This window comes from Leucoraja erinacea, chromosome 20 (genome assembly GCF_028641065.1).
Source record: "Leucoraja erinacea ecotype New England chromosome 20, Leri_hhj_1, whole genome shotgun sequence".
Taxonomy (NCBI): Eukaryota; Metazoa; Chordata; class Chondrichthyes; order Rajiformes; family Rajidae; genus Leucoraja; species Leucoraja erinaceus.
The window spans coordinates 10,789,041-10,917,585 of record NC_073396.1 but is presented as its reverse complement, the minus strand read 5'-3'; the positions used below and the strand labels follow the sequence as shown (position 1 = coordinate 10,917,585).

Here is a 128,545-nt window from a genome sequence, read left to right as displayed (position 1 = left end):
AATGGGAACCTAATGGGCAGGAATGGATACTCTGTGGGAGTATCTTGCTTCTGCCCAAAGATAGGATCTTCCCTTCGGCCTCTGCACAGATCCTATAGTGGAGCAAACATAGAAACATAGAAAATAGATGCAGGAGGAGTCAATTTGGCCCTTCAAGCTAGCACCGCCATTCATTGTGATCGTGGGTGATCGTCCCCTATCAATAACCCGTGCCTGCCTTCTCCCCATATTCCTTGACTTCACTAGCCGCTAGAGCTCTATCTAACTCTCTCTTAAATCCATCCAGTGACTAGGCTTCCACTGCCCTCTGTGGCAGGGAATTCCATAAATTCACACATTTCTCTGGGTGAAAAAGTTTCTTCTCACCTTAGTCTTAAATTACCTGCCCTTTATTCTAAGACTGGCCCCTGGTTCTGGACTCACCCAACATTGGGAACATTTCTCCTGCATCTAGCTTGCCCAGTCCTTTAATAATTTAATATGTTTCTATAAGATTCCCCCTCATCCTTCTAAACTCCAGTGAATACAAGCCTAGTCTTTTCAATCTTTACTCATATACAGTCCCACCAACCCAGGGATCAATCTCGTAAACCTACGCTGCAGAAGAACCTCTTCACTCTATACTGAAATCCTCTTGTTATGAAGGCCAACATTCCATAGCTTTCTTTACTGCCTGCTGTACCTCTAAGCCAACTTTCAGTGGCCGGTGTACAAGGACGCCCAGGTCTCGCTGCACATCCCCCTTACCTAACCTAAATCTATTGAGATAATAATCAGCCCCCTTGTTTTTGCCTTCAAAGTGGATAACCTCACATTTATCTATAGTATACTGCACATGCCATGCATCTGCCCACTCACTCAACCTGTCCAGGTCACCCTGCAACCTCCTAACATCCTCTTCACAGTTCACACTGCCACCCAGCTTTGTGTCATTTGCAAACTTGCGAGTGTTGCTCCTAATTCACTCTTCCAAATCATTAATATATATGGTAAACAGTTGCGGCCCCAATAACAAACCTTACGGCACTCCACTCGACACTGCCTGCCATTCTGAAAAGGACCCGTTCACTCCTACTCTTTGCTTCCTGTCTACCAATCAATTTTCTATCCATGTGATCACCCTACCACCAATACCATGTGCTCAAGATGGACCACTCCTGCAAAAAACAATCGGCAATCGGCAATGTGGGCAATACGACTTGTCTTTCTTCAGGTTCCCCATTAAGGAGGAAAGGTAAGAAAACATTTATTACTTCTGGTTAGTTCATTGAGCTCAGATAGTTGAGTCCTCATGGCAACATCCTTGTAGAAATCTTCTCAAGAGCATTTTCTTTCTACATCTCTGTTATTTAATGCAGAATAAGAGCATATTGACTGCAGATATTTTCTGTAATTTCAGATGTCGACATTGGACATGATCTACACCGAACTGCGGAGTATTTGTGAAATAACTGCCCTCTTATGTACATTGTGTGAAATTGTGATTTGCTAACTGCACAAATATAATGCGAATGGCGATTTATTTATTATTGTATCTATGTTGGACATTTTGCTGTTTGGTGAAGCAGGGGTGGGGCTATCATTGTGTTACATACGTTAAATTGTACATCACTTTCACTGGTTAGCTGATATGCTGAACTGCAACCCTGTATAACTCGCGCACAGAATAATGTGAATTGTGTAAATCTTATCCCAACGGGTCCCACTTAGTCTATTGATTGTGTATAAGCTGCAAATTTTGTCCTTTGTTTGAAATGTGTAGAATGTGACATCACTTTTATTGATTATCTGATATTCTAAATTCTGCAAATTCTGCAAGCCTGTATATGTCGTGCACAAAATGATGTAAATAAAAATTGTTTTCCTGTTTAAGAAGTTCAATTGAGAATTATTTGAAATTGTGGGGGTTGATACAAAATACTGTTGACCCACAAATGTGTTGATATGAGACATTCACATTTAAAAAATCCATGTCGCAAAAAAAGCAAGAAGGTGCCCATGTTATTTGACCAACTTGCCAGATTAATTTAAATATACACAATACACAATACAATTTATTTGTCACTTGAACCTCATAGAGGTTGTTGGAGCCCCCGGCGTGCGCTAGAAAAGTGCCGCAGCCATTTAAGCCACGCCGGGCGATGATGTAAGGCCCCGCTCCAGGTCATCCTCGACCCCCGCTACTCGGGCGGAATAATTTGCCGTTGCGGAAGCCCCGAAAAGCGGTCTCCCAGCAGGGACCCGCAGGCTCCGATATTACTGTCTGCCAGGCCTGCGGTTGGAGCCTCCGAATCTCCGGGGCTCGGGTCACAGCAGCGCATGGGTACATATGTAGGTATGTATGCATTAGTTTTGCTCCTAATTCCCTTTTCAAAATCATTAATATATATGGTAAACAGTTGCAGCCCCAACACCAAGCCTTGTGGCAAAAAAATCCAGAAGATTAGTCAAACATGATTTTCCTTTCATAAATCCATGTTGACTTGGACAGATCCTTTTACTGCTATCCAAATGCCCCATTATTGCATCTTTAATAATTGACTCCAGCATCTTTCACACCACCAAAGTCGGGCTAACTGGTCTGTAATTTTCCGTTTTCTCTCACGCTCCTTTCTTGAAAAGTGGGATAGCATTAGCTATCCTCCAATCCACAGGAGCTGATCGTAAATCTATTGATCGTTGGAAAATGATAATATATATAAATATATATGTATGTGTATATATGCATGTATGTGTATATATGCATGTATATGTGTGTATATACGTATGTGTATATATATATATATATATATATATATATTTATATATGTGTATATATGTATGCATATAAATGTATCAATATGTATGTGCATTTGTGTATGTGTGTATATATGTGTGTGTATAAATATATATATATGCATATATATTTATTATTACTATATAATTATATATATAATTGCCTTTATGGTTTATGTATATCATCTTACAAGACAAATAAATTAATAGTGATGATTTAAATCAAAGTTGCTTCTGATACATGAGAATAAACTATTATCTCTAACTTGCCTCTCACACACAGACACACATTCATATAAATATATTAAATATATATACGTTAAATTTATTTTTTTGCAGTGTGTGTTAAAGCAATACAATGCAAGGGAAACTACACAAAGGAGGGGTCTGTTCCCGCTACAAGATACTTGAGGATCTTTGCTTTGGATCAAAGATTATAGCGGAGCTCTATAATCTTTGCTTTGAATCACAGCGGGTGGAATACCGGAAGTCGAGTGTCGCTGTAACAAATGGCGGCCGTGACGTTCCGTTGCGTACTACACGTCAGCCCATTGAATTTCGAAGGAGTGGTCTATCTTGTCCCTCTAGGATCTTTGATTGTCACATGCACCAATTTAGGTACAGTGATATTTTAGTGACCGCACAGCCATACAAGTAAAACGAACGAATAGGGTGATTTCACGAAAGGTCACTGGAGCGTAGATCCGCACCCACGTGACCGAAAATCTCAACTGGAGTACATGCTATACATCCGGTACATGTTAGTGAATGGGAAAACACGCACTTTCCCACCCGTTAAAAACATCGAAAACGGCCAGTTTTTGAGCTGCAATTTACTGTGCCAGTCGGGGTGACCGTGAAGCACAGCGACCTAAATTTTCAGGCAAAAAAAAAGATAGAAAGTAAGGTAATTAAGGTCAATAATGCCTTACTTTTGATGAAATTCAGCGAGCAAACGCGATAATTCCCGATATTTTGGATCTTTAAATCTCCACGGCAAATATCTGCTAAGCACTTCCGCTGTTTTTCCACCTTCAGTTCCCTCTTGTAATTACCTTACTTTGTATCTTTTTTTTTGCCTGTGCTCACGGTCACCCCGACTAGCACAGAAATTTTCAGCTCAAATATCGGCCGTTTTCCATGTTTTTAACGGGTGTGAAAGTGCGTGTTTCCCCATTCACTAACATGTACCGGAAGTGACATGTCCTCCAGTTAAATTTTTCGGTCACGTGAGGGGGGATCTACGCTCATTTGACCTTTGGTGAAATCACCCTATACACAATAAAATTAACATAAAGTTCTATAAGTGATGCAGCAGTAAGATAGGCAGCTAAGAGTAAAATTGCAATGATCCATTGCTCAATATGAGGGACATCAGTGTAGGTTTGGGATCACTACAGCACAGCATGTGCACACCCATCCCAGTGAGCCAATTCAATAAATCTCATTCTGTAACTTTCAAGGGCCCGGGGGGGCTGCACGTTTTTCTAGACGTTTCAGTGTCTCCGACTTTGGACGAGCGCTGCCGTGCTCAAAGCAACCTAGTCATGGGTGTTGGAGGGCCGGGGCGGAGGAAGGAATGGAAGCAGAAGCAGCGGCGGGGGCAGATGCGGATGGGGAGCTGGGGTTGGCAAGTGTTTGCGGGACTGGCGAGTCGCCCGCTGCAGCTCCGGCCATGGAGCAGCCTAAGTGCAAGAGTCCCGGGCCGTCAGAGGCGGCCGGTCCTCGGGAGGAGGAAGCGTTGCGCCTGTGCTGTGAGATTCTCTGCGTCGAATTCGCCCTGGTGACAAGCATGGACCAGGCTGCGGCTCGGTGCATCCTGGAGGACAACCAGTGGCTGCTGGAAGTAGATACCAAGCACTGGGTAGAAGCAGTGGAAGTTAGTGGCCTTCAAATTGGGATGGTTGGAGAAAGCATCCTCCTTGCCTGCTAGATTTTCACTCTTGCTGTAACTGCATGAAAAATGTTCCCCATGTTGGGGGAGTCCAGAACCAGGGGTCACAGTGTAAGAATAAGGGGTAGGCCATTTAGGACTGAGATGAAGACACACTTTTTTCACCCAGAGAGTTGTGAATGTGTGGAATTCTCTGCTATAGAAGGCAATGGAAGCCAATTCACTGGATGTTTTCAAGAGAGATTACATTTAGCTCTTGGGGCTAGCGAAATCAAAGGATATGAGGAAAAAACAGGAAAGGTGTACTGATTTTAGATAACCAGCCGTGATCATTTTGAATGGCGGTGCTGGCTCGAAGGGCCGAATTGCCTATTCCTGCACCTATTTTCTAAGTTTCTATGTAACTTGCTCATGCTTGAGTATATGGCAATAAATCTCGACCACTTGATTTTGAAGCATTCATGCATGGTGGAGGTATAATGTAGTCATAGAGAGTGATACAGCGTGAAAACAGGCCCATCGGCCCAACTTGCCAGCACCCACCAACATGTCCCAGCTACACTACCTGCTTTTGGTCCATATCCCTCCAAACCTGTCCTATCCATGTATCAGTCTAACTGTTTCTTAAATGTTGGGATAGTCCCTGCCTCAACTACCTCCTCTGGCAGCTTGTTCCGTACATCCACCACCCTTTGTATGGAAAAAGTTATCCCTCAGATTCACATTAAATCTTTTCCCCTTCACCTTAAATCTGTCCGCTGGTCGTCGATTCACCAACTGTGGGCAAGAGACTCAGTGCATTGAAATGTATATTTCGAATGCATTTTATATTTCTCGAAAGTCTTACTTTTAAAAAAGTAAAGTTTCCACAAACATATATCCCCCTTTATTAATGTCATGGTTTGATGTTTCTAAATTCAAATCATGATGAAATATACGTTAAAAGGAGAACGCATACTTTCAAATTACTCTTTAAATTTCATTATTATCATAATGCACATGACACTTTCAATACCTTGTAATTGTATATTTTGACTGGTGACAGACCAATCTTCCTCTGGGATAAATAAAGTGGTATTGTATTGTAATAATAACTCTAAATTTGTGGCCTTTTAGTTTCTTCTGTCGATGGGAATAGTTTCTTCTGAAGAAGTCTGAAGTAGCCCCAGTCTGAAAAAGAGCCACGTCACCCATTCCTTCTCACCAGAGATGCTGCCTGTCCCGCTGAATTACTCCAGCATTTTTTGTCTATCTTCAGTGTGAACCAGCATCTGCAGTTCTGCAGTTCTTTCCGACACATAGTTTCTTCGTGTTCGCCTAGAAAGGAGGTATGCGAGTAGGCCATTTGGCCCTTCGATACCTGCACTGCCATTCAATATGTTCATGGCTGATCATCCAAAATCAGTTCCCCATATCCCTTGATTCCCTTAGCCCTAAGAGCTAAATCTAACTCTCTTGAAAACATCCAGTGAATTGGCCTCCACTGCCTTCTGTGGCAGAGAATTCCACAGATCCACAACTCTCTGGGTAAAAGAGCTTTTCCTCGTCTCAGTCCTAAATGGGATACCCCTTATTCTTAAACTGTGACCCGTGGTTCTGAACTCCCCCAATATCGGGACCATTTTTCCTGCATTTACCCTGTCCAATCTTCTAAAAATGTTATATGTTTCTATAAGATCCTCTCTCATTCATCAAAATTTCAGTGAATACAAGCCCAGTCAACCCATTCTTTCATCATACATTAGTCCCATCATCCCGGGAATTAACCTGTTGCACTTCCTCAATAGCAATAATGTCTTTCCTCAATTTAGCAGACCAAAATTGCACACAATAATCCATGTGCGGTCTCACTAGGGCCTGGTACAACTGCAGTAGGACCTCCTTGCTCCTAAACTGTACCTGCATGTTTACTTCAAGTGACTGATGCACAAGCACACCCAGGTCTCGTTGCACTTACCCATCACCTAATCTGACACCATTCAAATAATAATCTGCCTTCCTGTTCTTGCCACCAAAGTGCATAACCTCACATTTATCCACATTTCACTGCATCTGCTATGCTTCTGCCCACTCACCCAACCTATCCAAGTCACCCTGCAGCCTCATAGCATCCTCCTTGCAGCTCACACTGCCACCCAGCTTTGTGTCATGTGCAAATTTAGAGGTTACATTTAATTCCCTCGTCTAAATCGCTAATATATACTGTAAACAACTGGGGTCCAGCACCAAGCCTTGCGGCACCCCACTAGATACTGCCTGCCATTCTGAAAAGAACCCATTAATTCCTACTCTTTGCTTCTTGTCTGCCAACCAGTTCTCTATCCATGTCAATACCCTACCCCCAATACCATGTGGTCTAATTTTGCACACTAACCTCTTGTGTGACTCCAGCATCTTCCCCACTACCGATGTTAAGCTAACTGGTCTATAATTCTGTGTTTTCTCTCTACCTCTGGCACGCAGCAAGCTCTTAACACGTTCCGTGTGGTGGGGCTATTTAGCGGGTTCTGTGGTAGCGCAGCTTTAGAAATACAGCATGGAACCAGGCCCTTCAGCCCATCGAAGTGATGCTCGTATGCACTGGCACTATCCTACACACACTCGGGACAAATTCAATTAACCTGCAATCGTGGAGTGTGAGAGGAAACCAGAGCACCCGGAGAAAACCCATGCAGGGTACAAACTCCGTACAGGCAGCACCCGTAGTCAGGATGGAACCGGGTCTCTGGCGCAGTGAGGCAGCGACTCTGCCGCTCCAGTGTTACAAAGGCAAGTTGTGCGGGGTGGTAGCGTGGGGTGGGGAGTGGAGCGATGGGGTGGAGCTAGTTGGTGGCAAGGTCGGCCAGGGTCGGTGTGTAGTGGTTCCCCTACGGCCCGCAAAAATGTGCCAAATATATAATGTGGCCCTTAAACTGAAAAGTTTGGAGGCCCGTGACATAACACAATTTTCTGACTATTGTGGATTCCCTTCAGTTCCTCCCTCCCACTCGTTCCTCGGTCCCCTAGTATTTCCGGGAGATTGTTTGTGTCTTCCTTAGTAAAGACAGAACCAAAGTACTTGTTTAACTGTTCTGCCATTTCCTACATTCGTCTTCACTAATCTTTTCCTTTTTACATACCTATAGAAGCTTTTACAGTCAGTTTTTATATTCCCCCCAAGCTTTCTTTCATTGAACACCTCAATCACATCTCTATGAAGAATAATTTCATACTAAGATTCACTTTCAAGGATCTGGGACACATGAGCGTAGGGAAAATTCTCATAGGCAAGAGACCAATTGACATGGCAACGGGATTTCCGGCATGTCATGTCCAAGAACGATGCAAGAGAATGACCTGTTTACCTGATTTTAATCACTTAAATTGAGTCAAATTCATAGTTTGTGATAGTTAACAAAGCATTGAAATTAGTAGTATAGGAGACAGTTCAGCTCAGTATTTCTGTAGCCACTCTTTAGTACAACAAAGCCTTTTCACTGTACCTCAGTACACGTGACAATAAACTGAACTGAACTGAATAACCTAACAGCAACATTTTCCACCCATAACATTGCATTCATCTGCGAATATTTATCTTTGATTCTGTGGGCTCAGCAGTTGCTGATGTAAAACATTCCATCTTTCAATAATCATGAGTGAAGGAGTACATCCTAATTTCCCTCCCAAGTTTCCTATCAACCATTTTAAACAAATGGCTGTCTTATTATTGATTCCAAAACAAATTAGATGAAGTAATCATAGCTTTTGTACACCATCTGAAAATTTGCATAATTTTATGAAATTCTACTCTCGTGTTCTTAATATTATTTGCTCTGTCTCTAAATCATTTTTTCATTCCCTTCAGAAAAGTTGAACAATCTGTGCTTTACACTGTCTAAGGATTCCGTGCCCTCATACAAATTGTATGTTTTTCAGTTAAATTGTGTGGATTTTTATTTTTACTTGTAAAATATAGACAGGACATCCACAGCATGTTTTGAGATAAATGGTCTATTTGTTCTCCTCTAACTGCTGAATTATTCTCTGTTATGTTCTGCAATATTTCATTTACGTAATGATGCTGAGGCAAGCAGGATGATTTTTTCCTGTAAGAGTTTTACTATCACAAGCTGGGAACTTTACTCAGCCGATCACGGCTGCTTTTTGTGGCCAACCTAACATGCAACAACATAGGACACTGACTAATCGAAGAAAATAATCAGTCTATAAAGTTTGACACATGGTTTACATGAATCTTTATTGCAAAGGATTGTTTGTAAGTAGTTACTGGAGATTACTAAGGGAAATCGAGTAAACCTGCATAGATCAGTTTTAAAATGAAAATGTCAGAGTACAAAGGAGTGAATTTTGAAACTTAAGCAATGTTAAAAACATTATTTATATTTACCATTGCAGATATTATCGATGTTCATCCTTTATCAATATAGTTTTTCTGGGAAATAAAACTCAAAGCAAGTGGAAGAAGTTCACTGTGTCCTCAAAAAGCAATGTAATTAAAGTTCATGCAAGAGATTGTACAAAAAAAGAAGTTATTTATCTGGATTCCATAATACAAATATTCAACAGATGATTCAATTCTAGTTTTATAAAAATATACCACATTTACCGAATGCAAGCACCAAAAATCTTTTAATTTATATAAAAATATGGAAATTTAGTGTTAATATGCAACTAATAATAGATGGGAGATGTTGTAAAACCTCAAAATAAAATCTTGTTGCATTGAATATATTCAAAATATTATTTTAAAAACATGTCATATTTATTGCACTTTTACAATGTACCAATGTTTAGGAGCTGAAAAAATCATAAAACAATTATTTATATTGAAGCTTACAATCTGACTTTTTACATTTCACTGTGATATTTAATATTTTATTCTCTACAATGTAACAGATGTCATGTTTATTCTTGGTGTTCATTTTATGGCCTGTTGAATTGATGAGAGTACAGTTCCTATATTAGGTTCCAGTAGATCCACTGGCCAGCCAGGGCCACTCACAGCATGGTAATCTCACTGGGGGGAAGGGTCAGCCTCTTCTCTCGAGCCAATAGCATTGCCTCCACGTGCATGGCTGTGACACGGCACATTTCCAGAGCCTGCAGGAGAATGGATCACGTGGTTACGGAGGAGCCATCAATATGAATCCCAAAGAAGCTATTCAGTCCTTTTCCATCATTCTTTTAGAATTATCTCTATCTTAACCTCATTTATCTGTCTGCTCCTTATCCCATCTGAGGGTAACAGTTTCAAGATATACAGTAATGGCCCAGTCGCACTGCACGAGTGCTCTCCCGAGTTAAAAAAAAAAAACTCATGGTAAGCACGTAGAATGAACGTAGCGGGTACGTCAGAGCTCTGGGACGTCTCTTAGCGACTCGTAACACTAACGGCAGGTACTCGGGAAACGCGGTAAGCTCAGGAAGACTCGTGAAGATTTTTCAACATGTTGAAAAATGTCCACGAGAGCCCCGAGTACCGACGAGCGGCCAATACCGTAAGTCTCCGAGTTCAAATTAGGGCAAACTCAGGAGAACTCTTTGAATGAACTCGTACAGTGGGACAGGGCTTTAACAGATCACCCTTATACACAAGGAGACTCAAGAAATTGCTGATGCTGGAATGTCGAGCAAACCACAATGTGCTGGAAGAACTCAGTGTATTAGCACAATCTGTGGAGAGAATGGACAGACAATGTTTCTGAAGAAGGTCCATTCCCTCCACACATGCTGCCTGACCCGCTGAGTTCCTCCAGCACTTTGTGCTTTATCATTGTGAACAAACCAATGAGCAAATCCTGTTAGAAGATCCAAATATAAAGTGTATAGCATGGTCCAATCCTCTCCAGTGTACACACCTGTGCACTTGCACAAATCAACCTTGTCTTGCAAGTAACTAGACATGCTTTCCATTCCTAACCCAGGGAATTGATGTCACTTGCAAAAATCTAGCTGGTACATTACCCACTAATCCTTTTTTGATTTTAGTTGTTTGACAGACTAACCTTCCAAGTGGTAGTGTCTGATCTATTACATCTTTTAATACTTTGAATCCCGTGGGGAGATGCAAACAAGCTGCTGAAGAATTCTCTCAGTTGGCCAAGGTTTTAAACAAGTTGATTCCCTCCATGTGGGCAGTGGTCTCCTAGAAACTTCCTCATTTACTGAGCTGTGGCATTCGAGTGAGGAAAGACCTTGTCTTCTGACCCATGCCAATAGAATCGAGGATTTCTGGAAATCGAATGTTTTATTATTTCCTAGCACATCCTCCCAACCACGGTTTTGTACAGGAAGTTCAGGAAAATGAAACAGAACTTCCCACGTGTTATCAGCTTTCAGCCATGGTTTTAGAATGTCCTCAGTAAACTGGATTTGGAATGGACAGCTCTACCGCATCAGTTCCTGATCGCAACATGACAACAGCCTGGACATTCCTTGTCAGAACTGCAAGTAAATGGTGCATTGCCATTGAAAGAATTGTTCAACTTAGAGAAGAAAAAAAACTGTCCCATTATAATAAAATGTAATAACTACGCCTCAATTCCTCGTCTCTGTCGCATTTGCTCCCAAGAGGAGGCTTTCCATATGAGGACATCTGAGGTGTCCTGGTTTTGTAGTGAAAGTGACTTCCCCCTCCCCCGCTGTCATGGATAGATCCCTCATCTGTATCTCTTCTGTGTCCTGGAGTTCTGCTCTTGCTCCCTCTCTCCCCAGACGCAACAAAGACAGAGTTCCCCTGGTCCTTATCTCTCACCCCACCAGACTTTGCATCCAACGCATCTTCCAACACATCAGGAACACCAGATGCAGTAGATGAGGTGTACCCGATGTGGGTATCGGCACTGGCGAGAAAAAGCACAAACTCGATGACTATTTCGCTGAACACTTGTTCACAGTCCGCCAAGGCCTATTGGATCTCCTGTTTGCTAACCACTTTAACTTCCCTTCCCATTTCCATACACACCTTTCTGTCCTGGATCTCCTTCATTGCGAGAGTGAGGCCACATGCAAATTGGAGGACCAGAACTTCATATTTCACATGTAGTTTATAACCCAGAGGTATGAATGTTGAATTCTCCAATTTTAGGTATCCTTTAAACATCTCTCCCCTCCCCCTCCCCCCCCCCCCCCCCCCCCCTCTCCACCCCCTCCTTTTTCCACTAAAAGTCCACTTAACCAGTCCCACAGTTTTTCCACAACGTATCTGTCCGGCTCTCACTGTCTCTAGCCAACATTCGGTGTATCAGGGAACCTCCTTGTCTGAGGTTATCTGGTTCTGGCCCAAATTTATCCTGTTTTTTTCCTGCTTCCAATCCCCCCCCCCCATTAATTCAGTCTGAAGAAGAGTCCCAACGCAAAACATCACCTATCCATGTTCTCCAGAGATGCTACCTGATGTGCTGAGTTACTCCAGCATTATGTGTCTAACATTGTACCAGTTATGGGTATCTTGATGCCCAATGGGAAATTTGTTTCCTAACTTTTCAACCAGATTTCCCCCTCTTAAGGTTTGTCCAATTTGGGGACTCCAGTCTTTAAAAGACTATATGGCCCAGGGGGACAGGAGATAGTATCCTTTCTGATTCTTGTCAGGACACACTGTATGACTTTGCCTATAGGCATAATGGAAGATACAGATTTGCTTCTAAATCTTGCGGCATCTAATTATTTATAGACATTGAATGTTTTCAAACAACCTTCCATACCTGGTCAAGTTGAAGTTGCATTATTCTTTGCGACATCAAGTCTCCAAGTTTAATCTCAACATATGGATAGCTGTTCGTGGGATCCAATCGTTCGGTTAGTGTGGACTGTACCTCCTTCAATGTGAAACTGACCATCAGCTCCTGCAGAAAGTGTCATAATATAATTTGTCATAAACTTTCTGAATATATCTCTTACAATTCCATTGATCACTGGTTCACACTAGTTCTATTATCCCACTTTCAAATCCACTCCCTACAGATTAGGAGCAATGCACAGAGGCCAATTGACCTATAAACCTGCAAGTTTATGGCATATGGATGGAAACCGAAGTACCTGAATTTAAACCTGGAACACCGATGCGGTGAGACAGCAGCTCCACCGACGCCACTGTGCATTTTCTCAATCCTTCCCCTTCCACCAACCCCAGGGACCATTACTCTAGATTTCTCCTAAATCAGCACCATAGCTGCCCCTGCCAGTAATTCCTTGTTTCCTCATTTTTCCTTTGTCTTTTAAATTAACTTTTGATTTAACTTTTTTTCTCCTCCTGACCCACCCCATTTTCTTTACATCTTAAAACTTACAATCTCCATTTTATCCCAGTTCTTAAGAAAAGTCATTATTTTAAAATGTTAACAGTTACTCGAATACTTATGCCCATTCTGCTGAGCATTTCTTATTTTATTTCAATCAATTAGTTATGGTACAATGTTATCCTTTATAATAAAAGATAATGGAAAGAAAAAAAATAGTGGTATATATAAGATTTGATGAGGCCATGACCAGAGTGCAGTTTTGCTCTTTCAACCTAAGGAAGACGTGCGAAAGGTTCACTCAACATTTTAATTCATTCCTGGGCTGTGGGCATCTTTAACAATGAAGCGTTCATTGTACATCCCTAAATGCCTTGAGAATGCGATCAGAGCTTCCTTCATGCGATGCTGCCATCTCTATGGCTAAGTCTATACAGAAGTGTAAATGGAGAAGTCAAAATCATTTTCTGAAATTACACAAGCATTAGGTAATGTTCAGAGATTTTGAATAGTGACAAAGGGAGAATGAAAATTGATTTCCATATCAAAATTGTATCTTCTTCCAAACAAAACTTGGAAGTGGTGGGATTTATATATATTTGTTGTTGTTGTAAGTAGTCACAAACTTCTGGGAACTGCCAAAGAAGACTTGGTGAATTGTTCCATTTATATATTACAGCCATAATTCCCTGATGGTAGAGGAAGTGAATGTTTAAAGTGGTGAAGTGAAATACCAATTGAGTTGAAACTTTCATCCTGGAAGGCATGGAACTGCTTATATGTTGGAACTGCGCTGATCTGGGTAAGAAGAGAGCAGAAGGGTTACCTATCCACATTCTCCAGGAATGCTGCCTGTCCCACTGAGTTACTCCAGTACTTTGAGCCTTTTATCTTTTAGCATTTCAACACACTGTTATGATGAAATGCAGATGTGTGAAGGGCAGCATTGTGGAAACTCATACTGCTACATTTTTATATCCTGCACACAAAAAGATTCATGGGCACTCTGTGACTAATCTTCTAGCTAGCCTCTATTCAGGAAACCACTAGCAGTGTGAGTAAAGAACATTTGCAATCAGCCTTAATGACCATCACCCAGAGAGTTGGGAATTTGCGGAATTATCTGCCTCAGAAGGCAGTGGAGTCCGATTCACTGGATGCATTTAAAAGAGAGTTAAGGGCCTGTCCCACTTACGTGTCCTTGGCACGCAAATTACGTGATGAGCCGCGATGGTCCTGCGAAGGTCGGGCGCAATTACATGCGTACGCACAGCCGTCTGGAGCGCGTGACGTCATTTGAAGATGGACACAAATCTGGAGTAACTCAGCGGGACCGGCGGCATCTCTGGAGAGAAGCAATGGGTGACGTTTTGTGTCGAGACTTCTTCAGTCTGAAAAAAAGGGTCTTGACCTGAAACGTCACCCATTACATCTCTCCAAAGATGCTGCCGGTCCCGCTGAGTTACTCCAGCATTTTGTGTCTATCTTCAATTTTCTTGGCCCCGCTCTGGGAGTAGAAGTGGGGGTGGATCCGGACCGCAACGGCCGTGAGCCCCAGGCTGAGATCGGCGATCGTTTGCCTGCTTCTGCTGCTGTTGGAGGTGAGACGTTGCGTCGCGCCAGGGTCTTGGGCCTGTCCCACTTACGTCAGTTATGCGACAGGCCATTGGCGCGCGAAGATTTCATTCACTGCAAACATTTCGGAGCCCCGCGCGATGTCGCGCACAACTACATACCCTTCCGCGCTTCTAAGTGGGACCGGCCCCACGCGGCCATACGATGCCTGTACACCTCAACGCGACCACGAGGTCACGTAATTTGCGTGCCAAGGACACGTAAGTGGGACAGGCCCTTTAGATAGAGCTCTTGGGGCTAACGGAATTAAGGGATATGGGGAGAAGGCAGGAACGGGGTACTGATTGTGGATGATCAGCCATGATCACATTGAATGGCAGTACTGGCTTGAAGGGCCAAATAACCTAGTCCTGCACCAATTTTCTATGTGTCTATGCATTTAGGATAGTTTTCATGGAATAAAATTATAGATATTTGGCTGCCGTATGTGAAGCATAACTGAAGATCATTTGACATAAGGGAACTTGATGGTGTTATCAGACACTTCCAAGCTTTCTATTGGGAAATCCAATGGACATGAAAATGTGTGCCCCATTTTTATTCTTGAAAGCAGTAGTAAGTTGAATTCCAGTTTAGGAAATAGTCTTTAAACCTGGCGGTACCAGCAAAAGAGAGCTGTGCCAAATTAAACACTTGATTGAAGGATGGAGAAAATAGAAACAAAAGGATAAATTAAGCAGCTCAGGCCTGCAAGCAGCTTGACCTGAACAAATGTTCAAGCATGGAACCTGGGAAGTAATTTTACTAACAACATTGCAGAAGTGTGTTTCATCAAAGACTGAACCAATGAAATTCACAAAAGCTTCTTTGACTGCACCTCCCAAATCTACAACCCATACCACTTAGAAGTTCAAGGGCAGCAAATTCAAGGGAATGTCACCAACTGCATAGCCAATATTATTCTGACTTGGAAATAGTTTTAGAGATATAGCATGCAAGCAGGCCCTTCGGTCCACCATGTCTGTGCCGAACAATGATCACCCATACACTAATTCTCTGTTATCCCAGTTTTGCATTCTACACAATAGGGGTAAAATACAGTCGCCAATTAACCTACAAACTCCGTACAGCCAGCACCTATAGTTGTGTTCAGATCTCTGGAGCAGTAAGGCAGGAACTCTACCACTGTGCTGCCCAATCTCCGGCATTAGTTTTGTCACATAATAATAAGTGCTTGAACTCAGCATCCAATATCGTTGCAAACTTACCTTTGCTATAGTCTGTAAAAAATTCAAGGCAGCGAGCCACCACCACCTTTGCAAGGGTATTTTCGGGATGGGAAATAAATGCTGGGTTTGTCAGAAACATCTATATCTTATAATGAAAACAATGACGGAAACATTTTGCTATTTTTTTGTTCTGATTTTATAGCACAATCTTTACAGATGTTATCTGCATGGACGATTCAAAAGGTGAGCATGTGCATGAAAGACTGTATGTCAGATTAAGTAGGAGAAAGCTTGACATGTTGATGTCCTTTTGCTCAATGGTTTCTAACTGACTGAAATTATCTTCAGCTACAACTATTGTTAGCTACTCACATGAGTCTCCTTGTCCAAAAAATTGAGTCCGTTTTGATTGACAGCTAGAATGCAGGGTGCAACTATTGTATTGTTGCTGCTGCTCTGAATGTAGAAGAACGATGATCCAAACATAGGGAATGCACTCACAAGACCTGTGTGAGTAGAGATAAACCATTCACTGAAACAAATCAAGCTTGCAATTCAAAGTTCAGTGAATCTTACCCTATAAAAGATTATGATCCAGACGCTAAACAAATTGTAGACACAAGATACTGGAGTAACTCAGCACGACAGGCATCATCTGGAGAGAAGGAATGGGTGATGTTTCGGGTCGAGACCCTTTTAATAATAATAATAATAATAAATAATAAATAAATAAATAATTTTATTGATCACATACACCTAGGCGTAGTGAAATGCTTCTTGCCATGCAGCACATAAAGAAAGAATACAAACATAACAATAATAAAGAAATTTAAACATAAAAATATCCCCCCACAATGGTTCCCATTATGAGGGAAGGCACAGTGTCCAGTCCCCGTCCCATGTCCACCCATAGTCGGGCCTATTAAGGCCTCCACAGTCGCCTTTAAGGAGGCCCGATGTTCCAGGCCATTCTCGCCGGATGATGGTGCTCCGGTGTTGAGAGAATCCTCTCGGCGGCATGGGAACCCTGGAACGGCCGCTTCCCTTTTTGAGATTTAGTTTTGGTTTTAAAGATACAGAGTAGAAAAAGGTCCTTCTGCATACCGAGTCCACACTGACTAGTGATCCTGGTGCATTAACACTATCCCGCACACACTAGGAACAATTTACACTTATACCAGCCGATTAACCTATAAACCTTTGGACTTAATCTTTGGACTCGAAGACCCGAAGTCTCAACCTGAAACGTCATCCATTCCTTCTCTCCAGAGATGGTGCCTGACCCAGTTACTCCAACATTGTGTGTCTATCTTAGGTTTAAACCAGCATTTTCAGTTCCTTCCTACACGTTCTAAACAAATTGAATTGTTTCATGTTTCCTCCGACTGTTAAAACCAATAAAATTGCTTCTGTTTCTTTCTTTCTCACATGTGCAGTCACTGGGGATTGTGGATGATTTTCTTCTACCCAAGTTCCATCAGTTTTGAGATGGCTGATAAAATCAATGTGAGAACCACAGGCTCACCCTTAGTTGGGACAGAAGGTGCTTGATGGGTGGATGCAAGAAAGACTGTGCTCTATTTGCATTTATTTTATGGTTCTATTTGTAATAGGAATCTCCTAGCACCATATCCACATTGTTGGGTTTATGAAAGTCTAGACTACATCATGGAATTCAATCACAACATACTTTCATTAACTGACTTTGTGTGCAATGGTTCAATGGTACCTGATTGTGACATGGTACTGTGCATGGTATTGTCACCGAGGTACAATGCAGAATTGAGATGACTGGATTTTTCCCATTCTCCTTTGTTGATGAACACTTGGGCCAGTTACAATCCTCTAAATGTTGATAATGGCATGGAACCTTAAAATCAATTAGGTTGATGTTTTACCATGTTCTCCATTCTGAATCTCCCCCTTCAAGTTGTGGCTAACGTCAATGTTGTATTTGGCAGGGAAATAATGCAGAACATCGTACCTGTCTTGGTACAACTTCCTTGGGATAACCCAACAGCAAGACATAATCCACTGAGTAAAATTAGATACTTACCAAGGAACTGGGCTCTGGCCTGATGTGGGCTAAGAGCCTGGACGTGCTGGGTATTCTGAGTTACCATACTCAGCCAAGATTGTGGGCGCTGATGTTGGTAAACCTTCACAGGGACGTAATCTTGAACCTCACGACTTGTAAAGATAGAAGGAAATTATGTTAGAATTTCACACAGAAGGAAATGATAACTTCATAGAAAAAAAATGGAAATGTCATCAACACTAAACTGAGTAATCAAGGGATTTGTTGATCAGGCAATCCTGACCTTTACTATAGCCACCCAATTCCCTGATTCTCCTGTTTCTCCTATGGTACACTGCAACCCTCTGAAACGGCCTCACCCGCTCAAGAGGATTCAGGTTAGACAAGAGCAAGTTTAATCTGCCAGAACCTCTGAGTGTATGGGGCTCATTTCCCAACTAAATCCAAAATCAATGCATAGATTTCCCATGGTGTTGATTGGCTGTGACTCGTTTGGACTCTGTAACTGTTAACTGTGTTCAATCAATATAGACTCTCATATCAGTTTATATGGCTGCAGGATTGGGAAGAATCTATCTGGTGGAAGATGGTGTAGAATATGTCTCTATGAATTAAAAAAAATAAAATTTGGTTCCAATGTTTCATTCTTCACATCCGCCTCTGATGGTGTCTGATTGGCAAACGTCCTATTCCTTCGAAACCTCTGCCTCATGACTGCGTGAATTAAGTCAATGATAGAGGTGATAGAGGTCAGTGACTTGGGAGGTGTTGGTAAAACAGTTGTAGCTAATTAGAATAGAGCAGCATGTAGATCACACTTACATTTTAAAGATTGATTCATTGTGGGATCAGGTCATGGCTAGCAAGACCAGGATTTATTGTCCCTTAATCATCCATGAGAAGGTGTTGGTGAACCAACTTCTTGCATCACTACAGTTCATCTGGTGAACGTTCTTTCTCAATGTTGTTGGATAGGAAGTTTTAGATTTAAATACAGCAACTTTGAAGGACCAGTGATATTTTTGCAAGTCAGGCTGGTGTGCCATTTGACGGGAATCTACTTGTGAGGGTGTTCCTATACACCTGCTGTCCTTATCTTTCTTATGTTTACAGTTTGGGCGGTGCTGTAAGAGTGGCCTGGTTGAGTAACTGCAGTCAGTGTATTTTGTAGATTGTAATTGTAATTAATTTATTAGCCAAGTATGTAAAAACAAGTATGTAGATGGTACACATTGCAGCCACTGTACATCCATGGTGAGAGGAATGAATGAGTGTGGCGGATGGTACGATAATAAAACAAGCTGCTTTGGCCTGGATAGTATTGAACTGATTGCATGTTGTTGAATTTTCACTCATCCTGGCAAGTTGAGAGTATTCCATTACACTTCCAACTTGTGCCATCTAGACAGTGGAAGGAGTCTAGGATATCATGAGGTACGTCACTCACTGCACCGAATACAGCCCCGGATCTGTTCTTCTCGCCACACAACAAATATTATTGTGGTTTTGCTCCACATTGACAGTGGGTGCTCCATTTGCTAAGGAACTGTGAATGGCAATTGAGCATTGTGCAATCATCAGTGAACGTTCCCAATACGTGACTTTTTGATGGGAAGTAAGTTCTACGATGAAACAATTGTAATAAATGAAGATTTTTCATTCTACCTGAACCTCACTGTACTTGTGCGTATGATTGTAAGCCTAACTTGACTTGAAGATACTGATCCTAAGATACTGCCTTGAGAACTCCTGCAATCAACCTGGGGGATGGAATCATTGACCTCCAACCTACACAATTTATCCTCTTACGTGCAAGATCATTCCAACCATTTGTGCTTTCCCTTTGGTGGTCATTGACATTTCATTGGTGGTAATTAACTGAACTCAATTGTTCCTGCTTTGTCTACATAGAGCATGCCTATAATTGTTCCAAAATTGTTGGTAGATTTCAGTGTTGGAACCTTGATTAGAGGCATGGATAGTCTACAGGAACAAAACTCTTCAGCTAGTTGTCTGAGTCCACACTAAGAGTCAGTTCTTGAAATCACATTGAGTTAAGAGTATTCTTTCATTACTGCACTTTCTAATGGTTGTGTCTTCATGAAGAAGCCGAGTTGGATTACACCACAAATTACAGCGTAAGATGGTTACAAATGTTCCAGCTTTGTCTTTTGCATTTACTTACTGAGCTCACTCACTGAAAAGAGACTTTTCCCAATTACCCTGTACTATTTAAATCCCCAGCATCACAGACAATGGGATGTTGGAGGATTGCATAACTGATCTGCTTTTGTGGAATTGTTTTGTTCAGTCTACAATTTGGTGTTCAATTCTAAAGCGTGCAGAGTCCCATAAGGTTAGCACACCATTTTTAGGCAAGCTTGGTCTGCTCCTCTAAACTTTTCATCTACAGTTTATTCCCTGACGTGAGAAATGCCAGGTAAAGAGGTAACACCCTGTGGTGGAATAAAAGGCTGCTATTTCTGTAGCATAAAGCCTTTCATCGATTCACCAAATCTGTTCAAATTTGTTCCTTTTAGCATTTTACTTGGAGGGTGTCCTCAGTCTAGTTTATTTCTATGTAGTTGTGTAAATAAATACCATGAACAGTGCAAGTTCTTTCCTGTTTAAGTTAGAATAAACAACCTTGCTTGAAGCTCCTGTATGCTGCAGTTATTACAGTGAATAGAACTTATAGGAACTCCAACACCTAGCCAAGAATACAATGTAGCTGGTAACTAGGATGGGATTTTTTCATCTTTAAGAGCAGTATTTTTACCTAGTGCACTGAAAGCCCCATGGCTGGAAAGAAAAAAAAACAGCAGGAAGCAGGCCCTCGAGGTTTAATTCCTGAATATAAGCTCTGTATGGACAAGGACTGACAGGTAGTACAGTGGGCAGTTATGTTGGCTTGCCAAATACCAACATATGTTCTTAAAATTGCACCTACTGAAATAAAAAAATAAAGCGAGGAAGACAGTGTAAATCTGCAATTGGTGGGAAACGGCACGGGTAAAAACATGAACACAAGAGAGACTTGAGTGAAAATAAAATTGTAGATGCAGAAAATTAGAAACAAAACAGGAAAGGCTGGTAAAACTGAGCAGGTAAGGCAGCATCTGGTGAAGAGTTGCACATCTTAAACATAGATTGTTTCTTTTTCCATAGGTGCTGCCTGACCTACTAGGCCAGAATATTGAAAATAACTCAATTTTATTGGGAAAAGGAAGTCAACAGCGGCTCAGACACAAGCATCCCAAAGGAAGCATGGGCCGTGGATAACGCATTAGAATAATTCACATCCCATGTGGAGAGGACAGATCCAGTCCTATTCTTGAGCTGGTCGACTGATGTAATTGTGAGGATATTGAATGTTTTTAGGAGGGAATGGAAGAAAACAGCTCTAAAGGAAATCTACACACATCGAAACCTAGCAACTTTGCAAGTCGCCACAGATATCTTGTTTGTAGAGACAGGTCAGAGGTTGGAAGAAGATTTCAACACTCAGTCTTTATGAGTGGAGATTTATAAAGTCAGCACAACACAATCAAAAATTGGGAAGAAAACCCATGATGTGGCACTCAAACACATATCAAGGTATTTCATCTTTGGAGAAATTTTAGATCTGGCAAATTTGTGAATTGTCTAAGAGATCAAAAGACCCATTGGAAGCAGTTAGAACAAAAAGCTTTATGTCTGATCTGGGATGTAGAATGGCAAAATTCATGAAAAGGGGAGTCAAGCATGCCAGAAAATGTCACCCCATGCATGGGACAACAATAACAGTACACCTAAAACTTTTGTCCAGATACATGGACAGCATGATGTGATAAGTGGTGCTTGCCATTGTTATAGATGTATTGACAGACATTTCCTGCGTATATAAATGCTGCTCATATCAGAGGAATGTATACAATTAAAAACAAGATTGGTACAGTTTCAAGTGAACACCAGCACCAAGAGAAGTTCCTCATAGTAGTGACTGACCATGGGTGATGCATCCTAGTTTGCAGGTGATATGTGGTCGGATGCAAGCCTGGCCGAAGTTCCTCATAAGAAATCACAGAAAGGGATATCTGCGCAATATAACAACCTCTGCTGATGACCCAGAATTTATTTTGTATAACGTCTCCACTATAAGTTACTGTGGTATAAAATAACATTTAAGGTCGTAATCTGGATGATAGCAATTCTTGGAGATTGTAATCAACATGGTGGCAATCAGTTCCATTATGAACAAGAACACATGATATGCAGTTCAGCCATCTACTTTTAGTGAGGAACCAGGTCAGTTTTAAGATTTATTCACAACAACTGTTGGCAGTGTTGGGACAGAAACACCACCAGCTGCAGGTTGTATATCACCCAGATTTGGATATAATTGTCATTCTTTTGCTCTCACTGAATTTAGATGCTGAAATTCCATCACCGGAAGAACTTCCCTGGAACTCTCCAAAGGACTGCATGGTTCAAGAAGGCTGTCACCATCATCTTTACTGGGACAGTTAGGTGTGGGCAAGAAACATCACCTTAGCTAGAGATGCCCGCATGAATAAGGGAGAAGAGATACCTCCTATAATCAACTCACGTGGTGGGAAGATAGAGACCGTCCTTCGCCCGATGTTGTAGAGCTGCCAGTTTTGACATTTGCTGGAGTTTACTATCACTGGTCATCTCCTGACTAAGGACATGGAAGAGCCCCTTCACGTAATCTGCAACAATCTGAATTAAAAAACAAACTTTTATTTGCACTAGTCACGGGTAAATAATACACAGAATAAATCTCATTCTGAGAAGCTGTAGTTTATTCATTTATTGTATAATTTAAAACTTTCATTGCTTCTGATATTGCAAAACAGTCATTAATCAATGCCCTAGTGAACAGAAGGCACAAGAGCCATTGTGAGTCTGTGAATACCAGGTCCCACAACTGATAAAACCTGGGAACTTCAGGCCCAAAGAGTTGGTGAGTTTGGGAACACAGGTATCGAAGCCATTGAGCAGTGAGGTCAGGAAAAATCTGGTTTCAGCTCCGTCCCAGTCACGGCTAGGGATTCACGCTCTCAATGCCTGTCCTTGTGAGGGAATCTTGGTATGTAATGAGCACACATTTGAGGTTAGGAACACTGTAATGAGAAGTGTAGAGAGAAGCAAGTGATACTGTATCAACAGTACTGCTACTGTTCCAGGGCTGGACTGCGAAATGACTCACCCACTGAAGGAGAAGAAAATCCAGTTTGTTTTGACACCATATTTTTACACTTATTTAAAGTCATTCCATTTACTTACTTTAAGCAATAAACTTATTCAACACTACAAAGTTTGTAGTATTCTCTCCTTGCGATACCCAGGCATGCACAGCTTGTTCAATACCACAATATCTTGTATACCTGGTTATAGTGCACAGTCACGCACAATTCATTCTCAAATTTCAGAGGCTGAATCCAGAGGATTCGTCGGAAGCAGAAGGTAAAGTTTGGATCCACCTGTTCTGTTGTTGCAGCCACATCAAGGATATAATCTTTCTTGTTAAGTGGCTGTACGTTTTGCCCTGAAATAGAACATGGAGAGTATCACATGAAACTGCATCATAAAGTCCAACCACTCTCACCATTCTCACAAATGCTCTATTCATATAAATGCTCCATTCTCCACATCCTCATCTCCTCACACTCTCATGCCTTATATACATGCCAAAACTGGCAGTAAAAGGGAATACCTTTGTTGGTGATGACAAAAACAGAATATTCCTCTGCAGCCTCTGGGTTCTGCAGACCCATTTCAGTACATAAATCTTCAATCACATCTACTGCAACCTAGATCAGGAGAAAAATACATTAACTATCACCACCATTCATTCTTGATCAAAGCAGGAGTTTCACAAGTCTTTCAAACTGGGAACTGGTGGGAAATGGGAAGATAAATGGAGAGAGCTTGGATAAGAGAGAGATTTAAAAAAGGAGGGGAAAGAAAGGAGAGAGAGAGAAAGGATGAAAGAGAATGCAGGGCATGAGAGAGGTGAGAGAGATGGGAGGGAGAGAAGAAATGAGTGAATTGAAAAAAAAGAGGGACCCGAAATGTGAAAGGTGTGTGAGAAGGACGAGAGAAGGATTGAAGGGGAAAAGGAGACGGTGGTGTAAGTGAGAGTGAGGATGAGAGGGACATGGTCTGTGAGACCAGGTGAGCAGGAGTCAAAGGGGAAGACAAAAAGGTGAGGACAACAAGAGGATGAGAGTGAATGAAGAGTCCATCAAGAATGTTGAAATAGTCTAATTGTAACAAAGGTATGCATATTGGTGCTAGCAGCAAATAAACAGACAGGTAGGTGAACGACCCTACTGAGATGGGAGGAACTAATGTTAGGGATAGCATGGATATATCATCTGAAGTTCATCTTTTGAGTCAGAAATTAGACCAAGATTCTGTCAGTTGTAATAGACAGAATTGGTAATGGTTTTCAAGATATAGAATTTATAATGGATACACAAAGCGACTGTAGATGTTGGAATCTGGAGCAAAAAATAAATTGCGGGAAGAACTCAGCAGGACGAGCAGCAACTGTGAAGGCAAAGGAATGGTTAATGTTTCGGGTCGAGACTGCAACAGGAGTTTATAGTGGATACTGATGTCAATGGCTTCATTTTCAATGCTGTATTTACTTTAGCCATGAGTGTCACATGTACCTGCAATGAAAAAATAATCTCTTGCTGTATCTGAATAACTTAATAACGTAATGCAGTAAAACACAAATAATATTTAATAATCAAAAACACAATATATTAATAACCGTAATAGTATCAGGAAACCAAAATAGTGCAAAAACACTTTGAAGTCCATGGTGCAACTAAAGACACAGTCAATAGAAGATCATGGGTGCTCAGGCTGGTGTATAGCGTTCAGGAACCTGATGGTTGTTGGGAAGAAGCTGCTCTTGAACCTGGTGGTTACAGTTTTCAGCTTCCTGTACCTCCTTCTCGATGGTAGCAACAAAAGGAGATGTGGCCAGGGTGATGTGGGTCTTTGATGATACTGTATACCTTTTTAAGGCAGCACCCCTTATTGATCCCTTTGATGATTGGGGGGCGGGGGAGGGGGAGGTCAATACATGCGATGGTCCGGTTAATGTCTATCACCCTCTGGAGGTAAGATTCGATTTCCTTCTTTGCGAGCCAGTGATTATTTTAAAACTGATCCATGGACCATACTTCAGGTATCTTTGAAAGTGCATATTTTGGACTCACCGAGCAGGTTTTTATCTTCAGATGTCGCTCCACATTTCCAGGCAACAAAAAGACTTGCCGCTTAGAGCTTCTCCCAGCCTATGGAAAAGGGAATTGTTATTTAAGATGATCCAGAGACAGAATGTTTTATTTAACCAGCCCTTAAAAAAAAGCCACTTAATTTGATCAGATCCATTCCCTGTGGACAAGCCGTCTGCACTACTGAAACACTTTATGTTGAAAACATTTACTCACGATCTTCCCCCCGTGAGTTTGAAATTCCCCAGCCACAATCTGGTTTCCTTTTTCATCTGTTCAAAGCCTATTATTAATTTAGTAAACCATTAATTCACCACCGGCATCTCGTAAATTGAAATAGTTCCAGCATCTTAAATCTCTCCTCAGCCATGCAGTCTCTTAGCTTTGCCATAATCATGACCCGACTATGCTGCACACTTTTGCAGGTCCTTTCAAGAATGTTGTCCACAAACTGTCTAATCTCTATTTGTGAGCAACCAGTGTGCTTCCAAGATCACTATCACATTTAGTTATTTTTCATCTCAATTCCCACTTTCAAGGAATTGCCCTAAGCTTTAATTATCTTTCAATATCTTCTCATGGGATGTTTCTTTCAATTCGTTGCTTTTCAGCTAATATTGTGTTATCTCAAATTTATCCACATAAAACTGAATGCTACCTGTCCGCTACTTCTTCCTAAAGGATTTCCCATTGTTTATAAAAACGCCAACCTGAGCATTATCAGCAAGACTGTCAGCAGGGTTAAGATTATGTCCTTATTTATAATAGAGTAAATCACAAGGATTCTGCATTGAATCCTGGGGTACATGACAGTCAATCTTCTTCAAATTAAATGAGATCCATTCATCTAAATCTTTGCCAATGTCCTTGGGACTTGTTAAAACACCAGTGTAAGTAAATCCTCTCTGAAACCTGATCTACTTCTATCTATATTTTCACACTTCATTTTCGAACATGGGTTAGTAATTATACCGTATCTAAATCATGGTTAAAGTTCCATGGGAGGTAGTGGGTGACTATGCTCCAGATTGGGGTAGGGGGAATTGGGTGGTGTGCCAATTGGACAGGGAATGGTGGCTGGCCAGGGATAGGGACTGGGCTTGTCACACTTGTTATTAGAAGTATTTAGTGGTAGAAATGTAACTGGGGATTAGGAAGAGCAAGGTGGAGGGTAGATTGGAGTCGGCTTTGTTATCATGTTTCGGAGAGGATTTACTTACACTGGTGTTTTAACATGTCCCAAGGACATTAGCAACAAGGAGCTTGGGTGGAAAGGAGCATTAAGTAGGATCCACAGGGAAGGCAATGGATGATTATAGGCTCCCTAAAAGCAGGCCCGGTAAATTCAGGCTATCTTTAGGCAGTTTTAATCCTCCAGTTATACTTGGTTTGATGTGAGTGACCCCCATAGTTTGTAACACTCAAATGTGTACAAGTACTTTGTAAAAGTGTTGTGATGCACCCTGCTTGACCAAGAACTGCAACAAATTTCTGGCATTGCACAGATGACTGTAACTATCAATCAGGTTTTTGATCTCATTAAATTGTGTAGTGCATGAAAATGTTACATTGCACAATACAATTTATTGGACTGTATATTTTGCATCTACATCTAAATGTTGCTAACATTCCTTTATTCAGTTAGCTGTAAATAGATTCCTTCTACCTAAAAACCAAAGTTTGATTGAAAGTTGGTGCGTGGGTCTGACATGTTAGGCCAGAACTTATTAGGAAATCCTGCCAGTTCACATTGAGATGCAGGCTTTTACCTGCCCATCCATGACACAACTGTCAAGGTGTTTGAAACTCTATGTTTCTGTCTCCTGTCTGAAGGTATAAGTTCCGAATTTGTTGGCCCTGCTCGGCTGACGACATCTGTCTGCACTCTGCCATTGTCAGCAGAGCATGATTTTGCTGTAATTCTCCAGTGTAACTGGAGAATCCTTCCATTGAGTTTTCAACAGGTTAGACAGATCCATGTATTTGAATGAAAAATATCATATGTAAGAATAAGTATAAGATAATGAAATTATCTTTTTAAGTAGTTGAACTTGTTTTAGCGTTTAAATTATTTTAACGTTTTTTCAAAAATTATACTGTAATTGTTTAAATGATTTTTAAAAATAATTATTGAATGTTTTTGAACTATAGAGAAGTTTGACGAACAGCGGCAGAAATAAATGTATAAATTCTATTGCAACGAGAAGGCGATTCACTAACCACCATGGCTCTGAGCTCTATGTCATCTGGGAACTGGATCCTACCACCAAACTGGAACGTTTTCTTCAGATTTTGATGACAAGCTTTTGCAATTCCTGTACAGAGTGGGTCAGAATCAGTCTGTTAATATTGCTGCATTTAGTTTTGAAAAAAAAGAAAAAGGGGAGAAAAGGGGATGCATCCAAGCAAAATACAGAGAAATAAAAATAAATACCTTGAAAACTGGCACCAGGCATTCTGCAAACGGTCTCCATTAATTTAAAAAGGTATGGTTTAAGTACTTCAGAACACTTGTAATAGGCGGTGAGGATATAAAGCACCCTCCAGCCACGTTGGATGCTATCTCTGCAACAGATATTGGAAATAACTTCAATACTTTACTTGAAGCTATGCATTGAAAGTGACCGACTCCTAAAACAAATCCTCCCACTTACTCATTTTGTTTGTGGAAATTGGAAGACAAAGCTTGCATTCATACAGCACCTTTCATATTCATAACCTCAGTATATCTGCAAGTGGTTATACTCACTAATATAACTTATATTCACTAAGTGATATTCACTTATCTGCTCTTCATCACACGATGTTTATAGGACACAGTTAATGTTTTTAAGGCAAGTAACACAGTACACAATTCACAAATAGAAGTGCCCTATAAACATCATGTGATAAGGAGCAGATAATCTATTTCAGTGATGCTGGTTAAAGGATAATAACTGATCAGGATATTGGAACAAACACCCTTGCTCTTTGTACGCAGAAACTTTAAAAATCAACCATAAGAGCAGACAGATCCACATATAGCAAATCATCTCCAACAGTTCTGCACGCCGGTTTTGTCTTCTTAAATTATAGGTGTCTGCATTGCGATTGGACCTATAATATCACTGTATTTTGAGAGTTACTCATTAAACTATAACTGACACCTTGAAATGGTTGCTAATACCTCCTCAATTACTTCTTATCTGAAAGACAGGCAGTACTTTCTGGATTGACACAAAATACTGGAGTAACTCAGTCTGATGAAGGATCTCGACCCGAAATGTCACCTATTCCTTTTCGCCAGAAACGCTGCCTGACCCGCTGAGTTACTCCAACATTTTGTATATATCTTCTGTGTAAACCAGCATCTGCAGTTTCGTCTTACACAGTAATTTCTGAATTACAATTTATTATTGTTAACAATCTTCTTTGAGGAGAAACACAGTATTTTAAAAGTTATATAGTTGACAGCACGGACACTGGCCCTTTGGCCCACTGAGTCAATGCTGACCATCAAGCAACAAACATTTACGTCATTCAAATTTATTCTTCTTGCATTCTCCCCAACTCCCTGTCATCCCCAAATTCTACCATTCACCTACAAACGGGGACAACTTATAGAGGCAAATTAACCTATATCCTGGGTTACACAAAAAAGCTGGAATCTGAAACTCAGCGGGTGCAGCAGCATCTATGGAGCGAAGGAGATAGGCAACGTTTCGGGCCGAAACCCTTCTTCAGACTGATCGGGGGCAGGGGTGGGTGGGGACAAGAAAGGGAAGGGAAAAGGAGGGAGGAGTAGCCAGAAGGCTGGGGATTCTCCAACATTAGGAGCAAGTCCACTCCCGCAGGGGGTAGCTGAGGAAGGGGACTTGGAGACAGCAAGGACTATACAAAATTGGGAGAATTCGAAGTTCATGCCCCCGGGGTGCAGACTCCCCAAACGGAATATGAGGTGCTGTTCCTCCAATTTCCGGTGCTGGAACTATATCCTGTGTGTCTTTGCATCATGGGTGGAATCTGGAACATCCAGTCAAAACGCACATGGTCACTGGGACAATGGAGAAACAAGACAAAACAGGTTCTGGACTGAGCCTCAATTAGCCGGAGTAATGAGGAAAGAGCTCTAGAAGCCCTGTCACTGTATCAACCTGTTTTATAGATTCTCCAACATTAGGAGCAAGTCCACTCCCCAAGTCTGTAGCTTCCAAAGTAAAGTAGACTTGTGTATACAGTGGTTTGCAAAAGTATTCATACCCCTGTACACTTTTCAGTTTTTTATTTGTAAAAAAATTTGAAAACCATGTATCATTGTCCTTCCACTTCACAATTATGCACCACTTTGTGTTGGTCTATCACATAAAATCCCAATAAAATACATTTATGTTTGTGGTTGTAACGTGAGAAAATGTGGAAAAGTTCAAGGGGTATGAAAACTTTTGCAAGCCACTGTAGGTTGACCTGATGGCAAATTGACAACGCAGGTATGGTCAGTGGCACAATGTTTGCCATCTCGCACACCATCTTCCGAATGATTTCACACAATCAATGGGAGTAAATATGTTTAGATGTGGAATGTGTTCGGGCCCATAGAGTAAAGGTTAATAACTCCTGCTGCTGTTTCCTTACGTTTTGGAGCTGGTGTTGTCGGTAATCTGTTTGATAATCTGGCAATAGGTTTCATCTTTCATCACCTCATGTTCGCCACATAGCTACAAAAGACAGAGCAAGGTCAAGTGTAATATGGTCAAACTGTTCATGAAGTAACAACTGGTATCTGACCCTGGAGCATGTCAATAAAGTGCTGAATGTTCAACCATCTCTATTGCTCACACGTACCACACGTACACATGCAGACGCACTGATAGCACACACAGCATGCACACACGGCATGCACACATGCACGCATGCACACACGCACACACAAAAGCAACCACCCACTTGCACATGCATGCACATACTAATGTGTCAATACTACACAATAAGGACAAGTTATGGACTGTGCCTGGTGCAGGCAGGGCTTCAAGTCAAGTTTATTCGTCACATACACATACGAGATGTGCAGTGAAATGAAAAATGGCAATGCTGGCAGATTTTGTGCAAAAACAAACTAACAAACCAATAAACTACAAACAGAATGGAACGGGCACGAGAAAGGGCTTTGAAGTCCCACTGCAAGCATTGCTTGGAAGTACATTTTGACACATTTGGAAATTAACAGGGATCTGAAGTTGCTAGCTGCTGACTTCCAAGTCCACATATAGTATCCTAGAGTCATTCAGCTATGGAATTATCCACCCCCCCCCCAATCCTCATCTGCTGAGAGAAAAGGAAACTTGAAATAAAGTGTACAGCAAAACTGCAGGAATCTTGTCAGGGTTGTTCTATGTTATTTCAGGAACACTGCAGAATTTGTTGAAGTGGAAACACTCCACAAATAAACCTTGTCAGAGTTATCGAAGGGCAAATGGTTCCCATCAGAGCCCAGAGTGTAGGCCTCCAGTGATAACGAACCAAAGGAAGACAACATCAGGGGTCAGTCAAAAAAGGAAGCATGGTCTAGGTAGCCAATCAGGAACAGATCGGGTGGCTGATCAAGTTCCTATATTTGTGCACAAAAGGGATAAATACTGGGGAATCTGAAAATTGATTCCCAGAGCATTCCCGAATTTTGCCGTGGGAGGTTCCTCGAGGAATTGTAAAAATAGTCTCATCTAACCACAGGAGCAATTTTACTTGATGGATTATGCAAACAGTACTGAAGCCATGGGGCACGGTGCGTAAATGGCACAGTCACCTATAACATTAGAACAAATGAATCAGTCATTGTAGGGACGATTTTGCAATTATTTGGAGAGGTATATTTAATGTCGAAAGAAGTATTTCCCCAATTCCTGATGTATGGAAGAACAAAGGTTTTTTTTTTTAAACTGGATATTCCTCTCATCCATTAATAAGAGGTTCATGAGAAACTGGTTCATTTGTTGGTGCTTAGAAATACAGAAATGCAAGGGGAAACCCAAAAATAAAGATGCAATACACTGGATTTTTGAGGGCTCCATATAATGCTGCTGCTGAAGGTTCAGGCAGCATTATTATGTGGGCATAGAGTTAGTCACAGAGTTATACAGCACAGAAATTGACCCTTTGGCTGCCTCACTGACTACACAAATCCCATTTTGTCCACATCAGCCCCCTATCTCTCTACTCTTTTCTTACCCAAGTACCTGTTCAAATGCCTTTTAAACATTGTAATTTTGTCTGCTGCTACCACTTCCTCTGGCAGCTCACTCCAAATAACCACCATCCTCTGTGTGGGAAAACTTGCCCCTCAGATCTCCTTTAGTTATTATACCCTAACAGGAATCAGGAACGGGAAAGCTTATAATAGTTTGGAAATGTGCCCAATAGACACTAGAACATAATCAAAACGACCAGTCTGACCAGTCCAGTAGTCTGCACAGCACAGTTACTAATGGGGGTCAAGGAAAGAGCGTTCACGTCGCGGCCCTGTTTCCACCAATCTTTCCACCACCACGCACAAGAAGCATAAGAAGCGACAAGACAGACACCGTTGTATGCAGATGCCGAGAGGTGTGTTCAGCTCTGGCTGAACAACTTCTAATCCTGTGTGTGGACTCGATAAGAAGAAGTTACTAATGGGGATTAAACAGCTCCTCATTAATCAGTGCAAACTGTATAAGATGCAAAGAACATGAGAAAACAAGATATAAGCAGAGCACCATTATGAACACAATGGAAGGGACCTTCAATTAGCTTTTTTTCTTTTAAATACAGAATTACCTGTACAAAGTGGGCTGGTGGCAATCTATTCTTCCTTGCACATACACTGATGCACAACCCAACCCGACATACTTGCGAACACAGGCATGTACATGTGTACACACATACTTCTATTAAGTAGGCAAACCTGAACGATTCTAAGGGGACTTGACAATAGAAATGCATACCTTCCTTAGTAGGGGATGTAGTCTCAGTATAATCCATTTAAGACTGAAGATAAGAAGGAAATTATTTCTGAGAGGTTTACAAATCTTTGGAAGTCTCTGTTCCTGATGTTATGAATACGGAGTAGTTAGATATATTTAAGGCTAATATAGAAAGATAGTGCAGATCGGGCAGGAGAGTCGAGCTGAGGCAATCAACCAGGATCATTGAATGACAGAAGGTAGACACAAAATGCTGCAGTAATTCAGCGGGACAGGCAGCATCTCTGGAGAGAAGGAATGGGTGAGGTTTCGAGTCAAGACCCTTCTTCAGACTAGTCTGTTCAGCAGGCTAAGGATGTCACCTTATTATATGTACAATTATAAGATTTAAATTGACATACTCGTCTTTGCAATCAGGACTACCAAATCGTGGTGTTATAAAATTCACTATTCCACTTAGTATCTTTCACATACACATCACACAAACACCCATACCAACCTATGCACAAGCAGGCACTCCTAAACCTAAGGCATTACCTTAAGGATGGTGTAGATCACGTCTTGTTCTGTCTGACCTTTGAAAGGATGATCCCCCATGAATTTCATGACAGCTGCAGAAAGGAAACATGATTCAGGATAATCACAGGATGGTGGGAAGTGGGGGAGGGGGGGGAAGGGTGGAAACAAACAGTCCTTGCTCTTTGGAGTTGAATGCAATGATCGATCCCCAATTGACAACACTGGTCGATCTCTGTTTTCAGTGGGTCTCAGCACAGTTAGCATTCTCATTCCTAATATTTACACTGAAAATGCTGGAAATAGAGGCATCAGGTGAGCTCAGGATTGTTGTTAAGGGCTCTCCACAGTGAAACTCTAAATTGCCTCCCAAACATCCCTTTGACGGTTTATTCCTTGCGGATTCATTTACTTAATTGAGAAGAAGCTGATACAGCCAAATGCCACTATTTAATGATTCAATGTAGATAGATAGATAGATCCTTTATTGTCATTCAGACCTTACGGTCTGAACGAAACTATGTTGCCTGCAGTCATACACTGAATCAATAATAACAAAACATACAATAAACACCAATGCTGCAGTGAGTTCACCAAGCACAGGCTCAGTGAGGCAAACTTAGTTTCCATCTCTTCATGGGCCCAGGCCGAGGGCAAGGAGCTCTCAGCGGACCTCCGTGGTGATGCAGAAGCCGAATCAAACGCATCTCTTCCGAGACCTTTACCCATATGTCCTCCTGCAGATTCAGGGAGATGAAGGGGGTGAGGCATTTCAAGGTTGGGGGAAGGAATCAGAACAAGTTTACCCTATCAGGTGAAGGGGGTGATCATTTAAGGAGGTGATCATTTGAGGTGAGTGGAGAGGCCCTGTAAAGAGATCAAGCTGAGGGATTTGGGAAATGTTAGGATGGGACAGGGAATGGGATCAAGTGGTTGGGTTAGGAGTCAGGGTGAAGGGATGGAGAGAGGTGTCAGAGTGATGAGTAGGGGCAACGCATTGTTAGATCAAGAGGTCTTGGCAAAATATCAGGATTAGGATACAAGCGATGAACAACTTGGCGTGCCAAACTAATGTGAGGTGAGGATTGACTCAAGCCTCCCACGTGACAAGGAATGTGTCAAGGAATAGAAGAATTGAGGAAGGAGTTGAACATGGGGAGAACGGTCAGTCAACCACTTGTGGCAAGAGTCTGATGAGCCAGCACAAGGTGATGGAAAAGAATCTGGAGCAAGATGAGAACCCTCATTGACCTACTTTACTGCCGAGGTGAAATTGGTTTGGGTGGGTGATGTCCAGGATATCCAAACTTTACTCCGTGAGCCAGGACTGGGAGAATATTGGGAGGAAAGGGAAAAGCCGTGTGGCAACAATGAAATGACAAAGGTGATGCTTTATTTCATAAAGAGGAATGTTGATTCTTACCAACAAAAATCTCAGCTGCTATCTTGTTCATATTTTCATCTGAGAATTCAATCAGGGACTCTTGTATGGGAGTCTGTGAAGAAAGGTTATTAAATAGGAACACATTAGACATGTGTTTATATCATAATCTGAAAGTACTGCCTGAAGATAAATTACTTTTCTGTTATTTTGTTTCCTGAAGGTGCCCATGGACATGTGGACTGGCACGAGGGTGGGTGAGTATGTATCCGAAGGATTTACATGGATCAGTGCCACGTCCCAGCTACACATGGCCAGTGGCCAATATTACACCTCAATGGAAACGCTTGTAAACTCAGTCCTTCCCGAGTCCAAGCCTGCCAATAATATTCTCTATCCGTGCAAAATAGATGCCTAGAAATTCAATTGTGCCATGTGGCCTTTGTAGCTGCTTTCTCTTTCAATAAGTTGTCCTTTTTAATGGGCTCTTTTTGGATCTTGTTATAAATTAAGGCCACCGATAGCCTGCAATGTGGTTGCCTTCATCTTGGCAACACCCTCTGAATCTGGAAATGCTGTGCTTTTAATTGTTGTATTACCAAAAGGCAGCACTGGATGTCACTCTGTCTCATACAATTCCTATATATGTAAAAAAAGTATTATGCATGTAATCACAAAATAATATTTTCTGTTTTGAAATACGATGACCACAGTTTCCTTGTTCATCCTTCTAAAAATGTGGCCTGACAACTTTAAGCATGAATCACCTTTACATAGAATGTTGCCATTTCATATGCAGTTCTCCTTTCTGGCAGTATCTATCCATGAATATTTTGGTAGGGAACCATATGTTGGAGAGAATTCTGAATCGGAGGCGTTTCCCATTCACTCACGGACAAATCATTGGTATAGCCATTGGTTTATTATTGTCACGGGAACCGAGATACAGTGAAAAGTTTATATTTGTGTGCTATCCAGTCAAATCGAATCATACTACTATATACATAAATATAATCAAGAAGCCATACACAAGTACAATAGGTAGTGCAAAGAGAAAAATACTAAAGTGCAGAATACAGTGTTAAGCATTGTACCATTACAGTTACAGAGAAAAAGTTCAATGTCTGCAAGGAGGTAGGTTGGAAGATCGGGACTACACCCTAGCTGGAGGACCATTCAGTAGTCTGATAACAGAGGGGAAGAAGCTGTTCCTCAATCTGGTGGTGAGTGCATTCACACTTTTGTAGCTTCTGCCCAAATCGGGTTCATCGACAATAGGGTACAGAGTACTAGGCTTAATGAAGGATTCTTGTTAGTGTGTGTTTGATAATTGATGCAGAGTTGGTGGGCCGAAGGGTTTGTTTCCATGCTATGCCTCTATGATTCTATGGCTCTGGGGTTGGAATGCCATCATTAGCCGATGCAAAAAAAAGTCTTGTTGAATTGTATTTGAAAGTTTCTGACCATTAATTATAAGCTGCCTGAGAGTGCTGTGCTGTGCTGTGCTGTAGAGCCTCACTGCTTTGTCAACCAGCATCACCCTTCATCAGTGAGATCCTATAACCAGGGCATTTCATATATTGTTATTGACGAGCAGCTGCTAGCTATGGCATCAAAATGAGCAGACAGCAGATCTTACCTTGGTGTACTTCACCAGCTCTGACAGATTCTTCTGATCTTTTGATTTTTTAGATTTCTCTCTGTTGGATTCACTGCAAAAACAAAACATTCAAAGAACATTATTTGAGGGCATTTTACACATGCATAGTTTTTATTTTCCTCTTCAGGTGCCAAATCATTTATTATGTTTCTGAGTAATTAATGAGGATCTATTGCTTCATGTTTAATTTTCCCCTGGTTTAGTCTAGTTTAGTCTATTGTCACCTGTACTGAGGTAGTGAAACGCTTCTGTAGCGTGCTGACCAGTTAGTGGAGGAACCATACATGATGACAATCGAGCCATCCACAGTGTACAGATACATGATCAGGGAAATATTGTTTGGTGCAAGATAAAGTCCAATTAAAGATAATCTGAGGGTCTCCAATGAGATTGACAGTAGCTAGTTGTTGATAATGGTTCAGTTGCCTGGTAACAGCTGGGAAGAAACTGTCCCTGAATCTGGAGGTGTGCTTTTTCACACTTCTGTACCTTGTCCTTGATTATGCTGATGGCCTTGCCGAGGCAGCATGGGGTGTAAATGGAGTCAATGGAAGGGGGGTTGATTTGTGTTTAAGAAGGAACTGCAGATGCTGGAAAATCGAAGGTAGACAAAAATTCTGGAGAAACTCAGCGGGTGAGGCAGCATCTCTGGTGCGAAGGAAATAGGCAACGTTTCGGGTCGAAACCCTACTTCTTGTGTGATGGTCTGGACTGCGTCCACATTTCTCTGCAATTTCTTGAGGTCTTTCTTGGATGGAGAGGCTTCTCCCCTCTAGAGATACAAGCTTATACCACAACACCGACTTGAATTTGTACTGTTGTGCATCACCTAGATTAATATTGTTATAGAATAGCAAGGAAAATAGGACTTGCTAGACTATCGAGTTTATATACTTTTTAGCGGAAAGTGGCCTTAATGCAGAGGCTGGATGCTGGAAGCTAAATTGTGCTATCTGTGTTCTTTCATTGGAAATATTCTGAGCTCGGCAAAGGTGGGCGGGAATTATTTTCTGATTTCAAGATCCAAAGAAACAGGCAACACCAGGATTTGCTACTTCAGAAGCGTGTCCAGGGTAGGAAGGAGATTGACTCAACCAACTACATGCACACGTGGGATCATGTAAGCTCTAAACATTGTCAATCACGCAGATTGGTAATCAAAATTGCTAAACGTCAATCTCTCACAGTTAGGGTAACTCCAATCATTTATACATTGTCAATGGTCACTGCCTCAGTTAATATTTCACATCTAATAATGATTTTACTGTATTACAAAGATTACTGTAATCCAAAATTATTTTCACTGCTTTAAAGCATGTTGGGAAAGGACTACAGAAATGTAAGTCACTCTTCATTGCTGATTTATAGCGAGATGATAATTTTCCTGAGAAACTTTTGTTGCTGGTTTTAAGAAATTGTTCCTAAATGATTTTGCAATCCATTGCTACATTTCTATCCATTAAACATTTGTTACATACCCTCAAAAAAGTGCTATGCAACCAACAGTGTACACCTGACAATCTGTAATCTAGATTATTTCTTGGTGCTCTGGAAGAATTCACTTATCCAAAATTTTGAGGGTAATCTGACACAGTAATTAAAAATTACTTTCACATCTAATAGTGTTTTCAACCTGGTTAACGTCAGACGGCAGTGGTACATGTTAGAGACAAATGGAGAGAGAGGGAGAGCACAAGCACAAGCAAACTCCACAAAGTAAATCCCATAGCCAGAAATATTGAGCAAGATTTGCTGAGCAAATGAGAACAGGTTTAGAGATTGCAGAGAAAGCATTGGGACAATGCTGAGTGGGTGATCTTAACCAGGTTTATGCTAGAAAAGGAGACAAAGTTCAAAAGCAAAATAGGCACACTTGGGATCAGTGGAATAATCTGTGTGGTTGGTACACAAGGCTACACGTTGGTGCTACTGAAAGTTCACCAATCAATACTTGTTATTCACTCACCTTTTAAACTTAGGTGATTGGCGGAAGTATTTCTTTGCAAATTCTATCATGGTGTATTGGCTATCCTGAATGCCATATTCAGGAATACTGTCCACAAATTCTGGAGGGGAGGCCTGCAGAAAAGATTCAAAGTCATGCATTCCATGAAATCTGCAGTTATATTAAAACAATGATAGGCACCAGTCCATTTTTCAAATAGATAGATAGATATGCCATTTATTGTCACTATACATGTACAATGAAATTAAAAGCAGCTCGTACTCAGTGCATACATATAATTTAGTACAAAAAACAAGAAACAGAAAACAAAAACAAAAGGGAGAAGGGGGGGGGAATAGGTGCACAATTCTGCGGCGCTATATACATATCTATAAAGGCAAAATGGTGAAGGAGATATTTAAAGATTATATTAAATATTAAAAATGTTTTTTTTTTTAAATGTTAAAAATTACAGTTACAATACACATTACAGTTCCAAATTTCATTACGTGGATATAATAGATGGAAGTCCGGGTGTTGGGCTGTAAAGTCAGTGCATGTGTGAATTAAGAGTAGTTAAAATTTTCGGAAAACAACTATTCCTGAGTCTATTTGTCCTAGATTTGATGCACCTATAGCGCCTTCCAGAGGGCAGCAGGTCGAACAGTCCAAACGCAGGATGGGAGCTGTCCTTGATGATATTCTTTGCCCTGCTAAGGCAGCGGGAGGTGTAAATATCCATCAGGGAGGGGAGAGGGCAGCCAATGATCTTCTGTGCTGTCCTACGAATCCAGCGAATCGTGATCAGTAGGAATTCTGCTGAATGATCTATTCCAGCTGATAATGGCACCCATCTTTCCAGGTAGTCACTAAATGCTGGAGTAACTCCATGGGTGAGGCAGCATCTCTGGAGAGGAGGAATGGGCGACGTTTCGGGTCGAGACCCTTCATCAGACTTTCCACTTGTGCCAGAACTGACTATGTTTCCACCCAATCTCTCTGTTGCCGACCATTGCACAATTTTCTGCACAACAGTGAAGTCTACTATTCTTACATTACAATCATTGCACTTTTGTAGTAAAGTGTTTGTAGATTGTGTTTATGTATAGTATGACTTTGCTGAATTGGATGCAAAATAAAGAATATTACTGTATCTAGGTGACATGGGACGATAAAGTAGCATTGAACCATAGAATTAACTCCTGCTAATAATGACGCAGTGATAACCAATGCCTCTAGGCGTTTCATTATGTTCAAGGGGATTGAGTATTTTATGTGGAAATCAGTCACTGCTCATCTTAACATGACATCCATACTTATTAAAAGGGCCACTGAACACAGTCTGAAGCAGGAAACCTGGTAGATTCTACATCTCCCTTATGTTGTGAATTCAAGTACTGTAAGACTGTACTGTAATAGATAACCCAGAAGAGTTATATTGTAGAACATACTGTAACAGATAACTCAGAAGCAAGATTGTTTTCAGTTTGAAAATCCCTGGCTGTTCTTCATTAACTGATTGCTGCTATAAATTTCTATCTTGGAAATGTTGCTGTAATTAGCCTAAAAATAAATGACTGTTTATAAATATGTTTCAGATCCACAAATGGGGTGACTGAATAGGATGGAGCTGAGAGAAAAGTTTGCAACCACGAGCCATTTAATCATCTGTGCTACATTCACTACAGCAGATTGATAACTTTACACGCTGCCTTGCCCTTGCATGTCCAACCGCATGTCGCTGAAGAGATTGCTCCTCACCGTGAAATGGTCAATGTAATATTACCAAGAACCACAGTACAGAATAAAGGAATGCCGTTCTGCACCTCTGTTTTCCTGTCAAGTTCCTCAGCGGCTGCCGTTGATCCCACAGCAGCTGCCACTAGGGCTGACGAGGAAGCTGCCACTTTACCCTTCTTGTCCTTTGGTTCTTCCTTCTTGTCTGTGCTCAGGTGAATAAAATCTGGAGCAGCCACGGGCTGCACATATTCTAGAGGAACCAACCCAGACCTGCCGTGGAAAGCTCCAAACTTCCATCCTGTCCAAACAAGCAAAGGTTCATTATTTTAACACTGCTTTTTGTAGGCGGCTCATGCCTCTTCATTCATCTCAGTCACGTTCATTCAGATGATGAGTGCTGAGCTCTGTGAGTGGGATGCAAGTGCTGGAAACCTCGTTAGTCTGGCCAGCCTTCCCTCAGAAGCTGCAGCAACATGATGAGGTCCACAAGCTACCTCAGCCAGCAAGGGCACTGACCACACTCCCGACCTGCTCAAAGATTGATGCAGATCGCCACTTCCAGATGAATATGCACAGTATGTGACAACAAACATGCTCCATTGAATTAGCCCGTCCCATATTGGTCGCTAGGTCCTGCCCTTCATTTTGTTAACTTCTCATTTTCATGTTCTGCTGGGCCGGCACAGTAGTATAGTTGCTGCCTTACAGCGCCAGAGACCCAGGTTTGATTCTGACAACGGGTGTTGGCTGTACAGAGTTTGTACATTCTTCTTGCGACCACCTGGATTTTTTCCTCCCATATTCCAAGGGTGTGTAGGTTTATAGTTTAATTGGCTTCAGCAAATTGTACCCAGTGTGTAGGATAGAACTGGTATATGGGTGATAGCTGGTTGGCACAGACTCCGTGGGCCGAAGAGCTTGTTTCCACACTGTATCTCTAAACTAAACTAAACTGTTTAGCTTAAAGTAAATATAGTAAATGAAACAAAGCAACACAACATCTTGTCCTCTTTGGCTTGGGTACATTCCAGCCTCTGCAGTGCCCATCATTTATTAGAGATAAGAGTTACAATGTGGAAACAGCCCCTTCGGCCCACCAAGTCTGTGCCGACCAGCAATCACCCTATACACCAACTACACACGAGGAACAATTTACAACTTTACCGAATCAACCTACAACCTGTACGTCTTTGTAGTGTGGAGAAAGTTTACTGCTCAAGATCTGTTGCTCTGTTCAGCACTCTTCAACCCAGGTTGCGAATGTAAAGGTGATGCAGACATAAGGGATTACAGATGCTGTAATCTGGAGCAACAAACAATCTGCTTGAGCAACTCAGCAGGCTGAGCAGCATCTGTGGATGTATAAAAATTATCAACATATTAGATCGAAATCCTGCATCAGGAATAAGAGTGCGAGGGAAGGTAGCAAAGAGGAAAGAGGGACTGGAAAGACAAACCCCCCTGTCCAAACTCTTGCATCCACTTACTGACTGTCATTTTACCTGTATGGTACCTGCTCACAGATCCACCTCAGAGGAGCATCCCTTCAACCAGTAATCCAATTACTGACCCGCACCTATGGCTTAAGAACATCATGGTTGGGGAAGCTTGGGGACCCTCCAACAGGTGGACCGCATGTCTGTGGAGGTAATCTTACGGAGGTGTATAAGATTAAGAGGGACAAAGTTAGGGTGAATGCACAAAGTTTCCTCCCTCCCCCCTCCCCAGGATTGGGAAATCAAAAATTAGAATGTGTCGGTTTAATAAGATAGGGGAAAGATTTAATAGGAACCTGAAGAGCAACATTTCCATATAGAGGGTAGCATGCATATGGACAAACTGCCAGAGGAAATGATTGAGGCAAGTACTATAACAACATTTTAAAGACATTTGGACAGATACATGGACAAGAAAAGTCTGCTGAAGAGTCCTGACCAAAAAAGACACCTGTCCATTCCCTCCTCAGATGCTGACTGACCTGCCGAGTCCTCCAATATTTTATGTTTTGCTCAAGATTCCAGCATCTGCAATTCCTTATGTTTCTCAGGTTTAGATACAGGTCAAACACAGGCAAATGGGACTAACGTAGATGGGCATCTTGGTCAGCATGGACAAGTTGGGCCAAAGGGCCTGTATCCATGCTGTGTGGCTCATACCTCCATGACTTTAGAGTTTTCCTCCAAAGACCAGCAGATCCTCTTGTTTTTACTTGGGGGATGCAGAGGCTTGGAAACGTCCATCACAGGAGAGATCTCTATCTCCACTTCCATGCCTTGAGAATGTTTGGAATTATTGCCAGTGCACCATGATACCAGAGACTGGGGTTCAATCCTGACCTGAAATACTGTTTATGTGGAGTTTGCACGTTCTCCCTGAGACCGCATGGGATCCCTCTGGGTTCTCTAGTATCCTATCACATCTAAAAAATGTGTAAGTGAATGGTAGAATCTGGAGATGGGTGGTGGGGGGATTGCAGAGAGTTGAGAGAATGCCCTGCAAATAATAAAAATTGGGTTAATGTAGCATTAGTGTAGATGAGTGGCTGGTGTGGCCTCAATGGGCCAAAGGGCCTGATTCTGTAGTGTATCTCTTTATGACTGTATTGACTATGAGGCAATATTGAGGAAGCTTTATTCTTCTCTAATTCATGCTGTACATTTCAGGGAATAAGGCAATGAAGAATCACTTTACCCAACGGGGTTATTTTGCCGTGAATGTCACCTCTAAAGAACAATGCCAGGGTCAGTGGCCCTGCAGTGTGAAATTGCTGGAGCAGTATCATAAAGGCCAATCTAGAGACAAGTGTTCAAATCCAATCATCATAGCTGTGGAAGTTAAATTCAGTTAATAATTCTGAATCTTTAAAAAAAAAATCTGCCATCAGTACTAATGATCACCATATTCCAGATTGTTGTTGAAATCCATTTGGGTCATGTTCAGCTTTTTGGTGTTTGGGGTGGTTGAAGCTTTCATTTTTATCTGGTCTGGTCTATATGTGATTCCAAAACTATCAATGGAGACGATTCTTCAATGTTGTGTGAAACGATCGTCACTGTTTCTGGGTCTAATTCTTGAAACTCCTTTTCAATAACATAGCGGGCGTGCCTTCACTGAAGGTACTGCAGTATTTCAAGAAGGCAGTTCACTGCTACCTTCTCAAGGGGAATAAGTGGTGAACTCGGGAGTGATGCCAAGATCCCTGCACCAACAAAAGAATGATCCGAATCGAGTCTGAAGGCTGTGAATATATAATCGGCCAGGTGTAAAATGGAACAACATCAGGATGCATTAAACACAGCAACCATGCACACACCAGTCCAAAAAAAACACAAGAAAACAAAGATGGAAACCATGTTTACTTAAATCAGGCCCTTCAAACCTGGCTGTGCATTCAATATGATCAAGGTTGTCCCAACTGAAGCCTGAACTCAAGATAAATGAGTGACATTGAAACTGGAGAATGAACAATGTAAGAAGGAGAAAAATACACATTGAGATTGAGTAATGCTATGAAATGGAAAAGTAACCATGTTATATTGAAAAGTAGCAAAAAAAAGGATGGAATCACACAGTAAGACGGTGGAGTAATATGTTATGATGGAGTAGCTTAGAAATAACAAATTATGAAAAAGCAACATAGGGATGTGGGCACTAACACAATGATGATGTACCTCAATAATAAAGTAATAGTGTTTCAAAAAACATGGTTTTCTGATGTTTTTGTCCAGTTTTCATCATCTCCTTGACTCAGAGATGTTGGAGATTCTCAATATCTTTCTAATTAGCAAACTGGTCACAGAGGGGAGAACAAACCTCTGTCCAGTTGGCACGTTCACTTTCAAAGTGCGGGAATCTGGACTGCATCTGTACTGGACAAAAAATCTCAGGACATTGCACACTAGATCTTCATCATCCACAATGGGCCAAACCCTGTGTGCGGGATTGAAATTGAGGAGCAGACATCTCCATTAATGGAATCAGTGGAGGAGGGAGTTCACCACACTATCAAAATACAAATAATCCTCACCTAAAGAAAGTGGGAGGGATGACTGGCACACAAACAAGCAATCACAACGCAAAACTGTTAGGCTTCACACCCACCAAAATCAGGAATGTGTTTTCTTAATTCCTCCAGGTATATCACTTTCTTTCTGACTATACATCCGTAGCAACGGTCTAAGGACAGTCATAAATAATCAAGAGAACAGTAAGCGAGCTGTGAGGAAGCAGCGCACGCATACGTTGAATGCACACATGCACGAGGGAATAAATTCACACTCCAACGATTCCAAGAAGTGAATGCACATCCACCTCACGTCGGGGAAAAAAATCAACACTTAAGGGCCTGTCCCACCGTACAAGCTAATTCAAGAATTCTCCTGAGTTTCCCCTGATTCGGACTCGAAGAATTACGGTAATAGCTGCTCGTAGGTACTCGGGGCTCTCGTGTACATTTTTCAACGTTGAAAAAACTTCACGAGTCTTCACGAGCTTACCGCGTTTCGAGCTTAGCATTACGAGTCTCTAAAAGACGTCCCGAGCTCCGACGAAGCCACTACGTACATTCTACGTGCTTATCACAAGTTTGATTTTTTTTTAAACTCGGGAGAGCTCTTGAATTACCTCGTACAGTGTGGCGGGTCCTTTACCATCATCAGTGAATGTATACAGACACTCTGAATCCAGGGAATGAATTCACACTCACTGAGTCCAGTGAGTTCAAACACACTGAGCCCAAGGTGTGAGTTCAGGCTCATTGAGACCAAGGTGTTAATTAACGTTCACTTGTATCCCTCAATATCCAAAACATTATAAATGTCTGTCTTAAATAGTCTCAGTGACAGAGCTTCCAGTGCCTTTACTGGGAAAAGAAAATTCTATCCTGCACCAGAAAAAAATTCTTCTCATCTTAGTCCTGAAAGGCCATTCCTTATTTTGTGTCTGTGATTCCTGGTTCTGGACACCTCAGCCAGGGGAATCATCATTCCTGCAATTGCCCTGGCAAACCAGCTCGAAATATTAGAGATGTCAATGAAATCACCAATCATTCATCTATACTCCATAAGGTACAAGCTCAGTCAGCTTCATCACTCCTCATTGGACAATCTTCTTTCCCATGAATCTATCAGGTAGATAAAACAGCCCCATACGCAAGATGTATGGATAAATGTAATTGCAAAAAGATCTCTTTATTTTTATATCAAATCCAAGTAAAGACAAACACAGGGCCTCCCTGGGATATAACAGAATTCTGTGCCTGAGAAATGTTTGTAACACGAGCCGTGTGCGTCAGATATATGGCTGCCTGGCACTATATTTACATGAATACATAGACTTACCAAGGGCAATGTGTAGTTGAACCAGGGGATTTAATTAAACCATTGAGATTCCTCTGCACGATGCAATGATATTGCTGCAAACCGAGTTCCCACATGGCAGGTAACCCAGCAAACCAATCCAGCTGGTCTCCAAAAAGCTAATCTATATGTACATGTTGGGCGTACATAACCTGGAGAGAACCTGTACATTGTTTGTCTCCCTAATCGCTTGCCATACCTGCATGTTAACTTCCAGTGACTCAAGTTCAAGGACACTCATGTACAAGTGCCGAGCTCTTTGTGGATCAATGCCACATAGTAGCTACTTGTTTAGCAATCTAGCTAATTAGAACCATTTCAGGTACTCAAATTTATAAGAAATTAGTTCTTTGGATTTTTAGTTGACCCCTGACTATGAACAATTAGATTCTCACAGATACTGACCTTCCTCCACACCATCCGAGGATTGTAGGCAGATGATGTCTCCCTTGTGGAACCGAAGGAAGGAGCTGTCATTTGTGATATGACTCTTCACTGCTACAACATAATTAGAATCCTGCAAGTGACCACAGCACAGGTAATATTAGTTTTGCGCTCTTCGTGCCAAGCTACAGTTATTTTGCAGCACAGATCATGTAACACACATCGCATGACACTTTATAAAATAGATGTTGAGCAGGAGATGAGCAAGATGAATGCAAACACAGACAATATTAATGAGGAAAATGGCAAGAAACAGAAGCAATGGAGACCAGGGAGAATGATTCACTTGGGAAGCATCCTATAAGGGTAAGGATGAGGAGGAGGCACATTGTTGTCAGTGACTTGAAGCTTCAGTGAGAAATGTGAAAATGCACACCACCAGATTCATGAACAGTTTCTTCCCAGCTGTTATCAGGCAACTGAATCGTCCTCCCACAACCAGAGAGCAGTGCTGAATTACTATCTACCTCTTTGGTGTCCCTCGGACTATCCTTGACCAGACTTTGCTGGCTTTACCTTGAACCAGACATTATTCCCTTATCATGTATCTATACACTGTAAATAGATTGATTGTAATCAAGTATTGGCTTTCTGCTGACTGGTTAGCACGCAACAAAAAGCTTTTCAAAGCTTTGCATTGGTCTACTATTGGCTCCAATCCACCAGTTAATTAACATTGCTGTAATCACAATATCCCAACACCAGAGAGAATGCTCGTTAAAAATGTAATCATTGCTGAACTCAGTAGAAGTGAGGTTGCCTAATGAGGAGCAGTCTTCTTCCACAGAGGAAATTCCCATGTTATTCACCTTCAATGAACATTTTATGCTTTATTCTCGACTTATTACTGATTAAAAGTAAGTAAGAAGTTTAAAAACATCAGTGAATTTAAAATGACCAGCTTTCACTGATGACGTCATCAGTGAAAGCTGGTCATTTTAAATTCAAAGTCTTGATGTTTTTAAACTTCTTACTTACTTTTAATCAGTAATAAGTCGAGAATAAAGCATAAAATGTTCAGTGAAGGTGAATGGCTCGGCTAGCAGTGATCAACTTCACTGAAGATTTCATCCTATCTTTCATGTTATTTGCAATTGATGCTTTAACAATGCCAACTTTCACAAGATTTTTACATATTCTGATTCACATTTCCCCCCTCTAGGCAGAGATCACTTTCACTGAGCATTTTATGCTTTATTTCTCGACATTACTGAAGTTTAAAAAAATCAAAACACTTTGAATTTAAATTGAGCAGCTTCAACTGATGAAGTCACAATGGCTCGGCAAGCAGTGATGACACAGGAACACTCTTGAACTTTTCACCTCACGCCTTCCCCCTCCTGTACAATTGGAATTTTGTTTTCAAGCTCACTGCTCAGGGATGCAGGGGAGTGCTGGAATCTTACATTCAGGGACGGCTTGAGTTGGAGGACCACGTCTCCCATGGGGGCTATGGGTAAGGAGTGGGTGCATTTGGGGAGCAGACCCAATGGGTCTGCGCTTGGTCTAGTATATATATAAATGTGTGTGTGTGTACTTGTGAGTATGTGTAGATATACACACTGAACATTTTGTTTTCTCTCTCGTTTATCATATTGTTTACAGTGTACTATGTTTACACATTCTGTTGTGCTGCAGCAAGTAAGAATGTTATTGTTCTATCTGGGACACATGACAATAAAACACTCTTGACTCTTGCTCTGGAATTTTGATTGCCACTATTTTGTCCTAGATTGAAAATCCACCCGATTTTGCACTAATTAAGAATTTTAATTAACATTGTAAATCTGAAAAAAGAACAACATTGCACAAACAGTAAACTGATCAATGACCAGATCATCTGTTTTAGCAGCATTGGTCTGGAAGTAAATCTTGGATCTTGTACATCTCCCTTGTTGTACTCTCAGACAATTCAATGCTCCCTCAAGATAATCCCTCCAACAGTGTTGTACTCACTCAGCACTGGCCCCTTTGACAATGCAGTATTGTCACAGCACAACCCCTCTGACAGTGCTGAGCTCTCATAGTATGCCCGAAAACAAAAATCTGGATGATGTGTCCAAATCTTTGGGGAGGAACGCAAAATGTTATCTTTCTAACAAAAGAGAAATAATCACTCATTGACCAATGGCTGATTTAGAGAAAAACATGGAGTTATGTTACACACCTTGGTTAAAGAACAAGAATCTATGTGTCACATTTCTCGTACACCGACAGCTTGAAGCAGCCTAAAGCAAATCCTCACCCACCTTCTTCAGCTCAGTGATGAAATAATCAATCATGTTCTTAATTTGTGGAGCCTTGGAGGAAAATAAAATCAGCTTCTCATTGGTGAGGTTGAAATCCAACATGTTTTCAGAAGGGATGGTGACAAACAAGATATCTGTGTAGCTGTGAAGTAATAATTTTGATACTGATTAGATGGGCTTCTTGGACACCAGGCCCTTGTCCCAGAGCAACATACAGAATTCCGTACAGACATTCTACAAATTCAAACACAGGGATCAGGAGAATCCTGTATGGCAGCAAAGAGTCAGCTTGGAGATTGGAGAATCAGGAGGAGAAAGGAGAGGTGGAGTTCAGAGTTTGGAGTTGGAGAATGGGAGGTTGGAGGTCCAGGTCGGTTTATAGTCACAAGTTCAAGAGTACAGTTTAGAGATTTGAGAGCAGGGGAAACAAAATCTAGGTAGGAGTTCTGAATTAAGGAACCGTCAGAGTTTGAGTTTGGAAAAATGGGGGAGCATAGGCAGATGTGTTCAATACATATCTTATATAATATCTAATTTTAGAAGGTGTGGAAGATCATGTCTCCATGTGACTGAGGCACTACCTATTACAGGAGGAAGAGGTGACATTGATAAAATCACATCTAGTTGGACAGATAACCAAAATAATCCCAAAGGGTCTTGGTAGATTTAACAATCATTTTCCATTGATTGATTGGTTGAATGATACAGCATGGAAGTAGGCCCTTCCATCACCTGTTCTCATGAGTTCTATGTTTAATGTGTTGAACATGTTTCTTCTTCTGGGGAAAAACTAGAACGAAGGAATCACTGTTAAAAAATCAAGGGTTGCTAATTTTAAACTGAGATTAGATTAAATTTTTTCGCTCCAAGGGGCGTGAATCTTTGTAACTTTCTTCCTCAAACTGTAAGGAAAATAGAGTGTTTGCCTATTTTTGAGACAGCATGAGAAAGATTCATGATAGCAATGGGTATTAAAGTTACTGGTGGGAGAATGCAAATGTGGAGTTGCCGTGATCTTATTGAATGGCAGAGCAGATTCAGTGCTGAGTGACCTGATCCTTTTCCTAATTCATTAAGTTTTTTAATTTTATTTTATTTAGCACCTTTAATATAGTGTAATGTTGCAAAATATTTCACAAGTGGCTTACTAAGCAGAACTGGACATTAAGTGACATAAGGACATATTAAGAGAAAAAAAGAGTTGCATTTTCAAGTCTTCAAATTGCTTAATAGCTATTGAAGTACTTTTGATCACTACTGTAATGTTAGAGCATGGCAGCCAAGGGGATGATGACCAGACATACTGTCTTAGAGATTTTCCACTGAAGTCTACAGGGTTAACTGCCCTGTTCTTCCTCAAATAGGGCATCGTGCCATAGAATCTTATACACATACACGAGAGGGCAGTGATGAGACAGCTTTTCATTGTTGTGTTAGCATAGATATTTGAGAGGCAGCCAAAGTATTAACTGAACCTCAGCAGTGGGTCAGGGGGAATACAGAGATAAAGCGAGACAACACCTTGAATGCAAGGCTGGACATTTTTAAAGGATTACTAGACCAAGTGCAGACCCGTTGGGTCTGCTCCCCCAACGCAGCCGTTCCCTACCCGTAGCCCCCACGGGGGACGTGGTCCTCGAACTCAAGCCGTTCAGGACTCAGCAGTGCGGCTGTTTTTAAATGGCGTCTTTGAGGCGAGATGCGGGCGCCAGCAGCAGTTATGGTCGCTGGCCAGCAGGAGGCGACAAAATGAGTGAGTGGGGGGGGGGGGAGAAGGATTTTATTAAAAATGTGTACATAAACACGACAAAATTTAATCAGGAGTGGATACTTGGAATGAAAAGTGAAATCTCTACCGAAATGGAAAAAATCTGGGCGTTTGTGGGTCTGGTGTTGGCGTAGCAACGAATCAAAGGCTGGCACCCACAGGCTGGCAACCACAAGTCAGGCAGAAACACAGCCAGCCAGCAGCCATAGAGTTTTAATATTATACTAGACCAAGTGCAGACCCGTTGAGTCTGCTCCCCCAACGCAGCTGTTCCCTATCCGTAGCCCCCACGGGAGACGTGGTCCTCCAAGTCAAGCCGTTCCCGCAGTCAGCAGTGCGGCTGTTTTTAAATGGCGTCTTTGAGACGAGAGGCGGGCGCCAGCAGCCGTTATGGTCGCTGGCCAGCAGGAGGCGACAAAATGTGTGAGTGGGGGAGGAAAGGATTTTATTAAAAATGTGTACATAAACACGACGAAATTTAATGAGGAGTGGATACTTGGAATGAAAAGTGAAATCTCTACCGAAATGGAAAAAATGTCGCCGTTTCTGGGCCTCGCGTTGGCGTAGCAACGAATCAAAGGCTGGCAACCACAAGTCAGACAGAAACACAGCCAGCCAGCAGCCACAGAGTTTAATATTATATAGATAGATAGATGTTGCTTAGTTAGAAGCTAGGGAAGACTTGTGAGCAATCTGGTGAAGATAAACAGGACATGGGTATGACAGGAAACTTGCAACGGTTTTGAATCACCACAGAGTTAAAAAGGATTGGAGTTAAGTCCGATCCTTTATAAGAGTTGAGTGTGACAGTTACAAAGGCATGGATGAGGATTTCATAAGCACACGTGGAGGAAAATGTGGACATGGGTGATTGCATGAGGCAAAATTGTGGATCATGCTAGCAATATTCGTCTCAGATTCAAATATGACCTTAAATTTCTACACGGTCCAGCAGAAGGAGGGACCATAGTGTCTTCTTTGTACCTGTAGCTTCTGAGTACCCTCAGATTCTCTGTTGGCGTACTGCGGCTTCGCACTAGTTTCAGCAGACTGATTCCTTTGTGGGATACTCCCAGAACCTGCACTCCAGTTCCAACGCTGCCCTGCAACACAATCATTACAAATTAGCATTGTTAAAACTGTCCGGCAAAGTGAAAAGATATTGCCCCTTGTTTGCTCCTGTTCCCTGTTGCCTTATAATGTTCCAGGGCAGCTGACAATACCCAGTGAGCCCAAGTCTGCTTCCATCTGGCCAGTCTGGCTTCAGAAGAGATAGAATGAAAAAATAGAAACATGTTACAAAATAGAAACTTGCAAAATTCTTCAGGGGTTGGACAGGCTAGATGCAGGAAGATTGTTCCCGATGTTGGGGAAGTCCAGGACAAGGGGTCACAGTTTAAGGATAAAGGGGAAATCCTTTAGGACCGAGATGAGAAAAACATTTTTCACACAGAGAGTGGTGAATCTGTAGAACTCCCTGCCCCAGAGGGTGGTTGAGGCCAGTTCATTGGCTGTATTTAAGAGGGAGTTAGATGTGGCCCTTGTGGCTAAAGAGATCAGGGGGTATGGAGAGAGGGCAGGTACAGGATACTGAGTTGGATGATCAGCCCATTAGGCTCGAAGGGCCGAATGGCCTACTCCTGCACCTATTTTCTATGTTTCTATGTCTATGTTTCTATGTTTGGATCTCAAAATAAGTTAGCTAATTAACAAGAATACAAGGATGTTAGAAGGATCTTGACCCAAAACGTTACCTATCCCTTTTCTCCAGAGATGCTGCCTGACCCGCTGAATTACTCCAGCTTTTTTGGGTCTATCTTGAATACAAGGATGTTGCCAGGACTCAAGGGCTTGAGCTATAGGGAGAGGTTGAGCAGGCTAGATCTTTATTCCTTGGAGCAGAGGAAAATGAGGGGTGATCATATAGAGGTGTACAAAATCATGAGAGGAATAGATTGGGTAATCGCACAGTCCCTTGCCCAGAGTAGGGGAATCGAGAACCGGGGGACATAGATGTAAGGTGAGGGGAGAAAGATATAATAGGAATCTGAGGGGTACATTTTTCTCTCAAAGAGTGGTGGGTGTATGGAACAAGCTGCCGCATAAGGTAGTTGAGGCTGGGACTATCGCAACGGTGAAAAAACTTTTAGACAGGTACATGGATTGGACAGGTTTCGATTGATATGGGCCAAATGCAAGTAGGTGAGACTAGTCTAGATGGGACATGTTGGCCGGTGTGAGAAAGTTGGTCTCAAGGCCCCGTTTCCATGCTGTTAGACTCTATGATTCCAACACATGATTGGAATAAAAATTATATATAAACTCCTTCTTCAGCAAAGTGAATCTTTCAGTAGGCTCCAATGAAAAACTGCATGCATAATTCCTTCAAAAATGAGCTACATGGCCTTGGTTGGGTGGTAGATTGGGACATTATGGAATGAAATAGTTATTACAGAATTAAATAGAGACTGTGCAAAGGAACTACAACCTATGGGCACCAATCAGAAATGTGACATTGATGCAGATTGAGTCAAAAGAAGGGTCTCAAACCCGAAACGTCACCTATTCCTTTGCTCCAGAGATGCTGCTTGACCAAATGAGGTCAACAACCTGGCCCTTAACTCCAAGAAGACCAAGGAGCTCATTGTAGACTTCAGGCAGTCCAGAGGCGGCACGCACACCCCCATCCACATTAACGGGACGGAGGTGGAACGTGTTTCTAGCTTCAGGTTCCTGGGAGTCAACATCTCCGATGACCTCTCTTGGACCCACAATACCTCTACTCTGATCAAGAAGGCTCATCAGCGTCTCTTCTTCCTGAGGAGACTGAAGAAGGTCCATCTGTCTCCTCAGATCCTGGTGAACTTCTACCGCTGCACCATCGAGAGCATCCTTACCAACTGCATCACAGTATGGTATGGCAACTGCTCTGTCTCCGACCGGAAGGCACTGCAGAGGGTGGTGAAAATTGCCCAACGCATCACCGGTTCCACGCTCCCCTCCATTGAGTCTGTCCAAAGCAAGCGCTGTCTGCGGAGGGCGCTCAGCATCGCCAAGGACTGCTCTCACCCCAACCATGGACTGTTTACCCTCCTACCATCCGGGAGGCGCTACAGGTCTCTCCGTTGCCGAACCAGCAGGTCGAGGAACAGCTTCTTTCCGGCGGCTGTCACTCTACTAAACAACGTACCTCGGTGACTGCCAATCACCCCCCCCCCCCCGGACACTTATTATTTATTTTTTATTCAAATCGTTTGCTATGTCGCTCTTCAAGGGAGATGCTAAATGCATTTCGTTGTCTCTGTACTGTACACTGACAATGACAATTAAAATTGAATCTGAATCTGAATCTGAATCTGAATCTGAGTTACTCCAGCATTTTGTATCTATCTTTGGTGTAAATCAGCATCCGCAGTTCACCTTCACCATAATATTCAGGGACAAGAGTTTGTGTTCTGAGGTACAGATAAGCCACTGAAAAGTATACAGGTTCCGGGATGAATGACTGACTTCTACTCCCATGTTACCAAGAGCTGCCCATTCAACAGGGAGATTACTGCAGTCTGCTGCCAATCAGGTGTACTTACTAAATGCTAAGGATTTTGAGAAAATATATTTCACAACACATCTGCTCAAATAAAAGAAAGTATACAAATCCAGGAAAGTTGTCCTCACAGAGGCAGGGAACAGACGGCAGAAATAAATATCCCAAGACTCTCTGGCTGTTGTCACAATCTTCCTCTTGACAACCTCATCCTTCACCAAGGTCGAGGCTTGAATGTTGTTTTCAGCTGCAGAAGAGAAATAACTCATTATGTTATACAAGCTGCATTCGCCCATCTTGGACATGTTCAAAGGGGAAATTTTTAAATATCAAGGCTAGAATGGTGTGTTGGAAGAAAGAAGGAAGACAGTCTGAAGAAGGGTTCCAACCCGAATTGTCACCCATCTTTTTTCTCCAGAGATGCTGCCTGACCCGCTGAGTTGCTCCAGCACTTTGTGTCTATCTTCAGGCTAGAATGATCTTGGCTCTTTAACATTTAGATGTTTCACAACAAAAACTAGGAGAGATTAAACCAGGGAATGGGGAGAAGGCAGGCACGGGTTATTGATAGGGGACGATCAGCCATGATCACAATGAATGGCGGTGCTGGCTCGGAGGGCTGAATGGCCTCCTCCTGCACTTATTTTCTATGTTTCTATGTCTATGTTTCTATGAAAGAACGTTACCATGTGTGGAAGCTGGATTATCATCAGCCATTTTGGGTGGCACAATGGCACAGCAATAGAGTTTCTATCTCACAGCACCAGAGACCAAGGTTTGTTTCTGACTATGTGTGCTGTCTGTGTGGAGTTTGCACATTCTTCCCGTAGATTCATAGGTTTCCTATGGGTTTCCTCACACATTCCAAAGATGTGTGCCTTTGTTGGTTAATTGGCTTCTGTAAATTACCCCTAGTGTGTAGGATGCAATAATGGGATAGCATAGAACTAGAGTGAACGAGTGGGCCGAAGGGGTTATTTTCAATGTTGTACCTCTAAAGTAAACTAAATACAGCCAATATAACCCGTCACTTTTAACTCTGACATAGCGATCTATGGCTGTTATAACAAAGTTCAAACCCATTGAAGCATTGAAGCCAGATCCTATAATTTCTATTTACATCCATTTATATTACATTCAACTCTCTCATACCTCATTTGGTATCATTCCCATCAGCACTCAATGTTACTCACTATCTATTGGTCTCAATAAAGCACCGTAAACTATCGTTCAATATCACTTAACCCAGCACCTCAGTTTCCCGACAGTATCTCTACAGGGCAGCACAGTGGAGCAGTGGTAGAGTTGATGCCTTAAGCCCCTGTCCCACTTAGGAAACCTGAACGGAAACCTCTGGTGACCTTGCACCCCACCCAAGGTTTCCGTGAGGTTCCCGGAGGTTTTGGTCACTCTCCCTAATGGTCGAAAGTGGTTTCCGTGTAGTCGAGGCTTCTTCTATGTTCCTGCGATTATTTCAACAAATTCAAAACCGGCCTCGACCAAAAATAGGTTGCCGTTTGGTCGAAGCCAGTGGAGTGGGGTTGCTATTTACTTACAGGCAGTCGAAGGCAATCTCCTTCGCTGACCCAACCATTTGATAGGCTCATTGGAGTTTTCAGGACCTAGAAGATCCGGCGGAAGGTAAAATGCCCTCTAACTTTATTACATTTCTTAAAATTGTCTCCACGCCTGCCCCGTTGAGTTACTCCGGCATTTTGTGTCTATCTTCCGTGTAAACCAGCATCTGCAGTTCCTTCCTACACATTTTGTCTGCTCTAGGTCATCTGTTTGTAATATTGACCCAGTTTCTCTTTCTCCACCAGCACGGACTGACTTGCTGGGATGTTTCTACATTTCACACCTTCTACCTGTTCCATGTCTCCAACTGCTCTCGTCAACCAGAAGGCTTAATCATCCCTCAGCCTATCAGAGACATTCCCTTTAGCCTATTCATCCACCCCACTATCTTTGCAACCTAAAACAGTTCTTAAGGTTCTTCACCTTAAAATGTTAATTCTACCTCAATTTCCACCATTGCTGCCTGACCTGCTGAGAGTTTTCAGTTTTCTGATTTTAATTCACATTTCCACATCTGCAGATTTTGTTTTATTCCACTGCATTCACTGCATTTGTATTTGCCTTAGAATTCATGTTGATAAATCCTTTTACCCACCTCAAACATCCCTTCCTTACCCTGATATAACCCTCCTTATTTTCCTCTCCTATTTCAATCCCACCGCTTCTACTCAGAGAGTTAGAATACTCACCGAGTAATGATCTCATCTTCATTTGCTGCTCTTTGTTCAGTCTCACACAGGTTTCAGAAAATGTATCATAGATAATCTTTATAGAAATAAAAGGAAAAAATGATTATTAAAAAGCTGCACAACATCTACAAACTGCGCCTCATCCTGGCCCTCCCCCCTCTTTGACTAATAAGATTCTACCCTGTAATTTATACCCTGGGTATCTGTTATTCCATACACTCATGAATTCCTGAGTTAGGTTACAGTCTGTAATTTTAATATATGTATATTAGTGTGAAATGCAAGTGCTTTTTTTAAGGTTAGAATCACTATTAGGCTTCAGGCAGTTGATCATTACAGTAATCGGTCAACGTTTTCCTGGTACTCCTTGGTTGTGACTTTGATATATTCACACTACAAGAAGAACCCAATGCACTAGACTGTTGATGAGAATGTATTAAGGGTCTGCACTGCTACAGTGAATTTGTCGAGGGATGAATTCATTGTTCTTTATCTCTCCACATCACTGTCTAGATCTCTCGTTTCCCTTATCCCTAACCAGTCTGAAGAAGGGTCTCGACCCAAAATGTCACCCATTCCTTCTCTCCAGAGATGCTGCCTGTCCCGCTGAATTAAACCAGCTTTTTGTGTCTATCTTCAGTTTAAACCAGCAACTGCACTTCCTTCCTACACAAATTAGAAGAGTCAATCTGTCAATGCTTGAGTAATAAATCATTTCACTTGCACTTTATGTGCAAGTGACAAATAAAACTGACTGTATTGATTGATTGTAGTATGTATAAAGGGGGATTAATGCGAGTTGGCAGAAATATTATGAAAGAGGTACATAGAGAAACTGATTAAATCTGTTCCCTTTATCTGCAATGCATTGGTCCTGTGATCTGGGCAGTGTCAACTAATATTTTTAGTGAAAGTGACCTTATAATCACTGCATGAATGCAGTACATCTTCTGACAAGCAGTGGGCTTATTCAGTCACTGTGTTGGGCCTTAACCAACACCCTGTTCTGTTCCAGCTTACGCAACTCTTCCTCCACCTGTGTAGGAAGCAACTGCAGATGCTGGTTTACACCAAAGATAGACAAAAAAATGCTGGAGTAACTCAGCGGGTCTGACAACATCTCTGGAGAGAAGGAATAGGTGAGTTTTTGGGTCGAGACCCTTCTTCCTCCACCTGTGCCATAAGGGGATAGGGTACAGGATACAGGACTCGGCAAACAACAGATGGGTCTGGCATTGAGGTAGATACGAACACTGAACGTGCCCACAATGACATGACAAAGCGAGTCATTAAATAACTTGTCCAACTGTGTTGGCTGTAAACTGGATATCTGTGCCCAGTCATATTGGACTTCGACTATCCAATCTATAGCCATTCCTTAATTTATGAAAGGAAAGTGTCCCTGGACAATATTTTATTAAACAACATTTTATAAGTTGGAAAGGTTGGGCAAAATGCTCGCTGGGTATTTTGATACAGTGTTTTCCTATGGGCAAAGAAAAGTGTTCTATTCGTTACAGTGAAAGGTAGATTTGTAAATCAAAAACACACATCCCAAAGAGACCATGGCATTATACAGAAAATTTCAGAAATTGAGGAAGTCTTCAATACCCAATGGTGGATACCATCATTTTATTCATTGACAACTATCAGTTTTCCAGTCTGAAGAATTAAACATATGTTTCCCCCAAGGTCTTCAACACTGCCTCATGAATAAATCCACAGCATGCTATTGCTGGGAGAGCTGTGGTTCTTGTTAAATCTCGACTGATATCTGCAGATTGTGTAGAAGGCCTTAACCATTATTTTGGTTGCACAAATTCTTCCTTGACCTATCTTTCATTCTGGTCATTTACTGTAAGTTGCTTCTGACCATGTTTAACCCAAGATCAGCTATTCTAATGATGGCAGCCTCTAGTCTATAACCCAGAGCTGTGTTGCTCTCTCATTGCAATTGCTTCATTGAGTATTGTATTTTTTTTAAAAAAGATGTTTTACAGTGGATAGCATAACAGAAAGCAATCACAGCCAAGAACAGCAAATTTTCACACTACAGGCTACTGAAGAACAATAGCCTGAAAAAAATATATGACATGTTTAAATGGATACACGTGTTTATGCTTTAGTATCTAAATATGTTCTTTAGTCATTCAGGGTTCTCTTTGTTTTATAGAGGAAGGAGGACGATGGATGTACATTAATATTGCTTTAAGGTTGGCGTGGTTACTATTATCTTGAGGCAAAGCATCACACTGTCAGACATTTTTCAGGAGTATTGATGGGTGTACTAAAACAGAAGCTTTTCCCTTTTATGCTTGACTTAACTGAGATGTAACGGCGAACAGTCAGGAACAGTAAAAAAAATTACAAAAAAATGCTATGCTACATATAAAATTCACAGCTCTCAATTTCTTCCCAGCCTAATGTCCAACCTGTATTTGGAATGGCTGCAATTGTTATCGCAACATTCACATTGATTTCTCCACATATTGGAATAAATGCAGGCAGACTTTAAAGTCACTTGCACCACCTGGTGGTCAGTTGAATAATAACATCTATGTTGTAAAAACAAGATTCTGCAACCATCTTTGAACCCAGGGAAGCTGACTTTGAATTGATGCAGAGGTAGGAGAATAAAATAACTTTCATCGTAAAATATTACAATGAAAGGTAGATTTGTAAATCAAAGACATACATCCCAAATTTCCCCTTATTTTCCAACCTTTGTTGATCAACCTTTGTTGAGAAAAAATATGATTCCAATCCACCATTGAGCATCCAATGATGTGCATGTATTAGAATTTACATTTTTTAAAAATAAGATTTCAGATTAAAATTAAAGATAAACAAAAAGGTGGCCATGAATATTCTGCAGGCAAAGCCTCTCAATCTCATTTAGTTCAAATCCAAAATTTCCATCACATGTTAATTTGATTATCAAATTTCTAATGAGGCGTTGCTTAATTTAATCAGTTCCTTCATGATAAAGTCATTATTTCTCATTTTAACACATTATCTTCAAAATGGCAAATTGATTCAATTGCACCAAAATTAGTTTTCGCTGTGGCTCAGTATATTTCTTCCATGCAGCAGAACAGTTCAAATGTAGTTCACATTTGAGCGTCTTCTGTGATCATCATTACAATGGAACTTCGAGAAAACAAATCCTCTATTGTTACATAAGCAGGTAGCAGCTAAAGTATTAATCAGATAAAACTTCAAAACACCAGAGTTTAACCCATACTGAATTTCTGATATGCGTCACAAAATCAGAATAATCAAGTAAGGGCCATATCCATTCAGATATTATACCTTACTGGGATAACACAGATAGTACGTGTAGAAAGGAACTGCAGATGCTGGTTTATACCAAACACAGATAATGCATTACAATGATTAAGAGAGCTAGAAATGAAGAATAGCATTTGAGAATTCTGTTTAATAACAAAGGCCTCAAATACTTCTTGCATACAATGTGAGGATTACTAAACAAAATGAAAAATCATAAATTGTACATCACTTTAATTTAATGTAAAAACTGTAGTTACTACATGTGATACTAAATATGCCAAATATTTAATGGAAGATGTGCTCTGTTGGGCATTTAAACATAAAATGAGATAAATAGAATGAGAATTTTTTGTGAGAAAATAAAATAAAATGCCGGCAAGATGGTGGCTCTTGCGTACGGGCTCGGTGGGCTGTTCTGTATATTCTATACTAACCGGGGGATTGTACAATGATAGTTTTGCTGAGCTGCATGCAAAAGATGTATTTCACTGTACCTGGTACACATGACATTCAAGCAACCATTGAACCACTGACATGACTGAACACAAATTTCAAGCCAGCATTGTTTGGGGTCATTGTTCTTGGTCGGATAACTTGCGGTCTTCACTCCTAACCTTGGCTACTAGGACATGGCTGCATAGCATACGAAATCATCGGAAGGAGAGAGGAAACTGGAGAGGTGCAGGCTTTGGGAGCCAGAAGAGATGAAATATCACCAAAATAAATCTGCACCACTACCCAATGAAAAGCATCACCTTCTGTTTGGCAGGTTCAGGAACAAAGATACCAGAGACAATCATACTGAAAAATAATAAATCAAAGATCAATATCCTTATTTATTTTTTTTAAGATTGTGTATGAATGAATTTTCTCACCTGTCTGAAAATTAGATCCAGTACTACCGGACTGTGGAAATTATCATTTGGATAAAACACCTGGAATATGAAAAAAAGTGGCTATGAGTTGGTTCTGATATCACAGGTATATAAAACCCTTACCTGTGTGTTTTCAGACGTATTGGGGCCTATTGATCATAGGCACATAGAAAAAATAGGTGCAGGAGTAGGCCATTCGGCACTTCGAACCAGCACCGCCATTCAATGTGATCATGGCTGATCATCCCCAATCAGTACCCCGTTCCTGCCTTCTCCCCATATCCGCCGACTCCGCTATTTTTAAGAGCCCTATCTAGCTCTCTCTTGAAAGCATCCTGAGAATCTGCCTCCACCACCCTCTGAGGCATAGAATTCCACAGACTCACCACTCTCTGTGAGAAAAAGTGTTTCCTCGTCTCCGTTCTAAATGGCCTACTCCATATTCTTAAACTGTGGCCCCTGGTTCTAGACTCCCCCAACATCGGGAACATGTTTCCTGCCTCCAGCGTGTCTAAGCCCTTCGAGCCAGCACCATCCCTTGATTCCTTTAGCCCTAAGAACTAAATCTAACTCTCTCTTGAAAACAACCAGTGAATTGGCCCCCACTGCCTTCTGTGGCAGAGAATTCCATAGATTCACAACTCTATGGGTGAAAAAGTTTTTACTCATCTCAGTCCTAAATGGTCTACCCCTTATTCTTAAACCGTAACCCTGGTTCTGGACTCCGCCAACATTGGACACATTTTTCCTGCATCTAGCCTCTCCAATCCTTTTATATGTTTCTATAAGATCCCCTCTCATCCTCCTAAATTCCAGTGAATACAAGCCCAGTCGCACATTCTTTCATCACATGTCAGTCCCGCCATCCTGGGAATTTACCTGGTGAACCTACTCTGCACTCCCTCAATAGCAATAATGTTCTTCCTCAAATTAGAAGAACAAAATTGCACACAATACACCAGGTGTGGTCTCAACTGGACCCTTTACAACTGCAGTAGGACCTCCTTGCTCCTAAACTCAAATCCTCTTGCAATGAAGGCCAATATGCCATTAGCTTTCTTCACTGCCTACTGTACTTGCATACTAAATTTCAGTGACTGATGTACAAGCACACCCAGGTCTCAGTATTATACTGCATCTGCCATGCATCTGCCTACATACCCAACCTGTCCAAGGTCACCCTGCAGCCTCATAGCATCTTCCTCGCAGCTCACACTGCCACCCAGCTTTGTGTCATCTGCAAACTTGGAGATGTCACATTTAATTCCCTCATCTAAATCGTTAATACATACATATTGTAAATAACTGGCATCCCAGCACCAAGCCTTACGGCACCCCACTAGTCATTGCCTGCCTTTCTGAAAAGGACCCATTAATTCCTACTCTTTGCTTCCTGTCTGCCAACAAGTTCTCTATCCATGTCAATACCCTAACCCCAATACCAGGTGCTCTAATTTTGCACACTAATCTCTTGTGTGGGACTTTGTCAAAGGCTTTTTGAAAGTCAGATCCATTGGCTCTTCCTTATCCATTCTACTTGTTACATCCTCAAAAAATACCAGAAGATTAGTCAAGCATGATTTCCAGTTAATAAATCCATGCTGACTTTGACTGATCCTGTCACTGCTTTCCAAATGCGTTGCTATAACACCTTTAACAATGGACTTAAGCATCTTCCCCACTACCGATGTAAGGCTAACTGGTCTATAATTCCCCGTTTTCTCTCTCCTTTCTTAAAAAGTCGGGTTTCATTGGCTACCCTCCAGTGCACAGGAACTGATTCAGAGTCGAGAGAACTTTGGAAAATGGTCACCAATGCAACCACGATATCTGGGGCCACCTCCTGGAGTACTCTGGGATCCCATGCATCTTAATTTTCTGGATCGCTTTACCATGAAATACTTTATCAAATGCCTTTCTAAAATTACTGTAGACTAGAACCATTGCCCTACCCTCATCAATTACCTTTGTCACCTCCTCATAAAACTCACTTAAGTTCGTCAGACGTGACCTGCTGTGGAATAAACCATGCTGACTGTACCTATTAGTCCATTCCCTTCCAAATACGAGTAAATCCTAACCCAAAGAATCCTCTCCAATAGCTTGCCAACCATGGGAATAAGGCTCACTGGTTTATAATTTCCTGGATTATTTCTGCTTCCTTTCTTAAAGAAAGAAACAACATTGGCTACTCTCCACATTGCCTATCGCTAGAGAAGATCTAAGGATCTTTGTCAAGGTCTTTGCAATCTCCACTCCTGCTTCTCTCAATAACCTGGGATAGATTCCATCAGGCCCCAGGGATTTATCCATCTTAATGCTCTGTAAGAGTCCCAATACCTCCTCCTCCTTGATCTCAAACAGCCCTTTTTATATGTGTATACCCCATATGGGAATACTAACATGTTAGGGCAGTTTGTGGTCACGCATAAAATACCTCTGGGAAGACCTTTAAAGCAACTTCTCGTTCTCATCACATTTCATGAGTGCTCGTACCTCTTTACGGGCACAGATATTCCAGGACACGTTGCTGTAGGTGTAGCAGGCTTCACAAGGCTGCCTGTGTAGTTGAGTCTGGATTCTCTCATCGTTTCCTGTCAGCTCTCTGGATATTGAGGCTGCAAAGTACAAAATGGCAGAAATAATATTTTTTTTTTCATCTTCACGTCGCTTCAATGCGTCGCTTCACGCACATATTTCATGACTTTCTCAAGTGTAGGTGGAGAAGCATGGTGACCAATATTAGTTCACAGCAATATTGTACAAGCGTGAGACATTCTCTCTTTAAATAGTCTGACAGTCTATAACATTCAACTGATCTGCTATCCTAAAATATACTAATGTACTTAGATTCTGTGGGATGCCTTGTGGTGCTTTATTATAAATCACTAAAACTGACAGATACAGTGGAAGTTTTGCCTGTGATCTGCTCCCCTTCCCAAGATTCATGAGTAATCACTATGTAGTTAGAACCACCACCTCTTTACCCAATCCATGAGGCACCCCTCCCCCGTCTGTGGAAAAGCCTGTGATTCCCATACTGGCTTGGTCAGTGATCTCAGCCCCCACAAAACTGGGATGGAGGAAAGTCACCGTAGATCCTGAGAGCCGTCTCAGAGACGAGTAAGAGCGTTTCAACTCTCAGTTTTGACATTAGTGGTGTATTGAAATAAAGAGACAAACTTGACAGAATTCGACTTTTTATGCAGTTGATAGCCCTTCAAACAGGCTCATTCCAACCAGCAAAGACCATTTTAACATCAATGCTTGCGTTTACCACAGCCCAATAACTTTAATTTTTCGTCAGAAAGAAATTTCCAAAAGCACTTTTGTCACCACCATCTGAGTTATGATCGTGTAATTATTGCTACAGTTACAGCTTTTTATCAGGTTTTAAACCAGAACAATTTCCTATTTTCATGAAAAACTGCAATTGTAGTCTCCATCTGCCAACATTATCACCAACATCGAGTGTACACCAGTCCCTGCTCAAAGGTTACTGAACACCCACTCTAAGAAATGCATTTTGGCAAATTATAAAAGCTGCCCAGAAACATTATTTCCCCCTTAGTTATGTAAAATAACTTTGAGTTCTGATTCTGGTAAAAATTCGGTCCTTGTTTACTGATATTGTGGGTATTTCATATGTCAAATTCTTCATTTTTTTTAACATTTAAACTGAATATTTTATGTTTTCCTGTATTGTTGGGATGTCCCTTGTATTCTGCAATTAAACTTGGAAAACTCAGACTTATAGTGGTAATGCCTTACCAACCAGAGTGGAGATGGTTCCACTATTATCCTAAAATGTCCCTTCCATCAACTGAATTAATTCGCAGGAAATTATTGATAAAATCAGTCTATTATCCAGACTCAAATTGCTGATTCCTCTCTGAATTGATAATGACAAGCAGATGGCTGGAAGAGACAAGACTGATTCCACACACACAACTCATGCAATATCTACTCACTGCATTTTTCTGGTGAAATTATTCTGCTTATTTTGGAATAGGTTATTATATGATAATGATGATACTTTATTGTCACATGTATCTTGGTACAGTGAAATTATTTATATTTGCATACAATCTGGTAAAGTCATACAGCAGACCTCACCTCGGCAGTACACAAAGAGGCACCACTTTTCTGGCTCCGACAGAGTTACAAAACGTTAATCGAACAGTCTTATCTTCTGTCAGTGGCAAACCCAGGCCTGCCGCCGCACTGCCGCCGCACATGTTCTCGCGCCCCCCCCCCCCCCCCCCCCCCCCCCCCCCCCCCCCCCCCGGGCAGGTCCCTCTTCATTCCCCACGGCCCACCACCAAGTCGGCGCCCCATCGAGTCCCATGGATTCCAAACATAAGAAAGACATTGCATTGCCAGTCTGGACAAGACATTTTGCAAAAATTCAGAGCGTGAAAGAGTCACAAAATAATTATTTATTTTTAAGAGAGAACTGCAGATGCTGGAAAAATCGAAGATAGATAAAAAAAAGCTGGTGAAACTCAGTGGGTGTCACTCACAAAATAATTATGTTTCGCTGTAGCTTAATTTAAGTTTGATAATAGACTGATTTTATCAATAATTTCCTGAGAATTAATTCAGTTGATGGAAGGGACATTTTCGGATAGGAGAGGAATATGTTTCGATTTTTCTGTACGTTCTATTTTACATTTCCCTATTCAGTTTTTCACTTTCCTCTTTGCTTCCCTCTCTCTATTCTTTTATTTAAGCTTCTTACTTTTCATTTGTTTTTGATTAGCTCGAATTTTGTCAAAGGCGTCCAGTAACAGTGTATTTTTGGAGGTAGACAAAAGTGCTGGAGAAACTCAGCGGGTGCAGCAGCATCTATGGAGCGAAGGTAATAGGCAACGTTTCGGGCCAAAACCCTTCTTCAGACTGTTTTTGGAAGGACTGGTCATGACCTGAACTGGAGGATAGGTGCTTGTTGTGAATTGGAAAAGGGAGGAATGTAAAAAGCCTACATCGACTCCCAAGCTCGTTCTGCTATTTTGTGAGATATTGGCTGAAAAATATTTATTTATCATGTTTCCTTTACCTTTAAAATCATTATCCAGCAATATCCATAAAACTCAGTCATAAAGTATCTAATTAATTGCAGACTGTCACCTCTTTAGGAAGGGTTAAGCATTAAAATGGGCTCCCTAACATCCACCCTCCTCAGCCTCCTCCTTAAAAACCAAGGGAAGGAGGGAAGGAGGGAAAGAGGGGAGGAGGGAAGGAGGGAAAGAGGGGAGGAGGGAAAGAGGGGAGGAGGTCTGGAGCGCTCCCTACTGGCTGTGTTCCCTGCTTGCAGGTTTGGAGGAAGACTGAGCCACCGGGGAAAACCTGAGATCTCCAGTGTCTCCTCTTTGAGACCAAGATTAAGCTGCCGGGCAAGCCTGAGACAGTCAGCGTCTCCTTTAAGCCCAAGACTGAGAGGCCGGGGCAAGCCAGCGACTTCCTTTGCCTCCTCCCCTGCCTAACGTTAATGAGGGACTGCACCCACATATGGAGTGCAAAGAATGAGCTGCCAGGATAAGCCTGAGGCTCCTGGTATGTCCTATGATGTATGCAGTGAACCACTGTGACAGGTCTGAGTCTGCCACTGTCTTCTCTTCAAGATCAAGATTGAGCTTCCAGGACAAGCCCAAGATCGCCAAGGCTCCTCACCGACACACCAATGACAAGTGACAGCGCCCCCATGTGGGCCCAGACCTTCTCGTCACTATTGCCATTCATCATAAATAAACCATGTCACCCTACTGCGAGTATTGGTGTAGTCATTGCAGACCCGGCATCATCTCCAACACCACAACTTGTACATGTAATAATTGAACGTGACATTTAGGTTTGATAAAATACATTAGAATATAACATATATTTTCTTTGCATGGCTTTTATTAATAGAGAATCTAGTACTGTACAACAAATGTGATGTGGTTTATTAAATCTGAAAAATGCTTTGTTGCAGGTAGAATCACTATATTATTTCATATCTTCCAAGAAATAAGCTTGACACAACTCTGATTGGCAACTGATTGGATTAGCAATTGATTATATGTTGCCTCGTAGATCAAATCCACAGGCTCTGGCCAGAAATGTAAGGTTTTGGACCGGATAATAAATCCAGAAATGTGTCACAATAAATTATAGGAAATTAAGAACAATGTTTATTTTATCAAAACCGTATATTACCCAGTAAACAGGGTTGTGGTCCACTACTAACCTCCTGAGAACATAGGATGCCTGGAAGAGACTGCTGGCATTGGGCGGGTGCTGGCTTTCATTGCTGAGCCACCAACTGGCTTCACCATGGCGACGGTTTCATTAGAGCTCTTTTTTAACGGTGCAGGTTGTGGTTTCTGTTTTGATGAAGTACAAACAACAAGAAAGGATTTTATTTGCCTCAATTCCCTTTCTCCATCACAATCATCACTTGCTCTGATTAGGTTTTCACACTGGCACGGCTTTCCTCACTACCCTACTAGCACCAGGACGTGTTCAAATCTGTTTTGTTACTGAGGAGGTGGATGATTGGGATAAAGGGGGATAGTGTAATGGAGAGTGAAGCAGGTAAAATGTACAGGGAGCTGTGAGAAGGGATAGGGATTAGTAGGTACGCTCTGGCCAAAATAGGTTTATTATGTATGACTTCAACATCACGAAAAAGACAATTATTCTTTGATCATTTATAACCGACCTTGAGAAGCGGGTGATAGGCTGCCCTCTTGCTTGTGGCTGTGTAACTGGAGTGTTGTTGGATAGGGAGTTTTAACATTAAACCTCAGAGATACTGAAGGAAGAGCAATATATTTCCAAGCCAGGATATTACAGGTGTCAGAGGTTATGGGGAGAAGGCAGGAGAATGGGGTTAGGAGGGAGAGATAGATCAGCCATGATTTAATGGCAGAGCAGACTTGATGGGCCGAATGGCCTAATTCTGCTCCTATCACTTATCATCTTATGATATTGTGCAGTGTGCACAGGAACTTGAAGCTGGTGGAGTTCCCCTGATGTTGTTCCCCTTGAGTTTCTAGGTAATAGAGGTAATGGGTTTGGGAGGTGCTGTTGAAGACGTCTTGGCCAGTTGTAACGCATGTTGTAGATGGTACACACTGCAGTGACTATGTACTGCTAGTGAAATAAGTGAATGTTTAGGTTTGAAGATTAAGTACAGATCAAGTATTAATACAGAGCAAGTATTATTGCAGTTGCTCTTTTTGAGGCAATTCATGAGTATTCTGACAAGCCTTGCACATGAAAGGCTTTTGGGAGTTAATTCACTCATTTCAGGACCTGTTCTCCCAATATCCAAACTTATGAGCTGGTTCTGATAAATCTTTGTTTAATAGTGACCCCTGCAATGTTGATGATGGGGAACTCAATGGTAATGCCAATGAGAATCAAGAAGAGGTGCTTTGCTGCTCGCATTTGCATGGTGTAAACGTTACTTTCCAGTTATCATGCCTGAATGTTGTACCTGTCGTACACCTACAGATTTAGGGACAGTTTCTTCCCAGCTGTTATCAGGTAACTGAATCACCCCACCACAACCAGAGAGCAGTCCTGAACTATTATCTACCTCATTGGTGACCCCCGGACTATCCTTGATCAGACTTTGCTGGCTTTACCTTGCAATAAACATTATTCCCTTATCATGTATCAATACACTGTAAATGGCTCGATTGTAATCATGTATTAATAATAATAATAATGTTTTGTTTATAGGGACAGTGCATATTAATTAGCATTTGCATGTAAATATGCGAGACTGTCTTTCATCTGACTGGATCACACGCAACAAAAGCTTTTCACTGAACCTCGGTACACGTGACAATAAACTAAACTGTAACTGCCTTGCTTCATAATTGCATACACAGATTGTTTCATACCTTGTACCTTCCGAAGAGTCCACCAGGGATTATACTGGAAGTTGGACAATTTTATACTGGACAATTTTTACACTCTTCAAGCCAATTAACCTACAAAACCTGTACATCTTTGGAATGTGGGAGGAAACCGAAGATCTCGGAGAAAACCTACTCAGGTCACGGGGAGAACGTACAAACTCCGTACAGACAGCGCCCGTAGTCGGGATCGTACCCGGGTCGCCGGCACTGCATTTTTGCTGTAGGGCCGTTGAGCCACCGTGACTGCTTCATTATCTGAGGAATTTTAAAAATAAACGAACAAAGATCCTCCCACAGTGATGTGCTGAGATTGAATAATTAGCCTCTGACAAGAATTCATTTTGTGCAATTTATGATTTCAGCCTGGAGAGAAACATTATCCCACTGATTTCAAAGTTATTGATACTCATTGATGTCTAAACCTGGTTAAAATGCTGCCTTGATGTGAAGATCAGTAATTCTCACATTATGTTTGGAATTAAGATTATTTTGAAGACATACAATGCCGGATATTCCTATCATAATCCAGATTGTGCAGTGGTGAGCAGATGATTGGTAATTAGGGCTTGACAGCAAGTTGAAAACACAAGGTGCATCCTTCATACTGTCAAGAAAGCCATGATGTTCCTTCTAAAATCAATCAAAATCCAGGAGAGTTTCACCTCTGCTGATGCCCAGGTAACACTATTCCTTCCTGGTAGAATCAGCATCAGCTGGCTTGGCACATTACAGAGATGCCAGGGCTCATATTGCAGCAGAAATAAGATCTTTCCTGAAACAGCCTAACTTCTAAGCCATGCACAATGCCACAAACAATGCCCTGTCATCCATTTTCCAGTCTTTTATCTATGTATGAATTCAAACACCATTGAAGAACAACAAAAAGCAACTTAAGACTTAAGACTAAAAAGCCAATTAGTCAACAATCACTAGAACGAGTCTCAGCCATTTGACCCTTAAGTCTTTGTGCAAATTCTGTTTTGCAGCAGGAGAATATTTTACACATATTATAGACAAAACGTGGACCCGAACTTGATACGACAACAATGAAAGATTGACGAAGCTCAAATCTCTGGCATCTGCTCCCTGGTATCTTTGCCACTTGTTCATGGAAAATATTTCTGCCCTCACTCTCAACAAAGGACAAGAAATATCAATGAATCACAAAGCAAAAAGAGCGAGGCAATTCACTCATTTACACAACCTATTTTAATCTGTTTTTATATCTGTAATATGAATTTGCCATGGAATCCATTTCCTTGTTAAAATTAAAAAAAAAGGCAGCTGCTGTGGAATAAAGATCTGGAAAGCGACTGCATTTGGGTAGTTGCCTTACCTGGGATACATACTGTGTTTTCTGTCCTTTCAAGATAGACATGGCCTCTTCATGGGGATCTGTCCTCCTGGTGAATATCTTACCACCTTCTTTCCTAATGAGGGAAACAAGTATTCAACCTTATCCAAATACCAATCTCATCAAGATCTCCAGACATGTTTCATATTTCCTTTGGCAAAACTACAGGTTATTTTAGAACTTAGACAATTTGGGGGTAAGATATTACAAATAATTAATCCATAGCCTATCTGTCTGTGCAGAATCTGAATAGACCGAACTGGGTTCAATTTTGACTTCAGCTATTGTGTGTGGAGAATTTGCTTGTTCTCCTTGTGAATGTGTGTAATTCATCCAGATGTTTCAGTTTCATCCTGAATCATGAAGATTGAAAGCTTAATTGGCCACTATAAATTGTTCTACATTGAGTGGCAGAATCAGGGAAATTGATGAGAACGTTAGAAGAATAAAATAAGAGGGATTAAAGATGTGAATTGGTGGTGATGGCCTCCGTGGTCTGAAGGGCCTATTTCTATGCTGTGAACCCTCCCTGACTCTAAACCCTGATGTGTTTATTTAATTGCATCAAGTAAAACAAATCTCCTTCCGAACGTTCTTCCCTTTAAAAGCTCTGTCAACTGAACTAAAGTGGAAACACTTGTTCTTTATTAGCATTCTTCTTAATAACCTGGATGACTGTGCAAACCTACATTGTTGTACCATATGACACAGGCCAGCAACTGAAGCTTCACGCATAATGTAGGGATGTAGGCAGCCAGTGCTACTTGCAAGCCGGCATATGCCAACAATTAACAGTGCCATATCACATCCACACTTGGACAAATGTTTTGTTCAGCTCTACCTGATTGGTCCAGCTTGCTTGCGAATTGCTGGCTGCTCGTATTGCTTTATAATGTCCTTGATGTTGTGTGTGGGCTCTGGAAGGTGCCCTGAATTCAACATCATGTGTCGAACGGGGTCTTGTGTTGCAACATTGAGTTTGGGTGTTTGGGAAGCTCCTGAATTATAGAGAAAGGATGAATGCAAAAAACGTGTGTGGTATTACTTGTAAAACAGTTTAATAACAAGAATGATGCAATATTACAAGACTCTAAATTGTGGTGTTATGATCTTACATTTATAATTCAGCATTTATGGATTCCCTGCCCTGAGAGACGGAATCACTGAAAGGTTTTAATTGGGTCTAAAGATGGACACAAAATAACTCAGTGGATCAGGCAGCGTCTCTGGAGAAAATGTGATATTTTGGATCGAGGCCCTTCATCAGACTATATTATTATTTCAGAAACCTCAATGAAGTAATTTTAACATCATCTGTCCAGTAAGTTTAATACAATAGAGAATAAACATCATGTACAGGTATTCCTTTTCTCCAGGGATGCCGCCTGGCCTGCTGAGTTACTCCAGCATTGTGTGTCTATCTTCAGTGTAAACCAGCATCTGCAGTTCCTTCTTACACATTAATTGGGTGCATTTTGTTTGCCATTTCTAATGATAGAGACAGAACCTTAGAAACAATTCTAGTTCACAATGGTAAAGAATCAGGGCATGACACAGAAAGGGGAACTGGTTCTAGAAAGAGATAAACTGGACTTCCCTTGCTATCAACTGTTGGCTGTATGGAATTCATCCTGCTATGCAAATTCTCCCTCAACTAAACTGTCTGACAGGGTCAGTGTCACTGTAATTGGCAGGGGCCCAGTTCTTGGCTCCAAATCACAGTTCCAACGCTCACCGTGGCCCAGGTGTCCTGGTAAACATCCCAGGTTTGATTATCATCTTCAATAAATGAATGATTCTGGAATGACTGCTGCAGATTGGATCAAATATAAGCACTCTGATTAAGAATGGAGCGAGTGCGAAGATGGGGAAGTAACAACATGTTACATTGGTGTTTGGAAAAATGCTGGAATCTACAGAAAATAATATGATGTCAAGCCACTTAAAAATAATGACATGAATGGGCAAAGTCAACTGATTTATAATAGGGAAATCATATTTGAGTAAAGTACTGGAGTTCTTTGATGTGTATAGTAGAGTAGAGAAGGAGGAATCTAGTGGATGTGATGTGTTTGGATCTTCAGAAGACTCTCGACAATTTACAAAGCAGACGTTTGATTAATAAGGTTTTAGTAAATGGAACTAGGATGATATACTGGTGTAGAATGGATGCTGGTTTACGGATAAAAAAATATTAACATACAGGTCCTTCTCAGGCTGAGACTACTGAGTATCAGAGGACTCAGTGCCAGGGCCCCAATTATTCATAATCTAATCGACAAATGGGCTGAGGGGACAAAATATAACATTTCCAAAATTGCTGAAGACACAAAGCTAAGTGGGAATGACAGTCATCAAGGGAATATAGAATATACAAATGGAGTAAAATGTTTTAAAAAATGAGGTTATCCATTTCAGTAGAAGAATTGGGAATATTGAGCACCTTTTTTGATGGTAAGAGAATGGGAAATATAGAAGTTCAAAAATCGATGTACACACGTCACAGAGAGTTGACGTACAGTAGGTGCAGCATTTAAGAAGGCAACAATTACATAGGGCCTACATCGGTGAGACATAGCGTAGGCTTGGCGATCACTTCGCCCAACACCTCAGCTCGGTTTGTAATAACCAATCTGATCTCCCGGTGGCTCAGCACTTCAACTCCACCTCCCATTCCGAATCAGACCTTTCTGTCCTGGGCCTCCTCCATGGCCAGAGTGAGGCCCACTGTAAATTGGAGCAGCACCTTTCGCTTGGGCAGTTTACATCCCAGCGGTATGAACGTTGGCTTCTCCAATTTCAAGTAGTCCTTGGTTTCTCCTCCCCTTCCCAGCTCTCCCTCAGTCCACAATCTCCGCCTCTTCCTTTCTTCTTCACGCACCCCTACCCTCACATCAGTCTGAAGAAGGGTCTCGACCCGAAACGCTGCCTATTTCCTTCGCTCCATAGATGCTGTCTCACCCTTCTCCAGCATTTTTGTCTACCTAGGGCCTTGATGAGATATCTGAAGTATTCCCTACAATTTTGTTCTCCTTATCAACAGTCTGTCTGTCCTTTCTTCTTTTTGTTATTTGTAGTATGTGTTAAAAAGTACGTTTTACTGTTCCTTGGTTTGTTTTATGTGGGGGGTGGCAGTTGGGGGGAAATGTTTTTTCAATCTCTTACCTCGACGGAGATTTGCTCCCAGCTCACAGCAAATCTTCACAATGCTCAAGTTGATGCTCTGATCCATTTCCTTACCCGGTGCTTCTGTTGCACTCAATCTGACGATGGGTCTCCACCTGAAACATCACCGAGCCACGTTCTCCGGCGATGCTGCCTGACCCGCTGAGTTACTCCACCACTTTGTGTCCTTTTGTATCTTAAAATTAAGTTGTGATCACCGTTCTCCGAGTGATCGCTCACTAAAATACCTCACCAAGCTAGTTTTCCAATACAAGGTCCAGTATGGTTCCCTCCTCGAGAAGGATTATCCATAGAGGCTAGACACCAAATGCTGCAGTAACTCAGTGGGGTCAGGCCGCATCTCTGGAGAAAAAGAATAGGTGACGTTTCTGGTCGAGATCCTTTTTCAAGAAACCCTCTTGCATCCACTCACAAATTCTGCCCTGTCTAAGCTTCTTGCACGAAGAATGTCCCAGTCAACAATGGGGAAATGTAAGTCCCCCACAACGACAAGCCTGTTGCCTTCACATCTATCCATAATCTGTCTATATACCTATTCCACTATCTCTCACTGTCTTCTGGGAGGCCTACACCATATAACCATCAGAGTGCTCGCACTTTTCTTATTTTTGAACTCCACCCATATAATCCCCGTGGATGAACCCTCCAGTATCTCCTCTCTGAGTGCAGCTGTGACATCTTTCAATCTCATCTATTCATCCAGATTATAGTTTTCTATTTGTTGTGGAAATAACTACACCTCCATCCATGGCACAGGTTACTGTTTCAGGTACAGCGTTTTACCTGTTGTAGTTACCACTAATCATTTACATCAGATACAGACATCTAATACCATAGATCTTCTTGCCGGTCTACTTGATAATGAAGCTAATTACGATGCCCATTAAAAGTGGGCACGTAGGTTCATGTGCTGAGGAAGACTTACTGGGTGTGATGACAACTGGCTTTCCTTTGGCAGCATGGTGGGAGATCTCTGGCTGGACAAAATCTTTATTGGCAGCATTTGTCTGTAACACATTTCGAGGCAATAATTTAATATTCCAACTGCAATATCATACATAACCTATCTAAAGTAAACTAATACAAAACCATTGCTCTATTTGTGTGATGGTGACGGCACACTGGCTGTATTTCCACCTCATTCAGAGCCGTGGGTATGTGTCCGACCTCATAGATCTTGAGAAACATAATCCGAGCAAATACTCCTGTGCAGCATTAAGAAACACTACACAGTTGGAGGGCAATAACCAGGGAGTGTCACACTGTTGGAAGGTAGCACCAAGATAATTCCAGACGATTGTAAGGGCAGCACCTGAGAGACCATTGCACTGTTGGAGATGTAGCACTGAGGGATTTATGCCCTGCATGGGAGGAAGAGCTGACTAGGTGCTGCACTGAGGGGAGGTTGCTTCATCAATGTTTTACTGTGGCTGGTCAGATATGGTGCAATGGGGCCTAGACTGTGGAACAGCATCCCCCTTCCCATCAGAACTGCCCCCTCCATCTACTCCTTTAAGTCAAGACTAAAATCTCATCTATACCCCCAAGCCTTTCCTGACGTCCACTGAGCAAGGGCTATAGGTATATATGTATGTAGTTTACACAAAAAAGCTGGAGAAACTCAGCGGGTGCAGCAGCATCTATGGAGCGAAGGAAATAGGCAACGTTTCGGGCCGAAACCCTTCTTCGGACTGAAGAAGGGTTTCGGCCCGAAACGTTGCCTATTTCCTTCGCTCCATAGATGCTGCTGCACCCGCTGAGTTTCTCCAGCTTTTTTGTGTAACCTGCGATTCTCCAGCATCTGCAGTTCCCTCTTAAACACTATGTATGTAGTTTGTTTGTTTATACTATTCTTATAACAAATGTAAAGCACTTTGGCCAACGAGAGTTGTTTTTTTAAATGTGCTATATAAATAAATGTGACTTGACTTGACTTGATGTCTTGATGTCCCGTCCATTCTCTTTGATGGATGTAAGTGATGCCATTCCCATTTTTATGAAAATGTGTTATTCCCAATGTTCCAAGCCAATATTTACATCACAGCCAAACCATCACCAAAACAGATTATGCAGCCATTATCACTTTACTGTTTATGGGTGTCGCTGTGTAAACATTGTCTGCCACATTTCCGACCACATTGAGTAAACCAGAAATGCTTTGTTGACTGTCAATTGATGGCATCCTCCTATTTCTCAACCCCCCTGACACCCAATTGCATCTTTTGGAGATGCGCCTTTACAACATGCTTTTACATCTTCTTGCACCTGCTTACATAATCCGAAACAAGGCAAGTATTTATATTATTTTACGTAATATGGGTTCCATAAGTCAGTTTACCAGTTGTATTCTCCGAATACATTCCTTCTCTGTACCATGTCGGAAGGCAGTCATGTGGTTAGGTAGCAGTAACAGTGAAACCTGAGTTCATCATGAGTAGTTTACAGATGTTGCAGGGCACACATCGACCACTGGAAATCATTGAAACGGTGTCCAGTCATAATGGAGGCCATTTTTAATACAGCAGGCTTTGGAGAGCCTCTTTGCCTTGATACATTTATACAGGACTGCTCAGGAATGAGAATGAGTGAACCTTGCAATACAGATGAAATTTCTAATTGGCTTTTATTTTTCATTAAATTGTTGCATCGTTAAGAAACAAATATATTAAATTTCTAGGAAAAGGGGCAGCACAGAGGCACAGTGATAGAGTTACTGCCTTAGAGTGCCAGGCTGTAAATTGTCCTTAATGTGTAGGGAGTGGATGTGTAACTAAGGTGTACGGGTGATCCATGGTCAGCGTGGACTGTGGGCGAAAGGCCTGTTTCCATGATGTGTCTCTAAACTAAACTAAACTAACACCATGGAAAATCATTCTAGGCTAAAGTACTGATAGCTCTTGGTTTAACAAGAACAGTAACGCACTGTACATTCAGAATCCAATGCACATGCACATGATGGCTTATTACATTTAAGAAGGCATTGGCTAGTGAGAAGATTTGAGGAATATAAAGAAAGCCTGAAAAAAAACTACAGCAGGGAACTTGGAGGGCCAAAAAGGGCCATGAAATACCCATGGCAATAACATTGGTAATAACAATAATGCAATGACGAGAGGAAGTGAAATTACAGACAGGAAAATATTTGGTTGCCATTGACACCCACTGTAGATTTTACAGGAGGTTTCAGTTCAGATCTCCCAATGACATCTCTATACACTTCTGACACATTATCTGCTTTCTCAGAGTAATGTTGTTAATGTGTGAAATATCTTATTCTGAAGTCCAGCAGTTTGTCACACCCAAGAAGTAGTGTTCATTTGCACACATCAATTTTCTGTGTAAAATTGGTGCTCCTACCTGTGGAGGAAGGCCCATTTTCTGGTTGGGTGACTTTTGGTTGCTGGTAGTGGGTTTCATGGCAGTGCTGTGGTTGTGGTTCAGGCTTGGATTGTGGTTCAGCATGGCATCTGGGGGGCTGGCACTTGTCATTTGCTGTTGGAGAGCCATGGCCTGCATGGTCATTTGCTGGGCCTGTTCGTCAATCACATATACATCTTTTTAATCATAAAGTCAGCATTTGGATGGGACTAAAAGTGGGACTCTAGTTTGTTACAAATGTTCAGTATAGTCCAGTTAAACCATTGGCATATTTCAGTAATAACATTGAATCAGAACTCTAGGTGTTCATTTTCATGAACACTCCTCATGCAATATAGCTTTGTGGAAATGCTTTGTTGTGAGCCCATTCTGCAAGAGTAAAATGATATTGTGGCAACAAGAACAAGGCAATGATCAATAGCAGGAAATATGGGTATTCTTCATTGGAGACACATGGACTGAAATTATCACCTGCAGTATTCAAACAAACGATGATCAGTTTCACAATGGGTTGACCATTAAATCACTGACCATTAGGAGTCCTGGTCTCTTCTAGTTTTTACATTGTTCAATGTTACCAACTGTTAAGATGGATACACTGGAACTCACCAGAAGGTAAGCTTGCTGGTTAATGAAATCTTGCTGCTGGGCATTTATTTGAGGCGGATCATAGCCTGGAAAACAAAATTAAAGAACGGCAGTACTAATTAAATTACAAACAAGCACCTTTTCCATTTAGAAACGAGAACTGCAGATGCTGGCTTATACCAAAGGCGGACACAAATTGCTGGAGTAACTCAGTGGGTCTTTAGAATCTGAAGAAGAGTCCTGACCCATCTTTTTCCTCCAGGGATGATGCCTGACCTGCTGATTTACTCCAGCACGTGTGTCTACATTTTCCTTCCGTGGAATTACTTTGTATTTTCTTGTCTTTCCTTTATGTCCAGTTTTCCTACAGTGGAAACCTGGGAAGGTTAATAGGTCTAGGAGTGGTAATTGGGCTGGATTCTGTTATCAGCAAAAGGTTCTGTGTCCAGTGATAGAAACATAGAAACATAGAAAATAGGTGCAGGAATAGGCCATTCGGCCCTTCGAGCCTGCACCGCCATTCAATATGATCATGGCTGATCATCCAACTCAGTATCCCATACCTGCCTTCTCTCCACTCCCCCTGATCCCTTTAGCCACAAGGGCCACATCTAACTCCCTCTTAAATATAGCCAATGAACTGGCCTCAACTACTTTCTGTGGCAGAGAATTCCACAGAGTCACCACTCTCTGTGTAAAAAATTATTTTCTCATCTCAGTCCTAAAAGACTTCCCTCTTATCCTTAAACTGTGACCCCTTGTTCTGGACTTCCCCAACATCGGGAATAATCTTCCTGCATCTAGCCTGTCCAACCCCTTAAGAATTTTGTAAGTTTCTATAAGATCCCCCCTCAATCTTCTAAATTCTAGTGTGTACAAGCTGAGTCTATCCAGTCTTTCTTCATATGAAAGTCCTGCCATCCCAGGAATCAGTCTGATGAACCTTCTCTGTACTCCTTCTATGGCAAGAATGTCTTTCCTCAGATTTGGAGACCAAAACTGTACGCAATACTCCAGGTGTGGTCTCACCAAGACCCTGTACAACTGCAGTAGAACCTCCCTGCTCCTATACTCAAATCCTTTTGCTATGAATGCTAACATACCATTTGCTTTCTTCACTGCCTGCTCCACCTGCATGCCTACTTTCAATGACTGGTGTACCATGACACCCAGGTCTCGTTGCATCTCTCCTTTTCCTAATCGGCCACCATTCAGATAATAGTCTACTTTCCTGTTTTTGCCACCAAAGTGGCAAAAACTTTTACATTTGAATATGTTGGGTAGAAATTGATCTGGAGATGGGAATAAGGCAGTTGGGAAAAGGGTAGTTTCCTCCACAGTAACAGGAAAATCTCTGGGAAAGAGCTCTGGCTATTTTTCCTTGCTTCCTGATTAAGCAAATTCATTGATGTTGCAAACCTGTCTGAGATTGGTATCATTGTGAGTGGTGGTCTTAGTTATGGTGCAAGTGTTATAGTTTCACTCTGATACCGATGAAAAGAGTGCATAACAAATGTTTTAACAGAAAGCATCACACAAATAACACTGCCAATACTGACGCTGTTGGGCTCCTGGCCTCTTGGCAAGTCCTTGATGACCCAGCTGAGTTCCGTCTCCATTGCCAGGTCCTACTTTTCCGCCTCCTTTCATTCTGTTTGACACTAAGGAAGTTCGCTCCAAATCCAAAAATGGAAAGAAACAACAAAGTACTTTAAATCAAAACCTGCCGCATGAATAATTCCCACCGCAGAACTCAACACAGAGGTACAAATTTGATATGTACTTTGTCAACAACTTAACTAAATTTTAGAACTATTCTCAATTTAAATGCTTTGGGAGCTGCATTAACACATTGGATTAATGTCCCTTTCTATGTCATGAATCCAATAAATATAATGGCATACGCCCTGCATCCTTTAATCATTTGAGCTCATTTGAAAACCTCCAAGATTACTGATGCAACCCAAATATCATCAGAACACTGGTATAACCCAACATCCTACAGAGTACAAGAGTAACTTGAAATTGCACAAGAGTACTGGGGTTAACCTTGCTATCCTCCAGACCAACACAAACACCTCCAAAATACTGGGGTCACAGAAATACACTCCAGAACACTGGGGTAATGCAGCCTGAAATAAATCGGGATTTCCCAAATTTCTTGCAGAATACAGCAATATATAGACTTCCAGAACATTTGAGTGTACAAAAGTATGGGGCAGCTTGAAAATAATTTAGAATTGCTGTTGTGAAGGTTTGGGTCAAACATCACTGTCCATCTCTTAAAGAATTTTCTAAAGCTTTGCTGTCTTTGCAAAACCAGTTTATCCATCTATCCTTCGAGAATTTGTCTCTCATCCAATTCTTACTATTAAAGAAAAGATAACAAAGTTGACTTTGCTAGAAGCGCAATCCCAGGTTCTTTGAGATAAAATTCCCTTTAAGCTTAAATCTAGTGGGATTTCTAGGATTGTGTCACAATCACCTTACATGTTAATTGTGGCTTCTGAAAATTATCTTCATATCCATCATCAAAAAATTATTACTTGTTCGAAAAAAGTATCTAATCTGACTGATGCGTATCTTTATAGAACATTGCCTGACTTTCCTTACCCCGTTTTCATAAGATAAAACAGGATCAAACAAGCTATCAAGATAGCGATCAAGTCCTTTTTGAGACCGCCGTTCATTGAAGGCATCGGAATCTATTAAAGAGAGGAAATAAAATAATGAAAAACAATTGCTTCAAGAAAAATAACTACAAGAACAATAATGGTTATGAGTAATAATCACTAAAAGCAGTAATCACTAAATCACCATGAGTAACAATCACAAGTATAATAATATCGAGCATCATTCACCTCAGCAAAGATGAGTAATAGTTACAACAATAATTGTTACTATGAATTACGCTTCCGCAAATACAGTACCACACTTTCATGTAACTCGCATTCAGATAACGTACATAAAGCAATCTCACCTCGCCTAATGGATCCAGTGGGATATCTCTCCGAATCTGGCACAAAGACAGGTGCCTGGGTGACAGGGGGCGAGGGAATATCTTCATCCGAGTCAAAACCATGGCCAAAAACACTACCCAGGAATAAAGGCGTTACTGAATGGACATCCACAAATGTTAATCCATCCCAGCAGCAATCCGAGACCTTACTTTCCCGGGCATAGCTACAATTCTAATTGTAATTCAACACTGGAACATTTAAAGGAATCACTCAAAACATTTTCTGTTTGTTTTGCAGCCCATCTGACAGTATTTTATATATTCCATTATGGACAATAATACTAATACTAAATACGAGTGTTGATATTAAAACTGCGTGGAAAATTGAAGGCACTACAGAAGATTTAATAGGAACCTGAAGGGCACCTTTTTCACTCAGAGAGTGGTGAATATATGGAACGAGCAGCTAGAGGAGGTAGTTGAAGCAGATACTATAACAGCATTTCAAAGACACATGGAGAGGTACATGGACAGGAAAGGTTTAGAGGAATATGGGCCAAATATGGGCGTGGGACTAGCTTAAATGCGACATCTTCATCAGCAGGGAAGAGTTGGGCTTAAGAGCCTGTTTCAACAGGTATGATTCAATGACTCTAAGAGTTGCTATGTCATTACGTTCATTGGGCGCAGAACTCAGTGGAGACTCCTATTATACATCCTATTATAGAAACTCCCGTGATCTGTTGCCATTAAAATGAACATGGACAATGTGTTCCCTGTACGCATATCTCAGCATTAAGGAAATTGAACTCCACCCATAACCTTGGAGAAGACAGTACTCATCATGGTGAGCCCAATAAATACTCACACGTTTCGACTCTTCCGGCTTTTTGTCTTTCCCTCAGAAGAAATCATAAAAAAGGATTTCTGCCTTGGAAAATCTGTCGGGAGCTCCAGGTCAGACACCAAGTCCATGACATAGTCATGACCTCCAAGCTCAGTCCATTCGCCTTTATTCTTCCTTCCCACAGTCCAACCTCGCCATCCTTCTGTAATATCCCTGCAATAAAAAGCACCGCATTATTATTAGTTGTCTGCATCTAAATGTGCCCACATGTATGCGTTCTTATTATGTAACTGAATATGATTGCACTGTGTGAGAGTAGGTATCCTCGTGTGTGGGTGCTTGTTCGTTGATGTTCATATTTTTGTGCGTGTCAGTATATCAAACTTCTAGATCTGTATCTATGAAAGGAGTCAATAAGTTTCTATGTATGTGTATGTCGTCTGCATGTACTTGTTTATCTTTGTGAGGGGTCAGTATATTTGTGTTTCTGTGTATCTGTGACCCTATAAATGTTTATATGTGTTTATATTTGTATTTACATCACACATATATCTGGATACAGTGTATTTTTCTCAGAGCATATGTCTCAGTAAATGTATTTGTGTGCATTTTGAGGTACTTCTGGGAGTTTTATATTCATAACCACATAGAAGGAGCCCATTTGTCCCTTGTCCATGCTGACTCCCAGGCCATGAATCCCATTAGCCCCACCCCACCTCTCCTTATTTCCCCATCTCCTTGCAACGTAGCATGAAGATGAAGAACGTCCTCTCAGTGAATTCTGAATTTTGGATCTACAATAATGTTGGAGTGGTTACTTAAACCATCGAGGACAGATGCATCCACAACAGGTAGAGAGGTGAATGAGGGATCAAGGTGGTTCACTCGACAACTACCATAGATCCACTCTGGCAGCGGAGTTTCGGGAGTTTCTCAACTCTCTTCTTGATGATGCAGTGGAAACTTCTGGGTGATGCCCACTGGAGTCCCCCATCTGAGTGCATGCTTTGCCCTTACACTCAGAGCTTCTTCCAAATGACCATGACATGTGAAGGAACACTGATTCATCAGTGCACAAAGCAGTAGGTGATAATAGGCAGGGCATTTTCTTATACTATGAGACATTAAGTTAACATTGAGGAGTTCTAGGGTCACTCCTTCCTGAATGTACAACGTACAATTTACCATTGTCTTGCCACCTCTGGCGAATTGGTCCTGAACATTTCCAGTGACTGTGGTGGAAGAATCTGTGCCTTCAGCTTTGAAATGACGTTGTGATTATGATTATTTTAGACTGTTGACTAAATTGTGAGATATCATTGCCAATTTACATACCAGACCTAGGTGCTTTGAAAAGAGAGGCAAGAGATTGCAGGAACCTGGAGCAAAATATATACTATTGGAAGAACTTGGTGGGTAAAGCATCATCTGAGGAGGCTAAGGGACGATTGTTGTTTTGGGTCCTGATGCAGGATCTGTACGTGATCCTCCCGTTGCCACCACAGATGCTGTTTGACCAGCTGAGTTCTTGTAGCAGTTAGTTTTCTGTTCTGAAAAGAGTTTTGATAGAATAACGGGGACAGGGTGATTCTGTCATGTCTGAATCAGATGATTAATTAATGCCAGGTGGTCTGTTTGGCTTTATTCTACCTGTGTTTTGCTACATCTGAATGACCTGATCATTTCCGAGGGCAGTTCAGATCTACATTGCTGTGGTAAGGAAGAAGATTTCCTTCTGTGATGGATATTAGTTTTTAATTAAATAAACTTAATTGCCTTAACTGTAGCCTTGGATTTAAATAAATATTTCTGGATGGTTAGGCCAGGTTTCTGGACAATAGACAATAGGTGCAGGAGTAGGCCATTCGTTCCCCCGAGCCAGCACCGCCATTCAATGTGATCATGGCTGATCATCCACAATCAGTACCCCGTTCCTGCCTTCTCCCCATATCCCTTGACTCTGCTATCTTTAAATAGTAGAAACAAGGAACTGCAGATGCTGGTTTACCAAGTAAAGACACAAAATGCTGCTGTAACTCAGTGGGTCAAGCAGCATCTCTGGAGAACATGGATTGATAACGTTTCGTATCAGATCCCAACCCGAAATGTCACCTATCCATGTTCTCCAGGGATGCTGCCTGACGCGCTGAACAACCTCCAGCATTTGTGCCTTTTTTGGAAATACTAGTTTAGTACCTTAACCATTACACCAACAGGTTGAATGGGGAAGATCGGGCTATCTGTCATTGGGAAAACAGGGAACTAGTTGATCTTGTTGGAACATTATGTTGAGGAAAGCATGAGGTGCGCGTACAGCAACTTGGAAGAGCTTGGCTTGCAGTTAGATTGAGGATGTTGGATCATGACAAGAGAGGGGAAAGGGCAAAGGAACCAGAAGGACAGCTGTCAAAAGAGGACCTATGTAAAATAAGTTTCAAGTACTTGACTTGATGGCCTGCAAAGTAATAAGATAGGTTGCATGCTGCAACTGGCCCTGCAAGACTATGAAAGTAGCTTCAGTGTGTGCTTAATCCACGTCATCTGTGGGCCAAGCACACGTGGATAGCAATTGTGGAAATGTTGGTTGTACATTGCTGGAAGTCTCCACATAAAATTAGGCATCTCCAATCACTAACGCAGTGATGGGGGATCTATTGGAAAGAAAATTCTTAACTTTGCAACCCATGCATTAAATCTATGACTTTTTTTAACCTAATATTTTTTCACAGAAATTCAACTGGCCAGTGTACATAACCCTTGAGTTACAAATTGAATGTCTAGGCCATTAAGACCCATTAGACATTTTTTTTAACCATCAACATCTGACTTGAAGCTTCTACATCTTCTGCTGACTCTAAGACTACCTGTGCCGCAGGAGATCTTCTCCCAGTTCTTCTCCTGTAGTCCATGAGTTCACAGGGCACAGAAAATTCTTGCCTGCAAATATAAATAGAGAAATAATAATTTGTTGTCAATTTGTTCTCATCTTATATACCTCATTTAGATTTAATAAAAATTCAGAAGGATAAGTTATTTGATATAGTGCAGAGAGACAAATAATGTCCACTTCAAGATTTCAGTATAAATTAATCAGCAATGTGCCAAAGAAATGTTATCGGACAATGTTTTTACGCATGGGGTTATCAAGATTTAGGAGAATTTCTTGTGGAGTGCCTGGCAAGAGAGCTGAGAACCTGATGTAACTCATTCAAGAAGAACTGAATGTGCAAAAACTGGTTCACAGGAGAGTTTTTTATAAAGGAAAAGGCTCTTAAAGCAGGGATATTAAAGGAAATGGGAAATGAAGGGATAGTGGGATTAGATTGTTGTGGAAATTAAAGGATATGAAGAGTCAGAGATTGGCGACATATTAAAAACATTGACACTGAGGGAGGAGATTGGATTGGATTAGATAAGATATTAAAGGTGGTGGAGTGCAAAGGATTTACAGTGGTTTAATTGGTTGAAATAGATAGGATGTAAACAGACTGGGTGGAATATTATAGGCCATATTAGTTGGGCTAACCTAAGGAGTGAGAGGGTACTGGGAATTAGAGTAAATGGGATATTATCTACCTCATTGGTAACCCTCAGACTATCCTTGATCGGGCTTTGCTGGCTTTTCCTTGCACTATACATTATTCTCTTATCATCTATCTATCTATACACTGTAAATGGCTCTAATGTGAATGAATGAATGAATACGTTTATTGGCCAAGTATTCACATACAAGGAATTTGCGTTGGTGCTCCGCCCACAAGTGACAACATGACATCCAGTGACAGTTAGGAATTACACATAAAACATTAAATGTAATCATGTAATGTCTTTTCGCTGACTGGATAGCACGCAACAAAAGCTTTTCACTTTACCTTGGTACACGTGACAATAAACTAAGCTAACTCAACTAAACTAAACTATTGAATGGAGATGCCAAAAATCCAAAACAAAAACTGAAAATAAGGTCCCACTCCTGCTGCAATCTCTCTGTCTTTGGCCTCCTGCACTGTTTGAGTGTTACCTAATATAAGCATGAGAAACAGCATCTCATCTTCCATCTGGGTACATTGTTCCCATGAAACTACTGAATTAAAACATTTCACACCACCTGGTATTTTCTTCCCCCAAGGGTGTTTATATATATTAGTATGTGACTCTGTTCATTTATTTATTTTCTCATCTGTCTCTAACTACCAGTACATTAAAATGATAATTATCTGGCCAATGTTTGTTTACGCTTAATCCCAGACATTCCTTCTGTTTGTGCCATCCCACCTCCTTCCTGCAATTTTAAAATTCCCATATCATGTACCTATACACTGTAAATGGCTTTCTGCAAAAGGATCACTGACCTGAAACTTTCTTAGATTCTGTCTCTCCCCTCTGCCCCTAACTTCTGTTGTTACCTGACATGATGGGAAATTATATTGTGTTTGACTGAGGATTTGTTGTGAGGAATATTAAAGGATTTGGGGAATGAAAAGAAGAGTAGGATTGAACCAGTTTTAATATTAAAAGGGTGGTGAGAGCGATAGAGGGGTGGAGAGTTTAGTCCAGTAGGATATTACATGGTGTGTTAGTTGCAGGGTAAAGTGGATTAGATTGATCTGACCTTAAATGGTGCAGGGAGTGAATGGAAATGGGTGGAAGTGATATGTAAAGGCATTGGAGGGATATAAAAAGCTACAAAGAATGAGAAAAGGATGGATATTAAAAGGTATGTGCAATGAGGCAAAAAACTGATGGTAGATAATAAAATATCAAAGGCTGAGGGAAGTATCTCCTATGGGATTAGATTGGATGGAATTTTAAGGAATATCTGGAATAAAGGGATACAGGGTTATTATAAGGAACAGGAGATGAAATTAAATGATGTGAAAGAAGATGCAAGAGTGAGTTTTGATTGGGTGGGATATAAAGTGACTCAAAGATTGAAGGGAAAGTGGGATAAAACCTGAAGTCCATAGGGGCATGGAGTGAATGGGATAATACATTATAGACTGGGTGGCCTCAGACATGCTCAATCCAGTTGAACGCTGTGCTGCCCCATTTTTAGTTGCTGCATGAATAGCATTTGACCGAATGAAGTGAGTCCATCGAATTGGGAGAATCTTTGCTCACCATCAAAGCAGGATACCTCTATTGCAATGTTAGCCTTCCTCTTGTTGCCTGTCCACTCCAGCAGGGAGGGTGGATAACCTCTGGCTCCCTCAGGGCCATACTTGGCTTTATGCATTGCCTGCAATAACTTGTGCTGACAAACAGACTTAAACCCATTGAAACCATGATCGGACACAAACCTGTTGAATAAAAGGAGAGAGAGAGAGGGATGTAAATCATGCATTTTCATCTTGGCCTCATGTTTCAGATACGCCCTTCATGGTTTAAGGCAACTGTGGCAGGAGGTGTCTCCAAGCCTTATCTCATTCCTGTTTGCGTGACAGTAAGATTTCCAGTTTCTGCAGGTCCTGATTACACAGCATTTATCAGTGGACCAAGCAAATCTGAGGAAGGTTACCAGTAGAATTGGAAAGGGGAAGTAATAGGGGATGAGGCGACGCAGTACTTGAAAGGAAAGGGCATGTGAGTGATTAGTGGGGCTGCAAGAGGCCAGTGTAATTGGCGAATGGGCTGGAGAGAGAATCATTTTACCGATTTGGTCAGTCTTTCATGGGTTTACATCTAATTCCACATTCCTAGATTAGCTTGAACTGACCGACTTCACAAAACACTCACTTCAGAAGGTACTTGTCCATCTTAGAAGAAGGAGCAAAGCTACTGAGACATGTAGCCATTAAGAGCCAGCCTCTCTCTGCATTCTTATCATTGATGTTTCTCCATACTTGATTGGCAATTTGAGCGAAGATTTCATTGCGTAGGTTGGAGTTGGCCAATCCTATTTGGGCTATGTAATTGCCAAAGAGGATTTCTTGAGTTCCATTCAGATGTGGGTCCCCCATGAATCGTAGTATCTGAAAAAGAACATTATCATCATCAGAGATGGACACAACATGCTAGAGGAAAACTGCAGGGGACTCATTCAGGCATCGGTTTCAGAATACTGTTGTAGAGACCTGGAAATAGGCAATTACACTAATTGGCTACATTCCAAGTATTGGAATATACGGTTACTTGATTCATGAACAGTTCTATTCCATGCACCTTACCAGCTTGAAGACGGTAACAGCTTCATGAGTTACGTCCTCTTCTGTTTGGGTCAATGTTTCTTCCAGCGGAGAGGTCAACATACCAAATAAATGGTTCTGGACAAAAGAAGACACCAGTGAGGACAACAGAAGGATAGCCCGTTCATGTAACATAAACCCAACAAACCACACAAACCTACCCTGAAGTGAGTCCATACGAATCTGGAGAAAGGGTAGTTGTTGATATCAAGAGGCATTGATAGTTGTTGCTCTGAAAGCACTTTTGGAATTTCTGTCTCGATAATGCAATCTGCTTGGGTTTCTTTCCCAACTGCAAAAAAAACACCCAACATCAACAGCTTTCTTCCTGAAAGGGGCATTTTGATTTCTCTAATTGAAATTTGAGAAGGAAGTGGAGACCACTGACTTATTAGTCAGCAGGGCCGGATTTATGTATAAGCTTCACAAGCTTAAGCTTAGGGCCTCGAGATCTAGGGGGGCCTCAGCCGGGCCGGATTTACCTATAGGCTTCATAGGCTGATTGCCAGGGGCCTTGCATAGGGGATTGGGAGGGGCCTCACAAGTGGAATAGCCTAGGGCCTCTCTAAATCTGGCCCTGGCTGGCAGTATCAAATGATTTGGGTGATTGGTCAGATGAGGGGTTATCTTACTTGGGGAGATTGAGTAAGTCGAAGGCCAAAAACAAGCGTGGAACTCAATGGGGAGGAAATCCCAGCGGTGGGGGGAGTTTCTGGAACAGAAGGGTTGAATGTGTCAGAGCTTATGAAGAGAAGGCAGGAGAATGGGGTTAGGAAGGAGAGATAGATCAGCCATGAGTGAATGGCTGAGTAGATTTGATGGGCCAAATGGCTTAATTCTACTCCTATCACTTATGCGGCCTCTGCAGTCTGTCCGCGTTTTTATTATTTTCTGTCTGTGTTTTAATGTAGTTTTTGTTATTTTTTTGTTGGGGTGTGTGTGTGAGGGGGTGGGGGTGGGAAACTTTTTAAATCTCTCCCTGCACTGGAGACCCGACCTTTTTCTCGTCGGGTTTCCGTTGTCGTTGGGGCCGCAACGAGGAGCGGCCTCCAACAGGAAGAAGCCGGGGACTCGGGTGCTACTCACCGTCGCCGTCGCGGGGCTGGCCGAGTCCGGAGCGGTGGAGCGGTGGAGGAGCGCTGCTGCTGCTGCTGCCGATGCCGCTGCTGAGTCGGAGGCTGCTGCTGCGGGTCTGCGGACAGCGGCGCCGGGAGCCCGCGGATCCCTGGAGAGAGACCGCTTTTCGGGGCTCCTGCAACGGCGAATTCTCCCGCCCGTGTTGCGGGGTTGAAGAGCTCCTGGAGCGGGGCCTCACTACACCGCCCCGCGCGGCTGGAATGGCCGCGGGACTTTGCGAGCGCACACCGGGGGCTCCAACACCAAGACCCGGTGTGCGACCTCGCACCACCCGGCGTGGCTTCAATGGCCGCGGGACAATCGCCATCGCCAGCCGGGGGCTTTGACTTTGACTCTGACATCGGGGGGGGGGAGAGTGCAGTGGAGAGATAAGTTTTTTTTTGGCCTTCCATCACAGCTATGTGATGGATGTTTATGTAAAATGTAATTATGTTGTGTCTGGGGTCTATTTGTGTGTAATGTATGGCTGCAGAAACGGCATTTCGTTTGGACCTCTAGGGGTCCAAATGACAATTAAATTGACTCTGACTCTGACTCTGACTTATGATCTTATGATATCATGTGATGTGCACAGGAAGTTGCAGTTGGTGGAGTTCCTCTGCTGAGCTTATGACTGTAAGTGGAAGGTTTGGAGCAGAATAACTGGTAGGGTGATCGGAGCAAGATCATCTGTCAGAGTTCAGTGTGGATTATGGAAAATCAGTAGCAGTGTGACTGAGGGTGGTCTTATTGAGGGATAGCAGCCAGAAATAGTGGGAGGAAAATTAATGGCCTAATTTCCAGTTACTGTACATGCTTCCTTAATATAATGCATGCAATCTTGCTGTTTTGAAAAGCATACCACACTTATTTACTGCTGTAATATTTCCATGAGTAAGGCAGAGTAACAGAAAGAGGTAAAGTAAGCAATGTTGAGATACAAACAAGCATTAGAAGAAGAGAACAATGGTTGAAAAATGAAGTATCCAGATGAAACGTTTACCTGCTGCAGCTTGGAGTAAGGCAGCCAACTCTGCTGGAATATCCAGATGAGCAACATTCACCACCTCTCTCATTGTTTGTTCCTGAGTTTAAATGTAATTTTTACAATTCAATTATCTTTCAAGTAATAATGGCAGCATGCCGTGTGTCTCATTATGGAAACAAAAACTATTAAATCAAGAGGCAAAAACAGCTGTAACATTTGCGATATGACAAACGAAGGATGAGAATAAACATGATGAATGTAGTTAATTAGGATTAAGGCTGCGATTTGTAGGTTAGAATACTGAGTTGGAACTACATATGGTTTAGGAATTGTATTTTCTTTTCTTTGTTAGGTTAGAGAGCCGCCAACAATTATTATTAATTGACCTTAGGAAGGTGGTGGTGAACTGCCTTTTGGAACTTCCAGTGCTTAGTCTCAGCAGTTATGGAGACATTCTGATACAGTTCTAAGTCAGGAAACTCAGTAACCTAGAGGTGAACATCCAAGTGGTGAGATTTGCATGCATCTGAATTCCCTTATCCTTCGTGGTGTTTGAATTTGTGGTACTGTCAAAGAAGTTGGTTTACATTGCATCTCCAGATGCCATAATCCAGATGATGTGACCAATGTGTGATTCAGTACCCCTGTGCAAAGGATTAGACTAGGGTGTTAGATTGCACTCCAGTGATAGGGCGAAAGAAGCACACAATAAAAAAAATATATGAAAGGATGTCTGTTACCATCTCAATCCGCTCCCGATTTTGTTCTCGGATCTACAAAAAGAAGGGAAAAAAAATGTGTTTCTGGGAAGGTAATCTGCCATCCATGTTTCAGAAACATTTGACGATGTTTCATGGTCACATAATTGATCACAATTTATATGAGCTCGCACCACTCAATTTGTACAAATTCAGGAGAAAAGGCTTGGTTTACTTGCTCTAGTTGCAAGATCAACATAGTGAATTTGATGTATACCAGAGAAAGTGAGTTCAGATCCTTTATCTTTGATCTCGTTAGTAAGTTCTGACATAGGGCCTGAAATGTTAGCTCTGTTACTCTTGTCATAGATGCAGCCTGACTTGCAGAGTATTTACAGCAATTTCTGTTTTTATATAAACCAAATATAACAGCCATTTTATGCACTGCAAATTGAACCAATAATAAAATGAATGACTGGTTTGTCCAAACTAAGTTGGCTGCACTCCATCTCTTCTTCAGATAATGACATTTAATTGTTCACATCCATCTCACCCACAGAGAAGATAAATATTATCAGCAAACACGGAGCGAGAGCAGATGGACACAAACCAATTGGAATAGACAGACACAGACCAGGCATATTTAATTGATTCGGTGGAAGGATACCAATTAAACCAAGAAGATTCATACCAAGTGGACGCTGACTAGGTGGACATTGGTCAAGTGGATACAGATCAAGGAGATCAGGTAAACATAGAACAAGTAGATTGGATGTACTTGGACCCAGTAGATGAGGCATTCATGGATAGGTTGGAAAATAAAAGAAGTGGATGCAAATTAAATGGATCAGACAGGATTTGTCCAGGTAGATAAGTGGTGCTAGATTAGATGGTCCTGGTGGAATCTAACCAGGTGAACCGTAGACATGGATCAGATGAATTTGGACCAATTAAATTAGAAGGATGCAGACAAAATAGACCATGTGCACATGAACCAGATGAAGGAGGAAACGATAGACAAGGTGGGCTTAGACTGGGCATCTTTGATGCCAATATGTGAAATGACCACCCAGTGTTCCAACTCACCCTGAGGAATCTCCTACGATTTGTAAACATGAGAACAACGGATCGGACTTTAATCAAGCTTTGCTTATACTTTTGGAATTTTTTCCTGTAAAGACAAACAAAGTGAAGAAAGGGCATTCTTTCTCCCGTCATTCTCGCAACATGCTTCACAAAACTCTAAAAAGTGGGGCACAGTGGTAGAGCTACTACCTCATAACGCCAGAGTCCTAACTACGGGCACTGTCTGTGTGGAGTTTGCACGTTCTTCCTGTGACTGCATGGATTTTCTCTGGGAGCTCCGGTTTCCTCCCACACTCCAAAGACATTCAGGTTTTTTAGGTTGGTTGGTTTCTGTAAATTGTTCCAAGTGTGTAAGTTCGAAAGTGGGATAACATAGATCTAGTGTAGGGTGATTGATTGTCAGCGTAGACTCAGTGAGCAGAAGGGCCTGTTTCCACGTTGTGTCTCTAAACTAAAATAATAGCACTGTTTTGGTAGTCCATTAGTTCCTGGGAACTGCTGCTCAGTACTCGCAAAACTAAGAACAGCATTACTGGTGCCGAAGTTGAAATGGTTCTTGTCGTAAATATTGTCAACAATTTGGCCTGAAACAACCCCACTGAGGCTATGGCCAGCAAAGCACAGCATCACCTTTACTTCCGCACGAGATTTTGGACATTTGACCTGTCCGCAACAACTTTTACTACCTTCTACAGATACACTGTAGAAAGCATACTACAGGTGCACAACCTTTTATCCGAAAGCCTTGGGACCAGACACTTGTCGGATTTCGGACATTTTCGGATTTCCGAATGGAAGATTTTTAGCGTAGATTAGGTAGGTAGCGCGGGCGGCTTTAAAAGTCTGGAGCAGCTGCCTCCTCCCCGGAGACCGGGAGAATCATTGCATAAATGTTAGTCAGTTAGTTTGGAGGGATTTTATGTGGTGGTGGTGGAGTAGGGGTGAAGGGGGAAACTTTAATTCTTAGTCCCCTACCTGGTCGGCGACTCCCAACCTCGCGGAGCTGGGGGCTTCGTCCGGCCGCGGGCGGTGCCGGTTGGAGCTCCGACCCCGGCAACTCTACCCCTGGCTGCGCGGCTCCAAATCCAGCGACGCTCCGCGAACGTTGGGTCGGCGGCCACAGCGCTCCGGAGCTTGCCGCACGGCGACCCGGTAAGGCATTGCCCGCTCCCCGCTGGTATCCCAGCGCTGCGACGCCGCCGACTACCGACATTCGCGGAGCTGGGGCGTCCGGCCGCGGGCCGCGCAGGATTTGGAGCGCCTCGCAGCCAGGGGTAGAGTTGCCGGGGTCGGAGCTACAACCGGCGCCGCCCGCTGCCCCACCGGCCACAGCGCTGCGGAGCTTACTGCACGGCGACCCGGTAAGGCATTGACCGCTCCCCGCCTCTCCGACCAGGTAGGGGACTAAGGATTAAAGTTTACCCCTTCACCCCCCCCTTCACATAAAAGCCCTCCAAACTAACTGACTAACATTTAAAGAATGATTTACAGATGTTTAAGCGTCTCCTGGTCTCCGGGGAGGAAGCAGCCGCTACAGTAGTACAGACCTGGGTTGACCGTGGGTCGTTTCGGGTCAAGTTTGGCGCCAAACGCGAGCTTTGGTGCGCAGACGACATCTGGAAAAAATGGCCGGTTTTCGGAGTTTTTCGGTTTCCGGAACACCGGATAAAAGGTTGTGCACCTGTATCAGGTGCATCGCAGCTTGGTTTGGGAACAGCTCTGCCCAAGGCCTCAAGAAATTGCAGAGAATTGTGAATGTAGCCCAATCCATCACACAGTCCAGCCTCCCCACCATTGACTCCATCTACACCACACGCTGCCTTGGAAAAGCAGCCAACATAATCAAGGACTTTTTTCACCCCAGTTATTCCCTCTTCTCCCTGCTCCTGTCGGGCAGAAGATACAAAGGTTTGAAAGCACATACAACCAGACTCAGGAACAGCTTCTTCCCCTCTGTTATCAGACTTCTGAATAGTTCACCCATAAGCTAGGGTACAGGCTCAACCTTCCAACCTGCTTCACTATAGTCCTCTGGTACTGTAATACTACAATGCTGAAAGCTATATTTTACAATCTGGTATTATTCTCTTTGCTCTACCTGTTGCATTTGTGTATGGCTTAATTGTATTCATGCATAATCTTATCTGATTTATTTGGATGCATGCAAACAACATCTTTCCTACATCTCAGTACATGTGACGATATTAAACCAATGCCAACACCAATACTGATGACCTCTCGATGCTTTCCTCTCTATAGCTCCACGCTGCCTTGGGCAAGGCAATAATGCTGTCTAATGGCAGGGGCTGCAGATGAGTGTTAAATACTTACACTTGGGATATTGCTTTTTTTTTTATACTCACACAATGCTATTACTGTTTCCTTCATCCTCTGTAATGTTGTTTGCCTTAAGGTAAATGTCCATTCCTTTGATGTATGACTGAATGATTTGTGAGCTCTGCCATGCACGTTAGGACCCACAACATTGCTAATCTACCTCACTGAAACATGGAGACAACTGACAATTGGCCCAAGCTCATCTGTATCCTGGGAAGGCATGAATATTAAACTGCATACGAACAGGTGGGTTGACACGAGTCCATACTGTACTGCAACCAGCCATCCAATTGCAAAATAGTCACCTTAGACCCTCATGCTCTGAAGGTGTCAGTGCTCACAGCCTCTGAATGGTGATTCACTGTCTGCACCACAGCTCCGTAGGCCCTTACACAAATTCAATACCAATTAGAATCGAGAGCAGGCCATTCAGCCCTTCATTACTGCTTTTCCATTTAATAAAATTATGGCTGCACTTCAATTCATTCATTTCTCCTCTCAAATTGTTTACGGTTCTCAGTTCTAACATCAGATTAACCTCTACTTTTTAGATACAAGGTTTCACTCTTACCTGGTAATGTAGCCTCTAGCCGCAGCCTGCAGCAGAATGGTTGTTCTCCGGAGCTTTGTATAACGTTTCCTGGCAAAGAATCCACGAGCATATCGTTGCAGAGTGAGAGAGGCCATGAGCATCAGGCCATCTCGTTTACTGTCTAGAGTGTGGTACAAATTCTCCTTGATGAAAAGCTGAGGTAAAATCAGATGGCATTTTGTCACTCTACACATATTGCCAAATGTACAGCGCTTTTAGTTTAGTTTAGTTTAGTTTAGAGATACAGCGCGGAAACAGGCCCTTTGGCCTACCAAGTCCGCACCGACCAGCGATCCCCGCACATTAACACTATCCTACGCACACTAGGGACAATTTATATTTATACCAAGCCAATTATCCTACAAACCTGTACGTCTTTGAAGTGTGGGAGGAAACCGAAGATATCGGAGAAAACCCACGCAGTCACAGGGAGAACTTACAAACTACATATAGATAGCAGCCGAAGTCAGGATCGAACCCGGGTCTCTGGCGCTGCAGGTGCTGTAAGGCAGCAACTCTACCACTGCGCCACCATGCCGCCCATTTATTAAAGTTTATTGAAGCTCATGAGGAAGCTTCCAGCAGCTTCACCGCAATCTCCAGCACGTGTTAATTTAAGTTTTCAATGCCTAATGTTTAAAAACATCTAAACGTTTCCCATTTGATGGTCTAGATTAAAATTCCAGAACCACAATGGAAAAATAGACATAAACTCAAAAAGCTTCAAAATCCTCAGTGGAACTGTACACCAAGCAAGAGTTATTACCTTTGGAATTATATATTTTAACTTATTTCCTTAGATATATTTTGGACACCAGATAGGCAGGATTTTAGGGATGTTTTTTACATGGAGAACATGCAATACATTATGGTGGTCACAATATATTTGTGTGGTGAAAATGACTTAAAGAAAAAAGAAATCAAGGTGTTTTGGGGACAATGGGGAAAAATCAATTCCTAGAAATCAACTTTTTTGGAAAATAAAAATAAAATTATGACCCTTCTATAGGAACAGAAATGTAAAATGTAAAAAGTCCACTTGACTTTGCTAAATAGTGAAGTTGTGAACAGACCTTGGTAAGTCCTATGCTGTACGTTCCTCTGCTGACAGGAACAATCTGTTTCAAAATGGCAATGCAGTTTTCACCATCTGCCTTTATTTGATTTGTAAGTCCCAATAAGATTTTGTATCTGTAAAATAAATACTGGTATTACTAATCTCAACTGAGTAACAATGCAGTTTATTCATCTGTAACAATGACTATGTGCGAAACTAAAAACTGGTAATCAGAGGATGCTGTAAAATAGAAGTAGTTTGGCCTTCCTTTGGTTTGATGTTCACCTACATTTCTGTCAAAACATGACATTTTTGATTCCTTAATTCACTGTTTTTATTTATAGAAAGAAAGACTCGGATTTAGATTTTGTTCATGAATCAGCTGCTTCTTTAATTATCTTCCCTCCCTTGTAAGATCAGAGCTGTGGTTGTTTGAGAATGATGAGCGATGTTTAATTTCATTTGTAACTTCTCAGGTAATGAAGTAAATCCAAATCTTCGCAAGTCTAATAGAAATCATGAATATTAACATGATTTGCATTAAAAACAAACCTCCTGTTACAGATGGACCCTATACTGACCTCTTGATGAAATTATCAAAGGTGATCCTCACAGGATAGCCCTCCTTACGAATCCGGATGGTCTCTAGAATCCCAGAATACCGCAACTGTGAGCTGACAACATCAACCTCAAAGAGTTCAGGCTCCTGCATAAAGGAAACATACTTACTGCTATGGTGAAGCGTAACCTTTGGCACCTTAGTTAAGCATTCCCCTGATTGAGATTGCCATCAATTGACAAAAGTAAAGGTCATTGTCACTTAAACCACGCCATACTCCAATGCCTCTTTTACAAAAAATATTAAGCAATGTTGGAAATACTCAGAAGGCAAGGCAGCATTTGTGGAGATATTTAGCGTCAGAACTTTTAAAAATAATTCACCTGAAATTACAGTTTATCCCTGTTTTCTTCTTCACTTTAGCCACCAGACCTGCTGAGTAGTTCCAGCACTTCTATTAGTTCATTTAATGCATCCTAAAACCACAATGCCAATATACCTGGTCCCAAATAGTTTATTAATTCTATCCCAAATGCCAGGCCAGAAATTCTGCATTAATGCACTCTAGATCCCAAAATCAACAAGGTCGTAAATTCAATTTACCTTTTTGTTATTTGGCTTGATGCAGCGAACAAAGAAAGGATTGCAGCTGAAAAATCAGAATGTATTATATTAATTAGTCATTGAGTCATAGAGTTAAAAAGCATGGAATCAGGCTCTTCAGTCCATGCCAACCAAGATGCCCACTTAAACTGATCCATTTGTCCACATTTGATCCATATCCCTCTAAACCTTTTCTATCCATATGCCTGGGCAAATGCCTATTACATTTTGTTTTTGCACCCACCTCAATCACTTCCTTTAGCACTCATTCCATATACTGTAAGCACCACCCTCTTTGTGAAAAAGCTGCTCCTCTGGTTCCTTTTGCATCTTTCCCCTCTCACCTTAAACATATATCCTCTACTTCTAGATTCACCTATCCTGAGAAAAAGCTTACGTGCATTCATCCTATGTGTGTCCCTTATGGTTTATATGTATAAGATCATCCTCACTCTCTTACTCTCCAAGGAATAACGCTAGCTTACCTACCATCTCCCTATAACTCAGTCGCTCAAGTCCTGGCACCATTCCCATGAAACTTTTCTGCACTCATCCAGCTAAATGGCATTTTCCTAAAACAGGGCGACCAAAATTGTATTGTATTGTATTGTATTCAAATTTATTGTCATTGTCTCAATTTGAGACAACGAAATGAATTTCCCTTACAGGCAGTATCGTTAAAAACAAATCACAAGAAAAATAATAAAAATAAATAATAAATAAATAATAAAACATATTAAAAATAAAATTGAAATTGAATTAAAATTTTAAAAAAAAGCACAAATGCAGAAGTCCACGACACAACATAACATAAATGGCACCAAGGTGAGGACGGCACCATAGTCCAGCCAGCCTCCCCTCCGTGTTCATCCGTGGTCGGGGCCTTCCGAGCACCCGCAGTCGCCGCCCCGGGTGGCCCGATGTTCAGGCCCTCACGCCGGGCTGGTGGAACGCTGACGCCGAACCCCGACGGTGAGCATCCTCCTCCTCAGCGGCCCGGACCTCCTGATCAGCCGCCTCCCGCAGCCGGAGTCCGCAGCTCCTGAGTCCGCAGGCCGAGCCGGGCAGAGTCACAGGACCCCGCGCTGTCCATCAGCGCCGCCCGCGTTGGGAGCTCCGCAAACCGCAGCTCCATGATGTTGGTGCAGCAGGTCCAGCACTCCGGGCTCCAGACGGCGACCCCCGGTAAGGCATCGCCAGCCCCGCGATGTTTCAGCGCTGTCCCGCCGCTGCTGGAGCTCCGGTCGATCCCGGCAGGAAAGGCCGCGCCAATCCAGGTAGGTAGGCCGCTGTGGGGGGAGGGGGGGGGGGGGGGGCGAGGACGCGACTCGAATAATAGTCGCGTCCTCACCAGGAAGCGGCTGAAGGACGGTATCCCCCGCACCGTGCCCTCTTCCCCCACATAAAAACACAAAAAAAACACAAAAAAACACACTTTTACATAACTAAATAAACAAAAAAACAAAAAGATACCGGGCTGTAGGTGGAGGCTGCTGGCACCAGCGCCACCGGAAGTACAATACATCACTGAACACAATACAATACAAAACTGAACACAATACATCAAGCACGGCCTTACCAATGGCTTGTCCAAGTGCAGCATAACATCTCAACTTCTATACTCAGTGCCCTGACTGTTGACAGCCAACACATGCCAAAAGCCTTCACAACCACCCTGTCTACCTGTGATTCCACCGTCAAGGAACAGTGTACTTGTTCTCCTGGGCTCTCTGTTCTACAACACTTCCCAGGGTCCTAGTTTATCAAAGCAGTGATCCACTCTGAAAAAGGTGTTAAAATGTGCACATTTATCAGATCTCAATGACAGTTCAGAACATTATCAAATAATGAATGAGATTTGCTATATAGGCAAACATACCAGTCATTCAAACACAGTTTGAACCCATAGAGGTAAGAGGACCAATGTGTTCATCTATTTTGGTCTTTGTTATAAATAATATTGTATGTTAAGGCTCAGGCAGAGTTTTCAGCTCTTCTTCATATCACACCATTGAACTTTTGCTGGTTACCATATCCACCAGGAAAGCCAAGGAATGTTAGGTTAGGGTCTATTGTTTGGTTAGATTTAGTGCTGGATTGATGTTAAAAGGTGGTGCTGGACTAGGATTAGATTGGAGGGTCATTTCTGGAACAGGTAAGGGAAATCCAATGTTAATATCCAAAAACTGACCTTTCCATCTTCTCCACCAGTTCCATCAGAGACTGTTGGAATTTGGCTGCCACAGTGGGAGCATACCTACGGCTGATGGTACTGTTCTTATTTGACATCATCTTCATGGTTTGCCCCATGAATAGACTGGTCAGAATCTAATAAACAAAAGAAATATATTCTGTCATGAAATTAATTCATTTGTTAAAATAATTTAATCCAGTTGTCAATTTTGATGGTTCCCATGAGTTCTGTGATGAATTAGGATTAGGAGGGTGGGAGAGTATGGGGTAGTTGGGATTAGGTTTGGGTGAGGTAATGTTTATGCTTAATGTTTGGATATGGATGCAAAGGAAATCGCTCCTCTTTTTACAAGTATTGCCATTTATATTTCACTGGTAACTGCTTAGCTCATGTTTCCCATTGCCTCATCCACTTTTACTTGTCATATTTTATTTTGACAAGGAATTTTTGAGAGTTGCCGATGGCAAAAAAATATTTTCATAATAGGGTATGTCTATTTGAAGAAGCAATGGTGCTTAAGAACAAATTATGCAAAATGTCCAAAAATATTTACGGATAAAAGTTGGAATATTAGTGGCTCATGGTTACATGTAATAATTAAATGTTAATTTTAGTCCTTCAATAGGCCTGAGGCTGCAGTTAAGAGTTGGAGTTATCTATAAATCTGTACAATAAATCAGAGCATTGAATTGCATTGGGTCTCGGAATAGTTTGGACTATTGTAGGTTAAGGAGTATGTGGGTAGTTAACAGATTCCCTACAGGAATTATATCAACTGGTCAATGTTTTGGAATGTTATGTTAATGGAATATCACAATGTCTTCCAGATGGAGAGCCCATTCAGCACTGAATTAATTCCTTCAGTGTCACTTCCAACATTTCCACCAGAGAAGGCATTTGGTTCCAATTAGAACTCAAGGTTTTCTCCATTTGAGACTGTTCATAAGGTTACTCCACTACATAAAGGAGGCTGCTGAAATTAATAGCCCAGGCTAGTCAGTACATGACATTTGACCAGGATAACCATGTGAACTATTTAGCATCTTTGCCGTGATAAGGAACAATGAATTTAAACAACAGTTGTTAAAGACCAAATGTAAGCAAAGGACTGAGTCGAAGCTACCAATTTTGGAAATTTTCCCAACTCACCTTTATTTTGCTGTTCACAAACAATTCTATGACGTCTTGTCGAACTTGATCATGATTTTTCTCAACAAATTTGTGGACCTGTTAAAAATAAACAAGAATGAAATTAGACTCTACTCGGATCCCTTAAAGCGCAAAGAAGCATGAAGTGAAAGAGGATTGCTAATCCAGAATAAATGCTTTTTAATATGGACGGTCTATGCTAAACGTGGTATCTACAGTCATCTAATTTCTCAACATAAAGGTATTGCTCCTCCCCATTCCTTTCTGGTCTATTTACATCGTTCATGTAATATCACAGAATGACACACACAAATATATGACAATTCAGCGCATCATGCCAGTACCAGCTCATGTAAAGGTATACAAAGAAAGACACAAAATGCTGGGCTAATTCAACAGGTGAGGCAGCATTTCTGGAAAACATGGATCGGTGACATTTCAGGTCTGGACCTTTCTTCAGACTGAATGCACAAAGTGCTGCAGTAACTCAGTGGGCCATTCAGGTATACAAATAATGACACATCAAATAATTATCCAATTCTCTTTTGAACGTAACTACTGAATTTGCTTTTATTGTTTTTAATGCTGCATATTTGTATTACATCGACTGTGTTAAAAATATTTCTCTGTGTTCTCTCTTACCTCAAATGCGTGTCCTTTGGTTGCTGATCTATCCCGCCATTGGAAACGGTTTCCCCTTACTTACACCATCAAAACCATTCATGATTCTCACCACGTCTATCAAATCCCTTAAACTTCACTGCTCCGAGGAGAACAATCTCAGCTTTTGTTGTCCTTCCACACAATTGAAGACTCTCACTGCACCGATTCTGGCAAATGTTCTCTGATATATTTCCTTTAGTGCTCAGAGTTAAACACAGTGGTTTATTAGGTTCAGCATAACGTCCCGGTTTTCGTAAACCATGCCTGTACCAATAAAGCCAAGGATCCTAAATACCCTTTCAAGTTGTTCTGCCTCCTTCAAAGATTTGTGTACATATATACTCTCCATTCTCAGTGTTTTTTGCACCAATTTAAAATGGTGCCATTTAATTTATACTTCCCCTTCTCATTATTTCTACCAAAATGTAATACTCTGCACATCACTTTTTATAATCAACAATCTGACCCCACTTTAATCTGACTCATTGGTGAAGTGAGCATAAATAAAGGCGGGTAAGTACCTGGTAAGTCACTTTCCCAGCATAATGTTTGATGGTAAATTCAGGCAGAGGCATCTTTGGCTTTGAGTACAGAGGATTGCTGCCATGGTGGTAGTGACATTTTTGCAGGAAGGTATGGTCAGTTGCCTAAATTGTAAGAATATCATGATCAAATTTCACACATAAATAATAATGCCACAGGAGATAATATCCAGGAAACACACCCTTTATTTGAAAATGTATTTGATTTGGTTTCAGATTAGTTGAGGATAAATATTTCTGACATTGCATTTAATTGCAGGAAATGTTTAGCGCTTTAGGGAGAATCGGGGAAGAAGCAGATGTCTAGATACGATCAGTCAACGGTGAACCTGTTCACTAGTCGAATGACAGATGCTTTACTGATACAAAAAAGAATGGGATCCCAAGGACAATTATATTACAAAGTCTGTCTGGAGTATAGTTCCTGAAGTTGTTGACTCTCACCAGGATGCTATTCTTAAAGTCAATGATGAACATTAGTGTATAGTTCCTCTAGGCAATCTCATAGGGCTACAGACCCTGATATAGAGTCATACAGCATGGAAACAGGCCCTTCAGTTCAACTTGTCCATTGTGATGTAATTAGGGTACAGTTTCTGATTATGCTTAATCTCATAGGGTACAGATCTTCAGAGTGGAGCTTCCCACTGGGTTCCTCTCCTGAAGATGCTAACTTTCATCAGGTACTATTCACATTGTTTGTAATATTTACTGTGATATAGTTCCTGAAGGGATTGGCTTTCAGTAGGACACATTTCCTGAAGACATTGGCTCTTCCTGTCACACCATACCTAAAGTTCCTGGGTTCCAGAAGAAGTTCCAGAAGGTGCTGACTCTTACTGAGTACATTTGCTGAATTTAGTTCAGAGATACAGGGCGAAACAGACCCTTCGGCCCACCGGGTCCACTCCGACCAACGATCCCCGCACATTAACACTATCCTACATCCACTAGGGACAATTTTTACATTTACCAAGCCAACTAACCTACAAACCTGTATATCTTTGTAGTGTGGGAGGAAACGGAAGATCTCTGAAAAACCCACGCAGGTCACGGGGAGAACGTACAAACTCCGTACAGACAGCACCCGTAGTCGGGATCGAACCTGGGTGTCTGGCGCTGCATTCGTTGTAAGGCAGTAACTCTACCGCTGCGCCACCGTGACCAAAGTTGGTGGCCGTCAATTCATGAAGGGGTTGATTCTTAATGGGGTGTAGTGTCTTAAGGCACTGACCTTCACAGGGATTTCTAAAACTGCTAATTATCACTGGGGTAACATGTATGAAATATGTCAGCATTCACTTGCCCTGAATTCCTTGCTGAGTACTTAGACAGTGAGTAAAGGGCCTGTCCCACTGACGTGACTTTTCAGCAACTTGTCTGCGACCTTCAAGCTCAGGGGCACTCGCCTGCACAACCCTGAGCTGGAACGACCGTCAGCGCAGAACACACACGCACACGCGTGCACACACACACACACACACACACACACACACACACACACACACCAAAGGCGGGGGCCAGGGAAAGCAGGGGAGCGCTGTCTGAAATTCACACGGTGCAAAGCCAAGGTGATATCCACGATTAACAGGTTAAAGACGGCTAGCACAGTGTACGGTAAGTCCTTTAAAAGAGTGGGGGGAAGAAGGGGAGAGAATGGGAGAGAAGGAGTGGAGACACTTTTAAGAAGCCAAACAACTTTTAATCAGCCAGAGATACACAGCTGTGAAGTTTAGCGGGCATTTAACATTACCGGTCGGTTTTCCTTGGTTCTGAAAACTCGTGCTTACTTTTTTTTTCCCAAAGAGCCAACTAAAATACCTGGTCAGCAAAGCAGAATACCTACGGCTACCTCGACTACCTACAACGACATGGCTCCCCTACCACCACTGCACTGCGACTTCAAAAGTATTGATTTTCTCCATTGCGACCAATTTTTGGTTGCAGAACGTTTTGCGGGAACTCCTCTCGACCATGAAGGAGACATACCAGAGACCACCTACGTCCATGTGTCGACCATGCTGCGAGCTTGCATCGAGCGCAGAGTCTCCTAAACTCGCCAATACGGTTCCCTTAGTGGGACAGGCCCTTATCAATGGGTAACTGGATCGAGATTTTTTTTTAATGAATCTGAGCTTTGCCTTTATTTCTGTATTCATCCTTATATTGCATCCAATTCGCCAGCCATGGCCAGCTCAGGTATGGAAACCTTAAGAGCAAACTTGGCTTCACTCCTGCTAAAATCAAGTAGTTCAGGAACTTGATTTGAAGATTAGAGGAAGCAAGCTTACTAGATCTGACAAGAATCATAGACTTCACACCAAGACTAAGAATGAGAAGAGAGTGAGGGAGAGAGATGTGACAAAGACAGATATTGAGTTGAAAACCAAAGAGATCTCAGATTAATGTTCTGTCCTTGTGCAAGGTATGGTGTTTTTAACAAGCAGAACCACAGGAATGAGTCTGACCTGCGGGAAAGAGCTTTGATCGTCCAATATCCTGAGGATCCCATAAGGCTTCTGTGAAATAAGATCAAGGCAGGGTTGGTTGTCGCTGAAAGTAATTTGTTTCCAGTCAATCTGTTCTTTGATATATTCCTCCTAAAAAATGGAAATTACAACATTAAAATCAACCAAGTAGACAAAAATTAACCCTTTCAAGCAAAATTGCACAGGTAAATTCTAAAAGAAAGCAAAGTTTTCTTGTGATAGACACAAAATGCTGGAGGAACTCATCAGGACAGGCAGCATCTCTGGAGGGAAGAAATGGGTGATGCTTCGGGTAGAGGCCCTTCTTCAGACTTCAATTGTAATTTCTCCATCCCATTTTTATAAATGATGATGTGTTTAGGGCAGTTTCTAAGAAACTCTTCGGGCATTTCAAACCAATGGCCAAAATTGGTGACAGTGACTAATTGGTGACTAATGCACAAATCCCACTCTACCTCATTTGGTTATTCCTTTATTGCATTTTTGTTTTGTATTTTTGCACAATTTCAGATTGCATCACAATCTTCACACCTTTCTACTGTTTGACATTTGTCATTGCCTTGATTGTTGCATCCATCATTATCAGGCATACTATTTACTCTGCAAACTTCATGTAAATAAAGAATTTGCTTGCACCCTAGTGTAGATGCCATTTAACTAATCTGAATATGATCTTTGAAATAGGCAAGAAGATTGCAGGATCTATTCTCCTACCAAAAATTAAAATTAAAATATTACATCCAGTACCTGCTCCAGTTTGAAGATGATCTTATTGAAAAAGTATTGTAGGTACTCATTAGCATAATTAATGCACAGCTGTTCAAAACTGTTTATAGACAAATCCTGGAAACAAATTGATAAATGCATTAGTTATATAAACAAGACGTTAGACACTGCAAAGTGCAAGCAGAGTAAATTGCAGTAGTAATTTAGGGAAAACTCTAAACTTTATTCATAACATCCTGCTGATCTTTAATTTGGATCACAAAGCATCACATTTCTTGCCTTTGATTCTATATACAATAAGAAGGTATGGCATGGAGCTGACTGCTACGCTTGAAAGATAGAACAAGATGTATGTGTGGGAGAAACAGGGTCAGTGGAGAAGGGAAGGTTTGCACTTAATTGGATGAACTTGGAGCAAGATTTCCAAGAGGTCAGCTCACGGCAGCTTATTTTTTACACTAGTTCCACAAAAAAATATATTAACAAATCCCAGGTTTACTTATTTTATGGCAAAAACAAATTCGGGATGGGCAGCAAAAAAATGAGCAAGACCAGAGTGAAGTAGGTTTGCACTCAATTTTACAACTGGCCTATTTGGGAAGAATGAGATACTACTGCTTAGTGAGCGGGCATGAATCATATGATAGAACTCCTGCATCAGCACCCTTAACAGAGTGGGGTGACGTTTTATTGTCACTCTATATCAAATCTTTATTCCAATGCCAAAATTGAACTGGCTGAGGCATCTGCCTTCCTGGTTAAGGATGGTGGAGGTGTGTGCAGACAAGTGTACTAATATGGGCCATTGGTCATCCAAATGTCACAAGTACTTACACAGATCTTAATGCTTCAGTACCAGTACTTATATCATAGGGTATCCTTAAATTAGGGGGGGGGGAAATCTTCTATCAGCCTAGACTAGCTCGAAATCACCAACTGGCTCTTTTTTCTGGATGTTTAACATACCTCAAATCCATAAATATCTAAGATGGCTATAGACATTGTTTCTGCCTTTGGGGAAACCAATCTGTTTATCCTGTCAGTCAGCCAGTTGAAGATCAGAGAGTAAAGGATCTTGGCAACAGCATCTCTGTAAGAAAATAAAGGAAATCCTTTCGTAAATAAACCCGGTTATAAACTGGAGACGTTTTTTGTTGATCTCAGTGTTGTCCTTTGCCACATCATCTGTAGATATCCAGGTCCACAGATACCTCCATATTTCATGCTGCTGCTCTGCCTCCAATTTCCCAGCCAATAATGGATGAAGCACAATTTCCTGCAGTTCAATATATTTCTTTCAGCCACAGATCAAAATCTATTCCCTCATATCTAAGTCAAAATTCTTCCATGACTATTGTCTCAAATTGAACAAGAATTAACCCCACATGCACTCAGTCAGTTAAGATTGTCTATTTTCCGTTTTGTAACATGCCGATATTTGGCAAGAGCCTACGTAACTATTTTCACAATTTGCAGAGTTTACTAATCAGGTGCCTTCATGACTAGCATCTCATTTTCTGTATATTCCAGTCTATTCAAAAATGTTATTGCTGTATCCTATTGTGAAGCAAACCCAGTTTGTACATCAAGCTTGCAATTACCAACCTATTTTGGTTCTTATTGTTTCAGATTCAAATCTAAAATGTTCATTTATGGTTTTCAGTTCCTACATTGTCCTGCCCTTCCCTATTTCTGTGGCCTTCTTTATGTACTACCTCACCTTTCATACACATGTTGCAACTCTCACAAATCTCAACTCACACAATGCACTTACCCTATTCCCTGCACTTCACCATTACTTGCACCAATCTTGCATCCACACCTTCCACACACACAATGTACACCTCGTACCTTCTGTAATTTCACTGTTCTTGAAACTCTTTGGATGGTTTTACAGCTCCATATCATTAATTCACAATTTAACATGGGTCCAAACAAACACATGTATCTCCTAGGAATAGAAGGCTAAGGCAAAGCATCGGAAATACAATGGGTACCCACCGAGCATAGACACGGTGGGCCAAATTACCTTTTTCAATGCTGTTTGGTTCAAGGTCAGCCACCATTGGAACATCTGCGAGACTGGTACAAGGAGGTTTGGGCTATTAATATTTCTAGTCCCATATGACCTATAGAACCTATGACTGTATCTTCTACAAACTGTGGTATTATACCCTTGTCCAACGGCAGATTTCATTTTCAGCTGCTGTTGCTAATTATTGTGTCATGGCCAGGACTAGGCCTAGGCTTGGGTGCTATCTGATGGAGCCGGAAATCAAGTACTGGGATCTCCGAGCCTCCGAATGTCTGTATGTTTGAGCTGGATATGGCAGTCTTTTCTCCATTACATAATTTCCCTTTAACCTCTTTTCTCTATTATATAATTTCCTCTTTTCTTCATGACATAATTTTAACACATTGATCTAATATCACCAACTTGGCTTATCACTATTAAAAATACATATCTAACCAACAATGGTGCAAGTGGTGAAGTTCCTTGATGATTTTGTCCGATTTCACCTGTCAATATCAAGCGGGAAAAGTTAAGTCTTACCTGGCATCAACGGCACTTTCCACTGTAAGAGGGGTGAAAATCTTTTCCCTCATGGTTTCCTGAGGGTAAGAAACACAACAAAAGCCCCTTGAAATCCAATGTCAATGTGTAATCTTTTATTATCAAAAATGCATAGTAATGCTGTCATGACAAAGAGAAAATGGATGTGACCTGGTGGTAATAGCAAACACCTGGACACAGAACTACTCAGCCAGCTGATTTACCAAGGCTGGGGGCTATTGGGGGGGGGGGGGGGGGGGGGGGGGGGGGGCTATTGGGATGCCCACATCAATAACATATACAATATCAAATTCTACTGCTGATTGACCCAATGAAGTCAACTGGATTGCAGGCCAAGATTAAATTCTCCAATTTTAGCCAAACCTTCACTAACCCCTCACTCTTTTTCCATGTAATTCCCTTGCAACAGAGTAAATAAAAAAAACAACAAAAATAATGAAGTTAATCTGGTTGCAAACAGGATAATCTTTCTTTGATGATAAATTAAGGTGTCAAAGGATGATGCAAAACACATATAACTCTCTCATTCTAAAGTTGTCTCTCTGTGCCTCTTCTGCTAATGTGGAGATAATGGGTGGTAGGGATTTCTCTTTGACTCTCAAGACAGATCGTGGTCCAATACAGTGCATGTTTGGTAACATGAATCTGAGATTGCCTGAGATGCTGCTTAACTGCTCAGTTAGCTAGTTTCCACAAAGAAGATAGACTTTAAACAACTTAATTAACGGCATGTTTTGTGGCATCAGAAATGTTGACTTACCGTCGCTTTATATGTGATAGATTTTTGCAAACCCTCAGGAGAGACCTGTAATAACTCAGCCACCACTCGGATCTCATGCGCACTCACTACTGATGCCACCTCTTGCGAATCGGTCTGTAACAGTTAAGCACATAGCAAAGGCAATAATGGACAATGCTAAATACTACACTAACTGGAAATCCCATATAAAATATCCAATGGAAAAATACTGGAGATACTCAGGATGTCAATCGCAGCATATGTGGAAAGAGAAACAGAGCTGGATTTCAACCTGAATGGACACAATGGATGAACTTTCATGAAAACTGGGAAGAGATCAATGTATTTTGAGATACAGAGAAACATGCGAGGGGAGTAAAATACAAAACAAAGGTCTGTAATATGTTAGAAGTGAGGAGAAATTAAATAGCAAAAAATTGCTAGTGCAGGATAATGAGAAAAATAAGAGGGCAAACTGAAAATCTGAGGAAGGTGTAAACATAATAAATATCTGAAATAATGAGCTGAATAAAACAATGAATGCTGGATATATGAAATGAAATATCGAGAAGTGCACATTATTTATAATTGTTGAATTTGTATAGAAATCTCTAGTCAGAAAATGAGGCAAAGTTCGCTGAGCATATGTAAACTCCTATTTGAGAAGTGAAGAAGGAGATGAGTGCAATTGAAAATTAAAGTGACAGACTATTCAAAACTCAGGCTCATAATTCTGGGCTGAATAATGGTGCTCACAAATGCAGCACTATGAAATAAAGATAACATGCTCGGAAAAAAAAAAAGTTATAGATGGACCATGTGAAAGGAAGAGCAGAAAGGAACCTGGCAGAGAGGCCCCATGCAGCAAAAGCAATAGCCTATTCAAGTGATCAAGTCTAGTCTTACTTTAACTGGGAGCGAGTTTGGCTGGAAAATGTTTGATCCGAATAATAAAGTACGTTAGATAATGAGAAACATTCCTGATATCATATCATATGAAGTGTGAGTACAATTAAAGTGTACATCTCCTTGATTCAACAATTTATCATGCAATTTCCCGATGAGATTGAAACTCTACGATATGATAAAACTTTATTTGTCCCAGGAGGGAAATTGGTCTGCCAACTGTCATAAAACACCACAAGATACATCTTTCTACTTCTGAACATCCCAATAGTTTTACTTAAATTGTGCCCCATAACCTGCTTTTGCAAATCAATAATTTTGTCTACTACCTATTAAAATCCCTCAATTAGATTGTATTCTTTATCTGTTTTATTGAGATCTATTATTCTGTAAATTATAATTGTAATACACTCGATTAAATTCCACCCAATATTTTATCCTTAAAATTTCACCAGGGGGCGCCGCATGATGGCAGCCTTGCCAACGGTCTGTCTTTGTCTTTTTAATTCGTTGTTTATTTAGTTTGTTGTAAAATGTATGTTTTTAGCTTATCTTTAGTTTTTGTATTTGTGGTGTGGGGTGCAGGAAACTTTTTTTATCTCTTTCCTCGACAGAGATGCGACTTTTTCCATGTCATATCTCCGTCCGCACTACAGCCTAACATCGTGGAGTTGGAGGCCTCTTGTTTGCGACTTCCAGAGCTCCTAAACCACAGTGCCTGCGGATTTTAACATCTTGGAGTGGGGGATCCCTTTGCCAGGGGTTGGCCTTTGGTGCTCCAACCTGCGGGGGCGGCAAATTTTAACATCGTGAGGCTCGCGGTCCCTGGTTCGGGACCGATTTCGGGAACTCTAAGGCACAGAAGTTTTAACCGTCCCAATGGTTAAATGCGGGAGCTTAGACTGCCCTGATGTGGGAGCTCGATCGCCGGCTGCGAATGGTTCGACTCCCCCGTCCACAGGAGGAAAGGAGGAAAACAAATAAGACTTTATCACAGTGGGGAATGTGGAGGAAACGCTGTGGTGGATGTTTATGTCAAATTTCTATGTAGTTGTGAGTCTTGTTGCTTTTTTGGTGTGACTGTCTGGCAAACCTAATTCCTCGTATGTTGCTAGTAAATAATGATTATGATTATGATGATTATGATTTTGCCTAGGAAACCAGCAGCTGGTGGCACAGATCAGAAATTAAACAGCATGTGTATTCCAGTCTGCATTAATACACCATCTTTATTAACTCACACAGACAAATAGCCCTGACAAAAGGTTCTCCGCAAATGCTGCTTGACCCATGAGTGTTTGAGTCATCTTTTTTTTATTTGCGTAAATATGAATAATTCAAAAAGCAAACCTCATATTTCTCAAAGTAGACGTTCCCCAGGTGAAGAACTGAAGAGAGAATACGGAAGATGGTGTTCTGCTCGTCTGGGCTAAAACCAAGCACCTCCATTGAGCTGAGCAGCCTGAGAAAGTCCTCCCCATCATCCTTCCCCCAAATTTCACAATTTCCACCCTGAAAAAACAAACATTGCCTAAATTGGTTTTCCAAATGTATTGCAGCCTGAACAAATAATGTATCATTGATCTATTTTCCAGCCAATTTTGTTTTACTGTATCTGATATTAGCTGTTTGCATCCATCCATGTTTAAGAAACATTTAGACATTTAGGTACACGGATAGGACAGGTTTAGAGGGATATGGTCCAAAAGCAGGCAGGTGGGACTAGTGCAGATGGGACATGTTGGCCGGTGATGGCAAGTTGAAAGGCCTGTTTCCAGGCTGTAAGACTCTATGAAGTTTGAACAAAGACTATGTGCCCCAACTGTAATGGAGACAAATGTGTAAAAATGCATCAGTAGCCAAGATATACCAGTCAAGCTGTTACATGTAGTTATCTAACACTTTCTCCAGTATTGTGGAAGCACCTTCGGCGCTCTGACTGTGTGGTTGAAGCACCTCAGGAGGCAATTACAACCACATCAGATAATTACTTTTACACTAGCGATCACATTTAACTGCTGAGCGATGAACAACGCAGATACCTGAACTTTTTAAAGACTGTACCTGATTCAGGTAGTAATATGTCTCAGCCTCCTGTAGGTAGAACCTTTGCTTCTGCTGACTCGAGAGTCCTGCCAGCATCTCATAGAAAATATGGTAATTTCGTTCATTTTTGGCCTAGGTATTGAAAAAAATAAAGAAAGATAATATCACCGTAATGTTTTGCAAAATGGGTGAAGTATTGAGCTGGATCATTCAAATCACAATCATTCATCAATATTTTCAGCGGTATGGTGTAACCCCCGTCACTAATCTATGCCTCATCCTCCATGCTGTACCTTTGATTGTAGCAGTCCTCTTCATTGATGCTGGCCTCACCTGCACATGGAGATCAGTCTCCATAATATCAGCCTTAAAGGCATACATCTTCAAACTATCCAAGGGTTATGAATGATACTTGTGTCAGTAAGGGAAGCATGAATTCTGATGAATGGACTTTGAATGGACATTTTGATTTGCTTGCAAAATATCATTACTTGTGGAAATATGTCTTTGTTGAGCACTACATAAATCAAATAATATCACTTTTTCTGTTTAGTTTAGAGACACAGCGTAGAATCAGGCCATGGCCCACCGAGTCCAAACCGACCATTGTTAAAATAACTTCAATGAGGTTTCTTAAATAATAATATAGTCCAACTGGTTTTTAATTAGATTCAATTAGTAGTACTTTCTATACAGCAGAAACAGCTACTTCACGCTACAGCACCACTCCATTTCAAATATGTTGTGTTTTGAGGGGGCGTATGTGGCTGTTCTGATGTAGTACATGCTTAATACACATCTCAACAACATTTTTAGTGTTTGAGAGATCAGGATATATTTGAGGCACTTTTCATGCACAGTTAATCACACCATCAAACGCGTTGACCTGCTTGACCTGAATTCTGTAGATCAGAATCATAGAGAGATAGAGAGAGATACAGCACAGGAACAGGCTCTGCAACCCACCAAGTACATGCCAATGATCAACCACCCATTTACATTAATGGCAATGTACATACCTGAAACACAATCCTCGACTTTTCAAGAAGATACTGTGAGGTTATGGCACCGCATATCACCCCGCTGTAGGGAGAAATTGGTATTAGTGCTGTGAAAAAAAAGACCAAAAGACTTTCAGCACAGGGCACTGGAGGAGTAGTGGGGAGAGATGGCATGGTGGGGCATAGCCCATTTGAAGGTGAGAGGGTGAGTGGAGGTAAAAGGTTGGGTTGGTAAGTGGAACAAGGTATATTGATGAGTGAGGGCTGAATGGGTGAGGAGGACATGGAGATATTGATTACACCAGCAGATAATTGTTTGTACTTACTCCTGCAAAAAAATTTCAATGTATTTCCCAAACCTACTGGAATTATCATTTCGTACAGTTTTGGCATTTCCAAATGATTCCAGAAGGGGGGTGGCTTCAAGAATCTGTTCAAAAATACGAGAAGGTAATCACAACCACTTCATTCTGAAATTAATACAAAACACCAGCTCAAGGCTCACTTAGACCGAATGATTACACCCAAATGTGATAAAATGTTTAACCCCTAACTTTCCCTGAACTGATGAAAGGTATCTTTCCTAAGTGTTAACTGTTTCTCTCCCACAGGTAGTCATAGTTATTGACTACCATAGAACCAGGGCCTTTCGCCCAGCTCATCAATGCCAACCAAGATGTCCATTCTAATGTATTCCCATTTGCCTGCATTTGGCCTGTGGCCTCGAAACCTTTCCTGTCCATGTACCTGCCCAAGTGGTGTTTAAATGCATTTATAGTACCTGCCTCAACTGCCTCTTCTGGCAGTTCGTACTATATATCCACCACCCTGAGTGCACATGACTCTGAGTGCTGAGTATTTCATGTAAATTAATCTATTTTGAAATATTAGTTTACCAAAGTCAACTCTTTAAGCAGATTTCTGGTGTCTCACTGAACCATTCTGGCTTACATATTTATAGCTAATGCCTCAAACCTGACCCGTGATCAACACTCCATCTGTTAATGATAAAGCTAAGATGAGAGAGATTGTCACTGAAGCAGATAGTTGAAATGCAACTCGCATATGTTTATTTTGTGTCTTAAAAAAATGCTTACAATGACCACAAGTTCAAACTTCAACCAATTTTTAACATTAGAGATTGGAGAAAAGATCTGCCCTCCAGCATGAAGATCTTCAAATATAGGAAATACACAAGAGGTGTGGTAGTCAAAGACCTTTGATTGATATTAACAATATTGGAATAATGAAATTAAATTAATTGAATTAAAATAACTCAAAGTTAGCTAGTATAACATAGTAACTTTTCCTAACTAGTTGAATATATTTTTTAAATTGTTGAATTAAATTCGAGTGGAAGATACCACTTTAGTGTGAATTACTATTTAAACCAACTTTTTTTCTGCAGATACTAATAGGCTTGGTGTATTTGCAGAATATCAAGGTTCCTCAAACATCTTTCAATGATGATGTTGCAACTTTAAATGTATCTCAAGTGATTGCGTGAAGTTGGAAGAGGTGCAGGTCACTCTGATCTTTTTTAAAGATACACACAGCGGTGGGTACTGTACCTCAATCTTCACAGAGACCATGGAGCAATAATGTGAAAAAGAGGCAGAAGATATAAATAACACTAATAATAGAACACATAGCACAAATAACTCAATCAAAGATCATTCAAATCAAACCAAACTAGCTTTATTTTACTCTTTTCCTAGATGGTCATAAGACCTAATGAGATACTGTTTCTAGTTTTGGTCTCCTTGCGTGCTGGATGAGATTGGAGCTTTTAGAGACTGGGGAAGCGCAAATAAAAAAAATTCCTACCTTACTTTCAGCAAATTTGGCCTGGATTTTTATCTGATATTTTGTCTCTCTCTCTCTGTGGAGAGGTTTGAGAAGGAGTGTAGATATTGTGATACAGAAGGTACCAGAATTTAATGGCACAGGCTGGGTAAACACAGAAGGGCCATTACCAACTTTGTCACTGTAGCTAAGGTCATTCCCATCCCAACATGATTGGATTAGCTGAAGTTGCTTTTAAATGAATTAATCAGAGGCAAAAACACTTTTGTTTTTCCTTGACGTTTTCTCAATTTTGTTTACCATGTAATCACACACGTTTTACCTAAATTTGATGTCATTATGAAAACTTGTCTCCAAATATAAATGGATGTTGGGGTTAATTGAATCTTTCAATTCTGAAATTAATAGAATTTGGTTTGGTACATTTATCGAGGGATATGGAATAAATGTGGATAAATGGTGGCGATGATCAGCCACAATCTAACTGAATGGGGTTCAGGAAGTTTGACTGTAGTCGTCTTGTTCTTAGCTATCACTATTAGAGAAATAATTATTAAATTTTGTAATCAATGGGAAAACCCATCAACTTGTTTTAGATAGGTAATTGATACAATGTAATATCAGAAGTAATGTTACATGACAAGGCGTGAGATTCAATTGTGAACTCTTGACTTCAGCAAAATCGAAGGGATGGCTATAAATGCTGTTAGTCCTCTAAACGTAATCATAATTCATTTTGTCCTGAATTACTGCTTGTTTAACCCTCCTGCTCTGGTTCGAGTGTGAAATAGTTCACACACCCATGAGAACTCACTGTCATGAAGAACAGTCACTATATACCGGTCCCTGGTAACTTAAACTGAGTTTATACCGAGAACAAGGGACTTCTGTGGGAAATGCAATGATGGCATCATTCCAAGCACCAGTCGACTACATTACCTGCTACATGATAGGAAATGTGAGTTGCATTAAAGTAAATTTGCACATTAAGAGTGCCCATTTGAGAAGATGACGATGAAGTTTAGCAGTGTCTAATTACTGGATGGAAAGGATGGAGTCTATCAATGTAATTTATCAAAAGTTGCTACAGATTACCTGGTGGGTCACACTGTCTTTGTGTCTGTGGTGCACAGCAGCCAGATAGCGGAGAATCAGTTTGGTGGCTTCAGTCTTGCCTGAACCGCTTTCACCACTTGAGAAAAAGAAAGGCACATAATGTTCAGAGTCCCTTCACCTCTCTGGGGTAGATATGCTGTCACACAGCCTTTGCAGCACTAACCTGTACACCTATTAACTGCTAAAACATGGAAAAGAATACACACTTGGGCTGATTACTAAGGGCTAACGTTACCGCATACTGTAATTGCCTGAGGGGTGGGGTATTTATTTTCTGCCATCTGGGGAAGTTGGTTAAGAGGCTATTGTAAATGAACTAAAAATAGAAAAAGTGGCAAAGGAGTTCTATGGGCTAAGACACAGAGGAGAAAGAATTCCAAGCCGGTTCAATACATAACGTCCAAGCCTCATAGCCCTGCATTTGAGAGCCTAAACCTCGCACCTTCATTCTCTCCCCCACCCCCCTCCCCCCCCACCTATAAATATTCACTGTCAAACAACTTATTTTAAATTAATTTGCAATATTTTTTATCACAAACAAAAGAGACCTACAAAGAGGTAAATAGAATATGTAACACAGAAATAAACTAATGGCCACTGATTCACAATTCTGGTATTATACTCATAAATATTGTTTCCTCTCTCTTCAGTGCCTCTCTAGACTTTTTTTAATAATGGGGACCAAAATTATTCATAGTACTCCGTGATTCACTATGTTTGACTTGACTTCTCTACTATTCAAATGCACCAAGCAAAAATATCTGTAGAGGCTGGAAACCTGAAGGATTGCAGGCAGCACCTGTGGAGAGCACCTGCATTAATGTTTCAGATATTAAGGAAAGTGGTGACTCTCTGCGTGCTGTTCTAGGAGAGGATATTGTGCTCGTGTACAGTGCCATTTGGCTGGATAGCATACAATACAAGCTTTTTACTGTAAATAGACACAAAAAGCTGCAGAAATTCAGCGGGACATGAAGCATCTCTGGCGAGAAGGGATGGGTGACGTTTCGGGAAGAGACTTTTCCTCAGACTGCTAGACCAGTCGAGACCCTTCTTCAGACCGGGTCCACTCCCATCAGTAATTCCCACACATTAACACTATCCTATACACATTAAGGACAATTTACAATTATTCCAAGCCAATTAACCGACAAACCTGTACATCTTTGGAATGTGGGAGGAAACTGGAGAACCTGGAGAAAACCTACGCAGGCCACAGGGAGGATATACAAACTCTGTACAGACAGCACCTGTAGTCGGGATCAAAGCTGGATCTCTGCTGCTATCAGGCAGCACCTCTCCCACTGAGCCACCGTGCCATCCCTCTGTGGAGTTCCGTGGGGCAGGAGCAGGCAGAAACAATGGGTCTGACAAGTCAGTCCTGTTTGTAGATTTTGGGAAGGAGATAATAGCAGGAGATAATAACTGCAGGACTAGGGAACGATAAGGTTGGAGGCTATTCAGGGGGGTTCGCCAGGCGTGATGAGATCATAAACAGTTGGGAGATGATGGTCTGGTGTTCATCTGTGGGGTCATGGTCAACGGATAGGTATGAGGAGATGTCCGAGATCTGGTGCCTGTCCTCAGCATGGTAGTAAATATAGAAACTGTGGAGGGGCATTGTTAACTTATGAATGGTTCCCATTTGATAAGCAAGCTCCATGGATATCTCATAACTTAAGAAATCGCAAGCTTTAATTATTTTGCTTGATAATGAGTGCAAAAAGAATTACTTTGTTTCCTCGCTGTGAAAAGTGTGAAGTTCCCAAAAATAAATAATAGTTAATGAAAGATTGATAGAGTGGGAGAATAGGAGATATTTATTTAGAGACCCCTTCAAGTAAAGCCAAGGATTGATGGTCAACAAAAAACACTTTACCTGATAATAATGCACTGATTGTGTTTGGCATCAACCATTTTTGAGTAGGCCACGTTAGCAATGGCAAAGAGGTGGCTGCAAGAAGAGTGGATGAGGCAATTACAAAATACTGCAATAATTTACATATAAATATTTATTATGTCTTTATTTGCTTGAACAGTAAGCTGCCAGTCCTGTCCTTCCCTTTTCTATGATTCTGTAATGGCTATAATATCCATCCAATCCATGCCCTGACAAACCTCTTGCTTTGAAATAAATGCAATTTAATGCCACAAACTTTCCTCGCTTCCTCATTCTCCTGTCATCTTGCCGACTGAACTTGCTGTCATTAACATCTGTATCAACTTCCAGTCTCACATCTGGCTCATCGGTTTAGTTTAGTTTAGAGATACAGCGCGGAATCAGGCCCTTCGGCCCACCGAGTAACACACCGACCAGCGATCCCTCTACACTAGCACTATCTTACACACTAGGGACAATTAACAATTTTTACCAAAGCCAATGAACCTACAAACCTGTGCACCCTTGGGAGTGTGGGAGGAAACCAGGGAAAACCCCCAGGGTCATGGGAAGCATGAACGAACTCCGTACAGACAAGACCTGTGGTCGGGATCAAACCCGGATCTGGCTCTGTAAAGCAACAACCCTACCGCACCATGGTTGCCTGCACTGATCACTGAGCTGAAATCAGCAAGGCAACCCGACTTAGCCCAGTGATTCTCAGCGTCTGAACTCCATCTGACAATGCGTTTACTCATTTTCCAATCCATGAAACTGAAAAGTTCCCGTTCTCCTTGTAATTGGGCACTTACGGTGGGTTATCCATAAATGATTTTCCTTTATATTTCAGCACGGTGTCAGTCCCGTAAATGTTGTACATTTTATATGGATTCACAGAAAGGAGGATGCTGCCGATGTATGTCTGCATGAAAGAAACAATGATGCTTATATATTTTTTCCAAGAAAATCACACAGACCAATTAGCTATAATCACAAAGAAAGAACTATATTTATTACAAATCAAATAATCCACAATGGATTAAGAAGGGTCTCGACCCGAAAAGTCACCCATTCCTTCTCTCCAGAGATGCTGCCTGCCCCGTTGAGTTACTCCAGCATTTTGTGTCTATCTTCAGTTTAAACCAGCATCTGCAGTTCCTTCCCACACAATCCATAACGGAATCTGAGCTACAGGGAGACAACGGCAGTGATGGGGAGAGATTACCGAATGACTATATAAAGAAGCTGGATTGACAGTTCAAAAATAGCCTCCCTAATTTTGAACTCTGCTTCTCATTATGAAGTCCAGAATCCTAAATGTTTTACAAACTGCACTCTCAATATGTCCAAGTACTTTCAATTATTTATGTAGATATATACTCCGGTACACTTGTCCCTGCACGTCTCGTAGATCAGTGTCATTTCGCCTGTTGCCGCTCTTCATTGTTTTCTGCCAAAATGTATCCTTTCACACATTCTGTTTTATTCTATTATCACATCGATACATTCTGCCAGGCTGTCGATATCCTACTATTCTGTATCCTGCTTATATCTGTAGCTATTCTCCTCACTGATGACTGCACTTCCATGTTGTGTGTCATTTGCAAATTTTGAAGTTCTCTCCTTCACATTAATATCCAATTCATTTATATACATCAGGAAAACACAGTGGTCCCAGTACTGATTCCTGGGGAAGTATCTGCCAGTCTGAGAAACAACTGTTTATTATGACTCTCGCAGCACTGTACTCAGCCAATTTCTTATCCATGTTACCACTGATTATTTTATCCCTTATCCTTTAATTTTACTAATCAAAGTTTTATACGGGATTTTGTCCAATGCTCTCTGAAAATGCATGTAGATGACACTGATTGCATTCCCTTCATCAACTTTCTCTCTCACCTCACAAAATAGCTACAAAAAAGAATGGTCAAACAAATGTGTTAAGGGACTCTTGTGCATTGACGAGATAGACAAGGCAATCGTTTCGCTGAACACCTTCGCCTGGGACATACCTGATCTCCTGGATGCCAAACACTTTAATTCCCCTTCCTATTCCCACACTGACCTTTCTGTCCTGGGCACCTCCATTGTCAGAGTGAGGCCAAACGCAAATTGGAGAAACAGCATCTTATATTTTGCTTGGGCAGCTTACAACCTGGTGGTATGAATATTGATTTCACTAACTTCGTATCCCTTGCATCCCCTCTCTCTCCATCCCGCCCCCACCAGAGTCGTACCAGCTTCAAAGTCGTCTTGTTGAGTTTCATTGGCTGTACCCGTTTTCACCGAGCTCACAGCCTGTTTCCTTTATCATCGTTACTTTTTTGCATATGTTTCATTCATTTGTTCTATATCTCTCGACATCACTGTCTATACCTCTCGTTTTCCTTTCCCTTGACTCTCAGTCTGAAGAAGGGTCTCGACACCTATTCCTTTTCTCCAGAGATGCTGTTTAGCCTGCCAAAGGTACTCCAGCTTTTTGTGTCTATCTATGGTCAAACAAATGTTGCATTTTCCATATTATCACCAGTTCACCTTTATTAACTCAAACTTCTCGAACTTCAATTAATTTTCTTTCCTGATTATTGTCTCCAAAAGCTTCTCCATGACCATAGTTCAACTGACTGGCCTAGAAACAGAAAAATAGGTGCAGAAGTAGGCCATTCAGCCCTTTGAACCAGCACCGCCATTCAATATGATAATGGCTGATCATCCAAAATCAGTACTCCGTTCCTGCTTTTTCCCCATATCCCTTGATTCCTTTAGCACTAAGAGTTTAATCTAATTCTCTCTTGAAAACATCCACTGCCTTCTGTGGCAGAGAGTTCCACAGATTCACAACTCTCTGGGTGAAGAAGTTTTTCCTCATCTCAGTCCTAAATGGTCTACCCCTTATTCTTGAACTGTGACCCTAGTTCTGAACTCCCCCAACATGGGGAATATTTTTCCTGCATCTAGCCTGTCCAATCCTTTAAGAATTTGATACATTTCTATAAGATTCCCTCTCATCTTTCTAAATTCCAGTGAATACAGGCCAGGTCGACCCATTCTTTCATCATATGTCAGTCCTGCCATCCCGGGAATTAACCTGGTGAACCTACACAGCACTCCCTCAATAACAATAATGTCCTTCCTCAAAGTAGGAACAGCATGTGCTTTAGTTTTGCACACTAATCTCTTGTGTGGAATCTTGTCAAAGGCATTTTGGAAGTCTAGATACACCACATCCACTGGCTCTCCCTTATCCATTCTACTTGTTACATCCTTAAAATATTCCAGAAAATTAGTCAAGCATGATTTCCCCTTTAGAAATCCATGCTGACTTTGACTGATCCTGTCACTGCTTCCCTATGCTTGTTTGGCATGTAGTTTCTGAAAAATTGTGTAACATTTTCAGTTTTGCTGGTACTCTGGTACATTTTCTATATCCAGGAGAAATTGGAAGATTAAGCAAACTCTCTGCAACCTCCAATCTGGATCAGGTATCTGGAAGCATAAAACACACGTGAGGCTGTATTTTAGTTTAGAGATACAGTGTAGAAACAGTCCCTTCAGCCCACTGCGTCCAGGCTGATCATTGATTGACCATTGATCGACCGTCCACTAGACCTATGTCTTACATACTAGGGGCAATTTACAGATGCCAATTAACCTTCAAACCCTCACATCTTTGAGATGTGGGAGGAAATCGGAACACCAGGGGAAAATCCTCACAGTCACGGGGAGAGCATACAAACTTCGCACAAACAGCCAGCACCCGAGGTCAGGATCGAACCCAGGTCTCTGTCACTGTGAAGCAGCAGTTCCACCGCTGTGCCCCTTTAGGGCATGCATTTGGGGTTGCAAGAAGTCACATATCTTGGATTGGGCTCAGAAAACAGTCTGCGTTGTTTCATGGAGTCCTTCAGGATTGCTTCCACCACATGTTGTGGGATCTAAGTGCCGAATCAGGCTATTTTATGATCCACTGACATTTCCATTTGAAGGGTAGGTGGTGGCCAATAGGACAGATGGGCAGGGTTGGATCGCTTGTGAAGTAGTCAGCTCTTTCCACATTTGCACAGAGCATCTGTGTGCTCTTGTGGATCTAAAAGCCATCCTGAACGCTCCATTTCCATTTGTGTAGCCATGGCCCAGAGACTCCCAGGAGTCATTGGAGAGATTACATTAAGAGGCTTTTCTATGAGTAACAAGACCTTCACCTTTTCAGACGATGACTTTGCAAATCTCATTGCAGATTAATTTTGCACATTGCATTACTATGAAAGACTCAAAAACAGATGCTTGGAAAAACTAAAATCCTACTAAAAGGCCAAGAGTTCAATTTCCCAGTGAGTGCTGAAATACCCAAGATTGTGCTCAAAAACAATACAAACACAACTGCACAGTGACATTTCTTTCTAGCTGGGTAATGGAATTTCTTGCTTGATGTAAGATATTTAGACAAGGGTGATACAAACTGATATTAGGGCGTTGGGTTATCAATGCTTCTCCTTTGAGAATTGTTACATTTTAATATGTTCACGCATTTAAGCTAAGTTCAACAATTTTGTCAATGTTTTTTTCTGCATTGTTGTTGTTTTGGAAGACATGTCCAGTTTTCACTCTCCAGTTTCAAATTTACCTGTGACTGGTGTATTCTCATATTTAACAGTTTTCCCACAAGTTTCACTTTTTATTACAACTACATTTATTTTCTTCCAGGAATGTGCTCTCCTTTGACTATATCATTTCCTTTTCTAGTTTTATATTTGCTTGGTGTCTCCTGTAAATTTCCAAATTCTTATATTTATCTGCTTGCTTCATAATGAATTCTCTGACTGAATCTAACAGGGGATCCTTCCTAGTTAGATTAAATACAGACAGAAACTTTACATAAACTCTTATTTTTAAAACTATATTACATGGTGGTTTGGATCGATCATATTCACGTCATTCACCGATTACCCTTACTCCAAACAATATGAGCTTGGTGAGCTTGCTTTACCAGCTCTAATAACACATCAGAACAAACATTTTGGTACTCACATATATCATTTGCTTTTCAAACCTCTTCTTTAAATTGTACAACACTGCACCATCATGTAAGTCTCTGGAAGTATAGAAATATCACAAAGACCTTCAGTAACTAGAAGAACACAACATTAAGGCATTCTCTTAATGGCACTGTGCCACAGTGCATTGCTTAAGTATCTACGCACATTCCATCTAATAGCTGGTTACAACATGAAGCCTCCATGCATAACGGTCCGCATCTGCATGTCAGTAAAATTATTATGGTCTGCCCTAATAGGTTTGTAATGACTCTCTCTTTTGTGAATCCTCAACATACATATTATATAACATTGAGTGGCTTTCACTCCAACCAAGGTTGAGTGGTGCCATCTGCATTTTGCAGTTTTGCTCAAGAGTTAGCTGGGTGGATGAGCAGTCCTCTCCCAGCAAACCAGGACTATGAGCAAGGGTATGTCTGAAGAAGGGTTTCGGCCCGAAATGTTGCCTGTTTCCTTCGCTCCATAGACGCTGCCTCACCCGCTGAGTTTCTCCAGCAATTTTTGTCCACCTACGAGCAAGGCTTCAGTTTTCAGATTCAGATTCAAATTAGTTTGTTGTCATATGCACCAGGATGCAATAAAATTGCTTATTCACATGAACTTCAGAGTAAACAGTAATAGTGATAAATAAAACAATAAATATAACTACAAGTGCAAAACAGCAAGATGGTACAGGTACAAGATTGTTGTACAAAATCAGAAAAGTGCAATAGAATAATAAAGTATAAGAACAGAATAACCTAATAAGGTAGAGTTAGGAGTAAGAGCACATGGCAGCATCTCCGGGAATGTATGTAATAGAGGTGATTGTTTCAGATCGATACCAGTGCGAAAGATGCTGTTCTTAAGTTAGGATGTCTGAGCTTTCAAAGTCCTGTATTTTCTCACAAAAGGTAGAAGAAAGGGAATAACTAGGATGGCAGGCATCCTTGATGGTATATCCAGCCTTCCCGATGCAATGAAGTGACAAGCCTGAGATAGACTGGGCTGTGTTCACCACCCTTTGCAAATTCAGGCGATCAAGAGCAGAGCAGTTGCCATGTCAGTTTGAGATGTATTCCATCGGATACAAAAAGCTGGAGTAACTCAGCGGGTCAGGCAGCATCTCTGGAGAAAGGACATAGGTGACATTTTGGGTCGAGACCCTTCTTCAGAATGTATTCCATCTGGATCCTTTCTACAGCACATGTGCAGAATTTTGAGAGAATCCTTGTGGACATGCTGAATCTTATCAGATGCTCATGAAAGTAAATATGCTAATGCGCTTTCTTGATCGCCATATAAGTGGGAATGGACCAAGTTTGGTTGCTGGTGATGCTCCCTCCTAGGAATTTTAAATGGTCGACTATCTCTCCAGCAGTGCAATTGAAGAGGACAGGGATTTATTCACCCCCTCACTTCCTTAGATCAACAACCAACTCGTTCGTCTTGCTGATGTTAAGGGCTAGGTTACTATCGTGACACTATGACACTAGGTTCTTTCTCTTTCCTGTACTTTGTCTCATTTTTTGTAGATTCAGCTGACAACAGTGGTATTATCGGCAAACTTAAAGATCTCATTGGCATTGTACTTGACCACGTTGTTATGGGTGTGGAGGAAGTAAAACAATGGATTGAAACACACAACCCTGAGGGGCACCAGTGTTGAGGGTCTGGAGGGTGGAAACGTTGTGTTCAATGCCACCTGACTGAGATCTGCCAATCAAGAAGTCCAGAAGACAGTGGCAGATGTTGGCCCCAAGGCCAAAGTCCAGAAGTTAAAGAATAAGCTTCTAACGTTAAGCTAACGTAATATGTTAGTGAAGGCTGAGCTGTAATCAATGAATCTGACATAAGTGTTCTTATGCCCCTGTCTGACTTAGGCAATTTTTTAGGCCACTACATGCGACTTGGCTGTTGCCACATGGTCACCGGGGTGTCGCCTGTATGGTCGTGAATGGTCTCCTCAATCTCCCAAAGAATCATAGCATTTTTCTGGTCGCCGCTAGATTTTGAAATGTTCAAAACTTTTCAGTGACAATCGTAGCTTGTCTTCTCCTAACGCAGGTGCTGTCGTAGTTTGTCACAGGGATGACGCAGGTTGTCGACCAGGATGATGTAGGTTGTTGCCGGTGCTGACTTCGGTGGCGACTACCTACCTCAACCTACATCAACCGGCGACAGGTGCCGGTGACTGAATTGCATTACCTTATCGTAGCTTGTCGCGGGCGGACGTGGGTTGTCATAGGTTTGGTCATAGGTGGACGTCCTAATGGGTCGGTGGTTGTCGTTAGCTTGCCTTAGCTTGACATCGACTAGGTGGTAGGTTGTTGTAGACATTGTCATAGACATTGTCGTAGGGGGTTTTCGGCGACCTGCTACGTCTATGACAGTCGCCGGCAGTCACTGAAATAAAACGCCTAAGTGGGACAGGCCCATTATTGTCAAGGTGATCCAGGATTTAAGGTAATGCAGGAGACTTGCCATCCTCCTCAATCTATTTCCTTGCAGGTGAATTGCAGTGGGTCTAGATTGTCCAAAGGACTGGTGCAAATGTGAACCAATACAAATCTTTCAAAGCACCTCATTATGGTCAATGTTAGATCTACTGGGCGACTGTCATGATGACAGGTCACTTTATTTTTTGGAGGGAACTGGAATGATGGAGGCTTCCCTGAAGCAAATGGAGACAGATGACTGTAGAAGAGGTTGAAGATGTCAGCAAAGGCTGTGGCCAGTTGCTGGGTTAAGTTTAGAAAGCTATGAGGAACTGGCAGTGCTTATGTAATGGGTATGTGAATCATGAAGGTGCTAATACCGAATAATTAGCATAGTGCAGGTTGGAGGAAAAGAACAATGGAAAGTTGTGTCCGATGACCTGCGATATATGTGTTGGATGAGTAAATGCCAATCATGCAGGAGTATTGAATTTAAATAAACTTACTCTAGCTGAGTCATATCTTCCATTCCATCTTCTTCTAGGTGTTTCCGAAATTGCACCAAGGGTTGAGTACCCAGGGAGTACATCTAGAGCCAAGTACAAATCACAACGGCAAAAGCAATTAAACCTCTTGCGGGCATACTGCAAATTAATATTAGTTTGTTCTTCAAACTTTCCTTAAGCCAAGTTTGATCTTCCTTTTCTTCATTTCTTTTCACTCACTCCTCTCCGACTTCTCATTTGCACCTATCTTCCCTCCACTCATCCCTACACCCTTCCCTCTATATTCTTCTCCTTTCTCCACATTTCCATTTACCCCTGCACCTTCGAATCATTCTTCCCTCCAAACCTTCCCCCTTATCCTTCACTCCAATAAGCAATTGATACGATACAATAGAACTTTATTTACCCCAAAAGGAAATTGATCTATCAACAGTCATAAAACACAAGATACTTGACATGAAATTAAATTGACGAGTGGAAAGGATTGGGAACAATCATCCGTCAAACCATCCACATTCCCCTCTTCTCCTATCGTTATCACCTCACCAGACTTCTGAAATTTAGGATGAGAGGGGATCATATTGAAACATATAAGATTATTATGGGTTTGGACACTCTAGAGGCAGGAAACATGTTACCGATGTTGGGGAAGTCCAGAACCGGGGGCCATGGTTTAAGAATTAGAGGTAAGCCATTTAGAACATGGATGAGGAAACACTTTTTCACATAGAGAGTTGTGAGTCTGTGGAATTCTCTGCCTCAGAGGGCGGTGGAGGCCAGGTCCCTGTATACTTTCAAGAGAGAGCTAGATAGAACACTTAAATTTAGCGGAGTCAGGGGGTATGGGGAGAAGGCAGGAACGGGGTACTGATTGGGGATGATCAGCCATGATCACATTGAATGGCGGTGCTGGCTTGAAGGGCCGAATGGCCTACTCCTGCACCTATTGTCTATTGTCTACAACTAATACTGTTAAAGAAATGGAACATAAAATTTAAGAGGAATAAGCAGCCTGAAAACAGTCTGTTAAAAACAAAGGACTACTGAGGCAAACATAAGTCCTTATTGACAGAGATTGGAAAAGGTATAATATTATAAAGAAAATGAAACTCGAATTTAACAAATCCTTTCTTTAAAATCAAGGGTCCGAGGTAAAGAAGGAAGTAAAATAAATTTGTAAGGAGTACCAAAATAAAGACACCTTATTGCAGTTATGTAGGACCTTGACAAGACCACATCTGAAATGCGTGTATAATTTTGGACTCTTTACCTAAAGAAAGAATACTTGCTATTTCGGAAGTTCAGTGATAATTCTTCAGATTGATTCTTGGAATGGCAGGTTGGTCATACAACAAGAGTTAAAGAATGTGAGGTGACCTCATTGAAACGTATTCTTGCAGAGTTCAACAAGGCAGGCATCCAGAATTAAAAATCTAGAATTAATAACCTCATCATGAGGGGTAGACAATTTACGACTGAAATAAGGGAAAAAATCTTCAATGAAAAGATTGCAAGGTTTTGGAGGATTGTGGATGATTAAGTCATTGAATTCACTCACAACTGAGATTAAAGGGTCTTTTGATATGAGAGGAATCAGAACATGGTGTTGTGGCAGGAAAATAATATTGAGGTAAAAAAATCAGTCATGATTTTGATGAAGGGCTGAATGACCTACAGCTCATCTTAATCTAGTTTTTTTTTAATTCTCACAACGTGTGCATGAGGGTGAATTGTTTTATAACAGTGTATGTAAAAAGTGAGGAATTTGTATGTTACAGGGTCCAGAACAGGAAGTTCTTGAGGGACTATAAATGTTGATGTAATTTCTGGAACTGGTTAATGCGAACCGGATTATGAATTCATGGAGAATCAATTTTTCAGATAAGCACCATCAACAATGACTGATTTATTAGCATGAGCTCACTATCGCTAAAAAGACAACAACAAACATTATTGCTGACCACATTTAACCTAAATTGATGAGTGGCGTCACTCTAACCTGGGAAGACAGACTACATGGAGAAGGCATAAAGCCTTAATGAACTGCCTGCTATAAATATGCGGCTGTAAGCTGCATGAATTAACTGGTACACTGCCTCTGACCAATATCAATTTGTAAGCGGCAGGTCAAGCTAGAAACAGATCCTGACCTGTCATTTCCTACTCCAGAAGCACAATCCAACTCTAACATTTAATTTGAAGCTCACTCTGATCAACAGGTAAATGTATACCATATAAAATGCCTGATCACTAGATTGGGAGTCTCATGTAACTGTGACAGGAACAATACTTCAAAAACAGGCCTTGTTATCTTCTAATTAAAACTCCTGGTCTATTGTTACTGCTATCACTTAGTTGACTGGCATTCTGACAATGAACTTTTCAGCATTCCAGCGCTGGAGTAACCACGTATTTTCAGTTACAAATTAACCATGAAGGTAGCCAATTAACATTCTATGGTTTGAAAAATCTGGTGAAATGAATCAAAGCTTGTTGTTTGGGGGAAGGGTGGGGGGGGGAGACAAATTGGAAATAAAAGGATGGAGTTAAAGGTAATGAGAGTTTTTTCACACAGAGAGTGGTGAATCTCTGGAACTCTCTGCCACAGAAGGTAGTTGAGGACAGTTCATTGGCTATATTTAAGAGGGAGTTAGATGTGGCCCTTGTGACTAAAGGGATCAGGGGGTACAGAGAGAAGGCAGGTACAGGATACTGAGTTGGATGACCAGCCATGATCATATTGAATGGAGGTGCAGGCTCGAAGGGCCGAATGGCCTACTCCTGCACCTATTTTCTATGTTTCTGTGTTTCTATAGGAAAAGTTAAGAAAGACACCAGAATTAACGGGACAGAAAACTCACAAAGGAATAGGAGAGTATGGCCAAGTGAAATAGGAATCGGTGAGGTGAGCAATGGATTAAAAGTATTATATATGAATGCGTAAAGTATAAGAAGTAAAGTGGATGAGCTTGAGGCTCAGCTAGAGATTGGTAGATATGACTTTGGGGATTACAGAGACATGGCTTCAGGAGGATCAGGACTGGGAACTGAATATTCAGGGTTATACGTCCTACAGAAAGGACAGGCAGGTGGGCAGAGGAGGTGGGGTAGCTTTGTTGGTGAGGGATGAAATTCAGTCCCTTGCGAGGGGTGACATAGGGACTGATGATGTAGCATCGCTGTGGATAGAATTGAGGAATTGTAAAGGTAAAAAGACACTAATGGGACTTATCTACATGCTCCCAAACAGTAGCCGGGATATAGTGTGCAAGTTGCAGCAGGCGTTAAAATTGGCATGTAGCAAAGTATGGGAGATTTCAATATGCAGATAGACTGGGAAATTCAGGTTGGTTCTGGACCCCAAGAAAGGTAGTTGGTAGAGTGCCACCGAGATGGATTCTTAGAGCAGCTTGTAATGGAGCCCACCAGAGAGAAGGCAATTCTGGATTTAGTGTTGTCTAATGAACCAGATTTAATAAGGGAACTCAAGGTAAAGGAACCGCTTGGAGGTAGTGACCATAATATGATAAGTTTCAATCTGCAATTTGAGAGGGAGAAGGTTAAATCAGGAGTGTCAATGTTGCAGTTGAACAAAGGGGACTATGAAGGCATGAGAGAGGAGCTGGCCAAGGTCGACTGGAAAAGGATCCTAGCAGGAATGACGGTGGAACAGCAATGGTAGGAATTTCTGGGCATAGTCCAGAAGGTGCAGAACCATTTCATTCCAAAGAGGAAGAATGATTCTAAGGGGAGTAAGAGGCAACTGTGGCTGGCAAGGGAGGTTAGGATGGTATGAAAGTAAAAGAAAAGATGTAAAACATAGCAAAGAGTAATGGGAAGCCAGAGGATTGGGAAACTTTCAAAGGACAACAGAAGGTAACAAAAAGGGCAATACGGGGTGAGAAGATGACGTACGAGGATAAGCTGGCCAAGAATATAAAGAAGGATTTTTAGGTATGTTAAGAGAAAAAGATTAGTAAAGTCAAATGTGGATCCCATGAGGGCAGAAACAGGTGAAATTATTATGGGGAACAAGGAAATGGCAGAAGAGTTGCACAGGTACTTTGGTTCTGTCTTCACTAAGGAAGATACAAACAATCTCCCAGGTGTACTAGAGAACAGAGGATCTAGGGAGACAGAGGAACTGAAAGAAATTAGCATTAGGCGAGAAATAGTATTGGGTAGACTGATGGGACTGAAGTCTGATAAATCCCCAGGGCCTGATTGTCCGCATCCCAGGGTACTCAAGGAGGTAGCTCTAGAAATCGTGGACGCATTGGTGATCATTTTCCAATGTTCTATAGATTCAGGATCAGTTCCTGTGGATTCGAGGATAGCTAATGTTACCCCACTTTTCAAGAAAGGAGCGAGAGAGGAAACGGGGAAATATAGACCAGTTAGCCTGACATCGGTGGTGGGGAAGATGGTGGAGCCAGTTATTAAAGAAGCAATAACAGCACATTAGGATAGCAGTAAAAGGATTGGTCCAAGTCAGCATGGATTTATGAAGGGAAAATCCTGCTTGACTAATCTTCTGGAATTTTTGGAGGATGTGACAAATAAAATGAATGTAGGAGAGCCAGTGGATGGAGTGTATCTGGACTTTCAAAAAGCCTTTGATTAGGTCCCACCGGAGATTAGTGGGCAAAATTAGAGAGCATGGTATTGACATGGATAGAGAATTGTTTGCAGACAGGAAATAAAGAGTAGGAATAAACGGGTCCCTGTCAGAATGGCAGGCAGTGGCGAGTGGAGTGCCGCAAGGCTTGGTGCTGAGGTCACAACTATTTACAATATTAATGATTTAGATGATGGAATTAAAACTAACACTAGCAAGTTTGCAGCTGACACAAAGCTGGTGGCAGTGTGAACTACAAAGAGGATGCTAGGAGGTTGCAAGGTTGAGTGAGTGGGCTGGTGCATGGCAGATGCAGTACAATGTAGATAAATGTGAAGTTATCCACTTTGGGGGCAAGAACAAGGAGACAGATTAATATCCCAACGGTGTCAGATTAGGAAAAAGGGAAGTGCAACGAGGCCTGGGTGTCCTTCTACAGCAGTCACTGAAAGTAAACATGCAGTTACAGCAGGCAGTAAAGAAGCTTTATTGGCCTTCCTAACAACATGATTTGAGTATAGGTACTTTTGCAGTTGTACAGGGTCCTGGTGGACCACATCTGGAGTATTGTGTTCAGTTTTGGTCTCCTAATTTGAGCAAGGATATCCTTGCCATTGAGGCAGCGCAGCGTGGGTTCACGAGGTTAATCCCCGGAATGGCGGGACTGTCATATGAGGAAAGATTGGAAATGAATTTAAAAGAGAGTTAGATAGAGCTCTAGGGGCTAGCGGAACCAAGGGATATGGGGAGAAGGCAGGCACGGATTACTGATTGAAACATATAAAGACTGTGAAGGACCATACATGACCTATCAAGGTGCAGGAAAAATGTTCCCAAACTCACGTCTTCTGAAGTCTTTCTGCACCCTCCAAGGGGCACCCCAGTCAAGAATAGAGCTGGGGAGGCCATTTCCGAAACTGAGATCATGCAAAGATCCTATTCTTGGAAACCAGTAGTTTTGGCCTATTCTTGTCCTGTAGCACATACGTCTGTCTGGCTAACTCTATTTTTTCTCCCCTCATCAAGTTTCTTTCTATTCACGTCAATAATATCTCTGCAGCCTACATGGCCTGTGGTTCCCATGTCTCTTTGTGGGATATATGGAAGCTGTTTCAGTCCTATTCACACCCCCTCCCTTCCCTCTTTCTCTATTTTCCCATTTCCTGTCCTTATACTGAACTCAAATTTTCCATCACCTTTGCTGACACTATCCCAACTTTCCTATCTGCTAATGACTAATACCCAATATAAAGCCCACAGATTTCCAAATCTATCTTGACCGCACCCCTTCTTCTATTGCTTGCTCATCAGTTTCTCTAGCTCTGTTGTTATATTATAAAATTATGAGAGGCAGAGGTAGTGTAGACAGACTCTCTTCCCCAGGATGAAAATATCTACTCTATTAGAAGGTGTTGCTTTCAGGTAAGAGGGACAAAGGTTTCTTACGCAGAGAATACTGAGTGCCTGGAACAGGTTGTCGGGGTTGGTGATGGAGGCAGGTAAGATAGTGGCGTTTGAGAGACTTTGGGTAGGCACATGCACATGCAGGGATTGGAGGAGTAAGGATGATGTGCAATGAGATTAGAGTTGGTCTTGGCATCATGTTCAGCACACACATTGTGGGCTGAAGGGCCTGTTCCTGTGCTGTACTCTTCTATGTTCCATGTTCTATGTACAATGACACCGGATCT

General features: G+C 41.6%; 1 protein-coding gene across 1 annotated transcript; it reads right to left on the bottom strand.

Moving 5' to 3' along the window:
• Nucleotides 1–8,887: 8,887 nt before the first annotated feature.
• On the bottom strand, nucleotides 8,888–116,551 carry myo15aa (myosin XVAa). Its single transcript, XM_055651903.1, has 57 exons — nucleotides 115,069–116,551; nucleotides 114,257–114,331; nucleotides 112,357–112,453; nucleotides 109,782–109,885; nucleotides 109,474–109,537; nucleotides 108,473–108,586; nucleotides 107,759–107,920; nucleotides 105,524–105,637; nucleotides 104,743–104,801; nucleotides 103,155–103,278; nucleotides 102,210–102,305; nucleotides 101,442–101,573; nucleotides 98,953–99,078; nucleotides 97,769–97,846; nucleotides 96,617–96,753; nucleotides 94,426–94,471; nucleotides 93,845–93,969; nucleotides 93,280–93,397; nucleotides 92,186–92,361; nucleotides 89,278–89,362; nucleotides 88,234–88,266; nucleotides 87,509–87,590; nucleotides 85,551–85,681; nucleotides 85,372–85,467; nucleotides 84,941–85,176; nucleotides 84,326–84,504; nucleotides 82,069–82,141; nucleotides 79,226–79,417; nucleotides 77,903–78,141; nucleotides 75,420–75,484; nucleotides 74,732–74,963; nucleotides 69,088–69,286; nucleotides 68,136–68,322; nucleotides 61,476–61,649; nucleotides 58,980–59,039; nucleotides 54,814–54,889; nucleotides 52,678–52,793; nucleotides 49,987–50,105; nucleotides 47,235–47,376; nucleotides 44,947–45,058; nucleotides 43,286–43,360; nucleotides 39,206–39,482; nucleotides 37,466–37,615; nucleotides 35,479–35,551; nucleotides 33,882–33,954; nucleotides 32,480–32,553; nucleotides 29,622–29,704; nucleotides 27,445–27,575; nucleotides 27,231–27,325; nucleotides 24,993–25,070; nucleotides 23,471–23,567; nucleotides 23,142–23,302; nucleotides 22,340–22,473; nucleotides 17,770–17,903; nucleotides 16,086–16,219; nucleotides 12,376–12,516; nucleotides 8,888–9,769 (listed from the first exon to the last, which is right to left on the bottom strand). Exons 1-57 carry the CDS (start codon nucleotides 115,182–115,184, stop codon nucleotides 9,668–9,670), a joined length of 6,903 nt encoding a protein of 2,300 aa, XP_055507878.1. The 5' UTR covers nucleotides 115,185–116,551; the 3' UTR covers nucleotides 8,888–9,667.
• Nucleotides 116,552–128,545: the final 11,994 nt, after the last annotated feature.

Excerpts from the sequence above, each read along its gene's own strand:
- myo15aa (XM_055651903.1), bottom strand. The coding sequence starts at position 115,184 with ATGCAGACATACATCGGCAGCATCCTCCTTTCTGTGAATCCATATAAA. Across the intron at positions 109,886-112,356 it reads AAGACAGTGTGACCCACCAG|ATTCTTGAAGCCACCCCCCT; the intron begins GTAATCTGTAGC and ends ATTTTTGAACAG. Across the intron at positions 32,554-33,881 it reads AGCAGCTGAGATTTTTGTTG|CTGTCATGAAATTCATGGGG; the intron begins GTAAGAATCAAC and ends TCCTTTCTGCAG.